This window comes from Gymnoscopelus microlampas (assembly GCF_963454915.1).
Source record: "Gymnoscopelus microlampas genome assembly, chromosome: 17".
Classification (NCBI taxonomy): domain Eukaryota; kingdom Metazoa; phylum Chordata; class Actinopteri; order Myctophiformes; family Myctophidae; genus Gymnoscopelus; species Gymnoscopelus microlampas.
The window spans coordinates 14,475,898-14,594,016 of record NC_139954.1 but is presented as its reverse complement, the minus strand read 5'-3'; the positions used below and the strand labels follow the sequence as shown (position 1 = coordinate 14,594,016).

At 41.8% G+C, this 118,119-nt stretch overlaps 8 protein-coding genes across 12 annotated transcripts; 4 read left to right on the top strand and 4 right to left on the bottom strand.

The window, feature by feature from the left end:
- Positions 1 to 14,639: 14,639 nt before the first annotated feature.
- Positions 14,640 to 23,642, bottom strand: insig2 (insulin induced gene 2). Its single transcript, XM_084085292.1, has 7 exons — positions 23,515 to 23,642; positions 21,506 to 21,706; positions 20,782 to 20,954; positions 17,414 to 17,538; positions 16,792 to 16,958; positions 16,248 to 16,347; positions 14,640 to 15,446 (listed from the first exon to the last, which is right to left on the bottom strand). The coding sequence occupies exons 2-7, from the start codon at positions 21,625 to 21,627 to the stop codon at positions 15,405 to 15,407; spliced, it is 729 nt and encodes a 242-aa protein (XP_083941418.1). The 5' UTR covers positions 21,628 to 21,706; positions 23,515 to 23,642; the 3' UTR covers positions 14,640 to 15,404.
- A 6,840-nt stretch (positions 23,643 to 30,482) lies between these two features.
- LOC311064512 (U3 small nucleolar RNA-associated protein 14 homolog A) lies at positions 30,483 to 34,590 on the bottom strand. Its single transcript, XM_084084362.1, has 3 exons — positions 34,389 to 34,590; positions 33,558 to 33,660; positions 30,483 to 33,159 (listed from the first exon to the last, which is right to left on the bottom strand). The coding sequence occupies exons 1-3, from the start codon at positions 34,518 to 34,520 to the stop codon at positions 31,031 to 31,033; spliced, it is 2,364 nt and encodes a 787-aa protein (XP_083940488.1). The 5' UTR covers positions 34,521 to 34,590; the 3' UTR covers positions 30,483 to 31,030.
- A 1,565-nt stretch (positions 34,591 to 36,155) lies between these two features.
- Positions 36,156 to 51,824, top strand: ccdc93 (CCC complex scaffolding subunit CCDC93). The gene is made up of 23 exons (XM_084084686.1): positions 36,156 to 36,245; positions 37,506 to 37,619; positions 38,238 to 38,332; positions 38,495 to 38,606; positions 38,808 to 38,906; positions 39,192 to 39,248; positions 39,515 to 39,615; positions 40,737 to 40,773; positions 42,834 to 42,932; positions 43,101 to 43,151; positions 43,390 to 43,476; positions 44,834 to 44,950; positions 45,288 to 45,350; positions 46,475 to 46,548; positions 46,880 to 46,961; positions 47,675 to 47,749; positions 47,860 to 47,931; positions 48,020 to 48,128; positions 48,265 to 48,347; positions 48,735 to 48,772; positions 50,248 to 50,332; positions 50,596 to 50,709; positions 51,129 to 51,824. Exons 1-23 carry the CDS (start codon positions 36,162 to 36,164, stop codon positions 51,183 to 51,185), a joined length of 1,905 nt encoding a protein of 634 aa, XP_083940812.1. The 5' UTR covers positions 36,156 to 36,161; the 3' UTR covers positions 51,186 to 51,824.
- Positions 51,825 to 53,033: 1,209 nt separating this feature from the next.
- On the top strand, positions 53,034 to 55,820 carry LOC311064321 (fibroblast growth factor 4A-like; the record flags this gene model as incomplete). The annotated part of the gene is made up of 4 exons (XM_084084154.1): positions 53,034 to 53,211; positions 54,239 to 54,364; positions 54,464 to 54,567; positions 55,572 to 55,820. The coding sequence occupies 4 exons, from the start codon at positions 53,034 to 53,036 to the stop codon at positions 55,752 to 55,754; spliced, it is 591 nt and encodes a 196-aa protein (XP_083940280.1). The 3' UTR covers positions 55,755 to 55,820.
- A 3,760-nt stretch (positions 55,821 to 59,580) lies between these two features.
- tmprss3a (transmembrane serine protease 3a) lies at positions 59,581 to 78,417 on the top strand (the record flags this gene model as incomplete). Its single annotated transcript, XM_084084153.1, has 12 exons — positions 59,581 to 59,670; positions 60,018 to 60,237; positions 60,905 to 61,021; positions 62,035 to 62,151; positions 62,669 to 62,792; positions 64,704 to 64,829; positions 65,898 to 65,944; positions 74,031 to 74,196; positions 74,792 to 74,961; positions 75,897 to 75,997; positions 76,480 to 76,617; positions 78,247 to 78,417. 12 exons carry the CDS (start codon positions 59,581 to 59,583, stop codon positions 78,415 to 78,417), a joined length of 1,587 nt encoding a protein of 528 aa, XP_083940279.1.
- Positions 78,418 to 78,979: 562 nt separating this feature from the next.
- On the bottom strand, positions 78,980 to 92,966 carry pknox1.1 (pbx/knotted 1 homeobox 1.1). 5 transcript variants are annotated; one of them, XM_084084323.1, is made up of 11 exons: positions 92,889 to 92,966; positions 90,021 to 90,127; positions 88,544 to 88,674; positions 87,500 to 87,671; positions 85,567 to 85,764; positions 84,973 to 85,123; positions 83,523 to 83,620; positions 83,187 to 83,315; positions 82,607 to 82,683; positions 81,982 to 82,148; positions 78,980 to 81,432 (listed from the first exon to the last, which is right to left on the bottom strand). In XM_084084323.1, exons 2-11 carry the CDS (start codon positions 90,066 to 90,068, stop codon positions 81,251 to 81,253), a joined length of 1,353 nt encoding a protein of 450 aa, XP_083940449.1. In that variant the 5' UTR covers positions 90,069 to 90,127; positions 92,889 to 92,966; the 3' UTR covers positions 78,980 to 81,250. The 5 variants fall into 5 exon arrangements, with proteins under 5 accessions (XP_083940449.1, XP_083940451.1, XP_083940452.1 ...); XM_084084325.1 differs by lacking the exon at positions 92,889 to 92,966 and adding an exon at positions 92,544 to 92,805; XM_084084326.1 differs by lacking the exon at positions 92,889 to 92,966 and adding an exon at positions 91,988 to 92,537.
- Positions 92,967 to 93,513: 547 nt separating this feature from the next.
- Positions 93,514 to 116,172, bottom strand: LOC311064319 (uncharacterized protein). Its single transcript, XM_084084152.1, has 13 exons — positions 115,960 to 116,172; positions 115,737 to 115,811; positions 114,498 to 114,603; positions 111,092 to 112,231; positions 109,536 to 109,599; positions 107,654 to 107,778; positions 107,476 to 107,500; positions 106,106 to 106,133; positions 103,114 to 103,290; positions 99,988 to 100,092; positions 98,805 to 98,913; positions 96,163 to 98,076; positions 93,514 to 93,885 (listed from the first exon to the last, which is right to left on the bottom strand). Exons 2-13 carry the CDS (start codon positions 115,779 to 115,781, stop codon positions 93,722 to 93,724), a joined length of 4,002 nt encoding a protein of 1,333 aa, XP_083940278.1. The 5' UTR covers positions 115,782 to 115,811; positions 115,960 to 116,172; the 3' UTR covers positions 93,514 to 93,721.
- On the top strand, positions 102,592 to 103,530 carry LOC311064986 (ribokinase-like; the record flags this gene model as incomplete). The annotated part of the gene is made up of 1 exon (XM_084085114.1): positions 102,592 to 103,530. One exon carries the CDS (start codon positions 102,592 to 102,594, stop codon positions 103,528 to 103,530), a length of 939 nt encoding a protein of 312 aa, XP_083941240.1.
- Positions 116,173 to 118,119: the final 1,947 nt, after the last annotated feature.

The following is a 118,119-nucleotide window of genomic DNA, read 5'->3' as shown; positions in this document are numbered from 1 at the left end:
TTACTGTATGCCTTGATTTCAACAATGCTTTAACATCTAATATAACACAGCATCAGTACTCCAGCTCCAAAGTCCAAACGCTGGATATGAGCAACACAATAGCAAGAAAGGAATATTTCTATCCTTGAAATACCCTGACCTACCTAACAAAATCCATCCATCGTAATCAAAATCAAAACCTCCTTTTCAAATATTCCTCTGGCTTCGTACCATCCACCGGTTGTTGACGATACAGCCTTACAGCCTCTCTGGAACGCTATCAGGAGGTGAATGTAGGCAGGGGAAAAAATAAATAAATAAATGAAAGGGGAAGAAAATAATTGATTTGACTTTAGAGGCAGCGGATCCCGCGAGGTTTGAGGGCGAACGGAGCAGGAGCAGCCACGGAGTGTGTAATCACTGGGTATCCATGACACCACAGACAATAAGCCGCTCTTAATAACCCTAATCTCCATCATCGGGGGTAGGGGAAGCACGGGAAGGGAGCCGGGAAAGCGAGGGAGAGGCAGCTCCTTTATGGCAGCTAAATTGGTTTTTCTGGAGACTTGTAGAGGGGATTAAGCACAGTGTTAAACCTTTTAAGTGCTCCTGAATACCTTGATATTCAAGGAAGCTGGTCACATTGCGCCAGGCGGCTGCGCCAAAGACGCGAACATGCACACAGCGTACTCGCTCTGTGTGCGTGCCACATGTATTGTTTGTTTGTTGTTGTTTTGTTTTCTGGGGGGGGGGGGGGGGTGCAGCGGGGTTCTGCATACTAAATTAAAAGAACATAATGTGCTTTGGAAGTTGTCACTGAAATTTACATGTCAATACAGTACATATCTGTAATTACTGCTAATTTGCCTTTTAGTGAAAGGCGCTCTTAAGTGGATTTAATTACCTCGGAATCTATGCAAACCATGCTTAAATTGGAAATGAATGGTTTCAATAATGTGGATAAGTACGCCAACCACACTGCTAATTAACAAAATGCAATCATTTAGTGGTAAGAGGATCTGGATTATTCTGTTGATGTTTCCCATAGAAGACTATTCGGTCATTGCAGCAAATTCTTCATTTTACACAACTTGTATATTCTTCACAGCGATTAGATCATTGTCAATTAACGCAATCAGATGAAGGACAAACCAACTTTAGATAATTATCTTTTTCTTGAACACTATGAAAAAAATCCATGCTCTCATTTTTTGCAGCTTTGCTTTAGCTAGCCTAACCTACCACAATGGCCACTCACTTAAGTGAGCACCCCTGGGGGAACTACAACCAGTGAGCTGCTATGCTACAGTATGCTATGTTATGTTGGACCACACACACAGTGTTTCTCTCTTCCTCACACACACACACACACACACACACACACACACACACACGGCTAAGTGGATTACACACTGATGATTTGTGTTTGACCAAAAGCATTTAGTCACGGAGCACACAGCAATTCAAACCCGGGATTAGGACCCTAGCATGTCATCCGTTTGGTCAGCGAGCATAGCTAATGGCGTGGGTGATTTAGCATGTCATATGTGTCTGTCAGCATACAAGCTAACAGGATAGGACTGTGAGAGTGCGTACTAGACTAGACCCCACCAAAGAGGAAAGCAACTGGAAAAACAGGGAGCGAAATCTGACAGAGGTTGAGTTTAACACACTGGGTTTTTGGGGGTCTCCAGTTCACATTGACACCAGATGTTGCACAGTCCATGTCAACGATCCAAGTATACACACATGGGACTGTACTTTATGAGATGAAGTTGCTTGGATATCGGTGCTATAACCCAGAGAAGTGTCCATTAAAGGGAAATACCACTCTGGGTCTGTCTTTGAATTTGTAGCAGAAGTTTTGTACCTACAGAGTAAAATGTGCTCACAGCCAACTCTCTCTAAATACCATGAGTCTAAACCCTAACCTACTGCACATGCTTCAACACCCTGCTCCTACAAAGGATTTCAACCCAGGTGCGGCTATCTGATCAAAAGGCAATATTCGAACACCGAAATCAGTTGGTTTCTTAGTTTGCAGGCGTCTAGATGGTGAAATAGTTGAGTTGTGTGTCATTATGATGTATCACACTAACTACCACTGTCATGTTATTATAGGCAAGTTCAAACATGTTCTAAAATTGAACTTTTCTTTTAATTGCGAAAATAGCAGATCTACAAGCTCACGACTGTGTCACATGATGCCATTTTCGAACGACACCGTCTAAGTTGGTCAATGTGGGGGCACTGCCCTTAGGTATGAAATGAAGTAAATGTTCCATCAATCCATCAATAAGCCATTCCATTACAATTTCTTGTATTTTGTAACTTCTTTAAAAGAGACTGCAGCTTTTTGTAAGCAGCTGACATTCTGTTCTATATGATCTTCACTGAGGACATCTTTATGTGAACTTGGGCCTCCTCAAAGATTTGGGGAACACTGCATTCCTGATAACAGCAACAGAGACATTGCTGAGATTGCTGCTATAGGAATTAGGAACTAATGGGGAAATGAGGATGTCAGATCAGGTGCAGAACAACATCCACAGAGGCTTGCATCTAGAGGAAACACTACCAAAGAACGAAACGAAACGAAACATCAAGAAAAAGACAGAGATTCTGTCAACTGACTCGGAAAACCACAAGAGAATCCGCCTTCCTATCTTTGATACATACAGTAAACACTGTGCTCTGTGTTTATGTGCACGCGCATTCTCAAAAAAAAAAGTCGACCTTTCGATAAAAGAAAAAAAACATGTGCTCCCAATGCTCATCCTTGCCACGTTGAGCTTTTATCCTCCGTCGAAATTTAGCTTTGTACCTTCCTCGGGGGACAAGTGTAATCACCGAGGGGACCGTGACAGTGCTTTTGAATCTACGGGCCCTCTGTGAGAAAATTCGGTCTGACCCCCATGACCGAACGGCTGAGGAGTCTGTGTCAGGGCAGGAAATCACTGCGTGATGACAATGCCATATGTGATTAGACACAAACTCACTTTCCCTTGCCAGAAAACAGCACAGCCTCCGCCTTTGTGCTCCGGCGGTCCCAACTCCGCCGAGGAGTGTTTTTCATGGCTCCGATGATGAGTCTCTTGATAGAAGACCCTCACTGCTCTCCCTGATGCATTTTGGGAATTGTTTAAAAAAAGCAACGGTCTCGTTCTCTCCTTCCAGGTGGTTGTGGTTCGCCGTGGGGGGGGGGGGGGGGGGGGGGGTATTGCATTGTGATTATATGCTACAGTTGTCAGTGTGCAGGGGATGGCAAATGTTTGGATTGCTGCTTTTACTGGGGAGATGTTCTCGTGCAACATGAACTTATTAGAGAAAACTGCTGTGGTCTGCAAGTACACCATAAGACAGAAGAGAACAAAGATGGATCCAAATGACATTTAGGTAATTTTTAGCTAGTCAAATGAACACAGAGGTTTGTACTATGTACACATTATTCACAGTTTTTGTCACAATATTGTGACATTCATTCATTCATTCCTCCATCCATTCATAAATATATACATTTTTTTGGAGTGACACTCGACCCCTTCTTCCAGACTGTTAACATTGGTCTTGACCCGTCTTTTGCAGACGTGGCCTTGCCCATTAGAAACCCCACTGGCTGTGTGTCTATGGAGATTCAGGGAACTTGAACATTCCCCACAAAACACAACCCCTCATGTGTGACTGGACCATTGTTCCCCTCACACAAAGTGCTCACTTTGATGTGTGATTCTCTCAGCAGAGTGTCTGCCTCTGAAGACACTCTGAACGCCGCTAGTTATCTGTCACGAAGAAACTGATTACAAATCCTGTGTAGGACGTCCATTGATTAAAATGGATACACGAAAAATGCTATGATTCAACTGATGACTCACTGCTATGATGCCATGACACGGTACAAGTGATACAGAGTGTAAAAGAAAATATACACACGTTTTTCTCTGTTCAACATTGTGAATAGATGCGTGTTAAATCGTTGTGGCGGGTGAACACCTTTGAGCGGCCCCTGGTGTGTTTCCACCCGAAGGGGGATGCATGGGTCAGGGGCCCCTGTCTCCCTACATTTGCTCGGATGCTAGCGAGTTGCCATGGGAACGTGGTGCCACATGGAGAAAACCCTTTTGATTGACATACATGTTCCCCCGCAGACAGCTTGAAGGCGACGAGACAATACAAGGCGGAAGTCGGCCATTAGTATGGTTACAAGTCTTTAACCTCTGCTTGATCCCTCCTGGGACACTGTCTATGGGAGTGAGTCCATGGATGTGTGCGTGTGTGCGTGCGTGCGTGCGTGCGTGCGTGCGTGCGTGCGTGCGTGCGTGCGTGCGTGCGTGCGTGCGTGCGTGCGTGCGTGCGTGCGTGCGTGTGTGTGTGTGTGTGTGAGAGAGAGCCTCTACTATATGTGTAAGTGAACATACACACAAACACTAAGTAGCAGCTGTGTTGAAAAGAATATCTAAGATGACAACATAAAGAAGTTATCAATTACAACTAATTATAAAAAATACTGTATAAATCTCAAACATCTCACATTTTATCAAAATAATTATGATGCTACAATATAATATGTCCTCTAAGTATGCCAGAAAGGTACAAATTAAGTGAAGTAAACTGAAAATACTGAATAGCCATGTACCCAGAAACAGTGAATAAATTTGTTTTGAAGTCTAAAACCATGTAGTCAAAAAAAAATCCTATCAAACCTTTTCCTCTTCTATATCTCTATGGCCAAAAAAAAACAACTTTGTTACATTCAGTTTGTTGACAGCAGAGCCAGCTGACAGATAGGGAGAGTGGGTTGAGACATGTAGTGTTGTGTGCCCCCTGCTGGCCAGTGCTACTATTATTTTATGAATGTCAGCAGTCCTTTAGAATAGATGCAAACACTGACAACACACTCAACAGCTTTAACCACTTAAGTCCTATAAACTTTTTTGTACAATGAATAGTGATTGTAATAATGTTGTGCTTAGCAGATCTGTTGTTTTTGAAAAATGTTGACAATTTTCACCTATTGCATGCCCAAAATAGTCATCCCAGGTTGAAAGTGGGTAAAGAATAAAGTTGTCTTTTTCCTTTTCTTTTTACTTACGAGAGCAAGAATACCCCCCACCCCCCTACCCAGGAACACTGACATAATCCCACTGTTTATAACAATAACATCATGTCGGTCAATAGTTCTACTACAGTGAAGTCAAGCGCAATAAAATGTATATTCTATTCTCTGTATCGATGGGCCTCAATGGGTACTGTGACTTGTTATGATGAAATGCAGACACATGCTGAACAGGTGACTATCATCCCTGCATCTTCTGTCACGTCATTGACATTATGCTAACAGACAAATTGGCTAATAGGGTGTACTGTAGAAGAAATTGCTTTTGCTCCAAACTATGCTGCTGATCTCATTTGTTCATTCATCTGTCTGTCTGTCCATCCGTCCATCCATTTGTTCACTCATTCATGCATACGCTCATCCACCCATCTACCAGTCTATCTATCCAAGCGCCAGTCCGTCCCTCCATTCTTCCGTTTGTCTTTTTGTCTTCTGTAGGCCATGCTGTAGTCTGTATAGAGCAGCAGTCTGAACAGAGTGTAATGAAAAACCAATTAGCCGCTTTTGGCACCAGACGCCTGGTACACGCACCCCACCTGAGACTGAGCTAGCTTTTAATTCTCTTCTCCTTCAGCAGCCCAAGGCCTCATCCCGCTGCCTCCCGCGGTCGTTTCAGTGCCCCTCTTATTAAAAGACGTGCTGACACGGCAAAGCTATCTACTGCTCTGGCTGAAAAATATGACTCCTCGGATGTGGCACTGCTCACTATGGCTCTGCTGCTGCTAAGCCACAAAACTCCATTATTGCCTCGCGATTCCAGCAGCCTCTTATAGAGCTTGAGAGGAGAGAGGTGGAATAGCGGGGGCCTGATTGTGATTGATGGCTTCCCATTAGCCAGTGTGTTATCGCTCCGGCTGGGGAGAACAACCACTGAGTTGTAACACAACACATTACCTGAACCCCCCCCACACTCCCCTCTCGACACCCCCACCTCCCCAGCTCCTAGCCTAGAGAGGCGCTTAAATAAAATATAGACCCTCTCTCCGAGATCCTCATTCCGTGCTCAAGGCACTCCGACTGGTTAGCCCGTCAGCTGTGATTTGCTGAGCATTCCTACTCAATAAACACATCGTTAGTATTCATATTAACCACAGGAGCCTGGCGCTGGAGATATCTGCAGTAACCTCTCTCTCCTTCTCCCTCACTCTCTCCAACTCTATCTCTTTCCCTCTGTCTCTTTCTCCTTCCCTCGCCATCCCCCTCTCTACCCCCCTCTCCCTCCCTCCATCTCGCTTTCCCCCCTTTTTACACCCCCCCCCCCATCTCTCCATCTCTCTCTCTCCCCCTTCTCCCCACCTCTCTCTCTCTCTCTCTCTCTCTCTCTCTCTCTCTCTCTCTCTCCCCCTGTCCACCCTGCTCCCTCTCTCTCTCTCTCTGTTCTGATTGTGGATGGGTGTAGCTTTCATCAGGTCTGATATTTTTTCTTCTCCCTTCTTCTTCGGTCTTTTTCTTCATCGGTGCACCTCCCTGTCAAAATGATTGATTGGGACCGGGGGCAGCGGAGTGTCCTGCATTACCCCAACAAATGATCTGGTCCTCGCTTGGCAGACCTTGGCCAGAGAGAAATCAATATTTCACCATTAAAATCTATCAGAGGAGAGTTAGGGCAGCGGCTGTCAGCAGGCGACACGATCGCGCCGCGGCAACATTAAACCTGACACCTGCAGCGCACCAGTAATCAATATCCAGTGGTTCACAGATCATTTGTGGTCACCTTTTAAAGCAGTGATGGATGTCTCCCGGGGCGGTGATTCATGTTGTGACACCGTTTAACAGGGTTTTATTCCAGTTTGGATGGTCATCCCTCAGAGATGTTACTGGGGAGATGGGGGCTGTGGCGAGGGGTTCTGAGCTACTAGCACCCATTTCATTTCTACATGACGACGCTGCAAGCCTGTCTTCTGCGATTATACCCACTCCTGGTTTTATAGGTTTTACTCGTTCCCTGCTGTGTGTGTGTGTGTGTGTGTGTGTGTGTGTGTGTGTGTGTGTGTGTGTGTGTGTGTGTGTGTGTGTGTGTGTGTGTGTGTGTGTGTGTGTGTGTGTGTGTGTGTGTGTGTGTGTGTGTGTGTGTGTGTGTGTGTGTGTGTGTGTGTGTGTGCACAAGGTCGAACTCGACCGCAGATTTTGGATACTGTAACAGCCAACAAAGCAGGGAAAGCTCTAGCCCTGTTTTGACAAGGGTTTGAGCTCAGGTCTTCTGCATCTACACAAGCATCTTGATCAGTTTGATCTCCCGTGATTCAATCCTAGTTTACTGTTGTTTTGTTACATCTGTTGCAGAGGAAACCATTTTGCGTTCAGATTTTGTTATACACAAGTTAGGGCCATGGCATGTGGACAGGCCCACTTATCTGGTTCCTCCTCCATTATTTATTGGCCACTGTTTGTCTAAATTATATCCATTGTACATCTAGTTGGAAGGAACCCTTCTGACAAAGGATAGCTGTCAAAGTCTGTCAAAGAGTGTCTGAAGATACTTTAGCAGCAAAGTTGTGTGGTACAGTATACATCTGTTAGGCTGTAGGAAGGGAACTGGAACTGGCAAAGAATGGCAACCTTTGCAGATCAAAACAGCAAAGTCGAACCATAACTTCTGGAGATGATGTAGGGAGGACAGCAGATAAAGGCAATCAGCTTACCTTTGAATGTTTCCCTCTCCGCATATCTGAGAGCTCTCAACCTTGCCTCCTGACCCTCATTCTGCAAGGGGAGATAATTGCTTGTCAGGAATAAATAGAGAGATTAATGAATTCATTAGCAGTGGGGAGTTTAGCTCTTCCGAGCAGCACTTACTGCTATGACACATCACGCCTATTGTTTTACTAGCTAGTTAGCCTTGAACAATAACATTTCGCACAGCAAATTGCCTCATACAGTCATGTAAACCAAAGAAGAAACTGTGTTCTTATCCCGGAATTTAGCAATAATGCAAACAAAGGGTCTTTAAGTCACGATTATTCATCTTAATTACTTTTGTCTATAAGAGTCCGTGTCTGTGCAAGCCAGTACAAGACAGGACACATTAATCCACATTAGCACCGAGCACGGTACCAGTTGATGTGAGCAATTTTGCAATGGCGTTGCAGTTTGTGCCAAATATACCTCCACTTAATTGGCTGGTGGTTTAAACAATGTTTATATTGAATTAACTCTAAAAAGTAGGCACAAATAATTTTACAAAGAAGAACTTTTAGTCAAAACATCATCTCTTGTGTTGTTTATCATGCCAGGTAAACCTGCTTTGTTCTTTCAACATGTGCTATACTAATTGTAAGCAATCATTACAACCCAAGCCTTGTGTTTTTGATCAGTGCAGTCATAAGATTTAGGAGTAACAGAAAGCATTAGCTAAAAATGTACAGAGGAAGGCTACAGCAGCTGATATACAGGCCAAAGCCTCACACACATCATTGTATTTGAATTCCCCCACAATTTAGATGTACTAAAAAGTACACATTATGAAAAATCTATTTCAATGAGCATTCCTTAATTTTTTCAACATGAAAGTTTATCTTAAGCATAAACATTTTCATGCAATAAATTGCATGAAAAGAAGTCTAATAAATTAGCCTATGATACAACTACCCAAAAGCACTTATTCATTTTTCAACTCAAAACAAATACTGTATGTCTTCCTATAAAAAATTGGATGAGGGTCAGCCCTATAGATTTTGCATGGATGTCATCCAGTATAGGGCATAGCAGTGGCGGCCATTTTCTGGTTCCACTTCAAAATAGTCAATGCATTTTTCCCATTGACATTTCCAAAAATATTTATATCTATTCATTTAAGCCTAGAATCAAGCCATCCAGGGTCCTGGTGAATCATAACCATAACATTTTTTTAAATTTTATATTTAATTATATGATAAACTATATTTAATAAATACCCTTTGTTTTGCTGTTTTCAAAAAAGTTTTTTCACAGAATCAAACGTTTTATGGTCATGATTCACCAGGACCCTGGATGGCTTGATTCTAGGCTTAAAATAATTGATATAAATATTTTTGGAAATGTCAACGGGAAAATGCATTGACTATTTTGAAGTGGAACCAGAAAATGGCTGCCACTGCTATGCCCTATAGGCTACCAACAGGCCTACTTCATACAGTATAAGTAGTTAATAACCTATGCAATTTATGCCCATTTAGATTACTATGGTTCATTGCTCACCCAACCACAGCTTAAGTTCATCATCACCATCATCATCATCTTCATCATGATCCTCCTACTTCTGTGGTGTGCTTAAAAGAAAGAGAAAGTAATAAAGTAAACCACACTACAGCTAAGTCATCAAACCTTTCTCTGCTTGTGCCCATTTCCCTGACACAGTGAACCAGTACTTTCATGGTCTTGTCTTTCAGCCATGCAGTCAGCAGTGGTGGGAAAAGTACTAAAATGTTTTACTTAGGTAAAAGTATCAATACTGGCTGCAATGGGGTGCTCCTTCCATTCCGACATCTCGCCACTCCGACTAGTGGCTTCCGCGTGCGGTTAAGGTTAGGGTTAGGGTTAGGTATAGGGTTCGTCAACGTCGGAAAGGCGACATGTAGGAAAGGAGAAATGCACCCGGCTGCAATGTAGAAACACTCTGTTACAAGTAAATTAAAAACGGAATTAAAAATGTACTTGAGTACAAAAGTATTGGTGTCAAAATATACTTAAAGTACTCTTTATGCAGAATGTCCCATTTCACAAGTTTTCGACTGTATACAAATATTTTGAAAATAGAAGATCTACAAGCTCACAATGCCTGCAATGACACATTTTGAGCTTGTAGGCTATTTTCAAATGGCCAAAATGTATATAGGGCTTAAGCGGTTAATGCATGTTTTATAATAAGTAAAAATAGTAAATTTGCCTCTATGTGTGATTTTGGAAATACTTTACTGGAAATACTCCAGTAAAGTAAAAAATACCTCAAAATTGTACTTACATACAATACTTGAGTAAATATACTTTACACTACTGGTCTTGTCTATCAGCCATGCAGTCAGTGAAAAGAAATAAGTTCTATAAATAAATATAATCACTGTTAAAGGCTGCGACCTGACTGACTCGTGCTCACCTGTCCTGGCTGTAGCTAAGTGGCATAAAAAAAACATTTCGAAGTAGCTAAATTAATAAATAATGTCTACACAAAACAGACAAACCTGTAGCTTTTAGTTCGAGTTGCTTCTCTTTTTTTCTTTTGTCTTCTTTCTGCCGCCAGAACGCCTGGAGAACATGGGCCTATCTGCAAGCTAACAATGCTGTTGTTTTGCTACAATGTTTGAAGATCTGTTTCCAAGAGGGAGAGGGCGGGGCTTGGTACAAACTGCCGAACAATTGCAAACAGACTCGCGCTTGAGTATCAATTAAGCTAATTAGGCTCTATGCACAGCAGCATATTGGAACGAAAATTACGAAATTGGGCCTCTTCCTTACTTCCTTCACAGGTGTTACCAATGATAGCCTACTAATGAAGTCTCTGTTCCATTCTGGTCAAACAGAGTGATATTGTGCATGATGGCTCACTGGAAACACTCTGCTACACCAGTGGGTCTCAAAGAGTGGTCCAGGGACCCTCATGGTTCCTTGAGGGGGTTCCAAATAATAATAATAACCTGGAATTTATGTAGCACTTTTCTAAGTACCCAAAGTTGCTGGACCCTTACAGGTGTGTAACTCTCAGAGTTATGGGGGTTCTTGAAATTAAAATGTGCAACACTAAATGCAACAGAGCCTTAATAGTATAATTGGTAAGACCTTTGAAGGAAGTAAGGAAGAGGCCCAATTTATTTCCAATATGGCTGCTGTGCCTATTAAGCTAATTGACCATGTAAGGCAGAGATCCTCCACTGCAACCCTTTTCAAGGACCCGCATTTTATATGCATTTCACAGACCCTATCTATCTATCTCTGGGACCCCAATCTACAATGCAAAACCCTCAGTGGTTCTTTAACTCACTCTCAGAGTTACAGACCCATAAGGGTCCATTCTGGTGGTCCCCGGACCCGATGTTGATGCAAACAGGTGTTTGCACAAGTTGGCCCAGAAGGCTTTAGTTTTAACAAGAGCATTAGGCTATTTATCGTAAGGGCAACTTAAAACTGCATTAGATTACATCATCTGAATGACAGCAATTATCTATTAACTGTAGGCTACTTAAGGTAGCTATAAGTTGCTTTTGTAAATGACATGACATGAGCTTGTGACTGCAACTTGTTCTTGTTCGTGGATGACTCGGTTCTGTTGGTCTCAGACAGGGACATGTTGCAGGTTGAAAAAGCCCTTAGGTCTGAACTCGATAGAATCTGCACCTGGCTCGCTGATAACAAACTATCATTACACCTGGGTAAACTGAAAAAAATAGGAAATTACCTATTTCCATATCCTAGTTCCATTTTAGAGGCAAATCTTTCCAGTGATAAAATGGCAACTCAAGTAATCAAAAAAGTCAACCAAGGAACAAGATTTTTGTACAGAATCTCCTCTCTGGTCAGTAAGAATACATTGAGGACACCAACAGGAGCACTCATCCAAAGTCACTTCGACTATGCAAGCACCTTATGGTACCATTGCACCACAAGGCCTTAAAGACAAGGCTCCAGACATCCCAAAATGGATGGCTCTGGATAGACAGAGTACAGCAACTTGCAATTGGCCTGGTCTACAACCACAAAGACACCCATGTACCTGTCAAACTACTTCACAAACGTCAATGACGTCCACAATCACAACACCAGAGGGAGCTCCACTAGTCACATTGAACCCAGATTTGGCTCAAACAAGGGGTTAAATTCGTTCTCCTGCTATGCCACAAAAATGTGGAACACCCTACCAACAGTCATAAAGGAGTGTAAATCCCTACTCTCCTTCAAAACCGCTCTGAAAGAGCACTTAGTAGTGTATATTTGTCTGTCATTGAATGTTTCGATGAATTGAGTACAAAGGACCGCAATGGCTATCTTGGGTTTAAAATCCTCTTAGCAGACCTGGTATCAATTTGCACTTTCCTGTGCTTTTTTTTCTTTCCTGTGCTAATAAAGTATTCAATCAATCACTCAATTGAATTTGTTTTTAAACAGATTATCAAAATAGCATATTATAGCCTACTCCCATGAATGTTATCCCCTTGACAGATATAGGCTATGTTAATGAGATAGATATTATAGGCTATTCTATCTAATAAAAATCAAATTGAGCAATTGAAGGTTTTTAATTCATACCAAAATGAGTTGTTAGTGACTTCAATACGATGCCTTCATGTTGGCTATGGTTATTAAACAAAAAATACACGATTAACTAAACCATTGGTTAACCATTTAAAGAAAAAACTATCTTTAAACATTCCTTTTGTTTAAGGCTATAGCCTATATGTTAAATAAGCATGCAGTCAGGTGATAAAAAGACCAAAGAGAGAGGCTTACCAAAAGGCATGTTTGTTTATTAGAACCAATGCACATGTCAAGTTCCAGAGGTTGCATCACACACACACACACACACACACACACACACACACACACACACACACACACACACACACACACACACGCACGCACGCAAACCTAAGTCCTCCAGTTTTGCTTAAGTGATGATGGAAATCAAAGTATAATTCACCAGAATTCTCCATGAAAACAATATAAAATTCATAGACGCTACAGTGCTGATATGAGATGTCAGCTGTGCAGCAGTATTTCTCCCTGTTTCGAGTTCCTTTTCATGGCCTTCATAATGATGTTAAAAAAAACATTACAAAAAAAAACACTGCTTTGGATGTTTTCAAATTTTAACATTCTAACACATTTGAATTTATATTAATTACATAAAACACGGTTTCCCTTTATGGTGCAGCATTCCATTCTCTCATAAAGTAGGAAGTAGTGCTTAATTTTCACCTCTATTTTTTAAAGTATTACCAAATATAGGCGCTTCAGTTTCAGTCTGCAATGCCAAGTAATATCAACAATTACTGCATGGAAAAGTACTTTACTTGACTCAGTACATAACTGAGACAAGCTATACAGCGCAAATAATACTAACACTGTATATGAATCTTCTCGCGTTACCAAGGTGTAATATCAATTAACATATAATGAAAATGCACGCCAAAAAGGTCTTATAACAGGACTAATGAGTTATCTGGAAAATGCATCCATCGATTAGATCCAGTTTCAGAATTAAGTAAGTTCCTCATTTTGCCTGAAGGTCTATTGACCGAAACGTTGCCTAAATAAAGTTGTCCTTATTGTGCAAGTGTGGGATCATTTTATTGTATTCTAAACTTACTAATTTTAAAAGGAGAAAAACATTTTGCATTCATCCAATGTTATAATTATTCCTTAAAAGAAGAACCTATAATCTGCTTCATAATTTCAATGCTTAACAACAAGTTTAGTGGGACCACATTTATGCCAAGAACAGTCAAATTCAACAACACAAGTCAGCACAAGCTGGCCTGGGCCGCGGCGTGGCGGTCCAGGCACCCTAGGCTGCAATGCCAGCCTGACAGTGTGTCGCGGGTTCGAATCCCAATCCCAACAACCTTTGCTGCGTCACTCCCCATCTCTCTCCCCATTTCCTGTCAGTCTACTGTCCTATCATTAAAAGGCATTAAAGCCCCAAAAAAATATTTTAAAAAGAAAGTCAGCAAAAGCTGACACTCTGTGTCCATCCAAGCCGTCATTAACTTCCCTTATAGTGCATCAGTTTAAAGACCCACGGTTTAGAGTTAAAACACTTCTTAAAGCACTATAAAAGAGACCATTTAAAACAAATTGTATTGGGTAATTTGGCAATCTCAGAGAGGAGAAATTGTCATTTTGCATTCATACCCCTTGTGCAATCCCATATATAAACTGAACCAATGTTCTCTTTATGCCACACCAGCATTACATCTGGTCGTTCAAATTCAACAGAATACACTTTCAAGCAAATCCCTTCAGTCTTACATAATCAAAACAAACTCTTCACTCATTCATATAGGAAATATGGTATTATAAGTGCTGGTTAAGGCTGGCAGAAACAACCACAGGGACATGAATTAGGGGTGCAGAGTTGAATAATTAAAATCTCAATACTGTCTTCTGCAATTTCCAAAGTGCAGGAAGCTGCAGTTTTTCATGAGAAGTTGGAGGCAGAGCGCCACATCTTTTTGCTGGTGCTGTGCAGAATCCATGGTGTACAAATCAATTGTGCACATTGGAGAACACCTCTCATTCCATTCAAACCAACCAATCCAAACATTAGCACTTCATCTTTTCTTTTCTGTATTCTCATTTATCAGAATGCATCCATGACCATTGCAGTCTTCAATACAATAATCGACATCTTTTGTTTTATTTTTTTCAGTATCATGCAACCCAAATGTAAATGCTGGAATGGCACCATGAAATGCAACATTGCCCCTAACATCCTAACAACCAGAACAGACATACTGTACATACAATACACATCATTATACTTTGTCAAAGAAAATATATACTACTTGTATGTTGATGTTATACTTACCAAAAGCATGAGGGAGATATATATACACTCACTGTATAAACATTGTGTGTGTGTGTGTGTGTGTGTGTGTGTGTGTGTGTGTGTGTGTGTGTGTGTGTGTGTGTGTGTGTGTGTGTGTGTGTGTGTGTGTGTGTGTGTGTGTGTGTGTGTGTGTGTGTGTGTGTGTGTGTGTATGTGTGTATATGTATATGTATATATACACACACACACACACACTATACACACACGACAACTGTGCTATGCATTCTCTATAGCCATAGGTGAAAGATGTGTAGAGAATGAGATACGAGGGGAAGAGTTTAAAATCGATCCTGTGTGATTGTTATTTTGGCACAATGGAGCCAAAATGTTTAAAAAACACTCGTTGTGTGTTGATGTGAGCGGCGACAGATGCCCTGCTGCTATAACTGCCTTCCAGCCGAGTTGCAATCACAAGACGCCGATGTGAATAAACCGCACCAAAAGACATTAAAAAAAGAGATGCTGGCCACACTCATTATTCACCTCAACAGTTCAACAGCATACGAATGTTCATAATGTTGTGGGCCGTGTCTCCCCAAGCCCTGGATGGGCTAATAAGAGCCAATCAAAAAAAATACTGTCTTGTCTGACGACGAAGGCGTCGAGCAGCAAATCTGTGGAGCCCATTATTCATCGGCTGTGCTTGAATGCCCCGCCCCCGCCAGGGTCGACCAATCCCAATCAATGCTGCATACTGATGTCCTTCCTATTCAAGGGCTTCTCGTCAGCCCAGAGAGAGAGAAAAGAAAAGTCGTATTCTGAGCAGAGGTTTGACGGAGGTAAGGAGTCCCTCGCTCAGTCCTGATGGGTCTTTTCTTGAACAACTTTGTATTCATACTGGGGAGAGGAACACAAGGGAGGAGAAAATACAGTCAGAAACATGACAGGTGAATTAACTCTCATGGCCTTTCTGTGTGTATTCAAGACTGTGCCGTTCAGTGGGAATAACACATTTACACATGGTCCTCTTGCCACAAGGACATTGATAAACACTATGGCACATCATTTCAAATTCTAGCTTTGCAATGCACACAAAAAAAAACAGTATAGTAGCAGTAAATGTGTTACTACATCAACAGACCGACATGTCCCAACCAAAATATATGAAATAACCTTTATTGATTAGCCAGGGGGAAAATAAGGTGTCATTCAGAATGAAACACAGTAAGGTACAGTAAGTAAGATAACTTTAAATTAAATTATTTTAAATTAAATACTTAAACATCGGAAGAGTTTATTTTGTGCAATTAATTCATTTTAATTTAAACTGAGGTTTGTGTCATGAGTATATCCAAACATAACGAGGTTGATTTTTTTAAATAAAAGCATCAAGCTATATGCATGACATGCGGCATCACCAAATTCATAATTTGATGTGAAATATTAGCAGACATATTTTTTGATTGTTTATTCATCAGTCCACCAAGTGAATATATGAATACATTCATGTACAGACTATCAATAGCATAAATATATGTCTACAGGCTTCTATGAGAGAATATTAATTAAGTCTCATCAGTACAGCCTAGTAGTCCATGTGTAAGTGTGCAAGAGTCAGTAAAGCCAAAAGTCAAAGCAGGAGTCGGCAATAAAAAACTAAAAACTGACAGCACCAGAGTCAAAGCTGCGCTGACTCACCAAGGCTAGTTGACGCCCTATGTTGCCCATGGTTATGACACCCGCAAAGAAGATGCAAGGTAACCAGGAGCGAATGTAGAGGAAATCTGGAGAAGTATACCTAAAGAACACACAAAACAAACACGAAAACAATTTTATAACAAAAACATTTTCTTCACCACTTTCTTATTGAACCAGTGTTGTGTGTGTCGTGGCTTTTGTATTGTGGTAAAGAGTTTAAAGACCTTACATTTATGAGCAAGAAAAATAGTTTTGCGCTGTTGAGGCAGCCAAATACATTACTACATTACTTTCCTCTACATAAAAAACAGGTGGAAGTGCAATGAGCTTTATTCAAATTCTCAGCACAGCTGGAACACCTCTTTGACCGACCAGATTGCCTGACATTGAAAACTTCCTGCCGCAGCAGATCTCACATCATCTGGTCAGAAAACGAGCCAGAAGAACAGTCAGGGGAGTCACTTCACAGAAACCAAGAACAAGATCATTGTCTGGACTGACAGACCACCATAATGAGATCATAGCCACAGCTCTGTAGACTCACTGAAAGACTCCATTGTAGACCAGGAGCTGGGTTGCCAGAGTTGCCAGCAGGGCGATCCCTACACCCAGGCCAAAGCCGCTGCGGGAGCGGTCGAACGTCCACCACAGGCCAACAGAGAGTGCTGCCAGAGTCAGAGACAGCTGCACGTTGTTGGCAAAGTCCACTTTCTGACAGAGGCAGAGGGTCAAGGAACTGGCAGTCAGCAACCTAGAGAGCTTCAAGCTGTGTCATACACATATGTCACAGTGTGATATACCACATGGTGGTAACTCTAGTTAACATGGTGATTTCAAACAGCTAATCATCTACTTAACATACGACTGTTGTTTTACTCTGTTACTCTGATATATGGTATAGCGACACAACATGTATGAAAAAGCACATACATAATGCAACTTTACAAAAGGAATAAAAAGATTACTCCATTATTTGCTCAAAATTTACAGACCCTTGAGATGTAGCATCTCATTTTCATAGGGGTCCGTCCTTGTCATGCACAAAAGGTTTTACATGTAATTTCTTAATCACTTTCATATTTTATCACTGCCCAAACAAGCTAAATTGAATTAGTTAAATGGTGGTAGCAGCAACTGCAGCGTAGCAGCCAAAGCTTGCAGGATACGGCGCTGGCATGGTTAATGCCCACAAACACGGCCACGCAGCGCATCACACTGGACCATTCCCGCTTGAACTTGTGCGGCTCACCCAGACGGCTGTCAATGCAGGGGTAAAGCAACCCGATCATTGCTGTGAACATGGACATGAGAAAGGGAGGGGGGGGGGTGAGAGAATGAGGCGAGTGAGAAAAAAGCAAAGACAACACAACAGCTTTATTGCTGCAACAGCCCAATCTCAGCATGCCTAACATGACAGTATTGTTGTGCAGAGAACAGCTTCCACATAGCAGCGAGCTGTGGAATTCTGATGACACATTCAAGCCTGAGCAAAACACTGCTTTTTAATGGGTTAGTTCTACACTGACCACCCTGACCATCAGAAGTTGATGTCTCCACTGTCATTATGTGTAAAGTGCACCATACATTGTTAATTGTTTATAAAAGGTGCTAAGGACATTTTTTTCTAATTCAGATGGATAAATTAAATTTGGCATTCCTTTTAAGGAGAAATATGGGCCTTGATTACATCTGATTTTGAACCTTTTGTGCCAGATGAACAATGAACATCTCACCTACTGATTCTCACTGTATTTGAGAATACAGGAATACAAATAAACCACACTGGTTTTATTAATGGCTTCACAACTGACTTGCAATCGCCTTTGGACCAAACTAATCTAGCGTAAGCACAAATTAATGTTGCTCTGTCAGTGCTTAACCCCTGAGGATAGAAGACCTAGCGTGTGTGTATGTGCGTTATCAACAAGTGGAAATGACAAGCTCCTGCAGGAAGTGTGCGTGTAGGGTCTCTGGAGTAAGAAGTGCCTGGGGCTGTTGTGCTCTGTGCTGAGCCACTCGGGACTCTGTCGACTGCTTCTGCGCTCCCTGCATTTACATTCATACCGTAACACCCAGGGGACTATATTTCAATAATGGTAGCTAGTCAAGCCTACTGGGCACCGAGTGCGTGTGTGTATCTGCATGTAATTATACACTTCAAAATGTCTTGCGCTACGGATGGACTGGTTGTTTCAATGCGACTGTCATAAAGATGTGATGTTATGAGACCACAACTCTGAGCACCTAAAATTGGCTTGAATAGTCATATATATATTTTTTTCCTGCTCTTCAATTCATCTTATTTTTGCAGTTTCCCAACAGTTTTCTCACACTTTCTTTTTTGCCAATGTACTGGGTCCGTGTTACTGCCAACCTCCACTGTTGGCCGGCGGAGGGTGTGCTTCCTTTGATACACATGGAGTCACCAGCGTCTTCTTGTCACCTTCATGTACATACGTACATATATACTGTACATACATATACACATTGTATAGATATTATGGTATTGGCTTGAATATAAGACAACCCTGATTATAAGCCCCCCCCCCCCCTTTTCAAAATCATACGGTATTGGCTTGAATATAAGATAAACCTGATTAAAAGATGACACCCCCCCCCCCTTTCAAAAGCTGCCATTTAACCACTTCAAGGTGAAAAAACATAAAAAGGTACATTAACTGGGGTTCGGTCAGTTCCAGGTTAATTGACTGTCAACTGTCAAAACATGTCATTATCAGACGTTCTGACACCATGCACACACACACTGTAATTGTTTACCAATAAACATGCATCTGACGTACATACTAAGATTGATACACAAGTCAGAAATACGCAAAACACTAAAGAAGGAATATGCGAATTCCCCTTTCAGTGTGTGAGCCAATAGAAAGCAACAATGGTGAGAAAACTTAAGTAAAAGCAACCTCTGACTGTTGGCTAAAACTGAAGGAGAGGATGGGGATGAAGAGAGACATGGAGTTGGCCTCTTTGTAATCAATTAAAAACAGCGCATTGAATATCTGACAGACTGTGTGCGTATAGTGTGAAAGAAAGAAGCCGCCAAGAGGCGAAGATCGGCTTGCATTGGCTCCAGCTAAATTTAACCCCATATATTTGGGCCAATACAGTACATACATATAGCACATATATAAATATACATACATACATAATGCACATGCTTTATGTCAGGGTTGTGCTGATGTGTAAATAATTGTTCAGATGCAACTTTTTTTTGTTTTTAAGTCAAGCATGGGTGTTGTGAGTTGACAGTAGGTGCTCTGTATATCTGTATGTAGAAATGTAGGTGCTACGTATGCAACATGGAGACAGTTTACTCATTGGCGGAGATGTCGCTTAGATGTCGCTTGTTGCACGACCATTCCAGTGCTTCCTGTGCGATCTTAAATCAGTGACAGCTCTATGTGGATTCTCCCTTCATCCTCTCTTCTCATAACATATCTACAGAGGGCACGGTGTTTATTCTGTTCACCCTTTATTCTATCATTGCTTACATTGTATTGTGGACATAAAATGATTTAATTTAGGTTACTTACATTTACATTGCAGTTCATTTATGTAACTTAGAGATTCCAATTATATCAAAACTAATTGGCTATCAAACTGAACAAATAAAAAAAACAGTTGAAGATCTGATTGGAGTCAGTGGAGGGTCCTCCTCTGGAGACATTCATTGCCTCGGTCTCAGTAAATATATCGATGGAATGCAGAAAGCCAGGAGCCCACATTTAAAATCCTGGCCCAGGATATTGCGTAAAGCCACAATGTGGATTATTTATAATGTAATTTCTTTATCAATAAGACAAATCTATAACACATATTGTTGCCAGTCCTCACATTTTGGTGGGTGCTCCTACTACTTTTACTAGTGTTCCTAACTTTTTGAAGTTGGGAGAACCAGTGCTACCATATACAAATAAATGCTGTGCCCTGCATACAGCACATACATACTGTACCTACAGTACATCCTGCACACATTCTACATACATATATCAGCACAAACATACAATACATACATATTGCACATAATATACTGTATGCTGCATATATACACTGTATATAGTACACATTGTACATAATACTGCACATACATATATAAATGCATACATACTGTATATAGATAATGCACATAATATACTATATATACATATTGTACATGCACACATACATACTGTACATACATACATACTGTACGTACATGCATACTGCACATACTGTAACACATTGTTCTCAAAGTGGGGTCCGGGGACCCCAAGGGGTCCTTGGTGGGGTGCTAGGGGGTCCCCAGCTAAAATAGTTAATATGGCGTCACAATCATTTTAACCACTTTAACCACATTTTATACTTTGGTTATTTTTGAAAAATCCTGGCACAAAAATATCTTTTTGGGACAGGGGGTCCGCAGCAAAAAAAAAACATAATTTTGGGGGTCCTTGACGTGAAAAAGTTTGAGAACCACTGCTCTAACATACTTACTGTAACATACATATATAACCCTTCAATGTTATCATCCTACCTGAGGCCGTGCCACAGCAGGGTGGGACCCACCAGGCCGAAGAGAAGATACTGCTGATGACGTCCGGGGGGAACAGAGTAACGTTTCTCTGTACCTGGAGCAAGTTCAGCACCAAGGCTAGGAACACTCCCACAGAGAACAGCATGGTCCCGCGGATAACCAGGTTGGTGGTCCTGCCACAGTCCAAGTACAAAGTCAAGTTAAAGCACACTCTCAACTCTTTCATGCAGTGTTGCCAGATGATTTCGTGAGAGAAATAAGCAACCAGGTTTAGGAAAACAAGCCCAAAAGAAGCGACTAGGCCATATGTTTTAAACCTATTTACTGTATACATCGGCTATTTGAAAATAGCTGATCTACAAGCTTGTAGATCTGCTATGTTCAATAAATCTTGAAATATATTTATTTGAAACATTCTAACAACACAAATCTGGTACGGGGCACAAAACATTTCCAGATGAGGGTTAGGGACAACATACATTAATTTGAGAACCATTGGTTTAAATAATAATAATAAAAATGTGGTAGCAAGGCCAAATAAGCACTTTAGAAACAAGCCCCAAAAACCCGCAACTACCAATATTTACAAGCAACTTTACAGAATAAGAATCCCAAAGTCGCTTATAATAAGCGGACATGGCAACACTGCTTTCATGATACCACCCTCTGAATTTGAACCAGCCGACTAGTAAAGACTGGACCATGTTCACAGCTCTGAACAAACCTGTTGGTGATGGCGGAGATGTACGGCCCCCGGGGGTGGTGCTGTGGCGTCTGAGAAGACCCCGACTGCTGCTGGCCGCTGGTGACGGAGCTGTCAGCCATGGCTGTCAGTGTGAGGGACATCCGTGGTCCTCAGATAGAAAAATATGGAATGCTACCACTGCTCCACTGTTCAGCGTCCTCCACTGACATCCCAAATATGCTGAAAAAGAAGCAAAGCCAGGTCATTGAGGTACTAGGTTACTGAGCCCAGGGGTCATTGATTGTGTCCTGCTTTTTAGTGATGAGCAACTGTGCTTTTTCAGTCCTTGAGGGGGTTCCAGCAGAGGGTCCCCAGCTGAGGACCACAATAGAAACAAGCCCTTAGGGCTTTTTGTGTTTCAAATTTAACCCCTTGTTGTTGAGCCAAATCTGGGTTGAACGTGATTAGTGGAGCTCCCTCTGGTGTTGTGATTGTGGACTTCATTGACGTTTGTGAAGTATTTTGACAGGTACATGGGTGTCTTTGTGGTGTAGTGTATCTTGTTGACCAGGCCCATTGCAAGTTGCTGTACTCTGTCCTCTACCCTGAGCCATCCGACGCTAGCAAAGTGAGCAGGGGTTAAATGAGTTGTAGATGTAAGGCCAAGAAGTAGCCTTACCAGTTTGTTTTGGGATGTCTGGAGCCTTGTTACTTAGTTGGAAGCAAGCCAAAGTGCTTTCTTGGGTTCTAATCCTTTTAGCATCCTTTTGTATAGAACTGTACTTCTGTGCTTTTTTTTTGCAAACTGTTATAAAGTATTCAATCAATCAATCAATCAATCAATCAATCAAACAAACAAACAAACCACTGTGCCATATGCAAACTGTTAATAAAGTATTCAATCAATCAAAATGATTGATGATTGACAGGAATCAAATGGACCTCCTGTACAGGTCTGTATTTGGATTTAACAGTGTAGAATAGATTGGGCAGATATAAAAATCGTTAATGGGGGTCCGTGGCCTGATGCATATGCATATCAAACTGGGGGGTCCGTGACATAAAATAAATTAATATATTTTTTAAAGCTGAGAATTACTGCAGTACGATTAATTATTTGGTTACAGACAGTACAGCAGCGTTTACCGTGGGATGTGTACAGTTTACTTGGTGAAAGCGAAAGAGAGGAACCAGTTTGTTATCTGTCATGGTTTGTTGCCGTGGTGTAAAGTAACTAAGTGTACTCAAGTGTTGTACTTAAGTACAATTTTAAGGTATTTTTTATACTTTTACTTCTTCTACTCCACTATACATCTCAGGGCCGGGGAAAATGTTGTGCTTTTACTACACTACAATTATCGTAGCTAATAGTTGTTAGATTTTCAATATTATTAAAAAACACACTAACTAACCACTTCAACCCTACATATATTTCGGCCATTTGTAAGCTTTAATCTGCTATTTTCAAATTATTTTTGAACTTGTGAAATGGGACATTCTGCACAATGAGTACTTTTACCTTTGATACAAGTATATTATATTTTGATACCAATACTTTTACTCAAGTACATTTTGAATACAACCCCTCTACTTGTAACTAGTATTTCTACATTGCAGTATTGATACTTTTACTAAAGTAAAACATGTGAGTTCTTGAATTCTTCCATCTGAACTGGTTTGTTGTCTGATCAGATCAGACAAGCCCGTCCTCTGCGGATAAACAACATGTACTTAAATAACCTTTACCCGAGGTAACCAGGACAGCTCATTTATTTATTCATTGCAACGTTCACTGGGATTTCAGCATTTCTGAATGAAATCACGTTTAAAATCCGTCAATATAAACATTGATAAATAAATAAAAGGAAACGCAACAAAGCTGAAATCCCTGTTAAAATAATAAACAAACGAGCTGTCGTCCAGCTAGCTGTCTCTACCTTAAAGGCTTTAGCATTGGAACTAGCTTGATTAACTCTTCTTGTTGTATTTATTATGACTTATAACTACCTGTATGAGGCACATCAGCTGTAACACATGGTTGCTCTTACCTTAGGTTGAAAGTTCCGCTTATACATTTCATAGGATATGTAATATAATAGGATTAATATTGTGCATAGAACAAGCAGGACAGTCAAAATTAGCCTGCTCGCTAACTTCCTCCCTGCGCTCTGACTGCTCAGCCAATCAGCTAGCTTCCAAAGGCGTGACGTAAACCTCATTACGCAAACCTTACGCATCAAAGACAGTGTTGCCATGTCTGCTTATTAAAAGCGACTTTGGGCTTCTTTTTCTGTAAAGTTACCTGGAAATTATTGGTAGTTGCGGGTTGCTTTTTTTGGAGGCTTGTTTCTTCATGTCATGGACCCCCAAATTGACATGTATTTGTCCCTTAACCCCCATTTGAAAATGTTTCATGCCAGGGAGCCGGAGTTGTTTTGTTGGAATGTTTCAAAAATCTTCCAAATATTGCACATTTTATTAAAATTCTAATAATAGCAGATCTCCAAGCTCACAACGCTTGATTGGCTATTTCAAATAGCAAATGTAGGTTTAAAGGGCTCATGTACTAGATCTGGTTGCTTATCTCTCTCACAACATCTGGCAACGCTGATCAAAGCACGGGTCGAGGTCTGATCTGTGACTCTTTTAGAGACGTGGCAGTGGCATAGAGTTAAATAATACAGTGGTAGCTATTATTCTCTGCAACGACCAGTGGTGGGAAAAGTACTCACATTTTTTACTTAAGTAAAAGTACTGACTGCAATATATAAATACTCTGTTACAAGTAATTAAAAATGTATTTGAGTAAATGTATTGGCATAAAAACTTACTTAAAGTACCAAAAGTAGAAGTACTCATTATGCAGATTGACCCATCTTTTCAAAATGTATACAAATCTTTTGAAAATAGCAGATCTATGAGTTGTGAGCTTGTAGATTGGCTATTTTCAAATAGCTGAAAGCTTAAATGGTTAATATGTTTTGTAATAATAATCAAAATCTACAAAGTAACTAACTAAAGTTTTCAAATAATAGTAGTAGAGTAAAAGTACAATATTTGTCTCTGAGATGTAGTGGAGTAGAAGTAAAAGTACAGAGAATAACGATAACAAAAAAAGTCCTGGGGACTTGATAAATGTAGCTACTTAGTTACTTTCCACCACTGTCTCTGCAACTATGAATGAATCATCACCTTTAATTATGTACATGTACATCTTTCTTTCTTTCTTTCTTTCTTTCTTTCTTTCTTTCTTTCTTTCTTTCTTTCTTTCTTTCTTTCTTTCTTCCTTCCTCTCTTTCTTACCACACAGTCCACCTCCTTCAACTTCAACATAAAGTTCACAAGTTCATTTACAGGTGTAAAACAGTGGGTGAAATTATTTTCCATACACATGTCCATGGATTGCACTTTAAAAGTTAATCACAAGAAAAAGGAAAATGTCAAATAACAAAATAACAATGTCAAATCTCAAACACACATAAGGTGTGTTCTTAAAAAAGAAAGAAAAAAGGCAGAGTAGGCTACCTCAGTCTCCTGGGAATGGAGTATAGCCTATTCACTGCAGAGTGATAATTGATCTCTGAAAGTCTAGGTCTATTCATAAGCATTTTACACCATCAGAGATCAAATATATCAATAAGCATTTTGCCTAGTAAAGGCTACATGATTCGGGCTCGCATCATCATTAGACTAGACTACAGCAGCACTAAGTACGAGCATCTGTCTGCTTTTTAAATCCACTGTGTTAAATGCAAACTGAAGTTAACAACAATACAGTAGACTCACAAACACCAGTGGAATGGGAAGGCATGGATGGCCTGTTCTGTATATGTTCCAACTATTGTGTTGCCTGACATAATCCCCCCCAAAAACCCATCATGAGCACCCGGCCCCGCTGTACGGTGAATACAAAATCTAAATGGGACTACGGATTAACTGTGATCCACTCTGCACTGCGGCTCACTCACCTCTGCAACTCCCTGTAAGCCTATTAGACCACAAGAGCAAATCAAATATGGTGCAGATGGAATAGTGATATAAGTGAAAATATGAGAGAGAGAGAGAGAGAGAGAGAGAGAGAGAGAGAGAGAGAGAGAGAGAGAGAGAGAGAGAGAGAGAGAGAGAGAGAGAGAGAGAGATACAGACAGAGACAGAGACAGAGAATGAAAGCTGATATACAGGAAGTCTTAAGAAACAAAGGCACACAGTGAACGTTTAATTTCTAACCTATTTGTCATTATAGAATATCCTAGCAGGGGGGGGGGGGGACTGTGAGGTTTGAATAACTTCCATCATGCTATCAGTCAAGTCTAATGTACTGTTCTTTGGACAGTTTTGAGATACTGTTGTGGCTCCATGATGCTGTATAGCCTTCCAAAATGTTACTATGGAATGTTTAATTGTATTATATTGTTGAAACAAAACCAAAGAATTCTACTCTTATGTACTCACATATTAGATGTAAATTCTTTAATCTTCTAAATTGAACATTACACACTCACTAGGACCATCCATAAATAAAAGACAATCTCAAATGATTAATAACAGCTTACATCTTTTTTTTTAAATTCATATATATCTAATAGGGTGACTCAGCAAGTCCTGCATGCCACATTACCCACAATCCCATGGGAGACATCCTTAACCCCAATAATTAGAGTGATAAAGGAATCGTAGTAGGTAAAAGCAGGATATGGGGGCTTTCAATTAGTTGTCAAGGGCCATTTGGAGGCCCCCTGACACAGCCAGAGAAGAGCCAGGGATACAATTTATCATCCTGCCTGTGCCAAACGTTAAGGGCCTTTTCATTATCAGGCCAGTGAGTCCCACTGTCAGCCCCTTGGTATAAATGTGAGTGATGGTGCGGGTGGGTGGGGTAGAGGGTGGGAGGGAAGGGTTGGTAGAGGTGGGGTGGGTCCCTTGTAAATGTCATCCCCATTGGACCGTTGCAGGTCTCAGCTCCCAAATAATAGGCCCCCTGACCTCTCTGTTGTCTATAATTAACCTCTAACCCCCTCCCTCCCCTGCCTCATCCACCAATCCTCAGATAGTGATGATACAGGAGATGCTTCTCTCTCACTTTGAGGATGGAGGAGAAATGGGAAAGAAGGGAGAGGATTGGAGCAGGACAGGGTAACAAAAGAAAATGGCTGCTCCTACAAGCTGTTACACGTAATACAGTACACTACAGTACAGTGCTGTGCTTTGGCTAATCAATAGCAATATGTGTGAATGCAAGGAGAAACTGAGTAAGAAAACATCTTTACATATTCAGACATTGGAATATGACATTCAGGAGTTAATATTAGAGATTACAAAAATAAATACATTTTAAAAAAGGCGAAAATATACATGAAAATGTATGAGTTATGCATTCTTTTTTTAGCAAAGGTTAATGTTCAAAGTATGATTGGCATGTTCAAAAAACAGAACAAACATAACATCAACATTCCTCTTAATAAAACAAGTATATTCTAGAAGTGACAGTGAAAATTATGCAAATATAATCTTCAAAGGAGGATTTTTGCAATGTGCATGTTAGACCTATAACATATATACCCACAGGTCACGCAGTCACAGATAATAAAAGCCCTCTGACAATGCTTATTTGACATTCCCTTTCTGTGTTCGACATACTATGCATGATGCATCTGCATTAACATCTGTACATTTGCCATAACCAGTAACAGGGGAATGGCCAGTAGTCAAGCCCAGAAGAAAGATAACCAAATTTGAGCATGTTGTACAGTAGCAACCCCTCTGTAGACGTACTGTACACTGACATTTACCTCAACAATGAAACAGCAGACAGCCAAACGATGGCAGCGGTGCTTGGCTTAATGACCCAGAGTCATAACAGAAAGTCAAATGCTCCCTAATGACCTGATTAGACAGCTTTAAACATGACATTTTTAAGGAGTGTACTACACACCCAATTGCAGAGGAATGAACACACCTAGAGAATGAAGCCTGCATTTCATAGCTGAAATTAGGCATGAGACAGAGCAGGAGAATGAGACAGAGCCATTTTTTCTTTATTCAACACCAATGAGGGAGAAGAATACATCTCATCCCCAAGCATTGCAAAACAGAGGGTATAGTCATTTATGGCGATGCAAGTCGACCAGTTCATCATTGTCTGTGAGGATTCTTGGGACTGTGGGGAAAAATGCAAATTGCCAGTGGTTGCCAACAACCAAGGCAGCAATACCAGCATGTGTGTGGCATATTGAATGATAATGACAAAGCAGGCTATATCCCCTGTGAGCAAGTCTGCGGAACAATGATTACAGATTGGCCAGTGTATCCTTACCCACACAAGGGATGGTGATTCTAATGCTAATCAGAGCCTGTGCCAAAAATATACCTGTTCTTTCAAGGCAGAAGAAAATAAGATGGAATACACCACTTAAGCTATAATTGTACAATAAAGCCCTGTTTAGTTTGATATTTTAGCCCACTGCAATTTGTATGGCGGGTCCTGCAAGGCTTAACCTTTTGCGCCACCTGCTGGCCTCAGGACAGCACAGGCCTGTGTTTGCCAGGGACCGATATTGCCTGCTTTCAAGTGATTATCTGGTGCAAGGTGTAAAATGTTGATGTATGAGCTTGATTGTCTTCTACTCAATTCAATTTGTTATTCGAGGTGGAGAGGCTATAAACGAAGAGTTCCTGAAGACGGTTCATCTCCCCGTGTTAGTCGTATCGCACAGACACCAATCGTCTCTCAATACAAGACACATCAAGTGAGATTCATCCTTCATTCAATCCTCACTACTCTCAGCCCCTGGCTCCATCAGCCAATATCAGTCACCCCGGTGAATGTACTTTATTTTCATTCCGGGGAGTGAAACAAGAAGGAGAGCCGAGGCACACAGCGATGCTCAGCTGCACACTCAATGTAGGTTAATGGAAGGGAGGGGAGAATCTCCTCAGGACCACCTCTCATTGGCTGGCTGGCTCCGCGTGCAGCTTCTCCGCAGCACAACCTGTCAGTGTTAATCAGCGGCCATCTCTTAACAGCCAGCCAGGGCTATCGAAGAGGTGAGCCCATTGCTATTCAGGACGAAACAGATGATAAATCATTTGTACATAATTAGTGCTCAGCAAGGTTACAACTGACACGTATTTTCATCTTAATTAGGAGGGGAATTTGTTCCATTAATTTAATTTGGTGCGCATGAGCGGGTTAGCACCTAACTAAGTTAATCTTACACCTGTCAGGGTAGGAACGGAGTCAGGCCTTGCATTACAGCGGGGCGGAATAGTCTCTCTCTCTCTCTCTGATTGTTTCATATATAGGCCACCAAGACAATTGGAATGTGGCGGAGCACAACAATGGCAAACAATACAGGGACACTTATAAAAAAGATATTACTCTGGGTGAAATGAAACCATTTGTTGCAATGATGATGCAATTGTTCATACTGTGCTTTATAGCAAGTATCTCACACTGAACAGGCCTAATGTTCTGGGGGGGGGGGGGGGGTGCCTTAAAAGATTCCTTTCTGGATATTTTCTGATGGTCAGCATATAATGTTCACAAAGACGCAGTTTACAGTGAATTATACACAACAGCATGATAACCTACCAGGGAACACAAAATAAGTCAGAAGTAAGTTATATTCAATATCTTTTTATAACCCAAGCAAGTATCCCCTCTCGGCTCCAGGCAGCTTATAAGATAGGCGTAAATGTTCCTTCATCCTAGAACAAATATTTGACCGGATCTCGCAAATGGGCGTTATGGAGAAAAACACGTTCCATCATTGGGGGAGCTGTTGTCCATTTATACCCACCGGTGCTGATTTACCACTGAACCGGCCTTCATATATTTTGAGAGATATTGGCCTTCATATATTTGAGTGAGAATCACTGTCTATGGCCGTCGCAGTCGAACGAGCAGGGGATAAGCCCAAGGACTAGGTCTCTTTTCATTGTTGAAAGGTGTATGAAGCTGTAGTAATTGCCCGAAAGAGGTACTTCGATAGAAGGAAGAGAGCAAGAGAGAGGGAGAATGAGTGATTTAGTATCTATAGGGTTTCTAATGGAATTCTCCACTGCCTCTTGGGCACTCGACCTGACAACCATTACCTGCACTGATGCATAGTCCATTATGGGATCCAACCCTTTAATAGAGTGTCTATCACATGAAATACAGAGACGTCAGGTGCCAAAGCATGCACTCTCACCCATGTGTGAAGGTTTAACCCAACTGTAATGGTTTTTCTTTTAGACGTTGCCGCATAGCCCTTACAAATGTATTGAAAATCAACACTTGCCTGAGAGAAAAAGTGGGAAGGAATTCAAGCACAAACTTACTTCTGAAATGGTGCCATTGCCCCCACTGTATAGGTCTCACAAGTGGGACTGTGTCTTTTTCCAAGCAGCATAGCATGAGTGTATATATATTCACTGGGAGTGAATGGGCTGTGACCCGTGCCATGTCTGACAACTGTAGTACCTGCTGATCAGCGGTCCGTTTCAATACACAGAATTTAAAACGATCTGGTTGGCATGTACACTGAAAACACCAGGATGTCGTACGTACTGTATATTCCAGTTCAGCTTTTGCTTATCATGTTCATTTTATTTATTTCCTTTTAGTAGTCACATTAACCCGTTTTGAAATGAAATCTCAATTACAACACAATTTTATTTCTCACCTTTTTTTCCATTAGCACTGCTTTTGTACCACTGATCCCATTTTATCTCAGTGCAAATAAAATAAACTTAAAACTAATGATTTAGGAGCAAACCGGAAATTTGCATTGTTTAAAAAAGATATAATAAGAACCATTTGAATCTTACAAAGGAGTTAATAATTTATGATTAATTAATATGTAATGTGTATTATTTGTGACAAAAACTATGCATTAAGCAAACACCTGCATCTGTTCGTTAACACAGCTCAATATTCCATACACTCCACCTAAAGAGCTAAACCACATAAGGGCTGTGAATAGCTGATAAGCAAACTGTCGTATGCAAAATACAGAATTTCACAACCATAATCTTCAACTGCAGAGGTGTAATTTATTAAAAGAAGGAATTGATTGATGTCACATATTTAGTCTCTATTAATGACAAAAGATAATTGAAACGGTCCAGCAAAACGTAAGGATGTGTCCAATATTCAAAAGTGTCTGAATTATGTACACAATAATTCTGTTCAGAATTGTACACAGACGGACCTAGAAATATAAGGCTACACATTTAGTAGCCAGCAGTTATATAGAAGGGACACATTAAGAATAACAGGTTCAGAAAAAAACATCTGATACATCCCTTCCAATAATGACCACCCACCCACGTAATTTACTTTTCCAACTGTGAACATTGTGCTGTGAGATTTTAACCACTTGCGCTCTATTTCACACTTTATTGTATGACATGTCGCACAGCCAAAATAGCTGATCTACAAGCTCACAACCCCTCCAGGCTCCATTCATGATGCATAGTGAGCTTGTAGATCTGCCGTTTTCTCAATTTTGGCCCATAATGACACATTAGGGACACCATGTTGACAGTGGTAAAATATGAGTCCACACAAATAACAGGCTATTATTTCTGTTTGTCCTCGACTGCCTTCTTTTCGGCCTTTACCAAGTCCTCTCTGGTAATGGGATCAATGATGGCGCCCATCTGGGTCACTACTTTAGGCTTAGTGATCTTTTTCACAGTTTGCTCAGTGTTCCAGGTTCTTCCTACAGGAGAGCGGATGGTGCTCTCAAACTGAGCAGGGGTCTCGAAGGGGAACGGCAGTGAGCTCACCTGGTAAAGGCTGATGGTGCTGTCCCTCTTATCCGAGATGATGACACTGGGGAGGTTGCGGTCTTTCCGCGGGGCGGCCGGGGCCGCCTTCGTGGTGAACCTCTTGCGTTTGCGGCGGGAGGGTACGATGCCGACACCCCCCCACTCCCCCCAGCCGGGCAACGTCAGGTCCACCACCGTAGGCCTCCCCGCAGCTTCCTGTTTCCTCTTGTCCTTCAGGAAGTCCGAGATGACGTCGTCTCCAGCAAACGCCTGTCGAATTATGTCCCTCTGGTCTTCCTCCTTGTCCTCCTCTGTGTTTTCGATCGCTGTGGGAGCCATGGGGACTCGGATAACTTTAGCGTCCTTGGTGAGGACTTCTTTCAGCTCCAGCCCTCGATTCTTTTTCCTCTTTTTGCTCGCTACCGGCGGATCGGACTGAGGGTTTTCTGTAACTGGAACCTCCTGGTCCTCCACCAGCATCTGGTTGGTGGTCGATTCCTCCCCAGCGAGCAGCTCCACATCCTCCAGGGTCTTAACTCTCACCAGGCCCTCCTCCAGCTGAGTCGGAGCCTCGGCTGCGGATTCGGCGGCGATCGTGTTCTCCTCTGGGCAGCTGTCCGTGATGCCTTTGTAGAGGCTAGTGAATTCGGACAGTTCCTCTTCCTCATCGTCAGATACAGTTTCAACGCCCGCAGACTCTGCACCGTTCTCCTCTGCAACCCCCGCAGACTCTGCACCGTTCTCCTCAATGTCATCCACCTCGTGTATTACTGCCACCGTGTCTGACTCTTCAGCCTGCCGCCGTTTACGCTTGGCGTCAAACTCTCGGAGGAGCACTTCCTCCTCGGTTTCCTCAACTTCTGGCTCATTTCCCTCCTCTTCTTCAGCTGGATTTGCCATTGAAATAGGCTCCACACTGTCGCCTTCCTCCTCCTCTTCGGCGGGCTCTTTGGAGAGCTTGCCTCTCATCCATGGGTTTGTGGAATCTAACACCGGCTCTTGGTCGTTCACAAAGTCGGGCAGCATCTCCGGATCCCCCTCTTCATCTTCCTCTTCCTCATTATTGAGCGAGCTTACTAGCTTCTCTGTCAGCTCCTTGTTGACTTCCAGCTGCTGCTGCATGGCCTTGCGGGCCCCCTCGTCGTATTTTGCCATGATGGCTTTGGATTTGGCCCACTTGCCACTGTTCTGGTGTTTCAGAGACATTCTCTCTTTCATCCTGGTGAGCTCCAGCTTCTTGAGTTCTTCTAAGGCAGCGGCGGGGTCCGTCTTCACCATCTCATCAAACTGCTTCACATGTTCTTTGCGCTTCGACTTGTTTTGCACCCTGTGGTACACTTTGCTCTTGATCTTCCTCTCCCTCTTGGCTTTCGCCTCGTAGTACGACTGCAGCGCTCTGGCCTTCTGGAGTTCGGCGCGGCGGATCTTTGCCTCCTCCAGACTCATGGCCTTCAGGGAGGCTTCCTCCAACGGGGTCAGAACGGGATCGTGAACTGGCTGCTTGTTGATGGACAAAAGCTTGAAAATCTCCTGCTCTAGTGGAGTTTTGGCCTCCCACCCGGACACCACCTGCTCCATGACTTTGGGGCCCGGATGCTCCTTGTTCAGCGGGAACACGAGCTGCTCTGCTTTCTCATTCTGCCTGACCACGCCCTGCCAGCGGGACACCTCTGTGGCGGCTTTTTGGAAGGCCAGGTCCCTCTGAATCCTCTCCGTCTCCTGCTTGTTGAGAGGGCTGTCAATCGTGCCGTTGGAGAAGCGGAGATGCTTCAGCTGCTTCTTGGTCTTGATGGAGACGGCGGGGGTTTTCTCCATGGTGCCAATGAGGTCAGACAGGTTGATTTTGCCCCCCTCGCCTTCCGCGTTGACCGTGAATTCAGACATTTGGACGGTTGCTTCGGATCTTTCTGTCTTCTTTTTTCTATTCTTCTTACCTCCTGTGGTGGAAAAAGTATTCACATTTTTTACTTAAATTATTAATACCACAGTGTAGAAAATACTCTGTTACAAGTAAAAGTCCTGTATTAAAAATGTACTTACGTAAAAGTAGTAATGTATTGGCGTCAAAATATACAAGTACCAAAAGTAAAAGTACTCGTTGGGCAGAATGTCCCGTTTCACAAGTTTTCAAATGTATGAAATGTAAAAAAAAAACTTTTTACAGATGTAGTGGAGTAGGAGTAGAAATAAAAGTACTGAAAATTGTAAATACTCCAGTAAAGTAAAAAAACACATCACAATTGTACTTGTGCTATATATATAAAGTGGATTGGATTGGACTTAAGTGCAGTACTTGAGTACATGTACTTAGTTACTTTACACCACTGCTTCTTACCTCCCAGGGAGCTGATGGCATCCAGCAGCTTTTGGTGTTTCCTCTCGTCATCGTCACTGCTGCCGTTCTCCTCGTCCTCACCGTGGAGGTTTTCATCCACCACCTGATTGATTGATTGAATGTTTTATCAACACGGTTTGCAAAAAAAACACAGAAAGTACAGTTCAATACAAAAGGATGCTAAAAGCAGTGGTTCTCAACGAGTGGTTCGGGGACCACCAGTGGTCCTTGAGGGGGTTCCAGGTGGTCCCCAGCTAAATGATGGAGAGTTGGGTAACCAAATGGACCCTTGGTTTCATTTCACGCTCTCAAGAGTTAGTGTATTGTTAAACATCAGCATTACTTAATTTACAAGAAGTCTACACAATTAGAGAATGTAGAAGATTTGTTATTTTGATCAACATTTGCCTGTTATGTCTCCTATTGGAACCAACATCAATACAGCATGGAATGTGGACAAAATCTTATCTCACAATAACAAAATATTCTAAGTTTTGGGTCTAAGAGTCTATCTCATCAAATGGTGGTCCGTGGCTCAAATGCCGAGTAAATAATGGACCTCGATATGAAAAGGGTTGAAAACCACTGCTAATAGGATTAAACCCAAGAAAGCAATATGGCTTTCCATTGGGGTCCATCCTGTGTATTCACTAAAATTTAATGACAAACAACAACATACAATACTTTGCTAAAACATCATACAAACGCATGGTATGACAGTCATGTTAGCGGAGGGAGAGGTTCCGTAGGCGTAGGGGCTAGTTTCAGGGCTAATAAAAGAGTAGTAATGGAGAAGCAAAATATTATGTACAGCAATATAATATAGACTACCTCGTCCTCGCCGTCATCGTAATCCACGTCGGGGTTTGTTATTATTGTAACCTTCTTCTTTATCACCTCTGGGGTTTTTGAGGATTTTTTACTTTTGACTTTTTTTACTTTCTTCTTAGTAATCTTGGCCATGTTGACAAGAGCAACAACACAACACACACTGAACTACACACACATGTGGTTCCGTGGGCTTTGATGATGTGTCGTAAAACGCTCACCCGAAAAGAGGGTTGAACTGTCGCCAAGGAAGGACTGTCGCAAACAGCGTTGCCAGGTTATGCGATAGAAATAAGCAACTAGGACGTCGATGAAGCCACATAGGCTATTTGAAAATATTAGATGTGCTATTTTCAAAAAATATTGAGGCGGAAAAAGTGCAAAATGTGGAATATTTTTGAAACATTTTAACAACTGAAATCTTGTATGGGGGTCACGGTCAGTTGGAACAAAATCTAATTTCAGATGGGGGTCCGTGGACAAATACATATTAATTTGGAGGTCCTTGACTCCTTCACATGAAAATGCTTGAGAACCACCGGTTTAAACAACATTAGGAAACAAGCCCCAAAAAAACGCAACTTTACAGAAAAACAAGCCCAAATTTAAGTCGCTTATAAAAAGCAGACATGGCAACACTGAAAGTTGCCCTTTCACTGTTTTGGCATGTGGGCTGATTTTCTGTGGGGTTACACTTCCCTCCAGTGGACATAAAGGGTTATAGCATGTTCTTGTCCGGCATGTAATGTTGTCGCTTGCCTTTATTCACACACGCATTAAATCCGCGCGCGCGCGCGCGTGCGTGTGTGCGTGTGTGCGTGTGCGTGTGCGTGTGTGTGTGTGTGTGTGTGTGTGTGTGTGTGTGTGTGTGTGTGTGTGTGTGTGTGTGTGTGTGTGTGTGTGTGTGTGTGTGTGTCAGATATTTTACTTAAGTAAAAGTAGCAATAGCACAATGTAAAAACCCTCTGTTACAAGTAAAAGGCCTGTGCTCAAATGTTTAAAAAAGTACAAAAGTATTGGTATCAAAATATGATAAAAGTAAAAGCACTAAAATGTTTTGAAAAAGCAGATCTACAAGATCTGCTATTTGCAAATAGCCTGTGTATAAAATAGGGCTGAAGTGGTCAATGTATGTTTTATAATATAATAATTTATATCTGCAAAGTAACAATATTTGCCTCTGAGATGTATGTATGGGGTAGAAATAAAAGTATTGAAAATTGGAAATACTCCAGTAAAGTAAAAAAAACCTAGGTCAGTGGTTCTCAAACTTTTGTCAAGGACCCCCAAATTGACACTTATTAGGCCGCGGACCCCCATTTGAAAAGATATGCCAGGGACCCCCATAAAAGAAGATTTTTATGGCTCTATAGCAGTCTCAACCATTTTAATTTCAAGGACCCCCAGTTTCACATGCATTAGGCAGCAGGCCCCCATTTAACGGCATTTCTACTATCTCTGGGACCCCAATTTATATTGTAAAACCAATGTTGATTTACCTCTTGTATAACTCTTGTATAACCTTGTAATGGAACCAAATGCAACCGTTCGGGTCCATTTGGTTCCATTCGTACACTCTCTGAGTTACAGACACACAAAAAGGGTCCATTTGGTTACTAACTATCCATCATTTAGCTGGGGACCCCCTGGAACTCCCTCAAGGAACCCTGGGGGACCCCGGACCCCACTTTGAGAACCACTGGCCTAGGTCACATGCTCATGGTCACAATGCTTTGGTCACGTGACTCACACACACACACCTCGTAAGAATCCAACATGGCCGCCACGTCTGTTTTCCAGAGAGTGAGAACAGGGTCCAAAATCGGAGCTCAATATGACCAAGAAGGCAACCTCATCCAGGTAGAATAAGCATTTTGTATGTTATTTATTACCATGGTGATAATAAGTACCATGGCCTCGCTGTAGAAACAGCACTGCTGTCACTGCCAGTCAGTGTAAACAAACCTAGTCTGTCCCATGATGACATGACAACCATGAAGCACATTATTCTGTTCTGTAAAATGTCTATTACTGCCTGACCGTGTTGTTGACGGGTGCAATACACCAATCAAACTTCTAACCGGATGGCTTTGGAACAACTTTGTCTTGTAGGCAAGAGAGCAGTGGTGGAAAAAGTACTCACATTTTTTATTTAAAGGACGACTTCACCCATTTTCAACCTGTCTTCATATAATTGGTCCTCCTCACTAATGCTCATGATTGATAATATGGCACCATTTTTGTCTGCTCAGTCTGTGTCCCAGAGGAGGGCTGTGGTGTGGACAGTTAAGAAACCCGTCTACCAGTGACATCATCTATGGGGAATCCAAGCTAATAGAAACTACAGGCTTTCTATTCCTGTATAGTTAGCATGCTATAATGGAAGCCATTGTTCTCGCGTTAACAAAAATCTAAATAAATCAAATTAAATATTGAAGGGGAAAAAAAACTTCCTAACGATGATGTCACTGGTAGGCGGGTTTCTGAAGTGTCCACCCTCCTATGAGACACAGACTGAGGAGGAAAAAAATGACACAATTCAATAGTATTAGTGAGGATCTATTATATGAAGTTAGGTTGAAAATGGGTGAAGTTGTCCTTTAAGTAAAATTACCAACGCTGCAATGTAGAAATGCTCCAGAATTCCAAATTTACTTGAGTAAAAGTACAAAAGTATTGGTATCAAAATGTACTTAAAGTACCAAAAGTAGAACGTACTCATTATGCAGAATGTCCCATTTCACAAGTTTTTCAAATGTATAAAAAATATTTTAAAAATGGCAGATCTACAAGCTCACAATGCGTTGCAGATCGGCTATTTTCAAATGGGGAATTGTATATAGGGCTGAAGTGGTTACTGTATGTTTTGTATTAATAATTAAGCCTTTGTTAATTCTACAAAGTAACTAGTAACTAAAGCTTTCAAATAATTGTAGTTGAGTAAAAGTACAATGAGCAAACTATCTGTCTGCATTATTGTGTGTTTGTATTGTATGTAATGATGTCTGTTGTATGTATCTGTGTCTATACTAGGCCCCCTTCGAAAATGCGATACTACATCTCAACGGTACTTCAGGGCCTTTTAAAATGCTACAGATTACAATGTGTTTTTATTTGCAGGTGGAGACACGGGAGGATGAAGAACAGAGCGTCAAGCTTGCAGAGATCCTGGAGCTGCTGCTTGCAGCTGGATACTTCAGGGCTCGAATCAAAGGACTGTCCCCCTTTGACAAGGTAAGCACTGCCTTATTTATCCGTTGAATCCATCCTAACTGCCACCTTGGGTAGTCTCGCGTCACCAGACTACTATTCCACAATCTCTGAATGCTATATAGAGTCTGGAGCTCCACTTCCCGAAAGCTGTGTAACGGAAGTTGTTCAGACCGGAAAGACATTCGACCAATCACGACGCGGTGCCCGCGGACCTGTAGTCCAAGTGGAAACAGAACCGAGGCGGAAGCATAGTCATAGGAGCGGTAGATTCATGTTATTTGTGCGAGGATTGTTTATCACAGAAAACTGAGAAAGGTATCATGGAATTAACGCCGAAAAAACTGTGAAAGAAGACGCTAGTAGACATAAACGATGTTTATGAGATTCGTTGATTCCAGTCGGACTCTGCACAATGCTGAAACGGACGTGGGTAGGGGAGGGGCATCCGCTTTCCACTTACACATGATCAGAGCTTCCGAGTCCCAGACTGTATGTCGGAAACATTTGTAAATTGTGGGAGGCAACAGTCTGGCCACGCGAGACTACACCTTGGGTGACTGTCACTGCAAGAGTTGTTAAATTAAATATTCCTGAATCCTACCTTAACTCAGCTAGCTTGCATTTGCGTGTTTGCCACAGGTGGTTGGCGGGATGACCTGGTGTATTACAACATGTAACTTTGATGTTGACGTGGACCTGCTGTTCCAGGAAAACTCAACCATTGGACAAAAAATGTAAGCGGTACTGTGGTGCTTCAGTGACCTCTTGTTACGGATATGCATCAAGAAAAGTGGCTGAATTGCAATTTGTCACGTTAACATGAGATTTCCTTGTTTTGACGTTTGAACATAAGCAAACTATCACTTTGTGATTGGTGTATTTTAATGTCATTGCAGAGCCCTCACTGAGAAAATCGTTTCGGTACTCCCAAAGATGAAGTGTCCTCATCGTCTGGAGCCTCACCAGATCCAAGGACTGGATTTTATCCACATATTCCCAGTCATTCAGGTCTGTATTTTGATTATAAAGGATTGAAATACTGTACAGATATTTTAAGTCATGGGAGAGATTACACATTGTGTAATGTATACTACACCATGTCAATGTAAATTCTGCAATTAGGGATGTACCGATTGGGAAATTTGGTGAAATTCATCAAAACAACTTCTGATCTCACATTTGGTCCATCTAATGTTTGTTTATTGCCAGTGGCTCGTGAAGAGGGCCATAGAAACCAGAGAGGAGATGGGGGATTTTGTGAGAGCATACTCCATATCTCAGTTCCAGAAGACACACAGCTTCCCAGAGGTACTGTAACACGTTAGATTTATGTTTTGCATGACATCATGTTGTGATATGTCATAAACTGAGGCAAAAGGCGCCTAAATTCCGCCTGAAATCCAGCCTTGCTGAGATTGCTGGATGTCATTGTCCGAAACTGTAGTTGATGAACGTGCATCACGTCGCAGCTCTACGTATGGTTAGAGCTGCGATGCCTTTTGGTTCGCCCACGATGCCTTTTGGTTGACCCACCAAACAGCAGTTCTAATCTGAATTACTTTGAACACATTCCATGAAACCATCTTTTTCTAGGATGAAGATTTTCTTCAGAGGAAAGACAAGGCCGTGAAAGCTGTTCTGGATGTATCGGTGAGTTAAAGTACACTGGAATTATTAAACAAAGCAACCCCAATATGTACATAGCCAGGTAGAAAACATTGTTGAGCTGCGTTGCCGGTGTCTCATTTTATTTTGAAGATTTCAGTGCCCTTTTTGGGCATATTTGCGGACAGAGTGACCTACATGAATCAGTGCCATTTTTATATTAAAAATATATTTTCGGACAGATTGACCGACAGAAATATAGAGTGCATTTGTTTATGGCATTGATTTCCGTTGTTATATCCCATTTACAGGAAGTGTACAAGCCCCAGAGGAAGTACAAGAGACAGGTGGATGCAGGGGCCCTGGTGGACGAGGAGTCCAGAGTCCACTCTACTTTACTGGAATATGGAAGGTGAGACCGGACTTACAGTATACTATAAGTATGTACTATATCTGGTTCTGCTTCTCTATGCTTCTGTCATTCTTTCTCTGCCCCCCCTCTTTCTCTCTCTCTCCCTCCTACTACACTAGTGGTGGCCCTTCATTTGCCTATCTTTTATTCTTTGTATTTAATTAATTTGTCCTTTTTAGTTTTTCTATTTTAACCCCAATGACCTAGGTTAAACACTTTGCCCACGGACCAATGTCAGGATCACCCCTCCTCTCTAGTCTCACTCTTCTGTCTCTCTTTCGTCTAAATAAAAAAACTGTCCAAATCATTCTCAAACAGCTGCACATTGTCATAGTCTAAATCACCGCCACTGTGTGTGATCATTCTTCTCATGTTCTATTTAACCATCCCTCTGACATATCATTCTCTCATCCTCACTCTCCACCTCTTTGTAATAGAATGTCAGATTACCTGCTGTAAGTATAAGAGCTGCTGATGTTTTCCACTCACGTGAATGTGTTTGTGGTTGAACATGCCGGTTGGAGAATGCAAGCTGCTCACGTACTGTATGCATGATTTACACTGTATAATAACCTACAGCAGTGGTTCTCAAACATTTTCACGTCAAAACCCCCAAATTGATATGCATTTGACCACGGAAATCTATTTAAAAGGATTCAGAAAATACCCCTTCTACAAGCTCACAGCGTGTCATGATGCGACGCGTTCTTACATTGTAGATCGGCTATTTTTGAATAGCTGAAAAATAAATAGGGGATTTTGCTGGGACCCCCTGGAACCCCCTCAAGGATACCTGGGGGTCCCCGGAGTGGACCCCACTTTGAGAACCAGTGACCTAATAGTACAATGCTGCTTTGATGCTGCCGTTTCACCTCTTACATTATTTTGGACACTTAGTGAGTTACTCGGATGCCGATGTGAAATCCTAGTTTAAAAATCCCTCAGGATGAACACTGTTGTAAACAGGAAACGTCTGTCTTGTGTTTGGTAATTACTTTATGTGATGAAGGTCTGTTGTGGCATGTTCATGTTGGGTTTTGGTTGGACCTAATGCTTGATAGTTGTCACTGACAAGCAGTTCCCTTTTTACTTCTTATTACTGATGTACTTTCTCTCTCCAGGCGCTATGGATTCAGCAAGCAGTCAAAACAAGACAAAGTAGGTATCTTCTAAGGATGGTATATAGCTCATACAAAGTTTATACATTGTTCCCGTAAATCACACCTGTACAGTAAAATTAACGAAAAGGGTAAAAAAAGCAGGCTGACAGTTTAGGCTCTGTCTAGATTGCCATTTAGGGCTTTGGTGGACAGAGAGTAAATGGAGTTCTTAAGCACTTGAACTTGTACAGTGGGACTCATGAAGCGTGCAATGCTGCCTGACACATGCTTTTCATAGCTCATTTTTTAGCCAGGGCTTTTAGCTCTAACCAAGTTTGCGAAACCAGGCTGAGATCCCATACAGCAGGATGCTCTCAGCTACGCCATAGTATAAGAGGAGCAATACCTGGTTGACACCCTGATGCCGCTGTTGGACAGTGCAGAAAGTTTCTATCTGAACACGTCAGATAGAAACACGTCAGTTTGGGGGGTAAGAGTCTAGGGTGACCACCCGTCCCGAAATTCGCGGGACAGTCCCGGAATTGGACCTTCTGTCACGCGTCCAGCACAAGCAGAGCAATGTCCTGAAAATCAAAGATATGGAAAAAATAAATCTGTAAAATCAGGCAAAAATAAGAATTAAATAACATAACCCTAACCTAACCCTAAAACCGAAATAAAGAAACCAAAAACTGGAAAAAAACGAACCCAATCCGCCCAGAACCTTTGAAAAAAAATCGCGGTTCTTCGCGCGTGCATGCATGTGTCCCGTGAAACGGGTTCATCTGTCCCTCAATGGGCCTGTTTAAAGGTGGTCACCCTATAAGAGTCTTGTGTTCTTGTGCGTTCATCCTGCGTCTTGTGTTAGTCAGAAGACGCAGGATGGCTGAATCATCAGAAAACCTTTATCATGTAGTTGTTGGCAGTGCTGCATGTGCATTTATTCATGTACAAGATGAACAGGACTGGTTGGTCAAAGCTTCAGATAGTCAAGTCAAGTCTTCTTGTTCTTTATTTATAGTGCATTTATAGCACATTTAAGAACAACAGCCGCAGACCTTAAGTGCTTAAAAATGGGGACACATCAAATACATAACTGCAGACTAACTGTCAAAGAAGTAATAATGGCTGTATCGGCCAGTCTGCCTCTACACTTAATCACAACTAAGATTAGAGCAATAGGTCTAAAATCATTCTTCTCCTGTAGACAGTGTTTCTGAATGATTGCATTTTCCATTGTTTTGGTACAGAGTGAGAACCTGTGGAATGCTCTGGAAAATGTGGCATCAGACAGGTGTCAATTAATCTGTACATATCTTTTGGTCAGAGATACCATCTGGACCTGTGGCCTTGTTCACATTATTTTGCTCAAGGACCTTGAATACAGATTTAAGGTCACTCTAGCCTGTCAACATCAACAGGCTAGATATTGATAGAGGAGCATTGTTTGAAACTTATGTGGTAGTTACCATTTTGTAAAATGTATATTAAATTGTGAGGAGAGTAGGGTTTCACCTGGTAAGAATGCATACGGGTAAAGTCCTTCTCGCAGCTGGCCCAAGTTTGAATGTGACCCGAGGCTCTTTGCTACATGCCTCTCTCCTGCCTTTTTGTCTTTCTCCACTGTCAAATAAAAGATATTAAAATGCCCCAAAAATAGAAATATATGAGGAGAGTAGGTTGAACATTTGGCTCCATTTTATTACAGACAGATCATGGTGTAATTAAAATATCCCACATAAAACCTCTATGACTTTGTTTCTGACTTAATGAGTCCTGTCACTATGGGGTGTTAAAGAGGAAATCCACCCTAAATCAAAATAGACATGCTATCCCAAAGATCTACATACGACATACGTGTGTGTGTGTGTGTGTGTGTGTGTGTGTGTGTGTGTGTGTGTGTGTGTGTGTGTGTGTGTGTGTGTGTGTGTGTGTGTGTGTGTGTGTGTGTGTGTGTGTGTGTGTGTGTGTGTGTGTGTGTGTGTGTGTGTGTGTGTGTGTGTGTGTGCGCGCTATATGTGTGTTTCATTGGATTTAAGCTTTTTTTCTCCAGCTGCACTAGTATTTAGACTATGTACATCCCATAAATCTTTCTTCTCCCTGTTCTCCCTCCCTCAGACGGATGAGCGAAAGGCCTCATTGGCTGCAGGGTCCCAGGCCCCGCCCCCGGGGATGACAGAGCTGTCAGAAGAGGAGGACCTGCAGGCGGCAGAGGAGGTGAGGTCATATGATATCTATAAAACTACAGCATAATATGGGATAATTCACAATTTTGTTTATTCTGTTTAAACCCATATTAATTCATTGAAGATTCAGCAGACACTAGCCTGTTGAGTTATAGTTGAAATGATGTCTCTGACGGTAACTTTGTCGCTTCTCCCTCAGTTACGCATCAAAACTCTGATGACCAACATGTCTGCCATGGCAACTGAAGAGGTAGGCTTATCTTAGCGATGGTTCACTGGCAGATTTCTGCCTATGGGAGGGTTGCAACTGTTATCAATTACCTATAGTCTCGCGTAGCCAGACAACTATTCCACAATCTCCGAATGCTATATAGAGTCAATCTGGAACTACACCTCCCAAAATAATAAATGAATCGGAGTAGATTAACTGTAAACTCTTGGGTCCATTGACCAGGTTGTATATTGACTGTGTGGTGTTTTTCCTACAGGGAAGGCTGACGGCCAGTGCGGTGGGTCAGATAGTGGGACTGCAGTCTGAAGAGATCAAACAGATGGCTTCAGAGTACGCTGAGAAGGTTAGCATCAAACACTTAACAATAACACCAGTAGGCCTGGTCCGCTGGGATAGCGGTCCAGGGCAGGCACCTAGGCTCAATGTAGCCTGACAGCGCGTCGCGGGTTCGACTCCTGATCCCGACGGCCTTTGCTGCGTGTCACTCCCATCTCTCTCCCCATTTCCTGTCAGCCTACTGTCCTGTCAAATAAAGGCATAAAAGCCCCCAAAAAAAAACAATAACACCAGTAGATACTAGCTTGGACATAGCACTAAGTACATCACCCTTTACTCCTCTAGACCACACAATGTGGTTAGACCACACAATGTGGTTAAAATGTGCGAGCATATCTTGCCTGTGTAGTTTTGTTTACTTTTTGTAAGTTGTAAGCTGCAAGCTTGTCTGGCAAACAGTCGAATAGGAACAGACTGGACACCTTACATATCAGGACCATGTAACTCCCATCACATTAACTCATTGAGTGCCATTCACGTGTTTCACATGTTTTACCGCTATGGTGCAACGTGCCTTTCACGTGTTTAAAAAAAAAGAAAAAAAAAAGTTCAGAACCCAAGATATCATTATCTGAAGATTTGCAGCTCCATCCACTCCTTGTTTAACTTATAACTGAAAAAGGCTGTATCTCGCTTCCAAAGCACTTTTTTTTACATTGAAAATAATAATAATCGCACTGGCCAGAAATAGCCAGAAATAATTCGGGCACTCTTATGAGTTAACATCACATTAACATTGGTGGCGGATGTACAGTAGGCAGTGACAAAGTCAAAGCCAGTATCTCTTATGTTTTATTTTTAAATACAGCATTTTAATGCAACCATACCTCATTGACCAGAGGCCCCCCCAGGGTCTATACTTGCCCCCCTCCTTTTTTCCTTCTACATCAAATGTCTTTGCTGAAAATAAATCTTCAGTCACAGCTATTGTGAGCTTGTAGATCTGCCAATTTGGCCGAATGTTTGCCTCAGAATAGGGTTCATGTGGTTAACAAATATGTTTTTAAAAATAGAAAGTACCTAGTGTAGGAGGAAATAGGCCTGTGGCCTGTAAACCTAAGGAAAGCTGAAATATGAATATGCTGTAAAATGTGTAAGGAGATGATGATCAGTCCTGGGTCGTTCCTCAACTTGATTTTGACCAGATGGGTTGGATTTGCTGTAACAAGACCATACAGTGATACAATACAAGTTGTGAGAGAAAAGTATAATAATTTGACTGCGAGATTCAAATACAAAAACGATCACTATCAAGGTTTATATTATCTCAAAGTTGGTTTAAAAAATAAACACTCTTAAGTCTATGTTGTTACTGTATATCAAAGATAGTCATTTAAAGTGAGGCCTGACTCCTTGTCTTCCAGCAGTCTGAGCTGTCATCAGAGGATCGTCCAGAGAGGTACGGTCCTCTCCAGCAACATCGCAGGACGGTCGCCTCGCTCAACAAACAGATCCAACAGAAAACCACACAGCTTCAGGAGGTCAGGGCTACACTCTACTTGAAGCACTTAAACCCTATTTTATACATCTTGTATGACGGCAGCAGATCTATTAGCTCACAATGCGTCATGATGTGACGCGTTGTGAGCATGTAGATCTGCTATCTTTGCTATTTCTGAAAAATGTTGTCTCTAATGACACGCCCAAAATAGGGCCGCCAGTAAGTGGTGTAAGTGGTTAGCATGGATATTTAATATTCAATCACTTTATTTGAATTGGTCTGTAGTGGCGTTAATGCAGAAAGTGTTGAATGTGCAAAATAAGAGAACAGTGTATTTTACCGCAGTAATATGTATGTGTGTTTTGCTGTGTTTTCAGCTACAAGCCAAGCATGAGGAGGTGAAGACTGGTTGTGAGGAGGCCAAGAGGAGGCTGACGGAGGTAAGACTTGGTTCTGGATCCAGCTCAGAAGAATCACTCAAATTAAGCTTAAAGGGGAAATCCACCCATTTTCAATATTTAACTATGTCATTAATATAGCATAAAGGAGTTGTGTGGAAATAAGAAAAAAGTTCCCCCCTTTCTGTGTTGCCTTGAACTGGAGGATTGATTGTGGGTTTAACATTGCAAATTACAACGTGATGACTCATCATGTTGTAATTTGCAATGTTAAACCCAAAATCAATCCTCCAGTTCAAGGCAACACAGAAAGGGGGGAACTTTTTTCTTATTTCCACACAACTCCTTTATGCTATATTAATGACATAGTTAAATATTGAAAATGGGTGGATTTCCCCTTTAAATGAAAGATTTATGTTGTTGGAGTTGTGGGACTGCCTTTCATTGAATTCACAATCATAGTGCCATATAGCAGAACCCAGAGTGCTATAAAGAGAGTGGCGACAATGGTGGCGCGAAATACTTTATTGTCACATCTCTCATGTACATTAACAAAAGTGATGGGTCGCACTCAGAATGACAAGAGTGAGTTAACTTTTTTAATTTCTTCTCCGTGTCTTTACAATGGACAAAGGACAAACATTTTGGCTATCCAGCCTTCTCTCATGTAGCCATGAAACAGTTCCCGGAAGTGTTCTGGTGGGCCATTTGAACGCATTATACAGAGAGACAATTTTTGATTAGTAGTCAATAAATGCGTCGATTTACAATATTTATATAGCAACACAGACGTGTATGTAGTTACATGAATATGTCTGAAATTTTATTGCAAAATGTGTTAATCACTTGAGAGATTGAGAGGTGAGGCTAACCTGAAATTAAAAAAAATAACATCAGAAATGGATTCTGCACACATGAAAACCCTATAAAAGAGGTAGGACAAGCAGGTAAAAACAAAGTGAAAAAAGTGGTCCATTAGAGTTGAGTTGTCGCCACTATTTTACACCACTGTGGGAGAACACTTCTGTCTTAAGTGCACTGAATGTTGGGATACATGAATGTCTTGTTGTAATGTATCTTTACCTAATGGGAGCTTTGGCCCTGTATGGATTGCACCGGTTCTCTGAGCGGGGTTGAAATGTTTGATCTTATGTTTCTCTCTGCAGGCAACAGAACAGACAGAGAGGCTGGAGAAAGAGCTGGGGTCTCTGGAAGAGGTAGAGGGACAGGTTGACAGTAGGTAAGATGTGTCAATGGTGTCATTTACCAAAGATGAGTTGTTTTTGGCTAAACACAGTCATACTACAGAGTATAAATTAGGCTTTAGACTGACAGTAGGCCTACTTTAAGGGGCATTGTCCACAGAAAGCTGCCAGCTCCTTTCTGACACACATTTCTATGTACTAAAGACACACTGGAGCGCTCCTCTTCCCAGCGGCCAAGCATTTGGCCTCTGCTAGTCATGTGACAATGGAAGAATTAAGACCTGTGTTCACTGTGCCACAGCAATGAAATACCTGGAGTTAAAGATTGACTATGACTATGATGATGTTGCATGTTGTCAACTACAGTATGTTGGAGAAGCTCAGAGCTCTGGTCGCTATGAATGAGAACCTGAAACATCAAGAGCAGCAATTCCGTACCCACTGTAGAGTGAGTATCTGTACTTTTATTACATTGTGAGTATCTAAACTTGTATTACACTATAGGGTGAGTATCTTTGGGTTGATTGCACACTGTAGAGTGAGTAGCTGTGGTTTGATTACACACTAGAATATCTGTTTTATAACACACTTTAGAGTGATTATCTGCTTTATAACAGACTTTAGAGTGATTATCTGCTTTATAACAGACTTTAGAGTGATTATCTGCTTTATAACAGACTTTAGAGTGCGTATCTGTGGTTTTATTCCTCTGTTGCTCTGGGTATTTAACCATCATTTCCTCTAAAACTATGTGACTCCAAATGGATCCTCATTGGTTCCTTGTGTACACAATAAAATCCTCATGGTTAATTTAACTCCGCGGGGCCATTTGGTTAAATTTTATACCCTTAATTTGTAGAGTTATCAGTGGATAAACACTGGATGGACACTTTCATTGTGTACTAGGCAGCATACTTTAATGAGTGTTACTCTCGCCATCAGTTCCAGCTCTTTGGATCCACATTTAGACCCCTTGCTGTACTGTGTTCATTATGATAATCATACATAACACAATACAGCAAGGGGTGTTTGTTTTTGTCACAAGTGCTGTAAGAACATTTGGGATTTGTCCAGAACTGCAAAATTCCCAACCTGTGAGCCAGGGCTGGGGGCCTGGGGGGCCACCATGAATGGTCTAACTGGTGTGTTTAACCCGTCCAGGAGGAGATGACTCGCCTTCAGCAAAATATAACAGACCTGAAGATGGCTTCAGGAGATGACACTGAGGAAGAGAAGGTTCATATCTCACCAACACACTACTTTAGTGAGAATTATATCCAAATAATAATTAATCAAGGTCTGATATTTTATAAATATTTCGACCCCTTTTCTTTGTCTTCTCTTAGGAGAGGAACCAGCTGATAGATAAACAGTACAATACGGACAGAGAAAAGCTACAGAAGATCCGACTGCTCATGGTTAGCTTTGATAGCTTTGATTTAGCAGGTTCAATAGAATTCGAAGGGAACCCTCAACTCTGACAGTGTTTTGTGTTCTCTCTCTCAGGCTCGGAGGAATCGCGAGATCGCCATCCTACAGAGGAAGATCGACGAGGTTCCCAGCCGGGCTGAGCTTACCCAGTATCAGAAGAGGTTCATTGAGCTCTACGGACAAGGTGGGTCTCTCTGCCACAGGTTTCAGGCAGGGTCACACAAGGCAGCAAAATTGGCAAACTGTTACATGTCCAAAAAAGGCAAGAAAAAAAACCCCTCAGTTAATGCTGTGGTTTGTTTTTGTCACTTGTGTCTCAGTTTCAGCAACACATAAAGAGACCAAGCAGTTCTTCACCTTGTACAACACATTAGATGACAAGAAAGTGTATCTGGAGAAGGAGGTAGGGCATTACAGTGATAACCACTTAATCTCACTTAACCCCATTCAATCCGGGAACTCCTCTCAATTGTGCAAATCTTTGAATATATATATTTTTAAAGCGAACATTTGTAAAATATTTTACCCCCCAGAAGCAAAGACTTGAGTTACAAATGTTCGCTTTAAAAATATATATATTCAAAGATTTGCACAAATGGACACTATTTTCCAAAAATAGCAGATCTACAAGCTCATAGTGTGGCACTTGGTGCTGCGCTATGAGCTTGTAGATCTGCTACAGAACCAAAAGTTGCCCTTTAACTTCTAAAGTCTTAGCTAGGACAAATATTGAAAATACCTGGTCTACAAGCTCACAAGTTGTTAATTTAATCTGACTTTGTTCCTGTAGGTGAATTTGCTGAATTCTATCCATGACAACTTCCAACAGTGAGTATGGTTTTATAATTGCCAGGTCTTTGTACTGTACGTACACCTACCTAGCACACTCATTTGACTTTTTACTATAATTTATAATGTGTCCTTTCACCAATTTGAAAGTAGCACAGAGGAAGAACGCTGCCTTGCCTTGAACTGTGGTAGAGAGGTGCTTATGGGAAAAACGCTCATCCATACAGTATTCAGTGTTTTTTTACATGGACCATTATGCCTCCACAGAAGCATCCGGTTTAGCGTTACATTAAAGGGGTAGTTCACCCAAAAAAATACTTATTTTCTATCAATTACACACCCCATGAAGCCTTGAATGGAGATGTTTTGGTTTTTGAGCCAATAATTTGATGACCGGCGGAGACTCAAAGAGTCTCCTTTTAGTCTCCTACTGAGCAGCCACCCAGTCATCAAATTATTAGTTTAGGATTGCGACAAAAACAAAAAAATCTCCATGTATTCAAGGCTTCATGGGGTGTGTAATTGATAGAAAATAAGTATTTTTTTGGGTTAACTACTCCTTTTAAGAATACATTGTAAAGGGTGCTCGGGTGGCACAGGGGTAAAGTACCTGACTGCCACTGCAGATTCTAAGGGTTCGAATCCACCACGGTGCATCTAGCTTGCCGAGCATTTACACACGAACACAATTGGCTGTTTTCGGGGGAGGGACGCCGGGTGGGGAGGGCGCTCTTTGTCACTGTATAATATCTTGTACGGGCAGGGTTGGTGACTTATGGTTGGTAGACTTTATGGTTGACAATATGTTGTAGTAGAAAGTTGCAGGCATATAAGGACAAAATGGTGAGACTACACCCATTTGTCACATGTAGGAACTTGTTTTTGTCAAGTAATTAAAGTAGTTTGTGGGCACTTTTGAATGAATAAGCGGGTTTACGTAAATCCACCCAGTGCTATGGTTAGCCCAGACAAATGAAGGCTTTTACATTTTTCAATGGGTGGAGTGCTTTGGATTCCTCTTAAGAATGTAACAATGGAGCCGTAAGGGTAAATCTTTCCAAACAACATTCAGTAAACTCTAAACCAGGGGTCTTCAACGTTTTCAGGCCAAGGACCTCCTAGCTGAGAGAGAGATGAAGCAGTGACCCCCTCTACATATTGTATCGATGAGAGATAAAGCAGGGACCCCCTCTATATTGTATAAAATTGTTTTAGATTCAACTTTTTTTGTTTACTTGGTCTGCCCTTTTTCCCCTCTACACCTATACCTCTTTGCCAAAAATAGCAGATCTACAAGCTCACAATGCCTCGAGGCGTTGGGAGCTTGTAGATCTGCTATTTTTGGCTAAAGTTCTCCTCAGAGTAGGGATGCTAGGGTTCAAGTGGTTAATGCGGAAAAAGAAATCACATCACACAAAGATTTGGCGGCCCCCCTGTAGTAACTCTGAGGACCCCCTAGGGGTCCCGGACCCCCTGTTGAAGACCCCTGCTCTAAACGCATGAACTGTTTCCAGAGCCATGGCGTCTGCAGGAGCCAGGGAGCAGTTCCTCAGGCAGATGGAACAGATTGTGGAAGGCATCAAACAGAGCCGCATTAAGGTTCCTATTTATTACATTCCCTCTTTACAGGTTACCTGTTGGTCTAATCCACGTTTTTTTCATATATATTCATATATTAAATGTAAATTTTTGGAAGCAACGTCTCATTATTAACACATGTGTTAACAGTATAGAAGTACAGTAAAAAAGCTATTTTAAAAGGATAACAAAAAGTCCCGGGGGCTTGTTTCCATTGTGATCCATATCTGCCTGTATTTAAATGTATATAGAAGCAGCTTATGGTTGGTATTGGTTCTTCTTAGATGGAGAAGAAAAAGCAGGAGAATAAGATGAGGAGAGACCAGCTGAATGATGACTACCTGGAGCTGCTGGACAAACAAAGGCTCTACTTCAAAACTGTCAAGGACTTCAAGGAGGTGAGAAAAACTGGCCATTTCCCACCCATCTGACCACTGAAGTGGTCAGAAGGGTGGGCCTGGTTAGGAATCGCAGCTGTAGAACCCTTTGTTTTCTCAAGGGTACAAGCCAAGGTGTTCTATGCCTAATTTATACCAAAAATAAAGCCATTCTACAAGCACACTTTGCACAACTACGTAAAAATCAGACTTTATTGTCATATGCACTTATAATACAGCTGTAGCAACACTGTAGTTATCATACTTCAGGCTTCCTCAACAGAGTGAATGAAATTAAAAAATCTGTGACAATATTAAAAACTCAGAATAAAGTGTGTGTGAGCATGTAAATCTGCTTTTTTTCCAAAATGTTGGTTAATTATGCTGGAATCTCTGGCAACAATCTTTTTCCGTCATGTAATTCACTCTCTCGTCAACAGGAGTGCCGGAAGAATGAGATGTTGCTTTCCAAGCTCCGGACTAAAGGTGCCTCGTAGCCCAGAGACCACTGGTTCTTCAAAATAGTCTGTACTGTATATTGGACTTAACTCCGTTTCATTAAGTGTAATTGGACCATGTGTTCTCTGTGAGCTCCAGTTAATCAGAGATTGTTTTCCATTGGTCTATTGTGTCCATGTACTGTGCTTTTTGTGTCAACGTTACTCATCTCAACACAGGTTGGGATTTGGTGCAGAGCATTTCTAAATGGCAGACACAACCCCCAGAGAGTGCCATTCACATGTGTGCCATATCCTGTTGTCACCAGCTAGAAATATACTTTACATTTTCAATATGGTGAGATTGTGTGCATGTGTTATCCCGTAAACAGCCATGGCAAGTGCCACAGTTTACTGAAACCCTAGTAGGAACTAGGAACCTACTGAATGAGACAATATCTGGAATCCATCTACTTTGTTGGGTCTTTGTTCCAAATACAAAAAAGTTTGCAAGTACACTGCCTCAAAGATGACAAAACGTATACGTTGACTAATGTCTAATGCCTTTTTTTAAACATCATCTCGATAAATTCAGCACTTAATATTTACAACTCAATGCAAACAATGTGACTTTTCACATACAGCGTCAATTTGTCTTGCAAATCCGTCACAGTCTAAATAAAAAGTAATCCCTAACAATGAGTTAAATGTCTCTGATTCTAGTCATTTATGTGGGTCAGATAGATGGATGGATGGATCGATAGATGATGGATGGATGGATAGACAGACCTTTATTGATCCCATGATGTAATTTGCACCATGGCAGTTACAGCAGTCATAAGAAGAACACCAGGACAAATTATAAAAGCACAGCAGATAAGGACATAAAAAAGATAAGGAGGGCCAAAGAAATATTCAAATGAGCTTGTATATCAGCTACTTTAAGTGTGCGACACTGTCGTGCGATGAGGCTTCATTGTTACATTGTAAAAGTTAAATTTATAGTTTTTACTGTGCAGTCATATACGTTCTTACATCGTGCGCGCCGATACAGCATACATACTCATGTTTTTCATATTACACACTTGTATTACGCACTGCAGAATTATTTTTTGTTTTTAAGGACTGAACATTTTCACAATAGGTTGGCTAAGCTTAAAGCATTTATTGTATGTATTTTCGTTTACTATTTAAAAAGGAGAGTGATTATATACACATCACATTAAGGCACTTTATAAATTAAAAAGGATTTCATCATATGTATCTGACTGTATTAACTGGTGAAAAAAGACGTGCAGTGAAATAGAAAATAATAGTTGCATTGAGATGGATTGCTGAACCATATGAAATCATTAACAGGTGAATCATAAGCGAATTGTGAGACCAGTGGCAAATCGATGCACATCTCTTGTGGGAGGCATTTGCCATGATGGCCACAAACGTCTTCATTGCACTCACCTCCGCCACACCACATCATCCTCTAATGCACCAAATGAAGTGTCACACATTCTGTACTGAAAGAAGACAGCTCGCTATCAGTCTTTGGTTGTCATGTAACACGTTTGTGAACACGTTTGTGAAAGAATTTAACATTCTGTATAATGTACAGTATATCACCAACTTTTCTGCCTGCTGTGCAAATCTCCATGATTATGATACTGAACATATGTCTGTTCTGTTAGGGCAATGATTGGCTGATACACTTATAAAGGCCTAGAGTTTATCTGATAAACAAAAGGGGGAGTGTACAGACGTAGCTAATCTCAAAATAATGATAACTTTTGCCGAAACTGGCCTGCTAGCACATAATGGAGGCTGAGAGGAAAGGAAGATAAAAGTTCAAAGTTAACATAAAGGGAGAGAAGGCAGACTGACGAGTTTGTGTTTAACAGAACATCAGAGAAAACCATGTTACAGCTTGCTGTGATGAAGGCCCTGTTTGGCCTTGTGCTTCTACCGACTGCATGTGTTTGTGAGCTCCTGGCCTCCGCGGACACTCACTCCGTGACAGGGTTGACCGAGGATCATGGGAGTCTCCTTCGTAGCCTGTGGCTGCAGCACATGAGGGACAGGCTGGAAGGCAGAGGTGAGAGATGCACCGATATGACTTTATTTTGGCTTCAAGCGAGAAGGCCTTTCCTATTTTCCTTTCCTATTTTTTTCCCGGTTGCATCTGTCATTTAATTGCTAATATCTCAACATGCATCATAAGCATAAGCTTTTGTTATTGTGATATGTAAACATCACAAACATGTACAGTATTTATGTTTAATAGCAATACATAATGGAATGCAATAACAAACTAAAATCAAACAGTTGATCCACACAGTGGGGCTGCTTTTATCAGGGCTGTACTGTATTTATTCAAAACAACTTGTTTTTTTTTAAACACTATATTCAGTCCAGTCACCTTGGGAGATTTAAAACCACACTAAATCTCTTGGACACAGTGTCCTGCGTTGAGTTATCAGTGTAGCTGTTGCTGTACTTGAGAACACGTGTATTGAGTGTACCAAAATAAATGAGTATTCCTGAACTGGTTAGGTCTGTTCAAAATGATAGCACTTCACTCTCCTTGTATCCCTTCTTGATGCTAGTTTACTATGCAGATATTTCTTCGTCACTTGTTCTCATGTTTTTGTTTCTTAGTTGTTGTTTTTTTTTTTTCTACCACAAAAGTTAAGAATGAGTGCATATTGTTTAACTACTGTAGATTCATTGTTTACCTGGTATCCAAAGGCAATACTTTGTTCTCTCTGCACTCTTATTTATGTGACTATCTATCTTTGTGTTTATTGATTATAAGAGTTCATGCTTATTCTGCTTATTACGATGTCACACTCTGGATACTTTGCTAAATGCCTAAATGTAAACTCTGGGTCCCAGTGCTAAAGGAAGGCGAAATGTTCTTATCGCCCTCTGGTGGTTGGGATTAAAGATCATTGTGAAAGTTCTCCAGCAGAGGCTCTCTATTTGTAATGTCTGTTGTGTTTTTGTTTATACTGTATGTCATGTTTGTACTAGACCGGGACTCCAAGTAAAGTGTCATTCAGTTCTCTGTGCACTGACAGATCAAATTGAACAGAACTGAAATAAATATTCCCCCTCTGCAGCACCTCCTCAACCAGTCAGAGTAAACACCAAGCAGAAGCTCCTGTATTGCCGCGTTGGGATTGGTTACCATCTACAGATTTTACAGGATGGCTCTGTGGGCGGAGTCCACACACCCACTGAACACAGTGAGTAATTTTAACACTACTGCACTTAACAATGAACATATTTATTAAATCATATGCGTCAACACATCCATAAATGAATCCTCCATCCTCCATTGCTAGGTGTGATGAAAGTGTTTGCCATGAAACAAGGTGTGGTGGGCATCAAAGGCGTCATTAGCGGCCTGTACCTGTGTATGAATGAGGAAGGAATCACACGTGGAGTGGTAAGTAATCTGTCACTACATAGTTTGGATTTGGGATGTTGTTTGGAGAAATGTGAATATGTGTGTATGCTATTTTTTTTCTTTTTTTTCTATATACAGTACTTCATTGATCAGGGTCGGGTCTGTACTTGGCCCCCTCCTTTTTTCACTGGCCTCTACACCAAATCTCTTTTCTGAAAATAGTGGATGTACAAGCTCACAACGCACCACACTGCGACGTGTTGTGAGCTTGTAGATTGGCTATTTTCACAGAATGTTCGCCTATTATGACATGCCCAGAATAGGGACGCTAGGGTTCATGTGGTTAAAGTGCATTGTCTCAGTTCAGGCCAGAGTAAGTAGTCATTCATGGAAGAGTGCTTCACTATGGGCCACTTATTAACATGGTTGGCAAACCTCCCCGTAGGGCACTCTGGGCAAGTTAACACAAACCAAGAATTGTTTGCCAAAACGATGTGACCCAGATCTGGTTTCACTGTATGCATTAGTGTGTAGACATCCAACTATATTATATTCCTTAAGAGCTTGGAACTTGATACCTGTGTGTGTGTGTGTGTGTGTGTGTGTGTGTGTGTGTGTGTGTGTGTGTGTGTGTGTGTGTGTGTGTGTGTGTGTGTGTGTGTGTGTGTGTGTGTGTGTGTGTGTGTGTGTGTGTGTGTGTGTGTGTGTGTGTGTGCGCGTGTGCGTGCGCCTGTGCGTGCGTGCGTAGGGGGGATACATAATGTAAACCTTTATTTGTTAAGGGGGGGCAATTCAGGTGAACAGATGTAAGAAAAAGAGAGAGAGTGTGTGTGTGTGTGTGTGCGCGTGTGCGCGCGCGCACGTTACAGCATACAGACCCAGCCTTGACTGTAAGCAGAAACAAATGCCTTCATTTTACATCCGACTATTTCATGCTTTCTAAATACAATGAGAACATATCAGCTATGATAATTATTCAGTCCAATTCAAACCTACTGCAACAACGTCAATAAATCATATCTTGTTTTCTGTTCTCCCATTAGGACCAGTTCTCTGATGCCTGTCTCTTCAAAGAGAACATGGAGGCGAACCATTACACCACCTTCTCCTCCCTGTCCCACCCAGGCTCCTACCTCGCTTTGTCCAGCAAAGGGGAGCTCAAGAGGGGCACCGGTGTGTCACGTAACCAAGCCTGCACGCACTTCCTGCCCCGCGATGCACTGTGACCCTCGTGTCCATCGGATATGACCCCAAGCCTCCACTTTCAACGTGGCATCCCTATTTTGGACGCATCATCATAGAATCAAGAGGGTTTATTGGTCACTCACTCATACAGATACAAGCAGCACAATGTTGGTGTGGCATGTTCTGCAAGACTGTGCAACAGCAGTACAATAATACTGGATTTTAATTAAATGAAAAGGACAAGATAAATCAGATACAAATATAAGGAACTCTAGCAGCAAAAAACCTTGCAGTGGGGGATGTGCAATATGGGGTGTTCAGAATGGGGGGGGGGGGTAATTTAGTATCAGATTTATGTGATATGTGATAAGGTATATTTATCTATCGATCCATCGCCATCATTATATTGTAGGTGAAACTCTTCAAAGATTTTCAAAACGAGCTCACAATGGATCGGGATGTGACTCGTTGTGAGCTCGTGTAGCAGAGTGGCTCACAACCTCAGCCTGATGGCCTGAAAATCTAATATCCCCCCGAGCTATAGGGAATTCCCTTAGTGGTTAAGATGTTGGCTTTCCACGCGGTAGACCGGGGTTCGAATCCGGGGCGTTACAATGGTGCCGTGACCCGGATCGGGTTTCAACGTGGGAGGAGGTCAAAGGGGGGGTGAGTGTAGCAGAGTGGCTCTCAACCTCAGCCTAATGGCCTGAAAGTCTTATATCTCCCCCGAGCTACAGGGAATTTATTTCCATGCGGGAGACCCGGGTTTGAATCATGCGCTTTTACACTTGTAAACGACTTTAAGCATTAAGATAAAGAAGTTGGTCTTTAGCTGCATGTGAGAGATTTAGCAAAACAAGCTTCACAATCCATTCTGGGTCTTAATGCCAACTAGTGAGACTGCAACAATGTCAATCAATGTCAATGTCAATGCTGGTTATAATGTAATGGGTCTTGTTGGACACTTGGAACACGATGGCTCCATTTTATGTCTTTTAAATGTTATTTATGTTTTTCTTATGCACTGCAATGTAAATTGTCATTTTCCATACACTAACGACTTCACGTTGTCGTACGATCATGCAATACATGAATGTACTTGGGGTAGCGTTAGCATGAGGTGTACCACTCACTCAACACACACAAAGTAGTGAGATAAATTATAGACATTTATCACATGCTACCTTTCACAAATACTATGGACTGCATACTGACAAAATACTACTGGCCCCTGGTTTGGCATTTAGGCCCCTGAGCATACCCCAGAGTAACCCCCTGTCTGTGTGCTATCCTCTGAATAAGACATGAAATGCAGACAGGAAGAGTGATGAGGGACTACAGTCAGACCACCCAAGGTTCACCTGACAGTTCTCACTCTCTCTGGCCGTCAACTAGATAGATCTGCCATTAGGTGGATACGTCTCACACTATCATGACCCCATTAGGAGTGCAACAGTTAATTGACCTAATTGATTTAATCGATTATAAAGAAAATGTCATTTATTTTCATATATCTATTTATTTATTTATACACACTCCAGGAACAGCTGGTGTAAAAAAGAAAGAAAGAAAAGCTGTTTTGTTGATAGCACTTTGATGTAGATTTTTAGCACCCAATGTGTAGGCCTGTGTTATCTCCTGTGGGGAGGGCCATTTGTGTTTATCAAATAAACCATTTTTTAATGCTACCACATCAAATCTCTAAAATAATCAAAATTAATATTATGTGTCTGAATATATCGAACTAAAATGATTAACGGCTGTTTTTGGGTTGTCCGATCACATAAATCAACTGCTGCATCAGCCTGCTGTTTTCACTCTTGCCTCCAGCATGGAGGACTCTCTTAGCCACCTGTTCACAATAACCTTTATAATACCTAAGGTACTTAAAGGGATATTTCACTTTCAAATTAAATAAACATGAAAACAAATAAATGAAAAAAGTTATGTAAACATTACGGCCCCTCAGGCATTAGAATTTAAGTCACGTTTGTAATGATTCTAGCCTGCTTTTGGTTTTTGAGTAGTCAAAGTAAGAGTTATCTAAACTCGACGCTGCTCAACTTTCAGTTAGACGAGGCTATCCTATAATTTTGAATTACTTTGTTGCTTCAACAACAAAGACATTTGTTTTAGATTTCACAATACATGTAGACGTGTACCGTAGTATGTAGGTCTATGTAGTATGTATGTAGGCCTGTGTAATTAATCTTTATGCAGCATTAACTGTCGGGCTACATTGATTTTTGAAGGGAGAATAAGTGAGGTGCAGATAAATGGCAGCAGTTTAGCAGCTTCATGTGTTCCATTTGAGAGAACCACATGTTAGCTAATGTTAACAATAGATGGTATCTTAACCACCTACCATATGCAAGTATAATTGATGTTGGTGGTAACACTAGCCATTATGACAGCGAGCCTTTCCTGCTATCACATGACAGTGTCTGCCAAGATGTCTCTTGCTCAGAACATGCAGGAATAACTGAAAATAGCCAGAAAATGCTAATTAATGTTTGACTGCCCTATTTATTAACTATTGTTTTGTTGTACTTTTTTTGCACTTAATTATTTGTTCTGTCAACATTTGACCATTGATTGAATGGCTAACATTTTTACATCTGTTAATTTCTCCCTTATTTTCTTTTAACTCGCCTACAAATACGTTTAATACATTAAGTTATAATAACATTAATTTGTTTCTGGTCATTTTGATTTTGAGTTGCTCAATCAACTCTTGATGTGGTAAAATGGCTAACACATTGATTTGACATGACATTTGTATTGAAAAAAATGCATACATAATCGTACAGTATTTGTACATACTGTACGTGCATACATATTATGTATGGCATCTGTCAAAAAGATAAAACAGAAAGGCTCAAGAGCTTATTTCCACAAGTGGTCCTTTGAGTACAAATGTCTATTCTTAGTGCCACATGTGTGGGGCACTTAATTGACTTAATTGTGTTCAAATGGTTCACACATCTTTAGATAGATAGATAGACCTTTATTTATCCCACTGTAGAAATGCAGTTGTCACAACATAGCATTACAGCAGTTGTGAAACACAGGACAGATAAAGAAAAAAGCATGTGTTGTCCCTGAACACACTCGCAACCAGTGTTACAATTCTGCACAACATGTGTCATTCTTAACACATGGTTGGTCACTGCAGTGACCAACCACGCTCCCTCCCCATCATTATCACTGGCCCTTATTGCAGACACACGCCAGTGTGTAACCGTACCCCTGCAGGAGGGAGGTGCAGGGTCACCCGATCCCCCCCCCCACCCCCCCCACCCCTCTTCAGAGAAGCAGCACTCACCTCCTCAGGTGTCCTTTTGTGCTGGCGCGCAGGTACAGCAGGAGAGCTGATAACACTGCACGTTGATCAGATGCAGAGAGAGAGAAAGAGAGCAGATGGAGAAAAGCAAAGAGGTGGGAGAGGTTATAAAGAGGAGAGAAGACTTGTCTACTCTGTGCAGGTGATGCACTACCTCAGAGCACAATAAAGACTCATAAGGACAAAGAACCAAAACAATCCAGGGGGACTAATGCTATTTTTTCTGGACATTCGGTGGCCAAACCCAGGAATATAATAACAGACCCAGCACTCATCTCAGGGACTATCTACTGCCAAGAATGCCTGGCTTTTCAGATCTCCATCTTTCCGCTGTTCACTATTCCCTACTTGCACTTCCGCTTTAGATTTCTCCTCTCTGTTACTCACCCTGTCATATTTTCTTCCTCCTGTCAGTCATTTCTTTCTACCCCCTCCTCTCTGCTGCTGGTGTTGCGGGCCCACCCATGGCTGCTGCTGTTCTACGATGGGCCGACCGTTCTGCCCGACAGTGAGTGAGGGGAGTCATGGCCAAACCTGAGAGCGAAGTAAACCCTGAGACAGCTTCTGCTGATACCAACGCTGTCACCACTACTGCTGGGACCCCTGCACCCCCTGTAAGTGGATGGATGGATGGATGGATGAATGAATGAATGGACGGATGGATGGGCAGGTATTTAGATGGATGGATGGATGGACAGGTAGATAGATTGAGACAAATCTGAGACCAAATAGTGTGTTGCATTGATTCACTGAAAGTTAAACCCCTAGCTTGAACGGTATCTGATACGGGATAGTTAACACCTCGGTCTGATTAAGTAGTATCACTTTGGTAGAGACAGTGAATGGGTACATCGGCCGTCTGTGTGCATAGTCATGAGCCAGAAGCATTTTTTAAAGCACGATGGATTCGCAGAGACATGATCGATGCTTTGATTAAGCTGAAAGGGCCGTCTCCCTCCAGGAAGCTGAGGAAGAGGCTTCAGACCAGCCCGACGACCCCTCCAGGATAGAGGTGGTGTCCGTGACAGATGAGGATCTTCCCATCGTCGACACCCCTACTACCTTGAACGTCAGCCCGTTGGGCAGCCCCGACCCGAACAGCCCCGAGGCCGAGGACTTCCCGCCTTTCAGAGAACCCAGCCCAGCCATGCCAATCACCAAGGTTCAGCCCTTTATGATTGGTGAGTGTTTGTTGGCGGTATCTGTCACTGTGCATTTGCACATACATGAAATGTGTCCTCTGCATTTACCCATCCTAACTATTAGGATCAGTGATGATGGTGCTGCAGGTGGTCTTTTTGCATCTACATAAAATGAACTTCAATATGTAATCGAAGCTACATTCTGTTGATTAAGTATTATATATTTCTTTTGTTTTTTATTTTTATTTTAGTTCTACAACTAAGAGACTAATTTAAACAGAATATATTCTATTCTTTTCTATACTATACTATTCTATTTGTATCAGGGTTTATACAAATAGTATGTGTAAAGCTACTTTTATACAGTACATGTACAGTACATGTCCTCATCAATGACCACTTGATAAGTACTAATTGGTATTGGGTTTAAATGTTTTACAACAATATGTTGCAGAGTCACAAGATATTAAATTGATGTTATTGAAGGCTTTCAACTATCATTGATTTATTTGTTGTTTTTGTATTTCCACTAGTTTCTCTGTTCTATTGACTTGACTTGACCAAAACATGCATTCACTTCAAAACACTCAGAACATGCATTCATTATGCAACATTACAATACTGGGCACATGATGAAAACAGAAACATGTGACGTCAGTGAACAAATGTGTGAAAGTTAACAGAAACGTGTTGTGTGTTGTGACAGAGGATGACCTCGAGCCCAAGACATGGAAGGTTATGCTGTTGGCGCGCAGGGTGGAACTGTTGATCGGTGCATGCGTCCTTGTTCTACTTATTCTCATCCTCGGCATCGGACTGGGAGGTGAGCGAGAGGCAGTGGTGGACAAAGTACTCACATGTTTTACCTAAGTAAAAGTATCAACACTGCAATGTAGATGTACTCTGTTACAAGTAGAAGTAAAATGGATGTTGAAAGAGATGTAATGGAGTAGAAGTCAAAATATTGAAAATTGGAAATACCCCAGTAAAGTAAAAGTACTTCAAAATTGTACTTAAGCACATTACTTGAGTAAATGTACTTACTGTAGTTACTTTCCACCACTGAGCAAGAGAATCACAAGGAGCTCTGTCTGAAATAAGTAGTGGAGGAAAAAGTACAATATTTATCTTTAAAATGTAGGTGAGTGAAAGTCATAAGTGTCCAAAATTACAAATATTCAAGTAAAGTACAGATACTCAAAACATGGACTCAAGTACAGCACTCAAAATGTACTTTGTTGCTGTCCACCACTGGAAATAAGGGAGCCCTTTGTGGGTAGCTCACGTCACACCGCGTCGGCCTCATACATATTTGATGGCGAACCTATCCCGTTTTACAATTTGTGTGGCCTGGCTTTGTGCAATGGGAGGTGCGTGCCTGCGTGGGGATTCCTGGAAGCGGTGACTGTGTTGAATGAGGTGGCATGGTGAACGGTGTTCCAGACAGGTTTTCTTGCAATCGATTAAGCAGATCAGAGTTTACATGCATGGTGATAAAATGGTTTAGTGCCCGATGGGACACAATATAAACAAACCTACTAAGGTTACACTCTGGGAAATAATTCGCCCAAGTCTTGATGCAACGTTACCGTTGTACAGAACATAGACCATTAAATAAACCCATGAATTAAAACCATTACAATGTTTTTTAGGGCCCATATGACTGAGTAGAAGAGACATTTTTCATCCCATATACCCTATTCAGTAAATAAGTAGGTGAACCTTTCCATTACATTGTGTGTGTGTGTGTGTGTGTGTGTGTGTGTGTGTGTGTGTGTGTGTGTGTGTGTGTGTGTGTGTGTGTGTGTGTGTGTGTCTGTCTGTCTGTCCTTTCAGTGGGACTGAGCTGTATGGGGAAGTTCCGCTGTGGATCGTCTTCTCGCTGTATCAGCAGCTCAGCGCAGTGTGACGGAACAGAAGATTGTGAACACGGCGAGGATGAACTCAGCTGTGGTGAGACTAACACACACACACACGCACGCACGCACGCACGCACGCACGCACGCACGCACGCACGCACGCACGCACGCACGCACGCACGCACGCACGCACGCACGCACGCACGCACACACACACACACACACACACACACACACACACACACACACACACACACACACACATAAATCAACAGAGATGTTACACATTGGCATTCAAATTGATAGACTCGTGTTCTTTTATCAATTTATGTAGGTCTGTTCATCAATCTATGTATCTTTCTATCTAGCCTATCTATCTCTACCTAAACACTTTTCTCTCATACATACATCTCCCTCTCTTCCAGTAGATCCACTGCGCCTTTCTCTGTCCATCTCTCTTTTTCCCTTTATTGATCACTCTCTCTCCCTGTCTCTCCCTTTCCCTTCATCTGTTGATCTATCCATTTCTGTCTGTCTGTCTGTCTGTCTGTCTGTCTGTCTGTCTGTCTGTCTGTCTGTCTGTCTGTCTGTCTGTCTGTCTGTCCATGCAGTGCGTCTGAGTGGGAGGAGCTCCGTGTTGCAGGTTTTGAGTGGAGGTGTGTGGAGGACAGTGTGTTCTGAGGACTGGAACAACATCCTGGGCTATTCAGCCTGCAAACAGCTGGGCTACTCCAGGTACACACTCAAGCTCTTTAGCACTCATCTCTCTTTAAATAGCAATAGTCTGTTTTTTATCTTTTTTATTTGTTTTAATGATTTGCTCAGAGTGAATAAGTAGGATGTGACGGGCCGTTTACACAGGATGCGGATAGGTGGCAACTTGGCAGCTCTGCTTGCCGTCATCACAACACGACCTCAAAAACCAACTCAACATCAATGGGCAAAGGGAGAGGGGGTGATCATGAAGGCTTGACTGTGTTAATTTCATTCTGAGGGCCCTGTCTATAACATAGTCATAGACCATAGATGATCTATGATTTATAACCAATTGCGTCGGGGGGGTGTCCAACTCCAATTGTGGTCGTTTTCTTGTTTTTTATCCCACGATTTTTGCAACCCATTTTTTCACCCAGTGCCAATTGCCTAAGCTGTAATCCTGGGCGCTACTCTCCCTCTGCCAGCCTGGGGAGACCCCCGAACTGAGCTCATGCTTCCTTCAATGTGTGAGGAGTGAGCAGGTCGCTTTTTATCACCTGACGGGGGAGTTTCCCCGGTAGGACGTAGCGCGTGGAAGGAACACGTTATTCCAAGCAGTTCCTTTCCCCTCCATCAGGCGCCCCAGCTGACCAGGGGGAGGTAGTATAGTAGAGACCAGGATTGTGGTAGTTAAAAGGCATGTTACCTGTTACCTGGCGCACATTGAGGCGTATTGCGCAAACGGGTTGTAACTTTGAATTAGTCATGGGTGTGTTTATGAGCGTTACATTAATTAAACCAATCAGCGTGTCGGCTTCCATTGCCTTCAAATAGCAGGTGTGCCTACTTCATACCCATTGCTATTTAGCAATTGGAGGAGACGCAATTGGAGGAGACGCAATTGGAGGAGGAAAATTGCATTCAACCATCTATGGGAGCAGCCTAATGTCTCCTCATGTGTCCAAGTGATATTGTGACATATCAACTTAATAATCACATGTTCATTCTCACTTAAGTTCTTTTTTGATTGCATATTAATGACAGAGTAGTTCAGTCTGTACACAGTGAACCCCACTTGGATAGTGATTACTTACTGCTCTGTACAGAGACAGATAAAGAAAGCCAAGAGGCTTAAGAGTAGAAATAAACAGCCTTAACATTTTCTCACTCTCTCTCTCTCTCTCTCTCTCTCTCTCTCTCTCTCTCTCTCTCTCTCTCTCTCCCGCTCCCTCTCTACTCACCACTCTGAACTCCAATGCAAGTTGGGAATGCAGGCCCCACCGGTTATGCCCATTGTCAGTGTTTGGCAGCTCGTCTGTAAATATCAGGCCAACATTTTTGTCAAGAAATAGATAATAGAGTTGCTCAATCTCGTCCCCAAATGAAATCTGATGCTTCACCATACACATTTTTGTTTAAATCATGGTAGTTGGGGTTAGAGTGTACCGACTAGTACGCTGTGGAAGTTCATTCTGTGTGTGACGGTGTGTTTACTGTCTAGTCCTGTCCATTCTCTCTTGCTACTGGCTGTGCATTGAAAGGTCAGCGGCTGGAGGGGTCATAGTTGAATTTGGTTGAACTTTGAGTGGAACGGCAGACAGTGGCCGTAACCCACTGCACTTACCGAAACACCAGAGTGCAACAAGTCTGACGTGGCAAACCACTCTTCATATTAATGGCACTTGCCGCCAGTCCACATCCTGTGTGAACAGCTAACCTCACCTGGTTATTGTTAATTATATTACTATTATTTGTATCAATTTTTCCGGTATTGAGGTTATTACCATCACTGCTACTTTTAGAAGCATGATCAGTATCAATATAATTAGGCCTGTGTGTGTGTGTGTGTGTGTGTGTGTGTGTGTGTGTGTGTGTGTGTGTGTGTGTGTGTGTGTGTGTGTGTGTGTGTGTGTGTGTGTGTGTGTGTGTGTGTGTGTGTGTGTGTGTCAGTTACGTAGAGTCCCGCTTCCTCTATCTGTCCTCAGTAGAGCAGGACTTCCAGAGCAACCTGGTGTCAATCAATCTGAGCCAGCCCGGCACCCAGATTGTTAAGATTCACAACACCACCAACCTCAGGTAACATCACACTCATCATCTCAACATTCATTCTTTATTGTCTTCAATAGAGGAAGCTTGCTTTCACAGTCTGTACACAATAAACCACTTTCAACCTAACGTCCTTATTTTGGGCACGCATAAGCGGGAATTTTCAAAGAAATTCAAACAATTTGAAAAGTAGCAAAAATAGCCGACCTGCAAACACATGCATTGCATTGTGAGCATGTAGATCTGCTTTTTAAAATATAAAACAAGAACATTGCAACAACACAAGTCTCTTGCCATGTGTCCAGGCTATAAAGGCTGTGTTTGCTGAGGGTGAAAATCTCCTCCCAAAGCATGTTTTTTGCAGAACAGTTGAATGCTTTGATTAAAGCTCTCAGCCACCACAACTGATTTCAGTCATTTTTAAGAGTAGGCTAAAGCATATTAGAATGGGTCAAACTGGCAACAGCTACAGTATACGTTCTCTATTGCTTAAATTGTAAATTGATGTTTGGAAGCATCTTCCATAAAACCCTATTGGTTTCGGATATTTCATAAAAGCAAAGGTTAAAGCCTTGGTTTAAACCGGTTGGCTGATTGTTGAACATACAGTAGGTTTAGAATGATAATACCTAAACATCATAATTATACATATTGTTCTAATTGTTTAGGACACACAGAGGGCTAGGTTGGAGGACAGCTTTCACGCTGTTTCACAAATCACAGATTGGCACTTGGCCTGACAAAACTATTCAGTCGTGAGATTTGTTTTTGCTTTAATCCCTGTGACTGTTGCCTATCTGGTCTATGTGTTGCCCTAAGTACCTAGGACAGTAATGACATGCTGTATTTCTCAAATGAAAATATGTATTTTTTGTTTTAGTTAAGTTAAGCCTCTGTAACACCATCACTGTTGTTAACCAAACTGCTCACTTCTCCCTTTAGCCTGATTTATGCTTTGACGTGTGCTGGTGTCGTGTACCGAGAATCTACAAGCTCCCAACGCGTTGCACGAGATGCGTTGTGATCTTGTAGACTGCTATTTTCCGCGAGTGACACTGCTGCATGACTTAAGGATAAATTAAGCATTTCTCTCTTCAGTAAAACACAGTGCAGCTCTGGGATGGTGACCACACTAAAATGTTTGGGTAAGTTAATGTTACTTTTATTATTATTTATTTTTATACAAAAGTCATGTGGATCTCGGGGTCCACACAGCCCAGGGAATGGTGTGGCAATATGGATGTCAGACTTCTTGTGGCCAGCCTGTGAAAATGGGCCTGGAGGGTCTGGATGGGTATATCTATTTTCGGTTGCAATTACCCCGGGACCCGCTATTATTTCAGATCTGACACTTACCCAAGTCAGAAATGTTGTTCTGAACCCACTCAGGTCGAGGGTCATGTGAGTTTTTTTGGTCCAAGTGGACCCAGGAGGACCCGTAGTCTGTGTATAGATATGTGAATTTGTGTCCATGCACACAGACTTCTTTGTATTTGCATGTCATGACCTGTAACTGGGTTTTTGTTGCCAGACCCAGAGGGTCGGCCTACATGAGGCTTTGTCTGTCCCTCTTTCGTCCCTCTTTTGTCCCTCTTTTGTCCATATATGGGCATAAAAGGGACACAGACAGACACATACAGGGACACGGACAGGGCTTTGTCTGTCCCTCTTTCGTCCCTCTTTTGTCCCTCTTTTGTCCATATATGGGCATAAAAGGGACACAGACAGACACATACAGTGATCTCTTTTGTCCCTGTTTCGTCCCTTCAACCACCAGGGGTCTGGCAGTACCAGGTCTCCTGGTCCTAGTTTTTTATATTTAATTCTTGTGACAACCCTGGGGGTTGTCAGGGTAACTGGTGTGGTTGTCATGGTTACTAACCATGTGTTTCAGAATGATTGGAGGGTGGAGTGTGTCATCAGTGGAGATCTGGCCCACCTGGATTGTCCTCTATAAAACAGGTGGCTGGACTTCACTCTTGTCCTCTCTCTCACCATGAAGCTCACTGGGAGCACTCCAGCCTTTTGGATTTTGGTTGTTAAAGGACAAGACCACTTTGGTAGAGGTTTGGGTTGTGTAGTTACCTTGACATGATGTAACTCCAAAGGTGAACAAGAAATCTAAAATAATTGCTCCATTGAATAGAAATTGATCTAAATAAAAAATACATTTTAATAATAAAATAATCAACAGGATGTTAGCCTTATTTCAAAAACAAACGGTACTGGGTTTGGCGATGTTCTAGATTGTCTGAATCAACTTTATTTGCGTTCGTTTGTGCTAAAAGTGACTTTGAGAGCTGTTTCAGCATACAATGTAATTCAATGAGGAGCATATTTTTAATTATCAATGGAGCAATTATTTTAGATTTCTTGCCCACCTTTGGAGATGCATCATGGCAAGGTAACCACACAACCCAAACGTCTACCAAGTGGTCTTGCCCTTTAAGCACTGTTAACTACCTCAGTGTCCTTATTGTGGGTATAGCTTTAGCAGAAAATAGCCGAGCGACAAGCTCACTGCGACACATTGTGAGCTTGTCGATAAGCTATTTTCAGTCAAAGCTTTCCTCATAATAACACAAAACAGAAAATACACTAGTATTGAGCCCTGAGGCTCACCGGTTACCCATATGGGGTTAAGTTTTAATAAAATCATTTAAACCTTCTTTGTTTGTGTGAGTTTCCTCATGTTGTTACAAACTCAGCCGTTTGCAACACTCTTGGTTGGTTGTTGCAATAAATATATTACATTTAAGTGGTTGGATTCAATTTACGTAATTCGTTATCCCTGAGTCACTAGAATACCTCAAAACGAAGTATGGAGCTCGGCCTATAATTGATCATTGATTTGATTGATATGCAGCATGCCATGAGTGCAAAGTGGTATTTTCTTAAACTTAATTCAGCTAATCAAAGAGGGTCTGTGGTCATAATACAGCACTGTTTGAGGAACTATAGTTGAAAACATTTGCTAAAATGTTCTTTAGGAGCTTTGAACCTTAAAATCTTTGGTTCATAAACAGTGACACATCTCTTGAGCCACAGAGACATGAAACATTCAGATGGGAAGGAAATACTTATCCTTTTAGAATTTAGATGCAAAGCATATCTCTACATTGTGGTATTGATATTTTAACTTCACCACTTAGACCCTCTATTCTTAGTAAAGTTGCAACTTTAGTTGGGCCGCTTGCCTTTTTCTCACCAAATCTCTTCACTAAAAATAGTTAATCTACAAGCTCACAACACGTCGACACGTTGTGAGCTTGTAACTCTGTTATTTTTGACGAATGTTCGCCCCCAGAATAGGGATGCTGGGGTTTACTTCTTCCACCACTGCTGAAGAGCATGCAAGACAGTAGACAACTAAGAAACAGTGGTGGAAAAAGTACTCACATGTTTTACTTAAGTAAAGGTATCACTACCCTAAAGTAAAGGTCAGGAATTCAAAAGTATTGGCATCAAAATGTACTGTATGTGTGTAAAGTGCAGAAGTCCCATTTCAAGTTTTCAAAATGCATCAAAATCTTTTGAAAATAGCAGATCTACAAGCTCACAATGCGTCGCGATTTGTCAAACATAACCGTCTACAATTCTTTAGTGTCTTTTTTTGAGACTTCATATTTATTTTAAGCATTTTACTATTTAGTGTTTTTTTCCCCTTTAGTTCCTTTTCCCCATTGTTTATTAATTTGACAGCTGTTAATGTAGTGTTTTTTTCATGGTTTGATTTCATGGCAGTTTTAGTTTTTTATTGAGGCATTTGAACCAGCTTTTTTAATCACACCAGTTAGATTTCAGTTGTTTGTTGGGTTTGAGTTTTGAACCTACAGTGGAACCTTCGGTTTATAAACCCCTGACATTATGTCTTGTGCCACGCTGGCACAGAAAATGCAAGTGAGAACGAAATACTTAACTAGTCCTAGTAGAATTTAGATGGAGAATGAAAGTGTGCCTAAAAATATTACTTTATTTAAAAATATAAAATCAAAATAGATTTCATTAGCATTATCTCTAGATGTATTTTTTGGCAGATTTTGTCACATTGGTGTGGTTGTCATGGTTACTAACCATGTGTTTCAGAATGATTGGAGGGCGGAGTGTGTCATCAGTGGAGATCTGGCCCACCTGGATTGTCCTCTATAAAAGAGGTGGCTGGACTTCACTCTTGTCCTCGCCCTCTCACCATGAAGCTCACTGAGAGCACTCCAGCCTTTTGGATTTTGGTTGTTAAAAGGACAAGACCACTTTGGTAGAGGTTTGGGTTGTGTAGTTACCTTGACATGATGTAACTCCAAAGGTGAACAAGAAATCTAAAATAATTGCTCCATTGAATAGAAATTGACCATTCAAAATATGCTCCTCATTGACATTGTACGGTAAAACAGCTCTCAAAGTCACTCTTTTAGCACATAAACGAACACAAACAAAGCTGATTCAGTCAATATAGAACATCACCAAACCCAGTACCGTTTGTTTTTTTAATAAAAATGTCAACTTCCTGCTGATTTTACTATTTGAAGATCCAGATCCGCGGATCCAGTCCGTTAAAAAAAAAAAAAAAAAAACTCATAATCAACAGGATGTTAAGCCTTATTTCAATTTCGGTACTGGGTTTGGTGATGTTCTAGATTGTCTGAATCAACTTTATTTGCGTTTTTTGTCCTAAAAGTGACTTTGAGAGCTGTTTCAGCATACAATGTAATTCAATGAGGAACATATTTTTAATTATCAATGGAGCAATTATTTTAGATTTCTTGCCCACCTTTGGAGATGCATCTTGGCAAGGTAACCACACAACCCAAACGTCTACCAAGTGATCTTGCCCTTTAAGCACTGTTAACTACCCCAGTATCCGCATTGTGGGTATAGCTTTAGCAGTAAATAGCCGAGCGACAAGCTCACTGCGACACATTGTGAGCTTGTCGATAAGCTATTGTCAGTCAAAGCTTTCCTCATAATAACACAAAACAGAAAATACACTAGTATTGAGCCCTGAGGCTCACCGGTGACCCATATGGGGTTAAGTTGGTTTTAATAAAATCATTTAAGGCTTCTTTGTTTGTGTGAGTTTCCTCATGATGTTACAAACTCAGCCATTTGCAACACTCTTGGTTGGTTGTTGCAATAAATATATTACATTTAAGTGGTTGGATTCAATTTACGTTCGTTATCCCTGAGTCACTAGAATACCTCAAAACGAAGTATGGAGCTCGGCCTATAATTGATCATTTATTTGATATGCAGCATGCCATGAGTGCAAAGTGGTATTTTCTTAAACTTAATTCAGCTAATCAAAGAGGGTCTGTGGTCATAATACAGCACTGTTTGAGGAACTATAGTTGAAAACTTTACAGACATATTTTTTAATGTCCAGTCCAAAGTGAGAACAATGTAGCCTACTTGATTTAACACCAAAACTGCTATAGTTTTGATCATCTGAAACTAAGGAATTTATAAATGACAAAAAAGGGTATGAATTTGTATGACATTATGAAACATCTCTCTGTTTGCTTTCAATGAAGGTGCAAATCTGGGTTCAGACTCAGTCAGAGTAAACGTTTTCTAACAGATGGTTTTAAACAACCTAAATCTCAGTTGTGTCATAATGAACCCTTTCCCTGATCATCAGATGGTGTATCTAGTAGATTCAGTCATTCTGTCAGGGGTAGAGGTGTTTGCTGTGGATTTTCGTATTTTGACCTGTCACCTCTTGCTTTAACTTTAAATATAACGTCAAAATCCTAATTATTGTGAAAGGCCTGGTGGTGCAAGAGAAAAGCATAGGCCTCACAAGTGAATGGTTGTGGGTTTGAATCTTGGTCAGGGAAGATCTCAATTTTCTGTCTTTTTAAGGCGAGAAGCATGGATGAAGCCCGCCTCCCTCCTCACGCCCTCTTTTAGCTCCGGTAGGAGAGGGAGGAGCATGGAGGGAGCCCACCTCCAGGGGGAGGAGCTTAAGAATCCGGTAGGAGAGGGAGGAGCGTGGAGGGAGCCCACCCCCCAGGGGGAGGAGCTTAAGAAATTTACATATTATGCAAAGTTTTGTTTTTTTTAGTTTTGTGATTTTATGGACTCTGTTCTTTCACATTCATTTGATTGAGGTACTATTTTGTATTGTTTAGTGATTTTTTTTATTGTTTAGTGTTTTTTTTCCATCACCAGTTTGTATTGACCACAGTTTCATTTTAGTTGTTTTATTTCAGTTTTTATTTAGTAGTTGTTTGAGTTGTTTTGAGTGAGATTTGAACCAGGAACCCTGGGTTTATGAACCATGTATTGATCTTTTAAGCCACGCTGGCATAGAAGTTACAATTGGGAACGTCATACTTAACCTTTTAGAGGTTAGAATTTAGATGGACAGTGAAAATGTTCTTCAGGAGCTTTGAGCCCCAAACCTTCTGCTTTCAGACCCTGCACTTATCTATTGAGCCACGCTGGCACAGAAGTTACAATTGGGAACGTCATACTTAACCTTTTAGAGGTTAGAATTTAGATGGACAGTGAAAATGTTCTTCAGGAGCTTTGAACCCCAAACCTTCTGCTTTCAGACCCTGCACTTATCTATTGAGCCACGCTGGCATAGAAGTTACAATTGGGAACGTCATACTTAACCCACCTTTTAGAATTTAGATGGACAGTGAAAATGTTCTTCAGGAGCTTTGAACCCCTAACCTTCTGCTGTCAGTCCCTGCACTTATCTATTGAGCCACGCTGGCATAGAAGCTACAATTGGGAACGTCATCCTTAACCCACCTTTTAGAATTTAGATGGACAGTGAAAATGTTCTTCAGGAGCTTTGAACCCAAAACCTTCTGCTTTCAGACCCTGCACTTATCTATTGAGCCACGCTGGCATAGAAGCTACAATTGGGAACGTCATACTTAACCCACCTTTTAGAATTTAGATGGACAGTGAAAATGTTCTTCAGGAGCTTTGGACCCCAAACCTTCTGCTTTCAGACCCTGTACTTAACTCTTAAACCAACTTGCCAGTCGACTGCCTGGGACTCACCCATGTAATTTTTGACATGACAATTATTGCTAGTCTACATTGTTCACATACTATATCATTAATAAATACAATGCTTTGTAGAAAGGCTGCCTCCTTGGCAGAGGTCTGCACTTTACTGTGTGCATTTTTCTAATTTCCGTCTTCTTCCATTTCTTTCTATCTTCATCATAAACTGTACCAATCAACTCTAAATTGCCTGAAACGTACTCCTAACAGGTTTTTGGGGGGACGATTTTGGCCTCCACACTTAGTGATTTTTTCGGATTTAACTTTCGTTTCGGTAGTGCCAAACCTTCGTTTCGGTAGTGACCCAATGGTGAAAAAAGAAAATTTACTAAGTCCAGAGCTCGATGAATGTTAGGGACCAAAAAAAAAAGTCACTACAAAGTACTACCAATCAACTCTAAATTGCCTGAAACGTACTCCTAACAGGTTTTTGGGGGGACGATTTTGGCCTCCACACTTAGTGATTTTTTCGGATTTAACTTTCGTTTCGGTAGTGCCAAACCTTCGTTTCGGTAGTGACCCAATGGTGAAAAAAGAAAATTTACTAAGTCCAGAGCTCGATGAATGTTAGGGACCAAAAAAAAAAGTCACTACAAAGTACTACCAATCAACTCTAAATTGCCTGAAACGTACTCCTAACAGGTTTTTGGGGGGACGATTTTGGCCTCCACACTTAGTGATTTTTTCGGATTTAACTTTCGTTTCGGTAGTGCCAAACCTTCGTTTCGGTAGTGACCCAATGGTGAAAAAAGAAAATTTACTAAGTCCAGAGCTCGATGAATGTTAGGGACCAAAAAAAAAAGTCACTATAAAGTACTACCAATCAACTCTAAATTGCCTGGAACATACTCCTAACAGGTTTTTGGGGGGACGATTTTGGCCTCCACACTTAGTAAATTTATTTTTTCACCATTGGGTCACTACCGAAACGAAAGTTGGTCACTACCGAAACGAAAGTTAAATCCAAAAAAATCACTAAGTGTGGAGGCCAAAATCGTCCCCCCGAAAACCTGTTAGGAGTACGTTTCAGGCAATTTAGAGTTGACTGGTAGTACTTTGTAGTGACTTTTTTTTTGTCCCTAATATTCATCGAGCTCTGGACTTAGTAAATTTAAAAGTACAAACTTTGGCAGGCTATCAGTCCTATATACTTACACCTAGAAACCCCATTCAAACTTTAAAATGTTCATCTTACTGTGAACAATGTTTGCCTGAAAACAAATCTTTGAAATGTTTCATAGGTTTAGAAATGTACTCCTCTAAAAGTTTTGGCACCTCAAACAACGCTTTCACTTAGAAACTCCATTCACACTTTTTATAATTCATCTTACTGTGGACACAAATGCTTGAACTTTTTACTTTGAAATGTTTTGTAGTTTTTGAGACATTTAACTTTAAGCGTCTAATGCATTGTCAATGGCAATGGATATAGAGCACCAAAGTGTGACGTCACTGCCAGTAGAGGGCCAGTAGAGGGCCCAAGACTCAAGACCCAAAAGAGTCTTGAGTCCAACGCATTAGATCCAAGTAGACATCAAATTTCTCTTTTGGGCCTTAAGTCCCAAGACTCAAGGCCCAAAAGAGAAATTTGATGTCTACTTGGATCTAATGCGTTCGACTCAAGAATATTTTGGGTCTTGAGTCTTGGGACTCAAGGCCCAAAAGAGAAATTTGATGTTCATACTTTCTGTGGTCTCTTGCACGCTCTTCAGTGAAAGATTAGATAAAGGTGCAAGAGTCGGGTAAAAGTTTGAAAAGTGCACTGGTTGGATTTGAACCAGGAACCTTCTGGGTGCAAGTCCTGTATCTAAACCACTGCACCACAGAGGTCTTCACCTATTCTGTTGACTTGCGAGGAATTTTCTGAAAGATTAGATAAAGGTAAAAGCCCCAAGTAAAAGTTAGAAAGATGTCCGTGCAGGATTTGAGCTCAGGACCTTCAGTATGCAAGGCCTGAATCTTAACCACTGCTCCACCATGGTACATACTTTCTATGGTCTCTTGCACGCTCTTCAGTGAAAAGTGATTTTTTTTTTCGGATTTAACTTTCGTTTCGGTAGTGCCAAACTTTCGTTTCGGTAGTGACCCAATGGTGAAAAAAGAAAATGTACTAAGTCCAGAGCTCGATGAATGTTAGGGACCAAAAAAAAAGTCACTACAAAGTACTATAAACACCATCATCATCATAATCATTGTCTATTCCCTCAGATTGTGGCTCAAGGCCCCGTTTCACTAGCCGTATTGTTGGAGGCAACATCTCCCAACCGGGCCAGTTTCCCTGGCAGGTCAGCCTCCATTTTAAGAGCGAGCATCTTTGTGGAGGATCCATCGTCGACGCACGCTGGATCGTCACCGCCGCACACTGTGTGTTTGGGTAAATACCAAACCACTGACTGTCCTACTGTAAAGCCTTTATCTCCATAATGCAAGCTGATACCAGTGTTCATCACTACTTGGAAATGCTTCTGAACAAATAAGTGGGTGTTTATGTTGAAGTCATACTGTGTAACATCCATCTTTTTAGTCTTTTTGGTGGCACCTCTGGTAGGTCTTTGTCTGTTAGAACCGTGATTCCTAGAATTCAGTTCAAAACAAAACCACAAGAAGTACCGCTCCAATACGAATGCTGAAGGCCGGGTCCTAGCTACAAGATTTTGGAAACAGTTTTTCAGAAACGGTTTATATTCACTTTAAAATACATGAATAAATACATTTCCGGTACATTATCAGGTGCCTGTGTCATTTACACACAAGTGCTGGGGCCAGGAACTCGAGAGAAGTTGTAAAAAAAAAAAAAAAAGGGAGTGTTGAATGGTTATTGTGAGAAATATACAATTAAAAGATTGTATCAAAAATACTCTCAATTGAAAAAGTAACACAGTATGACTTCGTCAGCCAGTATCTTGTTGTCCTGACAGTAGAGATACTGTATGTCACTCACCGAATGCATTGCCATGGCCTCTCTTCAGGTTCGCCTATCCCACTATGTGGGCAGTGCATGCAGGTATGATAGAGCAGCCGGTGAATGGCGCCCTGTCCCTGGCTGTGGAGAAAATCATCTACCACAGCCAGTACAGACCCAAAGGACTCGACTATGACATTGCACTGATGAGACTGGCCGAGCCACTCAATTTCAACGGTACGGGTGTCCGTCTTCTAACCTTTACTTCCCTGGTAAAGTTAAACAAGGCACACATTTATTGGTTGGAATAGGTCCCCTCTCTCATCCATCTCATGTCCCCGTCCCCGTCCCATGGCCAAAGCCCTCCAGCCCTCCACTCAACCCCTCTACCCTCATTATGGTGCCTTTAGTTTTCAATGCCTCAGTCCCATTTCGCTTTTATGTTCTTTCTAATTCTCTGGCTCTCTCTGTCCTTTTTTGCGCTTCAGCTGTTTCTGCCTTGCTATGTCCCAATCTCTGCTGTGTGAAGTGAGACCTATTGCTCGCTCTCTCTCTCTCTCTCGCACGCACACACACACACGCTCACTCACTGTCTGTCTCCCCTAATCTGGGAACGTTGCCTCTCTCAGGTTTCCAGGTCTCCTACAGAGAAGTGTCATTATGAGTATCAGCTGGTCATTATGAGTATCAGCTGTCTGAGGGACAAGCCTGATCTCTCTCTCTCTCTCTCTCTCTCTCTCTCTCTCTCTCTCTCTCTCTCTCTCTCTCTCTCTCTCTCTCTCTCACACACACACACACACACACACACACACACATACTGACACACACATCATTTTCCACCTTGCTCTCCACTTTTGAACTAACCTCGCATCACCAGTCTTTCCACCTCTACTTTTGAACGTATCGAGTGGGCTTGTTTAGTTTGGTACAGCTGGCGAACACCACATGTGGTTATAAGCTCTAGAATGCTTCCAAAGGTCATGGACATGTATGCCATTTTGGGTTAAACACAACACCTGCTTTCAGAGAAGGATTAGAGTGTGAAATTAAAGCAGAACTGATAATCAATTTGATATTTGATATTTATCACCACCATGACACCAGGTTGTTGTGTATGCCAGTCACTCTGATGTTACTGGAAAACGTGGTTAATTTCAGTTGTGTTTTCGCAGGCCTTATAGAGCCGATCTGTCTGCCTAACTTTGGAGAGGAGTTTAGGGAGGGGACATTCTGCTGGATCTCAGGCTGGGGCACGACGGAGGATGGAGGTGAGGTTGATATCTAAGCAGTGTCATCATATTAGTTGTGTTTAGCAGGTGTTTCCACAGGGTTGGATTTGAACAAAACTAAACAAAAGGTGAGATATTTTCTTAACCACTTTTGTAGAGCTGCTATTTTCACTATTTTTGACATTTTCCTAAATATATTTGAAGTATTTTGAGGGGTTTTGGAAATTTGCCCAAAATATGCCAGCCTTGCCAGGGTTAATATAGTAAACATATATTTTTTCTTAAATTGTAAAATTGTGATATTATCAAATATAAATAACAAAAGGAAGTGCATGTATTCAGTCTGACCAGAAGCAGGGATCAAACATATCCCACCGGTGATAAAAATCAGTGACCAGAGAGGGGGAATATCAAAAACAGAGGGACGGATTTTCCCCCCATCGCTCAAAGCCCATTTAAACCTGTGTTTCCACTTAAGAGAGTTAGGAATGAATTCTAAGCTGCTGCATGTTCTTCTCCAGGTCAGTCCAGTGTGTCACTGCTATCAGCTCGTGTGCCTCTCATCTCCACGAAGACCTGCAGCCAGCCAGGCGTGTATCAAGGCTTCATCTCCTCCTGGATGATCTGTGCTGGATATCTGGAGGGAGGAACAGACTCCTGTCAGGTATGCTTATACTAATGCATATACTGATGAAATTAAAGGGGGTAGAAGTGATCCTTTTGTACCACGTGCCGGTCTATGTGTCTGGGGCTAATCTCACAACCTGCCGGACCAATCAGTGCCAAATATTCTTTCCAAGGATCGTCACCTTGCTGTGGTTGAAAGGCTTGTGTGTTTCAATGATCCTCAGAGCGATGCCGTCGGGGGTGTCAGCTCCTGGTAGGGTCACCCACGGAGTGGGGTGTGGCCAAGCTTGTGGGGGAAGGAAAGGAACTGCGCGCCCCATCCCTCACATCAAATCCACTCACAAGCACAGGCTTCAGCTTCAAACCTATAGAAGTCCTCTGGCGACATGGGATTTAGTGACAGGAGCAGGTCAAGGATGTGACTGGGATGAGTAGGTTCGTCAGCATCCTGTGCGACTGAGAAACCCTATTTGGGGTCTGCACTGCTCATCCCTCACAGGGGCACGGTCTGGAAAAGGTGACCTAAACATTGCTTGTTCCTCGCATACCTGGGTGGCCAACCGCAGCCACCGACACGTCCCTTCTGCGGTCGAAAACACAACAAAGCAAAACTCCTGGCTACTTGGCATTTCCGCACCCACCTCAATGCTCGAGACGGATGGTGTGGCGCCAGCGAGGACACCTTCATGCTGATCCAGCACCATCTCAGCCTCCTGATCCGCACATGTCCGAAGTGTGGCAAGATATGTGGTTCCAGAATTGGGCTTCATAGTCATCTACAATAGCACAATCGGCAGCAAAGATAACCACTGACAAACCCATCACAGCACAAGGAAGCTACATCATCTTCGACAACGATGGACTGGTAGAAGAAAATGTCTAGTGCATGCTGCCTGTAGGCCATGGAAGTACCTCCCTGCATTTCTTCTTTCTTTCGCATATTGTCATTTTTAAAACTTTTTATTTAGTTAAAGTTTTAAATAGTTCTCTATTCCCATAACTATAGAGCAATGTTTCTCAACCTTTTTTTGGACCAGTGCCCCTATCCAATATCCAGGTCCCTTATCGCTCCCACGGTCAATTAAAATGTAAGCTTTATTTTTATCGTTTGTGTCAGATGTCGTAATAATTTAGAAAATATCTAATACATTTTCAAATATCAGATTTTCCATTAAACTGGACTGTTAGTATGTGTTTATTATGTATCAATTAGCCGACTTCCCAGGGAGAGAGAAAAAGGCTGTTACGATTTGTGTATGTCACACCCTTTCACATCAGGCCCCTCTCACAGCACTGAATGGCAGGGCTGTCATGGCCCTGTCATGTTACCATGTTAACATGGTACCAGACATGGTACCAGCCCTGTCGTGACAGGGCCAGACATCCCTGTCACACAGTGCTGTGTGACAGGGATGTCACACAGTGCAGAGGGGCCTGATGTTCCTAACGGTTTATAATGTAATACTTAGCCTGATAGTATTTACGTGTACAGTGAAAAAGTTCCAAGATGTCAGTATCATGGTTAGGGTTAGTGCTCTTGGGGGGTTAGAGCACCTCAGCAACCCCCTTTAAAACACATTGCTTACTATTCATGAGGAATAGTTATAAAGTGGTACCGGTTTTTAGTTTTCTATGCCCATGTGCTTGTATTTCTCCCATTCCTCAGGGGGACAGTGGAGGCCCCCTGGCATGTATGGACTCTTCGCTGTGGAAACTGGTAGGAGCCACCAGCTGGGGTATGGGCTGTGGTGACAGAAACAAACCGGGGGTCTATACCCATATCACACAGGCACTCAACTGGATACATCAACAAATGGAGGTTAGTGAGGAGTTTTAGGTCCACAACATTAGCACTCAATTTGATACATTTCTCCTTACTGCCACTCAGTGGACATAGAGTGGAACTACCTCAAAGCTTGTCACTACATTTTGTTACACACACACACACACACAATTTGAAGTAGAAATATACATAGAAGAGGTAATATACCTGATACTTTGGCACCTAATGCCTTTTTTAAAGTTCTGTCAATTTCTTTATCTTTCAGAGAGAAGAGGCAAGACAACTGAATACATTCTGATTTTATACAATATTTTGTTGTATTGTAAATGTGTAATCTACATTTTGTTGTATTGTAAATGTGTAATAACTGTCTAATAATTCCTGGCAGTGGAAACAGGATACAGAATATATATGTTGCATGTGAAAACAGACGTTCATTGGGTGGGTTAGTGAACCAGCTAGTACAAGTCAGCAGAGGACAAGTTTCAGCATTTTGATGAGGAAAACCCCTACCAGGAAATTAACTAGCACAACAAGCTTACGGCTATGAACCTCGAGTCAGTCAAATTCATATGCAGAGCAGACAAAGCACAATGATGAGACCGAGGACAATGGCGACAGGTTAGGCATTGTTTATTCCAAAATAGAAAGCTCTAAGGCAAAACAGACAAAAGAAAAACAAAAGTGAACAACAGCTCAAAAAAAGCGAGACAGGAGATGCCGAGAGAAACAGAGAGCACAGCTGAGGCCCAAACCCACAGTCACAGCAGCTTCAGTCCACTGTGGGCAAGGGGTCAGGTTTTGAATTCATGTCCTTAAAAAAAACCATTCAAGTTTGAAGTTTACAAAGACGAGAGAGGGATTCAATGAGAATATATAGCCATCGACAGACAACCGATGTACAGTACATCATTATTACAGGTCTCCCAACAAGAGGCACCCCAAACTTGTGCGGTAATATCAACAAAGTGATAAAGTAGACACTGAGAATCCTAAGCAGACAAACGGTGGCCACAGCGCTCATCCCATCCCAAAGGGGGAGTCGATATATCATATGCAGCGTGCACGCTCAACGCTCCAACTGCTCTCTGTCTGTTTTCAACATCATAGTACTGTATGTACGTGTACATAAATAAAAGATTAATGCGTGCAAAATAAGTCTCTCTGTCGTTCCTTGCTCTATGATTGAGTTTTATCTGATAAACGTGGATACTGCCTATCGAGTACCAGGGTTTCTCCTAGGACGCACCCTCCCCCTCTCGTGTGATTGTGTTATAAGCATAGTGTTCTGGGTTGTGCATTTTGAAAAAGAGTGACGTCTCGGACGCTGCCATCATGAAATGATTTCAGAAATATGACACGTCGAATACACAATGTGGTATAACTCTTGTGTTTAGAAAAGGAAAGCAACTCGAGAGTTACGATGCGAGAAGACTTGGGTTTATCTCGGCACGCTGCTGAATTTCTTTACTAAGCCTTGATGAACCAAGACAAATGTCCTGCAGTTTAGTGTCTTTACTAAGGGTTAGGCTTGTCTTTATGTGCTTCATGGCTAGATTTCTTTACAAAAGAACATCGGTAAGGCCTTCTTTTTTTCTTTTAGTATCGCAAGTTAATAACCAATTTACACAGCAAATTTGTCATTGGCATTCAATTTCTTCATTCCCCCCCAACTCCCCATTTTTTTTCTAAAAAACTTCAAGAAACCCTGGAAAACAGGGTCGCTAGCTTTAATAACGAATCTGTACATAAATATTCCTTACAAAACAAGAGAGGACAAACAAACAAAAAAAACACTCATTACTTTTCACGTTTTTGTTTATAAAAATAAGCATCTCTCTTTTTTTTTCCTCTTCCTCTCCTCTGGAGCTCTGTCAGCTCTGTGAGGGAGCCATGGAGTCTTGTAGTAATAAGAGTGCACACGTCTACTCAAAACACAAGCATGCAAAAAAGTGAGGAGAGAGAAACCCTTATAGATTACAACTTGAAAAAGTGTTGGCATCCAAAACAGAGTTTAAACGGGAGAGGGAGAGAGGAAGGGGTGGGGGCATGAGAGACTAGAAGAGAAAATCATTCAACATTTAGTAACGGAGCATATTACAAACTTGCTTCGGGTGTTTTTTTAAACACGTCTTTTTTATATATCTTTTTTTCTTTCTTTTTTGTTTTTTTTGCTTCCGTTATCTGCTTATGTCTTTCGGAGCTTTTACAATATGATACAAAAAAAAGTGCACTCGCCTATTTTGACTATGTAATAAAAAAAAAAAGTTTCTGAAATGAAACTCCTGATAATACATACACACACGCACACGCACGCACGCACACACACACACACACAAAACATACGCAACCTCTCAGCGAATAGGAGGACGGGAAATGCTCCCGTATGTCCTGTGACTCTTGTGCTCTGTGTAACCCTACTGTCCGTCCGTCTGTCTGTAACAGGGTTCAGTGTGACTGTGCCAGTGTGAGATTGTAAGCATGGAGGCCCATTTATGCATGTTTTTAGAGTGTGTGTGTGTGTGTGTGTGTCTTGGAATAGACATGTGGTTTGACACGTGTGTACGCTAAGTGTGTATGCAATTTGTGTGTGTATAAATGTATAGACCTATACACAACCTTGTCTGTGTGGTGTTTTCATACATACACCTCTTCCTAGACGCTTGAGTGTCGTCTGTGTGTGTGTGTGTGTGTGTGTGTGTGTGTGTGTGTGTGTGTGTGTGTCTCTCTCATGTGTCGTTTCAGTCTGTCTGTATGCACGTTCGGTGACATGTATAGATCTATACATCACCTCTTTATGTGCATGTGCTCTGTTCATACACGTGAACTTTCAGTCCATGTCTGTCTGTCTGTGTGTGTGTGTGTGCGCGCACGTGCGCTTTGTCCTCTACTGCAAAGAGTCGCTGTTGTCCAGGCCCAGCCCGGCCATGTCTGCGTCGTCGTCGTCATCCATGCTGTCCCCCGACTCGTCCTCGCTGTGTCCGCCGATCATCACCTGCTGCACCGCCAGTGTAGCGCCGTCCGACGACAGGCTCTGCAGGCCTTCCACGCTCATGGTCACCATGGTGCCTGGAGAGCAGAAGACGGAATGAGAGACGGAGAAGATGGGATGGGAGGAAAAGGAGAAGATCGGTCATGCTGCCTTCACACTAGCGGTGATGAAGCTACAAAACAGCCACAAGCGCGGCAGTTGAAATGTTGCTCAGGCCACACTGCATACATAAAAAGGGTAGGGCTAAATAGCACAGGGAACTTATTAACGGCAATAATTCGTTTTTCTTCCATTTACAGAATGGAGCAGGAGTTGTGGGGGGAGAGAAGGGGAGTGGAAACGGTGATATAAACATATCAGTTGCCGTCGCTAGTGTGAAAGCTCTGTCACACATGACATAAAGACAGAAATCTGTCCGCAGAATTACCCTTTGGTTGAATAGGAAGCCTCTTAGGGGGCAGGCCCTTGGGCAGAAACTAAGTAAATTAGCCTAAAGGGGCATATGACCAATCCTTTTTTTTTATCAAATGGGTTCTCAGATTGCACAAGACATAGCTACATGCTGACAATGAAAGGCAGCTAAATCCTGAGTGTTAATTTAACTGTATGGTGGGTAAGTGACGTACCGTCTGGCATGGTAACTTGTTGCTGGGTGACCCCTCCAGAGGCGATGGAGTCGGGCCAGAATCGCTGAAGCGGCCGGTTCTGTGGCGTCTTCTTCTTGGTTTTTGGCTGTTCCGAGGAGCTGGCGTCCAGCATGGGCTGCAGGATCCGCCTCCTGGCGTTTATGAACCTGGAGACCCGAGGGTGCATCTTTTATGTGTGACCGAGGGTGCATCTTTTATGTGTGCTTACTGGAACCATTTGTCCATGGGAGAGAAAATAACCAAGATTGTCCACAGGACTCAATGCAACCACCAGGGGCTCTATAGGTCTTTTCCAAATAATGCGAAAATAGCATAGCAAGCATTTGGTGTCCAAACTATTCATATAGTTGACACCCAAGTCATTCAGTCCATTTGGTTACATTTGTACACTCCCAGAGTTAAATTAACACTGAGAATCTTACAGTGTAGATTGGGGTCCCAGAGATAAAACATTTGATCAAATGGGGTCTGTGGCCTTAATGCATCAAACTGGGGGTCCTTAATGTAAAAAGGTTGAGAATCACTACATTAACTGACCAGCAGGTGGAGCCATATACATGTTTCTAATGATTCTATTGTATTAGGTGGAACTTCATTAACTCACCAGTTGTTAACCTGTAGGAGGGTCAGGTTCGTCTGGACGGCGATCTGTTTCTTCTCATCCTCTGTTGGATATGGATGCTGTGGCAAACAAACAAATACAAGTTTTACATTGGCCAAAAGTGGATTCAAGCTCAGCATATTCATATGGAAGATTCTTTGCATTGCTTCATGCCCCCATTTAAGACCATAAAGCTGTTTATACTCAAAATATGGGTGTAAACAGCTTAGTGAATCGGGCCCAATTGTACTATAAAGGACTTTCAAGCTATACTATAATAAGAGGGAGTGCTGTTTATACTGTATGTTTAATTGTATCTTGAAGTTTATTCAGCTACGCAAATGAATACAGTTCCTTCAGGATGTCATCGACTGTTGCTAAGTAACATATAAATGTTCAGCCCTGACTGAAAAATACCAGGCTAACATATATTAGCTGGCTTGTAAGTGTGTTGGCATGGTCTTTAATTATACAATGTTGATTCCTAGAGCTGTTGTACTATCACTATATTAAACAGAGAGTGAGACAGAGAGAGAGCACACACGGTTAAATACGGTGTAGAATGGAGGATACTTGCACTCACCCCGATGTGCTGGAAGAGCCACGAGCGCATGACGTTGGTGGCCTGCTTGGGGAGGACGCCGCGCTTGTTCTTAGACGAGCTGTCGTCGTGATTGAAGAGGTTCAGATCCTGGTGGAACTGCAGTTGTAGCTGAGACACACAAACATACAAGCTCCATCATTCATTTGTTTGCCAAACTAATTTAAAACTAACTCATCTTAAATATGATCGTCAACATTAATTGACACTTCAAATTATTTTTAAATTTCAACCCATCACATCAAGATACGGTATACTAAACTGTCCAGAGACACAACCATGTGGAAGAGAAAAGAGTATTAGTATGTAGTAATGTACCTGATTGTTCTGGACGCGTATAGTCCCAGGAGAAATGGCCTGTGTCACCACCTGGCCTTGTGGAGTGACTACTGTAACAGGCTGGTATACTGTTCCCCCTGGAATGGACACACATACAATGTTAGTCAACTAGAGAGCAGACTACAGGAAACAGAAACAGTCCATGAGCCCTTTTTGTAATTGTATATTTTCTATGGACCATGAGTCTGCAATAAAGACATTCATTCATTTATTCATTCATTCATTCATAACTGAGCTGCATAGCTCAGTGTCAGATGACCTCTGTGGCGTTGACCTTCAACCACCAAATTGCACCATTTCAGATCATGGGTTACAGATCTAATGTATGAACTAATACATTTCATGGCCTTGTGTTGTGATTTGATGTTAATAAAGTGTATTGATTGAGTCATTGCAGATCATACATATATATTTTAACAATAGCTCCACAGTTCAACTAGCAAGGCTCACATTCAAGTGTTACATAGAAAGACTACATAAATACACTATATAAAAAAAGGTAGACAAGGGTGTGATATCGGAACAGTGCACCTAAATATATATATTTATACTCTGTTGATCGCCGGTTTCCCACATTTAAAATAGCCAATCTCAAAGCTAACAATGCGTCGCAACGGCTATTTTCGTCATATGACAATGTATAAATGAGGCTTTAGGAAGCAATGTGCTCAATAGCAGGAAGATGGAGACATTTATCATTGTGTACAAAAAAAAATGACTTAACGGTCACATCTTGATGACGTGAACTCTGAACACACCTCAGTTGTGAGGCTTATAAATCATACAAAAAAATCTCATCTTTTGTTTTACTTTGGCTTTCTGTAAAGCTAATGCTAATTCAGCTTTGTATAAAGAACATAATTGTAGATGGATAAACAGAGAGGTATTGCAGCATCAAAACACACACCACCCGGAGGGTTGGGGAAAGGGAGAAAATGAAAAAATGTCTGACTGCCAACTTGTTAAAATGTCTGTTCTACTTGATTCTAATAATCAATAATATTAATATCAATAATTATCAATAATTAAAAAAAACACACACCACCCATCTCAGTAACAGTTTATTTCCACAGGCAGTCAGGTTGCTGAACAGCTGACACACCCAGAATGCATCGCACATTGTTGTTGTATAATATGTAATGTTATCCTGTACTGTATATTGTGTATACAATACATATCTATGCATTATGTACACAGTATATGTAGGTCTGTAGTGTTTGTTGGTTTTGGGATGGTATGTCCTTTGTGTCGTGTCGTGTCATGTTTGTTAAGACAGAGAGAAGTATTTCATTGCAAAATAAACATTACAATAAAGTTGAACTTGAAGGTATATAAAATATGGTATGTAACACAGAAATAGTGTGAGTGTGAGTGTGAGTGTGTGTGTGTGTGTGTGTGTGTGTGTGTGTGTGTGTGTGTGTGTGTGTACCTGAGGGGGAGGTTGTATGCCAATCTGACATACCTGCTACCATTTGGGTGGGGTTGACCGTTGTAACGGTAACATTGCCCTGTTGCAGGGCAGATGCTGGCACCATGATCTGACCCTGCGGACTGATGGTTCCTGTGAAGGAGCTGGTGGTCTGCATTCACATTCACACACACACACACACACACACACACACACACACACACACACACACACACACACACACACACACACACACACACACACACACACACACACACACACACACACACACACACACACACACACACACACACACACACACACACACACACACACACACACACAGGCTTGTATTACTAGACCGCCCATTGATTTCCATGACTACAATGATTCCTCTCTGCTTCTTGGCTGCTTGACCAACTGTTTTGTCACTCTGAGTTACAGTGTCTGCTAAATGTGATCGTATCCCATTACCATTTAGCATTAGTTGTTGTCAAGTTCAAGTGAGGGAGTTCCACGGTGTACCCTACTACCCCGTTCAATGTACAGAAGCAACTCATGTCCAGTTAACTAAGTATAAAGGGTTTAAGTAATTAAACACTCCTATACACACACCTGCGTTTTGGTGGGTGAGAAAGTCTGTCCACCTCCTACAGGAGAATAGGGGCTGCCTGGGTCTCCGCTCAGCAGCGTCTCGCTGTTCATCTTGGTCTTGAGACAGGCGATGTAGCGGCTACAGAAGTCCTTGCACAGGTCACTCACCTTCTCCAGCTCCAACAGGTGGATACGCAGCACCTGGATGGCCTTCACCATCTGGGGGTACAAAAGGTCAATGTCGAGAGGCTTAATTAAGGTCCACAAAGTGCATGCAAGTGTGAGCTTGTTAGGGGTGTCAAGATACACCGGCTTTTACAGTAACTATGATGATTGAAAAAATGAAATTAATATCGTTTTCAAATCAATGTATCTATTAATTCTATCATTGGTGGCAATTTTCAGTTTTTCTTTTGTATTGAACAATGGCTTCTATTTCAACTTATACTGAATACTGAATAGTAGGCTACTGTAGTGCACTGTACGAGTAGTGATACATAGACCTTCTTGATTCTAGTTTCCATTAGCTTGGAGTCCCCACCAATGATGTCATTGGTGGGCAGGTTTTTGAACTGTCCAAAGCCCACCTCTGAGACACAGAGCGAGTAGATGAAAATGGTACCACTACTATCTTATAACTGGAGGATTATAAAGAGGATTAGTGAGGACCAATTATATGAAGATATGGTTGAAAACTGGTTAAATGTTCTTTTGAGCATTCAACACAACCCAAATGTGTGCCCTTGTTTCATCCAAAAGAGTTCATTCGCCTCGCCAGTATGGAAATATTTTTTACTTCCCCAAAAAAGCTGGGATCATAGTTGAAACCCCAGTATGTACTGTAGGTAATGTGATCCCACTGCTGCTGCTAAAGTGGGTCACAATTCCATAATCACCTTCCCGCTAGCTGTGACAGAGTATGGTGTATTATTTTACATTAAGAGTATTCATCAGAGTATTAGATTTAATTGAGAATCACTGTTAGAAGTGCATTCGATAGAGTGCTTGTTTACATTTAATGCAGGACACTAACATGAGTTACAATCCTGTTAAAGCTTAAATGTAACCAACATGTTACAGTAAATGCCAAGCCCAGATAGTTAGCCAACACCTGTAATAACTAACGCTAATATGAATGGTTTAACTGTGTGTGTGCGTGTGCGTGTGCGTGTGCGTGTGCGTGTGCGTGTGCGTGTGTGTGCGTGCGTGCGTGCGTGCGTGCGTGCGTGTGTGTGCGTGCACACCATAGGTGCACACACGCATGTGTGCGTGCGTGCGTGCGTGCGTAACGCTAAGTGTAGTGGGGGTACACATCTAATCTGTCCTTAGTAATAGCAATTAATAGTTGTTTTAAATAATAGCATTAATAATAGCAATAGTAAAAAAAACATAATAGCAATATTTGTCTATTTGTCCTATTTTTCGGTATCAATGATACATGGTAAAATACATAGTGTTAATTTAACTGTAAAAATCTTCAGATTCACAAAGGTCAGTCGCTATTCGGTGAGTTTGTGTGTGTGTGCGTGCGTGTGAGTGAGAGAGTGTGTTTAGGTCAAAACAGCTGCTTTGTGAAATGCCTCATAAGTCGTGACTATGTCTGGATTTGTGAAATACAGTTTAGTCTGAAATACAGACTAAACTATTTTAGAGGCATCATCTTCCTTGCGGCCGTCAGCCCCGAGGGGGGCTGATATAACAACTTTTCATCAGAAATCAATGAAGTTTCAGGATGAAACCACTTCGGACATACCAGGGCGGGAATCTAACACCAGCTGAATGAATGCTGATCATTTGTGCCCGTGGATGAATACCACTTTCACGTTTAGCTGACCATCAGTCAAAGGGCCTACTCCCACTTTCAATTTGTTGTCCCTATTTTGGGTACGTCATTATAGGCGAAACCCGTTGTGAGCCTGTAGATCGGCTATTTTTGCCATTCATGATGTCTCACCAGGTTGTCGAGGTCAGGGTCCTCGCTGAAGAATGCTTTGCCCTCTTTCTCTTGACTGCGGACAAAGTTCTCGATGTCGACATCGAAGCTGGCCGACGTGATGCAGTCGGAGCTCTGCGTCGACTGTTCACATTTCTCAAACAGCAGGGCCAACAGGGGGAACAGGGGATGCCTGGAAATGTCACACACACACGTTTGTGTTAATACTGTTTTTTGAGAGATTCCCATTGACAACATTCATTCCACAATGATAACAATTACGGTCCTTTTTTTTAAGGTATTTGGTACAATATTGTGATATTTGATTTTGTCTATATCGCCCAGCCCCTAATAACAATACTGGACAGACAACTCGTGTTTCGCATCTATACCTCCATGTAAAGACTGCTCTCATGCCCAACAACCGCCTGATTATCATATGGAAGGAGAGACCACACAGACAAGAATCATCCTTAATGTCAGGAGTAAAAAGCATGTGAGGCTCTATGGTGAAAGAGATTCTCAGTTCTTAGCTGATCTATTTGAAACGACTGGCCTTAAGGCAGGAGAGAGTCTGGACCACCGAGGGCTACAGAGGAGATGGAGGTCATTAGTTGGATGCCGATGTCACACTCCAAAAATAGCAGATCTACAAGCTCATAGCGTGTCGCATTGTGGCGCATTGTTGGCTACGTATTTGTGGAGTATAAATTAAGCATTGGGGGAAGCTGAAGAAAATGTCTGCATCATGATACAGTACATCTTTCTTAAGGTGGCATCAGGATTGATGAATTAAAAAATAATTAAAAAAAGAAAAATGTTTTGGTCAAAATCAAACAGAATAATATATAGCGAATACAGGGTTATGTTATGTACTTATGTACTGTTTCCGTGTCGATTCCCTGATATAAGAAAAATAATTATCAAATAAAACCTTGCTTCTTGATTATTCAGTTATAAGTCTGCTATTGGTTCTAAATATCGGTTTCGAAATATTTTCGGTTATTTTGCCCATCCTGACTCTCTCCCGCTCTCTCACAGGTGTTGGTAAAGTGAGGGTCATACCGGTATATAGAGGCCTTGTCTGCGTCCATGGGTGTCTGCGGCTCTGCAGGGACCGGGCTGGGGGGCTCCACCAATGTCCCCTCAATAAACTTCTGCTCTGAATCGCTGTCTGTCTGTGCTACACCTTGCATCTGCAGGGCACAACATGAGAGAGAGTGAAACAAAAAATGATGAGACCTAAAGAAAAGGACTAGAAATAGAGAGACACTCGAATACAGTGGAGGGAGGGAGAGAGAAAAAGAGAGACGGATCTGAACTGAAGCCATCATGTGAAGTTCCTGAGTCGCTGGAGGGCAAAGATTAAAATACTGAGCTTTCTCTGAAGACAAAACCTCTAGAGAATTCAGGACCAGAAACCGTTTGAGCCATATGCGGCAGGCCAAAGAAGCGCCAACTTTTCTCAGGTCAAGGACAGTGCAGGAAGACCAGGAACCAGTATCATATTGTCGCTGATGGGTGGAAACCTTGTATGTCTAAAACCGTTACTTTTCAAGAAATTCCAGTGGATCCAAAGTATTTATTATTTAGTCAAGTTAGTTGGGCATGTCATCATAGATGAAAATGTTTTGTCATTATTATTATAATTTGAATAACTAAAATGGCAGCTCTACAAGCTGTAAGCGAAAAGAGCAGCTATTTTCACAACTTTTGCATGACACTGTGTCATAAAACAAAGTATAAAATATACATACATTTATAAAACATCAAAAAGATGACATATGGAGATACAAGGTTTCTGCCCAACAGTGAGGGTATCATGTCCCCCCCCCCGTCCTCCTGACTGTATCATATTCAGCCACTGGCGACAGGCACCGTCACACCAGGGTTCTTTGTGATGTTGGGCTTGTTCATTGATTAGGAGCCAAGAAAGATGCGTCTTCTTTTATCCCCTTTCACACGTTTTTCACACCCTGTCTGCCTACCAGCAACCCAGGCTCCATCCAGGAACCGAAATCCCCCCCTCAACCCATGTGACTCAAGCAGACGACAATGAATTTGATTGAGCGCAAATGCGGCTAAAGATAATTGTTTGCCAGAACTGGAAAATGTCTCATCATCCATCCAGATCTTCCCCAGGTATCTCAATCTCTCTTGAGACACCCAAACCAACATTTGGTCTCTGAAACAAAGATGCCTCGTAAGCTACTTTAGCAAAGTGTGTGCCGACACAGAAATAGGGCTCTGCGTTATTTTGGTGAATCCCCACAGAATAATTAATTTGTGGCCATTCAGCACAATATGCAACAAAGCGCATCCCCAAATAGATTCTCCAAACTGATAACGATAGTATTGTCTGTTTGTCGAAATGCATTGTCTCTTTCCTCCTTGACGTTTGATTCACACGGTCCCCCCACACTGTAAAGGCATGGGATTCGAGGTCAGTTAAATGCACACATAGGCTGCCCTTTTCGCAAAGCTGAGCAGGTCATGCAGGCCTCAAATCAGAGCCTCGGGTTAAATTCTCAGCCAGACCCACCTGCTGCTCTCCGTCTGGGTACTTGTCTATGGACTGGGCTGCCATCATGTTCACTGCAGTGGCTGCGAACACTGGGGCATTATAGAAAGGTGGGACAGTTGGCCAACCTACACACACACACACACACACACACACACACACACACACACACACACACACACACACACACACACACACACACACCCCCACAGTTAAACCATTCATATTAGAAATATAAAGCTGCAACCATAACAGGTGTTAATACAGATATTGCCTGTTCATTCAATCATGCCAAACAGCAGATGCCACCAAACACTTAAAATGGGCGTATGTACATCGCTTTATTGTTTGTTTTACGGGATAATGTTGTAGTGGATGAAATGTTATACTAAGAGTGCTTTATGTAAAAGTAGTGCCCAATATGTTGATACCACATGTGCATTTCTGAGGTTCTAGCATCTTAATTCCAAAAGTTCAAGTGGTGCTGTTGTTGTGTTTGGGGGGAGAGTAAAACAAACATTGATTTGCCATTTTGGGAAAGGATAACAAGATGTCTTGTCAATGTAGCTGCAGCCTAATAATGCTCACCAAAAAGGACTGTTGGTTTAAAAATGTATGCATATTATATACACATGTAACCTTATTGTTTATAGACATGAGCCCAACTGGACCAATGTGAATGCTTAGAAACTTGAAATGAAAAAATAAATATATATATATAATCAAATCAGTGAATCATTTGGTTGCATTCAAAATGTTTTGTGGCAGGTTCGCCACGAAATAAAATAAAAAGTTGCACATAATAAAAGTCAAGCGCTTTGATTAGAAGTGAGAAACACACCCACCACCACGATGGAACTTGAGCTTCACGTATACATCATCGTACAAGGGTGTCACTCTTCAAAAAAAAACAATAACAGATCTACAAGCTAACAACGCGTCACTGCGATGCGTTGTTCGCTTGTAGATCTGTTCTTTTTGTTTTTGCCACCGTCGTACGAAGGAGTATAAAACCAAGCTTTTAGCAGTAGTGGTCAGTGTTGCCAGATTGTGCGAGAGAAATAAGCAACTAGGTCTATGAAAACAAGTCCAAAAGAAGCGACTATTATAGAACACGAGCACTCTAACCTTATATACATTGGCTATTTGAAATTTTGAAGAAAATGAGAAAATGTGTATAAAATATTTTCAGATGGGGGGGGGGGGGGTCTGCAGACAAATACATATGAATACCAAAACGCTCGCCCCAAAACAGTCACCCGGGGCAAAACCGGCAGTATTCACCTGGTCTTCCTAAACGTAACTTCAGTAAATTATGCCTAAACCTAACCTTATTCCTAATCTAAACCGCATATGATGAAACTATGCCTAACACCTAACCTTATTACTACACGTAACCTTTGATTGGTGTACTTTATTTAGTAAGACATGAGAACAGTACATGACAGTACATAACAGTACATGGAAGTACAAATTCGCAATACAAGGTCTACTAAACTGGATAGCTCAGTTAAGCACGTAGCTTGTTTAAGATGAGATCCCCACGCACACAAATCATGATGAAAGTAATCTCAGTAAAACGGTGCCAAAACCTAACTATTCCTAAACTTAGCCTCAGTAAAACTATGCCTAAACCAAGCCTCATTTCTAAACTTAACCTCAGTGAAACTATGGCTAACCCTAAACTTATTTCTAACCTTATCCTCAGTAAAACAAATACAAGAACCGCTGGTCCGCGAGAAAAAAATGGGGGCGAGCGTGTTTTGGGGCGAGTCTTCCGGTTAATTTAGGGGGTCCTGGCTTGACATGAAAATGTTTGAGAGCCACTGATTTAAACATTAGGGAACAAGCCCAAAATAAGCAACTACACTTTAGAAACAAGCCTAAAAAAACACAACCACCAATATTTACAAGCAACTTTACAGAAAAACAAGCCCAAAGTCGCTTATAACCAGCGGACATGGCAACACTAGTGGTGGTGGGCTAACCTCTTTAGCTTCCTTTCTGGCGGCATGAGAGAGAAAAAAAGAGAATGTTTATTATGAGCGGATTGCGGCGTGATCGCTGGCCGGCTGAGGAGCGACATAGATCGGCTCGGCTCGGCCCGTGGTGGGTGGGGGGCCCGGGGGCCAGGGGGGGCTAGGCTTAGGGTCTGAATATAACTATTCCAAAATAGCCACACCATCGGTCCGGGGGCTAGCTAACGTTAGCAAAACTGCTAAACTGTCCCCCCTTGCATCCTTGCATGCTGGTACGGTGAGCGCATAGCAGCCAAAACGCAAAGCGCCATATTTAGCAAGGAAATCATTGCCAAAATAAATAAATAAATAAAAAACAAGCCGCGCCGCTGCGGAAGGATCATAGTGTGCGATCTATATTATAACATAACGGTGATCCGGGGCGCTTAGTTTTTGTCTTCCCCCCCTCAACCAAAAGAAAACATGTGTGATTACATTTTAATAATGTAACGTGTATAAACTGTTAATAAGCTAGCGCTAAATAAAGGCTAGCCCCCCGTTGAATCGTAATCAAAATCCTGCCCACATCAGTCAATCAATCTCAAGGAGGGACAGCTGCCCTCCCTCCCCCTGTAGGAGTAGTGCAGCCGGGGCCTTGCTGCTATAGCTGTCGCCCTCCTCCGCCTCAACACAATCCTCCTCTGCCCACATAAACGCCGACATATTTCTTTTCCTCCCCAGCAGACAGATTAGTATTCTTCAACCAGCAGGGCCCTATAGCTGCTGCACACACTGCTTTCTTTCCCCCACAGCGCACACACACACTCTGGGCTATACGTCCGCACGTCTCGCCCTGGGCATTTTTTTGTGTGCGGCCCAGATTGTTTGATTGATAGGGAACGGAAAAAGAGGATTTTGAGTGACAGCTTACCTGAGTGCCAATCTTCGTCACACTGACAAGCGGCTGCAGCAATCGGGACCCGCAGTTGTCGCGTTGCGTCATCGCGTAAGGACACGCAGGGCGTTTGGCTCATGAATATTTATGAGGTGGGAGGAGACATGACGTCCGGATAGCGCCTTGTTCTCGCCCCCTTGAGTCTATCTATGCACCCTGCTGTGTGTATATATACGGCTGGCAAACCTAATCCACACTGGCCTCATTTACGATTCCAAATACAAAAATAAAAAAGAGAAACATTTATGCCTTACATTTAAACCACCATCTCTGCGTTTCCTGATGCTCTTTCTCATGCCAGTAGACAAACAAAGGACCACATCCAGATTGTTTTCTTATAAAATACTGCTTATAGCCGGTGATAATTAGGGCATAATGTGCTGCGCAGGCAAGGCTTGGAGTCAAAATTGGAATCATTAAAATAGAACGTAGATAAACCACTTGCGCGCTCAGCGCTATTCAAATGACCCCCCTGAGGCAGAAAAGCAGCATAAAAGAAACGTTTGATCTTTGCCTATTGCTGTTATAAGCCTATTCCTCCTTAGGAGACAACAATAATAATAGCGCCAAACCACCATAAAGAAAGAGACTTAATTTCTTATTTGTGTACTTTAATAATATAACACATCTCTTAATGACATTAGAATTACAAGCAAATCTGAGGAGGGCGGGGAAGGGAGCAATGATACGAGAGAGTAGGGGACAACATTATCACCATCATTCTAATTAAATAAAAAGGGTATCTGTGAGGGGGGGGGCGATGAACAGACTCAGCCCCGATGCCATCTCTGCTTTTTCTTCTTCTAGTGTCAGGGCGAGGGTTGTCTGGAGGAGGGCTGTGGCAGGCGGTACTTGGCCATCTCCACGTCCAGGTCAGAAAAGGTGAAGGGGTTATATTCGTGATATTGGAGGTTCTTATACGTGCTGTTGTCGAACGGCTCCTCGGGTTCTGGGGGAGCTGCCGCAGCAACTTCTGTGGAGGGTGGAGGAGGAGAGGGAAAACAAAGACGTGTAAGAAACCTGAATCTGGTAGCATGCGTCAAAAATGCTCCTGGTCATCAAAAAAAACATCAAATATGTTAGTCTGAATGTAGAGATGAGTTTTATTCTGTATCCTTTACACTGCTAATCAAAAAAATCTCTCTATTGAGGGGGGGGGGGGGGGGTCATGAAGTTTGTTGAACAACAAAGGACTTGATGTAGCAATAAAACAAAAGAAGGTGATGCCCTCTTTCCTCAAAATCTCCCAGCTCAATTTGTCAGTAGCTGATAAGGCCTTTAAAGGCCAGAGGAGATTTCAATATTCACACGTGTTGACAAAGGTAGTTTACGGTGGGGCATTTCCTATCCCCCCCTACAACAGAGTCTGTAGACATGCTGGTGTGAAAAGCCTGAGGAACTGAGTTTGTGAGGGGAAAGCACGAGGAGGTAAACTTGCTGGCAGCCAGTCAAGAGAGACAGCCCATTGTAGAGAAACAATACTAGAAAAAGCACGCATGAAATTGTTTCTAAAGAGGCAGCAAATCATAAATCATAGTGTGCATGGGCTCACTGCACTGAAAAACAAAGGGCTCCCATGTATTTGAGTCAATAGTTTTTTTTTAAAATGCCGTTGTTGGCTTTTTGGGACAATAGAAAAGACAATCCAACTTTTAACACTAACTTTAAGAAAACAGGCGGGACATGTTCCAAACATGCTACAATGGAAAGTAAAGTTGTGATCAACTTGGCAGGACAGAGAATAAAACTTTCCACAACCATTAAAGAAATCCCACATTAAAGGCCATTTTAAAGACACATTTAAAACAATTTCATTAATCTCATGACATGCACAAACCCAAAGTTTCTGAGTGAAAGACAGACAGAAAGGAAACAAATGCCTGGTGACATTAACAAGGCCAACAGGGAGGGAGGTTTTTCCAAGATGAACGATTACACCGTTAGCCAGATAAATGTGAAATACATGGACTTGTAGGAGTAAATCAATGACCATTTATGGAATTGGTCACACATACAGTATACTGCATATTATAAACAGAAATTCAGATGTTATTTTGTGAAGTATTATTTGTTATCTGGCTAAGTGTGTAATCCTGCTTCCTGGAATACACCGTCCCCTCCGATCTCCAATCACTCCCAGCTTCTGTTCCTCCGTTGTCAGGCTCAGGGAAGATTTTAAGATGGTCCCAACTGTAACTGTAACCTTATCATGATCATGTGCACTGTAACCATACCAGTAACAATAGCATTAACTTGCACACTACAACTTAAATACCAACGTTGCAACCTGTAAGCTTAATATTACCACAGGATCCTGTGAGCTTCAAACAAAGAACATATATTTCATACAAATGGGGCAGTGGTGAGCGGCAAAAAAAAAGAGCACAAATTATGAATGCAAAAACAGGAGAGTGGAGATGGCTATGGGACGAAAAAAAGCTATGCGAAGAAAAAAGCACATAAGGGCAACAGAGATAAGAGGGACAAAAATGACCATGACTCAAAAGTAGGGGGGGGGGGGGTAAAATGCAAGCAGGATTAGTATTTATATGTTGATGTTAGCCAGTCTCACTGTGCACCGTTATGCCATGACCTCCTCCAAACATTCACACCCATGATAATGCATATGTGAGATGAAGAGAGATGAAGATACCGAGTACATCAGAGTCTTGCCAATCTGGGAATCCATCCGTTACATTTCTTTTTTACTTTCATGCAAATACAAAATTTGTCTCAAGAGATTAGTGTTGCATGCAAGAAATAGGATGTTGGCCAAATGCAATATGTATGCAGAACATGAAACATGTATGCAGGAAGAAAGTAAACCCAGCTGAGGTACATGGCATGCACTATACCAGCTTCATGCAAAATAATGGAATTTATCAAAACATCATAGTAGACTGCACAGTAAATGTAACTGTGAATGTAACTCTTGAGAGTATAAAAATGGACCCAAATGACCAATTTTACACTCTCAAGAGTTACAATCACACTGGGCATTTTACTGTCCTGAGTAAATATGGGACACTATGGAGCCGACCAGCAACAGCACCAAAGCTGATGAAGAAAATAGGTGTGAGCAAAAGCATCTATATGTGAGGTAGCTCAGAAATGGTTAACACTTTAACATTTAACAGTACATGTTATGAGGAATGGTCTAAGAAATATGGTCCTCTGTGGAGTTTTAAAGATCCATAGAAAAGTGTGTGGAGGTAAAGAAAAGATTTGGGGTTGGATAAGTAGTGTATACCCTCAGCCGCTTCAATTGGTTCAGGCTCAGCTGGGGCCTCTGCCTGCAGCTCCTCTCCTGCAGCTTTGGTTATGACTGGAGCGGTGTCCACCAGCTCTTCAGCGCTCTCTACAGGGGCAGCTGCTTCAGCTACTACCTCAGCAGCTGCTTCAGCTTCAACCTCAGCAGCCCCTTCAGCTACAACCTCAGCAGACACTTCAGCTGGGGCAGCTTCAGCCACAGGCTCCGCAGCGGCTTCTACAGGGGCTTCAGCTTCAGGCACAGCCTCAGAGGCAGATTCTGCAGCTGGGGCTTCGGGGGCAGCTTCTACGGGGGCTTCAGCTTCAGGGGCAGCTTCCACTGGGGTATCTGTAAGTGCTTCCAGTGCAACAGGCTCCGTGGTGGCTTCTGCAACAGCTTCAACAGGGGCTTCAGGGACAGACTCTGCGGCTTCTACTGGGGCCTCGGTAGGGGCTTCAGCTTCTACGTGAGCCTCGCCAACAGGCGTGGTCTCCGCTGTCACATTTGGAGTGGCTTCTGCTGCAGCATCAGCCACAATTTCTGTGGTATCTGTGTCAACTTCTGGAGCAGCTTCTACAATGGTCTCTTCTGTGGCAGTGGAGAGTTGAGGGGCAGAGTCGACCAACTCCTCAGAACTCCCACTGGGGGCTGCTTCTTCACTAGTGGCCTCCATAGTGGCTTCAACTGGTTCTGGGGACACTTCTGCTGGTGTTGCCTCCAGCACAGCTTCAGCTGTGGGGGCAGCCTGAGTGGCTTCAGATGCTAGTGGTGTCACCTCCTCCTGCAGAACTTCACCAATCTCTTCTTTAACTTCTGTTGCAACAGCCTGAACCACAGCTTCTTCCTTTGTGGCGCCCTCCATCTTCTCTGGTGCAGGGGTCTCTGTTGCAGCCGCCGTCTTCACTTTAGAAGACTTCTCGTCTTCAGAATCCGAATCCGAATCCGAGTCAGAATCTGAGTCGCTGGAGGATGAGGACGATGTTCCGTCCACTGAGGGTTCAGTGGGCTTGGTGGAGGAAGCTGCAACTGGAATGCTCTCTGACTCGGGGGTTTCAGGACTTGCTGCCAACACGGATTCAGTGGCGGTGGGGGCGGCATCGACTATTTCAGTGGCAGAATCCACTATAAGTGGGGTTTCTGTTGATGCTGTTTCGGATACAGTTACTGGTTCACTGGCAGCTGGGGCCTCTGCCTGCAGTCCCTCTCCTGCAGCTTCAGTTATCACTGGAGCAGGGTCCACCAGCTCCTCAGTGCTCTCCACAAGAACAGCTTCGGCTACAACCTCAGCAGCCGCTTCAACTGGGGCAGCTTCTGCAGCTGCTTCTACTGAGGCTTCAGCCACAGCCTCTGCAGTGACTTCAGCTGGGGCAGCTTCAACCACAGCCTCTGAGGCGGCATGTACAGGGGATTCAGCCACAGCCTCTGCAGCTGCTTCTACGGGGGCTTCGGTTTCCACCACAGCCTCTACTTCTACGGGGGCTTCAGCGACAACCTCAGGGGCAGTTTCTGCCACAGATTCTGTAGCTGGGATTTTAGGGGCAGCATCGATAGCAGGCTCTGTGATTGGCGCTGCCTCTTGTGTAGCTGCTGAATCAGCATGGACGGTTTCACTCGTTACTACCTCTTCCGCTGGAGAGGATACAGATGGTGCAGGTTCAATTGTACTCTCCACAGATGTCTCGACTGATGCCTCAGCCACAACAGCCTCTGTGGAGCCAGAGGCGGCAGCAGAGACTGGCTCTGCAGTAGCCGTTGCTGCAGCTACTACTGTGTGAGGAATGGCCGGACTATCCACTGGTTTGATTTCACCTAGAGCTTGTGTTGGGAAAAATCCAGGGGCTGAAAGCTTGACTGGAAAGGCAACTGCGGTCTTGTAGGCTAGCAGGGACGCTCTCTCATCTTGAGCCTCTACGGCTGAGGGAAGTGGTAGATGGAAGAGGAGTTAAATCATTACAATCATTTACATTGGCAATTATTTTAGCAATTCATTAGTCACTGCTGATGTATTAAATTATTACATATTTGACATTTCAAAAGCAAGCATGAAACTAATTTAAAACATTTAGTTTTTCAGCCAACTTGTGTTATACACCGGAAATCATTAGAGGTCTCAAGTATCTTTATATAAATTAGAGGCTGACCTGCAAACAAAATAGTTAAGAGGCATTTACTTAACATAATTTATGAATTACCAATCTCTCTATTGATCTCATATATTCTGACATCACACTTATACTCACTAGTACTGGACACATTCACAGTCACTGTTATTAACGAAGAAAGGGTTATTTTCAATTATGGTTTACTGCAAAGGAAAAGCAATTTAAAAACCTTATGACATAGTTAATGAACTGGACTGGATTTGGCACTGTAAAAAAGGGATTATACATTTAGCATTAACATTAGCACACATATTCCATTAATATTTTGAAACACATAAAACATGAAAAACAAAGAGGAAAGGAACCTTATCATGATCATGTGCACTGTAACCATACCAGTAACAATAGCATTAACTTGCACACTACAACTTAATACCGACGTTGCAACCTGTAAGGAAGGAAGTTAGAAAGTAAAACCTAATCTTTAACCATTCAAGAAATATTTTGTAACGTGAATTGAAAAATATGGAAGAGTCTTACTTTTTGCCTTTTTAGCCTTCTTAGGTGATGCGGTAGTGGGCTCGCCTGCATTGGTGCAGAATGCCGCAGCAGGACTTCTCAAGATGCCCCAGCTCTCACGCTGGAGGCACTGTAGAAGAGAGGAGTTTTATACCATTTGTAATACACAGTTATCTGAATGAGAGAACACTGAAAAGCAGCTCACAATAAGAGGGAAATAAGAGTAGGGGGGGGTCATATTTCAAGACTCAAGGCAGGTATTTTTCAGTAAGCAAGGAAAGATACAACTTCATAATAGTTCATGTTGGGCTAGAAGTGAGCAACTACTGTTGTTATCTCCGTGCATAAGTACCTGCTTTGGGTTTAACTGTAGTAAAGGTTGGAACAGTTATCGTGTTGATCAGTGGGTATGTTTTGTTTAGGAGTTCCTCGTTATTGATCCTTTCTAGCAATAGCAGTCACCTGCGTTTAATGACAAAATGGTTTGTTTGTTTGTTTGTTTGTTTTTCGCTTAGTCTACTCAGAGATTATGTATAAAACTATCCATGTGACATTAAGGCAGTGGTGTAAAGTACATTTACTCAAGTACTGTATTTAAGAACAATTTTGAGATATCTTTTACTTTACTGGAGTATTTCTGATTTTCAAATCAATTTACTTCTACTAAATATATGGTACTTTTACTCCACTACACTTATTTGACATCTTTAGCTACTAGATACTTTGCAGATTTCGATCATTATCACAAAACATACCACAAAACATAGCTCACAATGCGTCGCATTGTGAGCTTGATTATCTACTGTTTTCAAAAGATTTTAATACATTTTGAACTTGTGAAATGGGATAATGAGTACTTTGACATTTGGTACTCTTAAGTATATTTTCATGCCAATACTTTTTTACTCAAATACATTTTTTAAGTACCGGACTATTTCTACAATAGGGTATTGATACTTTTACTTAAGTAAAACATGTGAGTACTTCTTCCACCACTGCATTAAGGACTGAAAGGGGATTTAGCTCTTGTTGTTCAGCTACGTTAGCGACCTGGTGTCAGGGTCAGTAAGGACAGGGCTCGCGTCCGACAAAAACATATTCTGTGTCTTTCGATGCGGAAAAGTAACCAGATATTAATGGTATGAACATATTACATGTCATATTAAAATACACAGGTTTTATAGGATAATAAACGAGTAATTACCTTGAGAGAGCCGAGTCGTCCTAACCGAAGCAAGGAGGTCGCCATTTTGTGTGTACCCAATATTTTGTTCCGTGTAGAAACTGGACGAGGTCCTACATATGGATCCTACGATGACGCACGCGTCACAATCTCTGCACAGTAGAAGAATCATCATTGTTCATTTAAGCAGTGGTGTAGAGTAACTATGTACATTTACTCAAGTACTGTACTTAATTACAACTTTGAGGTATTTTTTTTACTTTACTGACCCTATTGATGCCAATATGTACTTTTACTCAAGGCATATTTTGAAGACAGGCATACTTTTTAACTATTTTAATATTGTGGTATTGCTACTTTTACTTTAAGTAAAATATCTGTGTACTTCTTCCGCCGCTGCATCTCTGAAAGTGTAAATCGATTATGGAAGATAACACTTAGGATTTTACACTTTATGAGTTCTACTTCTAACGTTGCTCTTTTTGTTTTACTTGAAACTTTGTTTATTAGGCAACTATTCCAGAAAGGTAACAGGAAAGGTGGGCACCAAAACATTCTGGACACTAGGAAAACTGGGCAACCGGAAGAGTGGGCACTTTGGGGTGAGAAAAGAGAGTGTACATTAGGTATCTTGGCACCAAAACAGAGTGGGCACTAGGTAGAGTAGGCACTAGGTAGATTGGGCACCAACACAGAGTGGGCACTAGGGTAAATCCGGGCACTAAAACGGGAATACTTTGAAGTTAGGGTTAGGCATAATTTTTACTTAGGTTAGGGTTAGGATGAAGGTCAGGGTTAGGCATGGTTTTACCGAAAGGTGCCCATAAGGTGCCCACCCTAACCCTATGCTCCACCATACCCCCAACGCCAACCCTAAGTAACACTAACCTCAACCCCAACCCCAACACTAACCCTAATAGGATCGAAGGAACATAGGAATGACATAGGAATTCCCATGAACCATCCATCTGGGACAGCTTTTCTATCTGAATCCAGAGTCAGAAGCAGCGGACAGTTTTTATGCAACACTTATCTGGAACAAACTCCAAGAAAACTGCAGTTTTTGTAATCATTTCCTCTGAACTATAATTTTATTCTCTTATATGTCTGTTCAAATGTCCTTTTATAATGTGTTTCTTTTGCACTGTCTGTGGCCATCTTAATGCTCTGTGTAATGTCTTGAGTACAAGACGATAAGACCATACTACAAACTGGTTTTGAATGTACCGTAATGAAAGTAGACTTCTGTACTTAATAACAGTGGGCAAACACTATTTAAAATGTAGTTTTGCGTTTTTTATTATTGTTTCAATCCAATAGCCTGTGAATTCACAAAAGGTGAAAAATATTGAAAAAATATTTTAACAAATTATGTATTGTAGAACATGGGTTTTACTTCCATGGCATACTGTCCATGGAAGTATGCCAGTATGCCAGTATGTACAAGAAACTTGGCACTGATTAGTGTAGTAATTTGTAAGATTAGCCATGGGCAGACAGACGTGCACGTGCATGCACACACACGCGCACACACGCACACGCACACACACACACACACACACACACACACACACACACACACACACACACACACACACACACACACACACACACACACACACACACAGAGGCAGGGGCAAAAACATAATCTCCCCCCTTGCCTTCAGCTTGGGTTAATCTTAATAATAATCTATAAATCCAAGAATCTCTGTGTCTTTTCTGTCCCTTTACCACAAATACATAGATAGATCCCCAAACTCTCCCAAGTTGGTGCGTCATAGATGGCTGACATCATAGACTGGGCTCTAGGTACTCTGATAATGGCTAATGCACATCTACATTTATTATCAACTAGGGCGGCTTGTCACTTGGGAACACATGCCCCTTTAGTTATGCAATACCCGTTGCACCTGTTGTCAGAGTACCTGTAGTGCAGAACCCATTTTCATAGCAGTTGGAGGCCATGACGTCATACGTTTGGAATGCATGCCCCTTTAAGCAAAACCTAGTGTACCCACTGTCAGAGTACTTGTTGACATTATAGACTTAGTGACATCATATCCCCATTATCATAGTCTTTGGAGGCCAGTCTATGATGTCAGGACTATGATGTAATATTGATAACATCAGGGATTTCCATATATGGCCATACAAGGGACACAGACAGACAGATACACAGACAGAAAGATAGAGATTTGTAGTTGTATTTCTAGACGACCGCTCATCTGTCAATCGCCATTTGGCGTATGTATTGGCAAAATACTCTGATAATGGGTACTGCACAAAGTACTCTGATGATAGGCTATACTCCACTAGTAGTATCCACCTGTTTCCTAGGCTTGTGTTTTCCACTTCCTGTCGGATTTCATTGGATATCATTAGTCATCTGACCGGTTTCATTGGATTTCATTGGATCAAAAGACAGGAAGTGGAACACAGTGAAAAGCCTAGGAAACAGTTCATTGCCTGCCAAACAACATGGCTGTAGGCTGAATCAACAGCCAATCATAGTGATTTGAGGATGACATCACATCTCTAAATGATGTGTTAGCGAGGTAGAACTGTGGAGTATAAAAGAGATGTTACTTGATACACCATATGAAGAACACACATTGTTACAAAGTCATGGCTGAGGAGTGTTTTGATGTCATGGTGGTGGGATCCTGTAATACTGACCTTGTGAGCCGGGCACCTAGGCTACCAAAGGAAGGGGAAACTATCCATGGCCACAAGTTCTTCACTACATTTGGAGGCAAAGGGGCCAACCAATGCATCCAGGCTGCAAGACTGGGGGCCAGGGCCATCATGGTCGGCAAGGTCGGCAAAGACTCATATGGAGACGCATACATCCAGAACTTCAAAGACAACGGCGTTCATGCAGACTTTGTTTGGCGGGCCTCTGAGGCAGCCACAGGAACTGCCACCATTATTGTCAGTGACGAAGGCAAGAACGTTATTGTGATCGTGGCTGGCGCTAACATGCTGCTCGGCAGTGATGAGCTGCAGCAGGTCCTACCGGCCCTCTGTCGGTCAAAGGTGTTGGCATGCCAGCTGGAGATCAACCCTGAGTCGTCCCTGCAGGCACTACGCATGGCACGGGACAACAACGTGAAGACAATATTCAACCCGGCACCGGCCATTGCCGACCTGGATTCGGATTTCTACAGATACTCTGATGTGTTTTGCTGTAATGAGTCTGAGGCAGAGCTTCTGACGGGTGTCCCAGCCTCCAGCGTGGAGGACGCCCATCAGGCGGGCCAGGAGCTGCTGGGGCGAGGCTGCGGCTCTGTAATCATCACCCTGGGGGAACAAGGCTGTGTGGTGCTAAAGGCACAGGAGACCACCGTGCATCACATACCTGCGGCAGAGGTCACAGCGGTGGACACCACAGGATCCGGAGACAGCTTTATTGGAGCATTGGCATTCTACATGGCCATTTATCCTACAATGCAGCTGGAGGAGATGGCCAAGAGAGCCAATCAGGTGGCAGGATTCAGCGTCCAGAAAGCCGGCGCTCAGACCTCTTATTCCTATAAGAAGGACCTTCCAGAATATCTGTTCTAAAGGAACAGAACACACACAATCATAATTACCTCTGATGTCTTCAATACAAAATTATACTTTTTGTGCAGTATGTAATCCATTTGTCGTCCTTTCAGACATAAGTGTACTTACTGATGTACGTATCAATTTATTCAATATATGCAGCTGCTGAAAACTAATCACATTAACTAGACGGGTACTGTTCCTGGAGAAGCAGTGTAGGTTCGATCTCTGGATGTCTGACACAGGATGTCCCATGAGCTTGTCAGTGAACATTGGGATCATGATGTTATCCATTCAGGAACTCTCCCAAGTTGGTGCGTTGTTGTGGCGGGTCTAGCAGCAAACATGATGAATGTCATGGCCTAAAGTAAACATTTGAAAAAGTTAAATATTTCCAAAAGTATAAAGATTTCCAAAGTACTCACTCTCAGCCATTCCCAGAGCAGGGAATGGCTGAGAGTATATAGCCTAAAATAAAAATAATATACTGTAGGCCTATAAAAGTTTAACATTTGTATAAAATATTCCTAAAACATTTCAAAAGTCCCAGCTATTCCAAAATAAGTAAATCATTTTTAGGTCCTAACAAAGCTTATAAGTGTAGGTTAAAATAATTATGGCGGAGTAAGAGCATGCCACATTTTGAGGAGAATAAAAATGAACAGTTCTCCATCGTTTTCACCCAGTTTGCATTAGGGCATTTATTGATTAACTCGAGTCCACAGTGAATCCCCCTTGAATCAATTAAGACAACGAAATAATTTGCCTGTGAAAATGCGGTTGACCTGAAGTACTTATTGATGCGATAGTTCTCTTTATCAGTTACTATAGGCATCATTCTAAGCAGCAGCCCATTTGCCCTTAAATTTGTGCTGTTCTGGTTGGGTAGCCCATAACTGCTAAAGTTGAACCAAATTGAATCACCATGTCATCCAAACCTTCATAATAACATACGTAAATAAAATATCATACATTTATATTATAATTATACAATATCATATAATTTCTTTTTTTAATAGGAGTTTGTATGATATGTCCTATATTTCTATAGAATCCTCCTTGGAATAAGATCCTATAGGAATGGAGGTTACATCCTTCTTTGATGGCTTGCCTCTCTCCTTGGTAACCCACACACTCACTGATTCAGTAATACCTCATCTATCACAGTGGGTGTTTGTTTAGTATGTTTGTGTGGCTCAGCCTGGTCAGTTTGATAAAAGCAGATTGCCATGAAACTCTCTAGGCACATATGCCCCTCGGAGGATGGCCAATTTAACACACAGTATCTCAAAATCTATTGGGCATGCCGGTAGGTTGCCATAAATGGTAAATATATGGTGGCTGGGGGAACAGGTGGGTGGGTCACTTCTGTTTGAAGTTAGTGAAGACTCAATATCTACGTCTATTCAGACATAATGGAATAAAGGTATTTATATATGCAATTTAGGCATTTAGCAGATGATCTTTCCCAGAGCATCAGAGCGCAAAACTAGAGTAAATGGCATGAACCCAGAGTAAATGGTCTCGTAAGAAGAATGCAAAGAAAACAATTTAGAGGCACAGCGTAACCTGGTAAACATCAACCCTGGCGTCTGTCTAAATCAGACGCTAAATCTAATCTAAATAACAACAGTGTGCAAGTGTATGGTGAGTGGTGACAATATAGAGAGAGAAGAGAAGCAAAATGTATGTGAACAACCAAAATCTGCATAGTATAACAAGGAGTCTGGTTCTTCTACTTTATGATCATGAGGTAATCAAGTTCAAAATAGAACACGATTGATGAGGCATAATACATGCTGTCTCTCACAATCTTTCCATTCATTGAATGATATCTGTTTTTATCTTACTTCATCTCCACCTAAACTCTCTCATCATTCATATATTCACCGTTGATAGACCGTACAGTACTGTATATATTTGAGAGACTGCACACTGACTGACTGTATTTCATTCAGAGACCCAGTTCAGATGGATACAGGTCTATTGGGCACCTAAATATTGTGGGCACCTCAATGATAAGTGTAAAAAAAAATAAAAAAAAATAATAAATGTATGATTTAGAAAATGTTCATTTGAACATGCATGGTATTATCAGACCTAAATTTACTCTTCAACTTCTTGTTTATGCCCATGAATGACTGGCTGTCCACAGGTTTTGTAGTAATTATAGAAATATTGAGCAAAATGATTAATGTATTTGGCCCCCCATTTATAAAAATAAAAAATAAAATACAAAATATTGAACAGTAACATGATTTCTTCAAATAAGGAATCTGAGCTGACACATATCTCATACAAAACAAACGTATGATCATTCACTGTAATATATGCCAATATGCAGAGGAATTACAATCTGACAATGTCACCATGAGCAAATACAATACAACAAACTCTCCCTTGCAATATACATTCATTACATTAGTCATTTAGCCGACGCTTTTATCCAAAGCGACTTACAATAAGTGCATTCAACATAGGTAGGCAAGAAAGCTACTAATCACCAGAAGTCTTAAGTCGAAGGTTCTTCTTTTGTGTATCATCAAATGTCCAACTCAGATTTGTGTAGCCACGCCTTTGTCTCTGGTCCCACTTGGAAGAGGCCGGCCTCTGAAGGTGGTCTGTACAGGGGACAGATGGTGATTATGTCCACAAGTTGATTGACAGAGATGATGGCAACTTGATCCCTTTTTAATATATTCTGAAGTTTCTTCTCCTTTTGTCCACTAGAGGTCTGTCTTGCTTTGCATATTTTGGTTCTAGCAGCAACTAGTGCAATACAGTAGTCAGTTCTGTTGAATTAACAGATAAATGTCATTAAAATGTTATGGTAAAATGGTGATGACAGGAATGTCTCCCCACCACACTGCAGGTGTCCCAGGTCGTCCAGGATAAGATGCTAGGTGTTTTCATCAGAGCCACAACCAGATGATTTTCTTTTTAGCTGCTCTTTGTCCTTCAGTATTTTGTGTTAGGCTTAAGACCAATAACGTCTCACAACCATCATAAACCATGCCATCCCAAGCCTTGTATTGTACATCTGCAGGGCCATAGATCAAAATTGCGAGTATAGTATGTGCTGATATTTGCATCTTCTTTTCAAATGCAATTATAGAATGAGTGGCACAGTTAGTCAAAACACACATTAACAGGAGTGCTGCAGTGTATTTTAAATCGCACATACAATGAGAATCCTTTGGCTTTTATTGGACTAGTTTTAACCACATTCAACATTTCAGAATAATAAAATAGCATGTGTCAGACAAGGCCTGTGAATGCCTTTAAAAATAACAAATGCTCAACATTCCACTCCAAATTGCCTTTAGATGGCTTGTGTGTGGGTCCTGGGCTGATGTCCTAGCATTGCGTTATCAGAAAATTGTTAACGCATCAAATGATCCTAACTGTTCAATGGAAAGATTAACATAAATATCAGCCGTATCAATGTTTTTCCATGTGTCACAGCATACAAATCTTGTTTCTTTACTTTTACAAGGCATTATAAATGTATAAGAAACATGCATATAAAAGTAGCACATTCCCAACAAATAAAGTACTGGTATTCAAGAATTGGTGTGTACCAAAGGAAAGCAGCAAGATTCATGATGCCACAAAAATGCTATGTCGTTATCATGATAATAAACAAAGCATGAGACCTTATACAACAAATATAGACCAGAGTTTATTCTTATTTTTCACATCCTGCTCATTCCCATTTTATTCTATGCAAAAAGCATATTTCACAGCGTTAAGCTTAGCCTCCATAAAAAGTTACATTTAACATATTGGCTTAATTCCCATGGAATCCTAAGCTACTGAAATAGCTCTGTTTTCATGTACAAAAGTAATGGAAAGGTTGGATTTGTGAGGTAACGAAGGATTGGCCTTTGATGAGACTTCCACTTCATAGCAAGGTTTCACAGGAAAGGTTGAGAGTAGAAAAGTTGAGGTGCTGATGTTCACTTAGACACGTCATCGAACTTGGGTTCTGAGAGGGGAACAAAGGAACATAATTTGCAAGAAGAATTAAACAAAATAAATAAATCATTACCAAAAGGCAATTAAGTACAAGTGTCAATTGTAATGTAAATAACTTTAAAATAAATGCAATACTTTGGCAAGCCTTTCAAGTTAAACTCACCTGGGAAAGTGAACTCTGGGAAAGCTGTGAGGTCTCCAGTACCATAAAGTCTCTCCAGTTTTACGATCTCTTGTGCCAGAGCTTTCTGATACTCTGGGCCTGCATCAACTAGCCCACCAGAAGCCCTAGTGTTGAGGAGTACAGGTGAAATGTCAGTCAGATCACAGGTTTAACCACTTGGAAAATTTGCCAAAAATGGGAGATATACAAGCTCACAACAAGTCGAGATAACAAAATCTCGACTTGTTGTGCGATTGTAGTTCAGCAATCTTTGGCAAAGATATTTGGTCCAAACAAAAGTGGTCCAAGGCTAGAGGGTTTAAGTGGAATCATTTATAGGTCATGGTAAATGGTCTTTTTCTGCTACCACACAAAACAATAGTCTGCAGGTTCTGCAGCAGCTTCTGAAGGGGATGTTAGGCCAATGTTAAATTGACCCAACATCCACACACAATAATTTGCGACATTAATAGCAAGAATAGGAATGCCATGATAATAACGTGATAGTGACTATGAGCCAGCAACAGATTCCACGGACCCAGAAAACGGTTGGAGGGTGGATTCTTCACCCCTGAAATCTGCACTTAAACTGCAAGGCTGCATGAATTGAACACATACACAACTTAACGTTAGGAAAGTTAAATGACTCACCCGCCCAGGTGATGGCAATAATACTAATCACCGTAAATCGTAACAAAAGGTGCAAATCATATAAAACATACAAATCAGCAGTGATCTGATGCTCTTGTGTTTATGTTGACGCTAATGGTTACTTTGGCGTGGTGTATCCTGAAATAATCCCTATTAGATTTATAAGCACTAGACCATACCCGGTCGGCGCAGCGCATCCGTGGGGGGATATGCGCACATGATCTGGCAACCCGGGAGGCAGTTCGTCCCATAGCTGGGCAGGCCCGTAACCATGGCGACATTGTTTGACACATAAACGCTAATAAGAAGCTGAGATTTGATGAAATTGAAAAACGGGCTTCACAGTTGCGTTCAGATGGTAATGGTCAATGGCTGTGTGCAAAATCAGAGCAACTGCTCCAGCCACTGAGGAGAACCGGGTATCTTCACGTACTCACCACTACGGACAGAGGTTACTAGAATTATAGTAGGCTCTTTAGAAACGCATGAAAACTCTGGTGATATTTACGTTAAAGTTGATTGAGTTGGATAAACTGTTTCTCCCTCTAACATTTCTCTGTATTTTTAGTTTGTTGAAATAATGTCATGCACATTTTCCAGTACATAGCCTACTGCAGGCCTTGTTGACTAGATTTAGAAGCTCTTACTCCTGATATGATCGATCATTTATATGGGGAAATCCGTCATATACAGTAACATGCATGTCAATGGGTGAGAAGCACAGCTTAAAGTGGAGTGGGTGGCGCTTGGCGAATGATCCATTGTTTATCCACAAGTTTCCTAGTTGTTGTGGGCGTCACTCTGTCGATTTGATCCCTGATATCTGATCAAATTGACAGGAAGTGATGCCCACAACGGCCTAGGAAACTTGTGGATACCTACAAGTGCAATACCCTGTAAATTCTCAGAATTCTTGTCCAAATATTCAGTTCAACATTGTTTACACATTTAAACAATAAATGTAAAGTGTATTCTGTAAATACACCACAGTCAGTATAATATCTTAGTAAAATTGCCTTGTTTAGAAATAATGCTCCACCATGCCCACCTACTGTAGATAGGACCATATGACACAAATTATTCATTCCATTTTACAGTTGTAATACTATTTCTTTAACGGTGTGCACTTATAATCCCCTTTCTTTGTATGTGAAAGGGGAACTTTGCTGATATAAATCCTATCGTTCAGAGTGGAGGACATAGAGTGAAATCAATCACACATGACACTTACTGGCTCTTTGTGCTGTACTCGCGTATGGACTGAAGGAAGAGTTGCTGGATTGGGTCCATTAGAGCTGCGAGTCACAGAGGGAGGGGACAAAAACAAACAATTACTTTCTCTTCACGGACAACACACTCAAAACCATGGCCTTGTGTTTGGATATCATCATCTGTCCATTTGGCTAGAACGACAAAATTATAAACCAGTCTGTTTTTTCTTGTTTAGCCGTAACCCTCATGCACATAACAGCACCTGGGTAGTGATAGACACAGTTGACCTCTACAGGGGTGAGATATAGGAAAGAACATGAGAAAGGCTCGGTTGGTTAACATTAACAAATTAAAAGTTGCCGTGCAAGGTCACACATTGAAGAATATTGCAGTCACTATGATATGGGGTTGACTGCAGTTGACTGCACTCCAATTCAAATCCCATAGGATCAAACTATCATGCCATTTAAAACATATGAATTACAAAAAAAAAGACAATACAATCGTTCCTTCAATCATGCGGATTCCACGCACAGCAACCTAGAGTGCCTTTTCATGTAGTGCTTTAACCGTGAAGAAGGGGGAAGGAAATTTTACATTTACACAGACATCCAAAACTTCCAACAATTGGCACGTACATGTAGAGAACAATTACTCGTAACCTTTAACATGCGATTCCCAAATAAGTGTGAGAGGAAGTGTGAGAGGAGGGAGGAAAGGACATTTCACGTAAAGCCACAATTCTGCAGTAACCATTGATAGCTGGGACAGTTTGTCACCATAACATTACCTTTAGCAGTACACATTAGCTTTAACATTACCCTCAGTCAACAGTCGGATACAAATTAAAAACAAAAGTTGTGTGAAAAAAAATAATAGAATAGGTGATTGAGAACATGAAAAAATATTAGATGGGGAACGAGCATTGGTGCTCAAATAACAGTACATCTGTAAATTTAGCCAGAACAAAATTATTAAAAAAAAACACAATGTTACTGTGAAAGGTGTTGAGCACAAATGACTTGCAAGCAAGAAAGGAAGGAAGCAAGAAAGCAAATAAAAGATAAAAGATGGGTGCAATTATACAATTAGAAATTAGTGAAAAGTGAGGATTTATGATAATGCAACAAAAACACAAATGAAAAGAGACCGAGAGAGACAAAGCAGACCCTTCTCAAGGCAAAATGCTATGCAGATGGATGTAGTGAAATGCATGCTCCATATGCAAGTAAAGTAACATAATGACAGGTTATGAAAATGAATGCACAATGCCAAAGGGACCAGAGGGACATAGGGGTAAGGGACATGCATGTTATTTGAGGGATGAATTAGAAAACTGGTTATGTGCCAAGAAATTATTGCATGGATGAAGACTAGATGACTAAAATAAGGCTGTGCAAAGAAGAAACAAAAAGTGCTTTTGTGATATCGGGTATCGTTACACATTATCTTTAACACTTATCAAATAAAATTCTAAATAAAAATGGAAATGAAAATGACTGTTGGTAGACTGGTAGACTGCGGGGTCCACAGAGGAAAGAGAAGGGGTTTAGGTGGGGGAGATGTAGTGTGTACCCTCAGCCGCTTCAATTGGTTCGGGCTCAGCTGGGGCCTCTGCCAGCAGCTCCTCTCCTGCAGCTTCGGCTATGACTGGAGCGGTGTCCACCAGCTCCTCAGCGCTCTCCACAGGGGCAGCTGCTTCAGCTACTACCTCAGCAGCCGCTTCAGCTACAACCTCAGCAGCCGCTTCAGCTACAACCTCAGCAGCCGCTTCAGCTACAACCTCAGCAGTCGCTTCAACCACAGGTTCGGCAGTGGCTTCTACAGCGGCTTCAACTACAGCCTCAGGGGCAGCTTCCACAACGGCTTCTGCAGCTGGGGCTTCAGCGGCAGCTTCTACAGGGGTTTCAGCCACTGCTTCTGCTGCAGCCTCAACGACAGGGGCTTCAGGGGCAGCTTCAGCCACTGGCTCTGGAGCAGCTTCAACTACAGGGGCCTCGGCTGCAGCTTCAACAGGGGCGGCTTCAGGGGCAGCAGCTTCAACAGGGGCGGCTTCTGGGGCCGCAGCTTCAACAGGGGCGGCAGCTTCAGCTTCTGCAGGGGCGGCTTCTGGGGCAGCAGCTTCAGCAGGTACAGTTTCAGCCGCTTCTGGTGCAGCTTCAACAGGTGGAGCCTCAACTGCAGCCTCTGGGGCGGCGGCAGCTTCAACAGGAGCTTCAGCTGCAGGTACAGCTTCAGCAGGGGCAGCAGCTTCAACAGGGGCTTCAGGTGCAGCTTCAGCAGCCGGTTCGGCAGCAGGAGCGGCAGCTTCGGCTGCAGCTTCCACAGCAGGAGCCGCTTCAGCGACAGCTTCAACTACGGGCGCTGCTTCAACGGCTGGAGCAGCCTCAGCAACAGGTGTGGCTTCAACTGCTGGGGCTGCTTCAGATACAGCAGCAGCTTCCACTACTGCTTCAACGACAGGGGTGGCTTCAACCGCAGGTGTAGCTTCAACTGCAGGTGCAGCTTCAACAACAGGTGTGGCTTCAGCTGCTGGGGCGGCAGCTAAAGTTTCAGCTACAGCAGCAATGATCGGTTCTGGGGCCGGTGTGTGTGCTGCGACACCTTCTGCAGCGGCTGCTGCTGCTGCTGCAACTTCCTTCTTAGGGAAATCCACATATGTCCTGTGCTGGACAAGTTTCTCTATATCGAAGTATGTTTGGGGCTTGTGTTTGTCTAGGACGGAGGGCAAGCATACGAAATTCATTAATTTCTCCATCATAAGCTTGGATGATAATATCCCCATTTAAAAAAAAGAAACAGATGTGAGAATATCCCCATGAAGATTACTTGTATGCTTATCCTCCCAAGAACATAAAAAAAAGAAAAGAATTGTAGTTACCAGTATTATCAGTTATCAGGTACCAGCGTACCGTACCATCTAGACAGTGAGTTGTAAAATAAATAGTTAGCTTTGTTAGGCTAGGCTTCAAATTAATAAAGCCATACCAATGATAAGCCAATAGCCAATTTATAAGAGATGGGTCACTGAACCAATTTAATTCAGCTGTAGCTTTTCATTAAATAAAAGAGATGGAAACTAGTGCCAGTTTTTTTTTTTTAAACAAGGCAATCCGTTCTCAAAGATATATACCAAAGGGACTTGAAATAGATCAAGGTTAAAGGTTTTGATAAAGGTGTTGATAGAAGTACACATGGAAAACAAGGGTTGAAGTACTATGTTATAAGCCTGGCACCAGGCAGAAATAACCACTATTTCTTTGCTGTAAGGGGCAAAGGTTTGTCAGTGAACTCTTTAGTGACAGAACCTGTGAAAAGAAGAGGCAAGTTTATAATACAACTTAAAGCTACAATCCTGGACTTTCTTATTTTAATGAATAAAACTTTTTTAACCAATCCGTGTGGTAAAGTATGTTAATACAATATACTGTAACCAGCACATCCACCGTGGTTGGAGGAGGTCTCTCTACTCTTCCATTAAGAAATGTAGTCCCTAGTTGACATATTGGTGGACAATGTCAATGAAGTTATTTGAAGCAGACGGCACACAGGACTTGACACTAGATGCGCCACCATCTTTCTTTATTGTAGTTTGGACAATGATCCAATAGGCTCTCTTAGTTTGGGGTCGAGCGAGACATAAACTTAAGGATTGTAGCTTTAAAAGAAAGAAAAGATAAATAAAACTGATGGTACAATTGTGGTACAGGGATTATTAAATGCTTTCATAGGAATCAACTGACATGGTTGGTTAGCTACATTGATGTTTCATGTTTTCTCTGTCCACTGTTAAACTGAATGAAGAGTGTCTCTAAAAACATCTTAAGTGTTTTGTCCCAAACAAAACCAAGCTCACTGGTTAACATTAACTCTTACTCCACACAAGCAGTAGAATGAGGGCGACGAGGTTAAGCTATAATATGTGGTTAATCATCCCCTTGACCATCCTGACCTAGTTCGGGAAATAATGATTTTTTTTTAGCCAACTTGTGTGGCAATATAGGGTATACGTATACGCATATTTTAGCTTAGTTTCATGGATGCTCAGTAGAATACGGTGCATACAGCCTATGTGTACAGCCCATTTCACTTTTTGAGTTGCTCGATCCAATATTTAGGTATTTGATATTCCTTTTATGAGACACGCCCCCTTCCGATATAAACCCTTTGTAAATTCTAACTCCATTTTAACCATGTTAGACTCATTGAAAACACGTCCCTAGTTCGGGAGACTGATATTGCCCTTCTAATGCGCGATGGGCTTTTTAAAAAAAAACATTTTAATGATTTTTTTTAACAGGATGTGTTTGATTGTGACCTTGTGTTTTGGTGGCAACTTCGCATAACCTTCACAACTACAGACCTTTTACAGCAGGGGTAGGCAACCTTAGGCACAGGTGCCAACATTGGCACAGGGGAGGGTGATCACTGGCATAAGTGTGAGAGAGTCAGTTAAATTCAGTCCCCTCACATCTATATGCAAATTATTACATCCTGCACAAAATTCAACATTCATTCAAACTCCTAACTCTGACTAGGGAGGGAGTCTGAGAGATAGGTGGGTTACTGGGTTAGCCTATTGCTCTGAGTCTAATGATACTTACATCCTGATGTGAAAGAAAATATTTCTAAAGAAGAAAAAATAAATAAAGGTTATGTATAGCCTGGGACAATCAAAATCAGTTGGAAATATTTTATTTGGATGTGGTGTCTTAATTAAACTTAATGTTGATATGGCAAAATGACTATCAAGAAAATTAAGGAACTTCATCTCAAAAAGTTTTGCAGCTACTTTTGCAAGGGCTAATTTTGTTTCTCGAGTTTTGGTCTTTCGCGCAATGCATTCTTTCAGCATTTACCTAATTGCCTCCGTGGTGCTTCTATCACAATTTGAGCACAACCAGCCTCTTAAAGGGAACGCAGGAAGCAAGGCTGCGACAGACATGATGTGAAGTTAAAGACCTTTTGTTTTCAAGCCTACCTGAGTCCTTCTTTTTGTTCTTCTTGCCTCCACCGCCAGACTTGCTGCTCAGGGCTGCAGCTGCAGGTACTCTGCTCAGAGTACTCCAGCTCTCAGCCTGCAGACACTGGGGAGAGTCATGCAGACAGTACAGTTCTAAGACTTTGACTTATAAACCGTACTGTACTACACATACATTCAAACCACTGGCTTTTCTCCTATGTCACCCTGACAGGGGTCATCAATATGTCTGTAGACAGACAAATGTGTCCATGGCAAGACTTGGCCTTGTCCGTGGACAATTTTTTTATTTCGTTTTCACATATCATAATGTTGTGATCATAAGACCCAATTACTGAATGTCAGTCTCCAGATTTTCTTCAGAATATGTATGACACTGATACTATGACACATTAGGAGTCCACTAGTACAGTGGTTCTCAAACTTTTTATATTGTCAACAACCCCCATAATTCTGAGAGTGTACAAATGGAACCAAATTAACCCTATGGGTCCATTTGGTTCCATTTGTACACTCTCAGGGCTACAGGCCTGTTATGGTCATTCAGGGCTATCTCTTTGTGTTTCTGGTAATATATATTATTGTCCGCTCATTTGCATATCCATGGCAAAAACAAATATTTGGACAAAAATGTCCACGACAAGTCAGCATGGCAGGCCTATCGACCTTCAAGTTCAAAGTGGTCTTGTTACACACACACCCCCACACGCACGGTGAGACGCTCACTACCGACTATACCCGTGAGGGGAACTCAATAAAAGTCCATCAAATAATGATTTAATCTTCATTTCAGTTGTCAGATTTGTGCCTTAACGTCAATGTTTCCCATTCAAAATTGAGTCATAACTAATTCATAACGTCATTATGGATTTTGGCCTTGCTTAGCTGCAATGCATAGGGCCTGGTTGGGTGTCCAAAGCCTGGCGCAGTGGGAGTGCATCATATGCTAAATATGTGCATCCAATATGGCCAAACTGAAACGTAGCTGTTCATCAATTCCATTATGAGCTAAAAATCAGCAAAATATAAAAACGCATTGTACGAAATGTGATCAGATTACTTTGTCTAACACAGATTGCATGTGGTAATGGTACATGCTTTAAAGCATGTACTCTTACCACATGCAATCGGTCTGTGCACGACCCAGGTCACCATTACTTCACTGACCAAATCTGTGGGCTAAACATTCCCGATGAAAGAGCCGGACACACATTGACAATGTGCTTGACATTTCATTACCTTCAGGGAGCCAAGTCGTCCTATCCTCAACAAGGAAGCCGCCATCTTGCTTTGCAGTGTGTGTACCCTGCCCCCCTGCACAACCAACCAATCAATCAATGTTTATCAATCATCAATTCATAATAAAGCCGCTATAACGCATCAGCAACAGAAGAAACATGACTACAAAGACATCAGGCGTACAACCTTGACAATGAAATGCAGCAAAGTTAGTCCACAATACCAGAAAAAAAGCCTGCAGTCAGTGTCAACACCGGTTGATCAAAAGTTTCTTTTGACTTATAAATAAATATATATTATTGTTTTTTTGTAATGTTCTTGTTAGAAAGAGGAAGCAGCAGCAGCTCCTGTGCTGGCGATCAGAGCAGCAGCAGGTCAGGACAGAGCGGTTTATTACTTTATGTAACAGCCAGGGAACCACACATACACACACTGACAGTACCCTGGACTGGTGAAGCACGAGTTTCGTCGTACGGCAGTTTTGCGCGCGGCGAAAACAGCCGATCTACAAGCTCACAACGTGTGTCGTCTGCGACGCTTTGTGAGCTTGTGGATCGGCTATTTTCGGCACGCGACACCGTCACACGACGGAGAATAAATCTGGCATGAGGAACGCCACGCCCCCCCGCACCCCCTCCTTGCAGACAAACAGGACACTCACTCATGTCATGCATGTCGTTAGCCGTGGATCGCACGACGGTCGTTGGATGAACTTCGACCTGGTGTTTGCCCTTTCTCCATTTATGGCCCGTACATCTACATAAACGTTCAGATTTAAAATATAAAGTGCTTACCCCATGGCCACGGATGTTACAATTACGTACAGGTCCTCAGAAGTACCCGTATCTTCCGTATTGTTCAATAAAAAAAGCATTTTAATCCGATCGGTGGCTATTTTCTCATAGAATTATAGTGGATCAGAGTGCAATACACCTCCCAACCGATAGGGTCACGTAGTTGGAAGCATATGGCGAAAATGGCCACCAGTCGGATTAAAATGCTTTTTATTGAACAATACGGAAAATACGGGTACTTCTGAGGGCCCGAACATAATTGCAACATCCGTGGCCATGGGGTAAGCACTTTATATTTGAAATCTTAACGTTTATGTACATGTATGGGCCACAAAGGGAGAAAGTGCAAACACCAGGTTCAAGTTCAGCCATGACTGTCATATGACAGTCATGTTTCAGGGCTAGCATGTCGTATGTTGGACGCATGCACACTGTGTGTCCTCTCCTTGTCAATGACACGGGTCATAGGGTACAGACAATACAGTAACTTACTGAACGGATCTGCACGCTAACAACGCGCTATGCCAGCCAGTAGCATGATGATATCATGGCCGTTTTGAACCACTAATTTCCACATTTTAACATTTTATTGTGTTCATTAATACGTTTTCTTTAACTATAAATGTTTTATGTTTTTTCCCTTCTTTTTTGTGGTTATTCGTATTGCGTGGAAAATTAGAAAAGTCGGCACAAATCGGCACAAATCATTTATTCTCATCACTCGCCAATTACATTTCGCTGTGTGTACATTCTGTTCTTTTGCTGGGCATGATGACGTAGATTGCCTGCGCCAAAATAGTCCCCCCACGTGAAACTGCTGTCCAGGGTTGCCATGTTGCTTATTATAAGTGACTTAGGGCTTGTTCTGACTGTGAAGTCGCTTGTAAATATTGGTAGTTGCGCGGCTGGTTGCGGTTTTTTCGCTTGTTTTTAAAGTGTACTTACTTATTTAAGCTTGCTTCCAATGTGTTATTTCAACTATTCCACATTTTAATAATTGCAAGAGTTTTTGAAAATAGCAGATCTACAAGCTCAGTTGTGAGCTTGTAAATCTGCTATTTTCAAACAGCCGATGCATAGGCCTAATAAAGTTTAAAGTGCTATTATCAATTAGCTATAAAGGGCTCATGACTCATGTAGCCTAGTTCAGTGGTTCTCAAACTTTTTCATGTCAAGGACCCCCAAAATGATAAGTATTTGGCCGCGGACCCCCATCTAAAAACATTTTGTTCCAGGGACCCCCAGAAGCAAAGATTTGAGTTACAAATGTTCGCTTTAAAAATATATATATTCAAAGATTTGCACACATTTTCCAGATTTTTCAAAAATAGCAGATCTACGAGCTTGTATTGTCACTCCCTCCAGTAGTCATAAACGACACAGTGAAGTAAACAAACATGACGTAAACATTGTACAAATAAGCAAATACAAACAAACACCTTGCTGGCTGCATGACTGGTAAAGGGAATGAGTCCACGTACCCACGACAGACTCACATCAATACAAATCATTTCATCAACCAAACGTTGTTCAACCCATATAATGTTCAATTATTTAGGCATTAAAAGTCCAGGACACATACCTGTCTC

Coding starts and splice junctions, on each gene's coding strand:
- insig2 (XM_084085292.1), bottom strand. CDS start 21,627: ATGTCCCTCACACTGACAGCCATGGCTGACAGCTCCGTCACCAGCGGC. Junction 20,955..21,505: donor ATCTCCGCCATCACCAACAG/GTTTGTTCAGAG, acceptor GGACTGTGGCAG/GACCACCAACCTGGTTATCC. Junction 15,447..16,247: donor TAGGGCGTCAACTAGCCTTG/GTGAGTCAGCGC, acceptor TCCTCTCCCCAG/TATGAATACAAAGTTGTTCA.
- LOC311064512 (XM_084084362.1), bottom strand. CDS start 34,520: ATGGCCAAGATTACTAAGAAGAAAGTAAAAAAAGTCAAAAGTAAAAAA. Junction 33,661..34,388: donor ACGATGACGGCGAGGACGAG/GTAGTCTATATT, acceptor TCAATCAATCAG/GTGGTGGATGAAAACCTCCA. Junction 33,160..33,557: donor TGCCATCAGCTCCCTGGGAG/GTAAGAAGCAGT, acceptor TTTCCACCACAG/GAGGTAAGAAGAATAGAAAA.
- LOC311064319 (XM_084084152.1), bottom strand. CDS start 115,781: ATGGCGGCTTCCTTGTTGAGGATAGGACGACTTGGCTCCCTGAAG. Junction 109,600..111,091: donor ACCAATTGAAGCGGCTGAGG/GTACACACTACA, acceptor TGTGACTCGCAG/CTCTAATGGACCCAATCCAG. Junction 107,501..107,653: donor CCCAGAGTTCACTTTCCCAG/GTGAGTTTAACT, acceptor TTCCCCTCTCAG/AACCCAAGTTCGATGACGTG.
- pknox1.1 (XM_084084324.1), bottom strand. CDS start 90,224: ATGAATGGTTTAACTGTGGGGGTGTGTGTGTGTGTGTGTGTGTGTGTG. Junction 88,675..90,020: donor ACCCAGACGGAGAGCAGCAG/GTGGGTCTGGCT, acceptor TGTGCCCTGCAG/ATGCAAGGTGTAGCACAGAC. Junction 83,316..83,522: donor TACGCGTCCAGAACAATCAG/GTACATTACTAC, acceptor TGTGTGTCTCAG/CTACAACTGCAGTTCCACCA.
- ccdc93 (XM_084084686.1), top strand. CDS start 36,162: ATGGCCGCCACGTCTGTTTTCCAGAGAGTGAGAACAGGGTCCAAAATC. Junction 39,249..39,514: donor AAGCTGTTCTGGATGTATCG/GTGAGTTAAAGT, acceptor TCCCATTTACAG/GAAGTGTACAAGCCCCAGAG. Junction 48,348..48,734: donor AAGTGTATCTGGAGAAGGAG/GTAGGGCATTAC, acceptor TTGTTCCTGTAG/GTGAATTTGCTGAATTCTAT.